Source organism: Vicugna pacos, chromosome 27 (assembly GCF_048564905.1).
Source record: "Vicugna pacos chromosome 27, VicPac4, whole genome shotgun sequence".
Taxonomy (NCBI): Eukaryota; Metazoa; Chordata; class Mammalia; order Artiodactyla; family Camelidae; genus Vicugna; species Vicugna pacos.
Window position 1 is genome coordinate 26,990,987 of NC_133013.1, and position 112,432 is coordinate 27,103,418.

Sequence of the window (112,432 nt, forward strand, 5' to 3'; positions counted from 1 at the left end):
GCAGAACCTCTAAACTGAGTGGCCGGTGAAGCTCGTTTGGAGTAATTCCCTTGATTCTGTGCCCCGGTGCAGACGTGCAGTGGTTTCCGAGTCGCCCGTAGTGACGTCATTTTAAAGAAGCGCTTCCTGAGCACGGCTCGCCGGGCACCCGCTCGGGGCCCGCGGCGATGCGCAAGTCGCGGCTCTCCTCCCATGAGCGCTGCGTGAGGGCTTCGCTTGTGTTACTTACCACCTTCGTGGCGCCGCAGTCCCCACTTAGACCTGGGGCTCAAAGGGGAGCCGACTTGACCAGGATCACACAGCGCTTGCCCTGTATTAGCCCTTAGGTGACGTTAAACATCAATCATAAAAATACTAAAAGGGGAAGGTATAGCTCAAGTGGTAGAGCACATGCTTGGTATACACGAGGTCCTCAATTCAACCCCCAGTACCTACACTAAAAATAAATTACCTCCTCCCACCACCACCAAAGAGGAAAGAATTAGAGAAAGAGCAGAATAAACCCAAAAGCGAGTAGAAGGAAGGAAATAAAGATCAGAGTGGAGATAAATGGAGTATACAAAAACAATGGAGAGGAGTGAAATGAGCAAAACTTAAGCAAGATGGACCAAGAAAAAAAGAGAGGAAAAACCAACAAATTTAAAAAAAAACTGCATACCACACAATGTGTATTCCATACTGGGCTATATATAAAATGCATTATAAGACAATATAGGCAATGATAGAAATATTTACAGGGACCATATAAAGCAGAGAGATCGTAGTGGTCTCTTATCCAGAAATGTGCTGTGTGAGATGAGTGTTGATGGATGGATAGGAGTTTAACAGAGAAGATAGGGAAGATGATCTAGTCTAAGAATAACAAAAGCAGAAGTACAGAAGGTGCGTGTACGGTAGTTTAGTTTGGGGAGCCTAACGTGCAAGGAGGGCAAATGGCAAAACATTAAGCAACTTAGTGGCCAGGACAACAAACAGTATTTTATACCACTTTAACCGTAGACTTAAATCTTTGTAAGTAGGACAGGAGACGCAGAGAAGTGTTCTTAAAGAAGAAAAGGCATGAGAAAACTCCCTCTTGGGATAACTTGAAGGACCGGCCAGACTGGAAAACGTTTGAAGTCTGAATCCCTAGCTTCCTGATCAATCTTACTGTTCAACATGCAGGTTCCCTTTGGAAATTTATTTTGAAAAGTTAAAGATTCCTTTATAATGTAAATAAGGCACTACTAACTTGTCCATTTTGTAAATTTTTTAATAATCAGATTTCCTACAATTATCTTAGAATTTGCAAATTAAAACTCCTAAAATCAATGCTGGTAGGTCTTGGTCCTTTGATTCTGTTTCTAGCAATTCTAGGTTGTCACAACTGGAGCGAGCTAAGGACACTAGCAACACTTCTCTCTACCCCATCCCCGTTGTTATATACCTACAGAAAAAAATCAGCAATGCTCGTCAATACTCCAGACTTCTCTGCCCTGTCTTTCTTTTCATCCACCCCTACCTTGAGTAAACCCTACCATTCCTATCCTCCCCTTTGGTACTGGAGCATCTGACCACTACTGTTGAAATTTGCATAATCATAGGCATTCTGTTATTAAATTCCAATCACCTACCACAGCTGAACCCTCAACACCACCCAGCAGTCCTGTTAAATTTTTCTAAATTGTTCTCTCACTCTAGGCAACTCTTTCAGACTTTCATCAGTTTTTTCAAACCCTCAACCCTGCCCTTCCAGATCCTCCCAAAGTACATGACTTTACATCACAGATAGATTTGAAATCATAAGGACCAATGTGACTGAAGCATGCTGAGCAAACAAGAGAGCGCTATGGGATAAAGTCAGAGGCGGCAGATCAAGGCAGGGGGCCAGTAGGTCCTTGTAGGCCATCTTAAGAAGTTTACATTATTACAATGGGAAGTATTAAAGGATTTTAAGCAGAAGAATGGAACAATATGAACTGGCTTTTCTCCCTTTAATAACTGGCTGCTTTGTGGAGAATGGACCATGAAAGCGGAGACCAATTATGAGGCCATCTCAGTAGTCCAGGTGAATAATAACAATGGCTTGGGCTAGGGTTATGGAGATAAGTGGTCTGCTTCCTATATAATTTGAAGGTAGAGCCAACAAATTTGCTGATGGCTTGACTATGGGGTTGCTAGAGGAATCAAGGACGCCTCCTAAATTTAGGGCTTGAGCAACTGGATGAATGGTGGTGCCATTTACTTAAACATGTCAAATTTGAGATGCTTGTTAGGCATCAAGGTAGAGATGCTGAGAAGGCATCCTAATATACAAGACTGAAGGTCAGGAGAAGTTAGGAGTGGAGGTAGAATTTCACCAGAATTTTGTCCACAAATGTTGAGAAGCAGCACAAGCTCAAGTTTAAGAGCTTAGGCTCCGGAGGAAACAGCTGAACTTGCCTCTGCCTCTCCAGCTGCTGTTCATAACTTTGAATAAATCACTGAACCTCTCTGCGCTTCACTTTGGAAGACTATAATTCCTATTCTCATAGGATTATTTGTGGGTATCAAATGGAATAACGTAGTTAAAGCACTTGACACAGTGCCTGGCACATAGTTATGTGTTCACAAAATTAGAAGGTTTAAAAAGTGTCATGTCACCTTACATCTTGTGGAGGGGGGAGCTATAGCCAATTGGACTTACAACCTTTTAATTGGCCTTATTTTTCCTTATACATATATGTACATGGCCTCTGTCATCTGCATTTTCCACAGAAGAAAATTGGTCTGCTTTTTCTCAGAAACGTTTTCCATAGTCTCATGACTTCTTTTTTTGGGCAGTATCATAGTGCTTCTGAATTTGGGGAGCTCCTATTCATGGATAAACCATCATAACCAGATTTTCAACAACACTCATTCTGTTAATATTTTTAAAAATATCTTAGAATCAGGTTAGTTTATAAGGCTATTAAAAGAAACCAGTATAACAACTTCTCTTCAGCCCCAAATTGGCCAAGGGATGACCCACATAGGATGTTTTCTTAAGTGACTTGATCTTAAAGGTATTGCCCATGTTACTTTACTGCCTTCTCAGCTATGGTGATTGCTGGGTAGGACAGTAGTCTGTAAACAACAGCAGGACAAGGTCCTTGAAAAACAATAGGCACGTTAATATTTCCTTGGTGCCAAAAGAATAAATGTTCTGCAATTAGGTAATCCCATCGTCCCTATGTCCTAATAAGGTCAAAAATATTAGTACACATTTATTAAATATCTACTCATAGAGCAAAACTCCATAAATATTTATATGCTCACCAAAAGGTTATGAATGAAATTCCAGCAGGAAGAATATGCAAGTGCTTTTCAGATAAATAGAAATTAAAATAGCACTGGAATTTTTCTAAGGGCAGATAATAGAGCCGTAAGCTCTGGAAAAGCCTCGAGTAATGGCAGGGCATTAGGGTGACTAACCATTGAAGTTGGCACAGAATAGGGATTTCCTGGGATGTGGGAGTTTCAGTGCTAAAACTGGGAGATCTCAGACAAACTGGGACTTGGTCACCTCACCAAAAATTCTTGTATGATGTAATTGAAACACTGTTTCCAAAACTAAGTGGAAAGAAATTGCTTTTTGTCCTTTTGTTTCTAAAATCTTTTTAATGTAGCATTTTTTGCTTTTTTTTCTTAATGTTTGTGTTGTTCCTGTGTTTTATCAGGCAGGAGGTAAGAAAATTAAATTTTAAATTTAACATCAAATTTTAGCAAAAGTGCAGAAAGATACTAACAAGCTAATTGAATACTTTGCATTTCTTTAAAAACATTTGTGTACTTCATATTTTGTTACAAACAACATTTACATATTACACCGTTGTTGATAGATAGATCTTATCATACAGTTCTATGTGGTGAATAATAATGAGGCTTAGAGAAACTGAGGTTATTTGCCTCATTAGAAGTCTGGTAAAAATAGTAATAACCAAAAACAGAACCTGAGATTCCTGACTGCAGCCCCCTCTACTTTATCTTTCCTCTGGAATACAGTTTATAGCCTTTATTATTGAACCAGAGATTTTATACAAGTGATTTTCTACAGTGTGTGGTAAGATAATGTGGGATCCAAAAGTAAAGTACATACAATGCTTTCATACAGCTGGACAAATATGCAAAACCATAGTGTCTGTACCATTCCCCGTGTTTGCAAGACACATTTATTTGGCCTAAATGTATACTTACATTGTAGCAAAAAATAGCAAATGGTCCCCCCCCTAAAAAAAAGTGAACATATTTTTGTGTCCTGATGACTTAATCATTTGAAGAAAAAAGTGTTTTTATAACAAAGTTTGCAAAAGAAATGCTTCACTGTGGTTTACAATATCTCTATTGTGTTGCCTTGTGGATGTATTTAAATGAATGGATGAATGAAGGGGCAAAAAGTGAGCAAATATATTATTGAAGGTCTACTGTGTGCCAGAGTAGGTGCTTGTACATTTTATTTTTTGATTTTTGAAAAGAATTGTTTATTTTTTTAAATTTTTTGTTTAAATTTTTTTAAATAACTGGGTTTTGGGGGGTTGTTTCTAAAAAAGAATTGGGTTTTGCTTTGTTTTATTTTTAAAAAGAATTGTTGAGGGTTTTGGGGGGTTGTTTTTTGTGTTTGGTGGTTTTGGGGGGGTTTTTTGGTTGTTTTTTGTTTTGTTTTGTTTTTTGTTTTTTTGGTGCTTGTACATTTTAAATTTACTCCTTATTATCTCCTGAAGTTCGGACTCTTAACTTCATTTTAAAGATGAGGAAAAAGACTCAAAGATGAAAAGTAATTTGCCAAAATTCACAACAGGTGGCATCGCTTTGATTAAATTCAAGTTTTCAGAGTCAGAGTCCACTATGTTTTCCATACACTTCTCAGTAATTGTAATAAGATCTTATTCCTGTTCTAAAATGTGCCTTGGTATTTGTTGCAATTGAGTAATTGCTATCAAGCCTACTGCTGTCTAGATTGGCAGCATAAACACTGACTCTGTGCTATGTTCGTTCCTCCTGGAAATAGGTAATAGAAATAGAATAGTGAGTAAAGAGATATGTTATCCTCTATTCAAATAGTCCCACTTTAATCTTGTAGATAAAACCTTAGCATTTTCAATGAAAACTTAAAATACATGTCACAATTGTTTTTGGTCAACCATGAGTAGTTATTTATAAGTGACTCCTCAGTGCAAAGCACTTTTCTAGGCATTCTGGAGAGATAAACAGAAGAACCCTGTCATCTAAGAAAGCATAATTTACTTTAAGGAAAGGGACTTAAATTCGAAGGAAAGATTAGTTATAAAGATGGTAACTGTGTGGTTGAAGAGATGTCACAAACCAAGAAGAACGCACAGATGGTGAATGCTGAAGGAGTTTACAAGAGTCAGAAGCCACTAAACTGAGATGTTCTAAGAAAGTACTATACACTGGACTTTCTCGTGCCTCCGTACCTTTGCATCTGCTGTTCCCTTTGCCTGACACCCTCCCGAACCACTCTTTACCCCCCAACTAATCTATGTGCTTCAAGACTGCTGTTTTTTCAAACCGTTCCAAACCTGGCACTTGATGCCTAGAACATGAGTTGTCTGTGTGTCTCCCATTACTAACAAACTTCCAAGCTTTTGATAATGTTGGAATGAATCAATGTAAACCGAAAGCTGTAAACCAATAGACACTTATCATCTGTCCTCGAAGTGCGTTAATTGAATCTTGCTGACACTACATCAACATTAGTGTTCTTAATGTTCTCTGTTAATTCTTCTAGACCTAGAAGAACTTGAAGATTGTGTGGAAGAGGAGGAGGGCACCTGATGCGTGTGTCCTCCACAGCATCCCTTATCCAGGGTTTCTCTCGGACAAATGCCCAGCTCACCTCTCCCATCCCTAGTGGTATCTCAACTCTTAATAGCTCACGGCAAGAGAGGACTGATGTTGGAATTCAATGCATTGGACACAACTGATACAATGCAGCCTGTTTATGAATGAGTGAGGGACGGTAGCAAGAAACAAAAAGGAAATGCTGTAAGGACCTGAAGATTGGAGTAACCCAGGGCACCTGACAGGCCCACCTGGCCCCAAAGCTTTCAGAAATGAAAAAGCTTTTCTTTTTCTTTTTCTTTTTTCTTTTTTGTATTTCTCTCTTGGCTTTTTTGTTTTTTTCATTTGTTTTGTTTGAGACAATACCGTGATTTAAAAGGCATAGTCACCTCTTACAGCTCCAGGAACCAGATGCCACTCCTTAGAGTCATTTTGCAATGTGGTAAGAACTGGTTTTTCAATTCTGTCTTTCCAGCTGTACCCTCACGGACATAAGTAAAGTAATAATAGAGCATTTGTGATACATGGCCTCTTGTCCAGAATGCTTGGCAAGCTGCTTCACATTCTGCTTTCATGAAAAGATTGTGTAGCGTGTTGGATGCGTGTTTTGACACACTCAGATGCTGAAACACTGAACAGAATTCCCGTTTTAAAGAGTTTGAAAGGTCAATAGTTACATTGTCTCTAAATGTTATTAAAATGGAATAGTCTCAAAGGGTTAGCTCACTGTTACTGATTGGTGTATTTTCACACAAAGCAAAGCTGGGCATACGCAGACACATTTTTTTGTGAGTGATGACAGATAACAAACTGCATGCATGAAGTATGAGCCTGTTTTCTTTTGAGTGATTGTATGTGGGAGGTTGTAGGTGGAGAGGGTCAGACAGAGGGATGTCATGCAAAAGTGAGTACTACTCAGCTAACTTTGAGAGGCACTACTGGGAGGCAGTTAGCACCATGGGCTCCTGAGCTAGGAGCCTTGTTAAGTGTATCCCCTTGGGCAAGCTTCCCCTCTCAAAAGCCTGTTTTCTGCTGTATTCAATACCTTGTAATAGCCTATAATGAAAAAGAATATTGAAAGGAATGTTTGTATGTGTAACTAAATCACTGTGCTGCACACCAGAAATTACCACAACATTGTAAACTGGCTGTACTTCAAATAAAAATTTAAAAAAGGCAGCCTGCTATCCCATTTTTTAAAAATCAGAAGAATAATAGGATTTTTCTCATTGTGAGGATTAACTGACAATGTCAAGTATTCATTACATTATCATTATTGGACACAGGAAATATACAGTGTTTTGTTTTGGACCTGAGAATATACAAAGATGATGATTCAGTCAGTTTGAAAGCAGTTGCCCTTTGAAGAACCCAGACCATTATTCATTTGTCAAGTTGCTGAAAAACACTGCTGTGCATTCCTTGTGTGTTTGTATTTTTATTAGTTAGTTCAACAAGTCAGTTGTTCACCAATAGTATGCCAGGCACCAGGCCAGCTGTGGAGAATAAGAAGATAAATAAAGCTCTCAAAATGCTCACAGACTTGTGAGGGAAACAGGCGTGTAAACCATTAATTACATTATCATATGATAAGTACTATAACGATGTGGAATCTCACCGTGAGAGACACAGGAAGACAGGCATGTCAGTGTGGGAGGCAGACCAGGGTGTCGTGGAGCGCTTCCTAAGGGAGGTACGGCCTGGCTGAATATAGGACGGAAATCAGTGATGCTCTGGAAAGAAGGAATATGTATGTACATGTGAGCATGAAAAATGTGGCATATTTGAGCCACGGCCTGTTTGGAGAATGGCCAGTGTGTCAGCATGTCTGAAATGTAGGGTGTTCATAAGACTATTAGAAATGCCCTTGTCCCTTCTTATATTCCTTTTCCTTTTCCCTTTTTTAAAAATTTCTTGGGGGAGAGGTAATTGGGTTTTTATTTACTTATGTTTAATGGAGGTACTGGGGATTGAACCCAGGACCTTGTGCTTACTAGACACATGCTCTTAACACTGAGCTATGGCTTCCCACCTCCCTTCCTTTTTTATCCTTTCTCCCCTTCCTCCATAGGTAACTTGGCAAAAGTTTCCATAGCTTGCAGACGGTAGCGCTGGAAACCAAGGCCTGATTCCTCCATCTCCAGAGTCTGTGTTTCTTCTCCTGTGCTACTTTGAAGATTTTTCACTCTTTTAATAAAGTTTGTCGGTATTCTCCTAGGATTTTTGTGAGAGAGACTATGTCAGGTTGCTTGCTGCACTAAACTAATTTTGATCATTGCATTTGGATTCTATTGGGAAATAGGATGGGTGCAAGGAGGGGAAGACGTGTTCCATATTAATTAAGTTAAATACACATTTACTGAATGCAGCAGGACATAAACCATTGTATTAGAGATCATTGAAAATACAAATCAGGTTACATGTCTTATTCTTAAGAAGCTTACAGTCTAATACAGGAAATGACACTTACAGGAAAAAAGTTAATGCAAAACAGCTTATCTGTTAAGCTTAGCACTAGGGCAGTGTTTCTTAACTTCTTTGTTTCATTGCCATCCCCTAAGGAACTTTTTTAGACCTCTTAATCCTGATCACCTCCCCTCAGGAAATTTTAACATTGCAAATACACTGTATATTTATGTACTGTATGTAGATCTTTGTACATAAAAAGACTACTTTTTGTTTCACACATACACCCTCAAAAACCAATCTTTCCCCCTTGGAGGTAACATTGCCCGTGTTTGGAACATACGCACTTGGCTGCGGCTATCACTTTCAAAGTCTAAGGCTGATGGTCAAATGCTAGTCTCAGAATTTTGGTAAATATCTACCACCAAAGATTAAATATAATTTAAAAAATTAAGTTTCCTGAGTTAAAAATAAAACCCACAGCATTAGATAAAAAAATTGATGAATGGATAAAGATGTGGTGTGTATATATGTATATATGGAACAGACTCACAGAAATAGACTCACAGACATAGAAAACAAATGGTTACCAAAGGGGAAAGGTGGGAGGGATAAATGTGGAGTTTGGGATTAACGGATACACACTGCTATATATAAAATACACAACAAGGACCTACTGCACAGCACAGGCAATTATATTCAGTATCTTGTAATAAACCATAATGGAAAAGAATCTGAAAAGAAATACATATATATATAACTGAATCACTTCCTAGTATACCTGAAACATTGTAAATCAACTACACTACAATTTTAAAAAATTTTAATTGAAAAGTGAAATAAAATCATTGTGTATATACTTGTGTGGCTGAAGCTCCTTTTCAAGTGTGGCAGTGTATTCACAAAATAGTCTGTGTAATGGGAAGGGAAGAAGAAACTGGAAAAGAATTTGAAGCTATAACCATGATGCGGTTGAAAGAGAAGCTCAAGTTTGTAAATTATTTCAACGTCAGCCCCCTCTGATCATCTTCAACTTTTCCTGACACTCCTATCTTGTGCAGATTTATGTGTTTGTTCTCTGCACGCTATTGAATCTCTTCTCATGTGTTTCTCTGCCATTTATACATCCTCTTTGGTGAAATGCCTCATGTGTTTGCACATTTTCTAATTAGATTGTTCCATTTGTGTCTTTTTTTTTTTCGTTGTTGTGTTTTGAGAGCTCTATATTCTGGATACTAGTCCTTTGTCAGATGTGTGGTTTGCAGATATTTTCTCCCAGGAAGCTGTAGCTGATTTTTCTGCTTCCTAATGGAGTTTTTACCAAAGCATAAGTTTCTAATTTTCATGACACCCGAATGATTCATTTTTCCTTTTATTGATGCTTTTGCAACCACTGACACTCTGGGATCAGCATTGCTTCTTCCTTAGACCTTACTGCAAATGCAGACCCTTTGAACTAGCTTAGCTACACGGGAAGGCCTGGAGAGAACCCGAAGGCCCACCTGGAGGAGGCGAGCAGTGGAGCAAATGCCTCCCCTAAATGTGGAAGAGCTACAGCAACTTCCCAGAGCAGAAGGACAAGACAGGAAAGCATCACAATTCAATACCGTGTTTTATCATCTACTCTTGGAAAGGGGAATTTGTGGAACAGCCTTGCAAAATATTGCAAAGAGAAAATGTAACTGAGAAAAGTGAATAAACCCCTCCTCTAATACCAGGGGATAAAACATTCTCTAAAAATTCAGCAGTTTTAAACACAATGTTTTCAAATAATTGAGCCCTCGGAGCTCCACAGGGAGACCCAGAGGTGACAGTGGGGGTGAGGATTTGGGAATGGTGGAATGTCTGTGTGTGAGAAGACGTGAGGGAAGTGGATGTTGCTACAAGTAAGAATGGAGGTAAGAAAGCCAAGCATTTGTGGCAGGAGGCTGCAGTCCAAGGAGAAAAGCTGCCGAGGAAGTTGTTTTTGTTTTTGCTTTTTCAGAACAAGTTTATTTAAACAGTTTTTAGCTGCCGTGTTGCTGTAGTATTATTCCATTTCCCAAAACCTTTAGAAAAGTCAGCTTCACAGTAAAGAATTGTTGAGTGATTTTTCTCCTAGATGAAGTCTATGTCATTTTTTTCTTTTTCAAGAATGAGCTCATTCACGTCCTCGCGACCGTGAGCACCTTTCCCTCAGGCCCGGCCCTGAGGTGGTGCGCGGTGCCCCCGGGGCGCTGTGAGCGCGCCTCAGGCTTGCCTCTCACCCTTTACTCCTACTGCCTCTGTCCCCCACTACATACCCACTCACTTGTTAGTGGTCAATAAATCTTCGTGAGATTTTTGTCGGATGGATGATGCATGGGAAGACGGGTGTGAATAAGGAAATGAAGGTTACAGGTTTCCAAACCACTCCAATACTTAATGCCTCCGTGGTTTTAGGCAAAATTATAGGGGAGGTAAGGTTTGTCTTTACCAGTCTCCCACATTTGTTTCTACTTTTTCAGAGTTCCTGCCCTCCAGGTAATCAGCCCTTCCCTCTTGCCTGAAAGTGCTCAAAATCCACCCCTCCCCCAACTAGACCTTCCCTTTGTAACATTTTCCTTCCTCCCCTCTTAACTATCAAAACATCCGCTTAGTAGTATTTGGATATGTTATCATCTAATCAATTTAAGTAACCTAAATTAAGGTATGACTAAAATGTTCATCCCATAGAGGATACGTACTTTAATACAGATACCTGTTATTCCACACTTAGCGGGAGGAGTACCTCTGAATGCTCCCTGCCGTGTCCATCCTTTGCTCTCTCTCCTGGTTCCTTACCTAATGGTCCAGAAAGTCAAACGTGTGGGATGGGGATGGTATTATTTCTTGAGGACACTTTTAAAGATGGTAAAATTAAGAGCCACAGAATTTAACTAGTAAGAGGTAAAAGAAGGCATAAAATAGTAAAATAGTGAACATTTAAAGAGTTAAGAGTGGGTTTTCATGGTAAACTACTAATATTGCCAGTCAAAAAAATAGCTTCCAGTCTCAAGGGCCACAATCCCTTATGCAAAACCGTGTCAAGCCTCACTGAAATTCCCTGAGTCTAGACCGTGAACTCTTTCAGAGAGTCTGGGTCCTTTCGCCTTTATCTTTTTCCTTCCTTTCCAATTCCCACAAATAGTTGAAAACCATGGGAATCACCTACATTTTAAAAATGAGATATCTAAATTAAAAAAACAACAAGAAGTGACTCGCCAAAAGTAGCCTTGGAGGCAGAGAGCTGAATTCAGTGACTCTGACTAGACTAAGTTACTTGCTAAAATAACTTGGGGTGGTATGAGCCAGCAGGAATAATGTCTCTGTTGTTCATCGTTTATGGCCATAAACAGCACTAGAGGAAATTTCAGAGCCTTGTTGGTCAATGAAGGATTTTCCGGCCAAGAAAGTTAAATGTTTGCCAAAAGTCAGCCTTACTCATTAGGGGAGTGCGGCCCAAGAATGAGAGTCTGAGTTGCCAAACTGGATGCACTTTCCATCCTGCTGAGATGGTCCCTTGTGTTGTCGTGGAAATCGGGAAAGACTTGGTGGCTTGGGCATCCCATCTCTTGCAGCCTTTCCCAGTCACAGCACACAACACGAACGTGGAAGTGTCTTTTAACAAGATTTTCATCACTTTGTGACTCTTAGGTTGTTGGTACCTGTGACCTGAATTGTGCACATGACTCTCTTTCATCCATAATATCAGCCTATTCAGTGAATGAGGCGTCACACAGGGAGGGCTCAACCCAACAGTCACCACACTGTCACCTCAGAGCCTCCGCGGATACACCTGCTGCTCTTCACATGATGCAGCAAAGTGTCTTCAGCTCTGAGGGGAACTCTCTCTGGCAGGTTTTTTTCCTTCCGCCTTTCCTTTCCTTCATTTCCTTTCCTTTCCTTCTGCTATCCTGTATCTACGATTAACTTTTCTTGTCTTGTTATCATCATTTTTCTCAGCTGACTCGGTCTTCATCACCCTTGTCTTCAGACATTTTCTCTTCATGGCCCCCAAGTCTATTGCTTGACCTGTTCACATTCCCTGTTTTCTCCGCCTCACGCCTCAACTCCGCTGTGCCAACTGGTTCTGCGTCAGTAGCTAACCTTGCCTGATCCTTTATTACTGAGTCATTTCCTATCTCTGGCTCTGTCTGGGTCCCTGCCTCTGTTTGGGTCCTGGGTTCCGCCACCGAGCCTAACTGTCTTTCTGGTGTCTGATTCACCCATGGAGAAACACCCACATTTGCCTCAGAGAGATCCAATTCCACTGTGGCTAAATTTCCTATCCTTGTCCATGTTATAGGGACCATGAGAAGATTTCGATCTGGGAGAGAAACCTGAGAACTGAGGTGACTGAGTCCAGAGAGGAACCTTAGAGAAAAAGAAAAGGTTGGGGTTAGCACTGTGGATGAGTAACAGATATAGTCTCAAGTCATCGAACACCCCTGAAGACTAGTGCTGGCTTAATTATAGTGTAATTTGACTAATAGTACTTTTCTGAATGTCCTGTTCATTATCTTTAGGAGCTTGGGATTCAAAACATTGCCCCCAGCTTTTCTGTAGTACAGTGTCTCCCAGCGGGTATGCAAGCCAGTTTATCAGGGCACAGGAAGAAAATAGCTTCTTTTAAAAATTTTTAGCAAATATTTTACATTCTATTTTGAGTGTATTTTCCAATGTAATGACTATATTAGTACTGTAATACATGTACATATTTTATAAATAAACATATATCCCTTGGGAATGCTTGCTAAAAAAGTGTCTTACTAATAGACTGTGTGATACAACGGCTTGGAGAAACTGCTGTAGTTAATAAAAATAAAAATGTGGCTTAGAAGGATTAATGGAGAAGTGTTAGACGGGCAAAACTCCAATGCTTTTGCTCTGCTTTATTCTGCAGATCCATAAAGGTGGAGAGGTTATTTGATACGATAGAGAGGAGAATTTAGGAACTGTCTTCTGGAAGAAGGGAAGAACTGTGAATAGCTCAGTTATAGCTTTGCCTTCTTCCTCTACTTCCTGAATCTTGCTCCCATGTTTTCAGGGTCAGGTATCATTACAGAAAAAAATGTTTTAGGTAAATTGGAAGCACCTGCAATAGAATTGTTCATTGACTTGAAAATGACTCTTGCCTGACCCTTTCAAACTATGAGATTCTAATATACTAAACAAACAAGCAAAAGAAAGGGAAAAAGAGATGGAGAGAAGGACCTGTCATGGAGAGCGGCTTTTTCTGTGCTTTCACTACTCACCAGGAGCCTCAACTCACCAACTATCAGATAGAAAACACTGCCCCACCAATTGACGTGGTAGACTAGCAGGAAAAGGGGCTCCGAGACGCTGCTACTGTACAGTTTCAATTTCATCAGGAACAAGGTGAGGGAGAAAAGAAGGCAGGCGCCCGGGATCACGATGAGAGTTGTCACTGCCCACGATAACCCTCCTCCTGCCAGCCTTCCCGTTCCTCTTCGTCTCTCTGCACTTGCGGTCACCCTCCGCCATCTCAGGTAATCCATGGAGGCCTATTATGTGGCAGTGGTCATGGGGAGACCCATTTGGCAAAAGTCTTCTGGTTTGACTGGAATAAAGTCGTCAAGGTGGAGCCTACAGGTAAGACGGACGGAAGAGGCAGCTAGGTGAATTTCTGGGCACCAGAAGGGCATCCAGCCTGTACCATCTTCCCAGCAGTCTCTCAGATCACAACTCTTAGAGACGTTTCCATTGGATTAAGCACACTCTCTTCCAGGTCCCCTATTTAAGAGGCAGTAACCCTGTAAGGAGGGAAAGTTTATTGAAAGCTTTCCTCCCTTTGGAAAGAGACAAGGGTCCTATGATCTCAGGGTTCATGGGAGGCTGGGAATGCCTCGGTAAAAGAAGGGAAATGGCACTGGGAGGGGAAGAAATACAAGGACTCTAGGAAAACTCTTCCGACCTCATTGAGTTGTACCTGAGTTGAAACAGGAGATGGACATGCCCAGACCTAGGAAGGTTCTGTCTCCTGGCCCTTTGGTGAGAGAGATGCTGAACTGTATAACAGTAATGAGGATGGTGAGGGCAGAGACGAGGAAGAAGGCCCTGGAGTATTGTAGGTAGTCAGCCAGGGGAAGAGGGAAAGGAGAGGCTTGGATGGAGCGGAGGTGACCTGCCCTTAAAGAAGGCTAGACAGCAGCTTACCTTACCTGTATCTGGGGCCGGGACCGGAACTCGTACCTCCTGCCTCTTCATGTCTATGGACACCCAGTGTCTTTGCATAAACCAGGGGTTGGAGAATAGTCTCTGGCTTTATTTTTCCGCTGCGCAGAATTCTACTTTACATACATTTTTTAACCACCAGTTTAGGTAATACATTTTATTATGAAAGTTTTTTTAAGAGAAAAACAAAAAGGCTAGACAGGGTTTTGGGAAGGGAGTGAGGGACAAAGGAGGATGGAATCAGGGCGTGTCTTACATGCAATGGAGTCAGAATAAGGAGCCACCAAGTGAGTGGCTTCACAGGCACCAGTAAGGACCCTCTTCCCATCTCCTCACTGACATGTGGAATTCCTTTAACAAGTAAATAAATGATTTATTCCAAAATGAGAGAGAGAGTTGAAATTGTAACTATCACCTTGAGAAATAAATTATGAAGTCACTTTCATACTAAGGTGCTAATGACTACCATTTCTTCTTCTGAGGGCAGTTGTGAGTGCAAAGGTCCCTGGGCATTAGCTTCCGATAATTAAGAGGCTTTTAAGTCATCAGAGGAGGCCAGTTAAGACAAACTTGGGCAAACTTAGCCTATTTGGAGAAGCTGTCATTACATGCCTGTGAGTCAGTGAGGGAGAGAAGGAGCAGGGTTGTGGAGAGGAGAAAGGAGAGTGGTGAGTTACAGGGGAACTGACTGGGCCCATCAAAGGAAGGGGCTGGGATTTAGAAAGCACGCACAGGGTGGCTTCGGTGTGTGGCTCCAGCAGAGATCGTGATGGCACACGGTCCAGAGCCCAGCCAGGAGCCTCTGCCTGTCCTTCGGCACTGTGAACTGCACCCAGTGTGAAGGGGACAGGTAGAGCAGCAGGACACAGTTGAAGCCCAGGAGGCAGGCACAGAAGATGTGAATGTAGCGGCGGGTCTTCTCCAGGAGCCGTCGCTGACCGGGCGGCATGGAAGAGAAGCGGTGCCTGTGGGGAGAACTGGCTGTGGTGGGGAAGGAGGAGGACGTCACGGAAGGAAGGGCATCCCAGGCGTCTGCACCTCCACTCACCGAGAGGACAAGCCCTGCGTCCTGTCCTGGGGGGGCCTCCTCCTCCCTCCACACTTCAGTCTTTCTCTTCTCTGGCTCCAGAGCCTCCCACAAGTTTCTACTTTTCGATATTACTTAAAAATATATATTCATTTCACCTGTCCCCAGCTTAAAAAAACGAAGTGAGATTTGCTCCACCTTGACTCCTTCCCCTTGACACCCCCCTCCCCCACCTTGACACACACAAAATGCTTCCTCCAAAAGGACGCCACCCCTACCCAGCCTACAAAAGGCCTCCTCACCCTGTAGGTTGGGAAGCTCGTTCTGCTGGGAAGGTCATGTCATTTCCTTCTCTCCTCTCCGTCCTAGCTTCTGGCTCACTGCTCTTCTCAACTGCCGTGGAACCCAATCCCTTCGGCTCTAACACCCTTTCCTGCCCCTCCCCCCGCCCCAGGGGACAGAACCCACAGGAGTCCAGACACAAAGCACAAGTCCAATGTCTCTGTCTTACTTGCCAGATCTGATCCAATCCCTTTCTCCCGCCCAGGTCTCCGCTGAACTCCAGATTCCTACAGCAACCTGTCTGCCAAGCCTGGATTTCTCAAGACACACTAACATCCAAGAGGTCTTCGAGAAACATAGTCATCCTCTTTCCGTCCTGCCCCCCGGTCCTGTACCCTTAACTCCCACCAGTCAATCACACGTGTTCTGGCAATTCCACGTCTTTAATGTTCTCGAGCCGATCTTGTATTTTTGTTTCCACTTCTTTAGAACATCCCTTTGGCATCTCTGTCCTGGATTGTCACAACAGCTTTTTACCTGGTCTCTCCGCTTCCAGGTTTGTTCTTTCCATTTATTCTCCACAAAGTTACCAAGATTGATGCCTCTAAAATGCAAATCTAATTATGTCTCCCTTTTGCTTAAAATACTCTGATTGCTCCCCACAACTATGAAGCAAAATCATGTTAACATGAATTGGTAAAAACCTAGAAAGATGGGGTTTCTGCTCACTCTCCAACCTCATTCAGTCATTCAGTACCTCCTCTGTGCCAGGTATTGTGTTAGGTCTGAGGATGCAGTGATTTGCTGGAGATTTTCCATGTGCCCCTCCAGATCTACTCTCCATCCTTGCTCCAGAAGACTGGAGTATTCAATAGCTTTCTTGCCATCCATCCAGCCCTAGATTAGGTGTGACCAATGACAGGCAGGGGCAAAGATCAGAGGTGTGAGGATCATTGTGTTAATTCACTGTTTCTCTCCTCCCTGCCTGCTGAGGGCGGTCCAGGGTAGAGCCCCTGACAGGCGCCCTCGCCACAGAGCCACCCTTCTGGATTCTGGTAACTCCTCCTTTCACTTCTTGAGCAGGCTTCGGAGCAGTAATGACTCTTCCCGCTGACGTTTCCCCAAATCTTTTTCAATTCTAAGGGGACCTTGTAAATAGTCCCTTAACATATAGATTCACCCGTCTGAGCCAAGTCCTCTGTTTCCTGCGAGACGTGGGCCGTAATGTCATGGAGCAAAAAGCTCAGTGACATCTAGACCGCTTCTCTCCCTCCTTTGCTCCCTGTGCTCCAAACTGCTTCACTCTTCTTGCAGTTTCCTAGCCCAACAAGGTCCCTGTTTTGCACCTGTCACACTTCCCGGCTCATCTTTGTTAACATGAGCCAAGATTCATCTTAGTCTTACCTTTCTGGGGGCGCCTTCCCTGAAACCAGCCCTCAGTGCCAGAATGCTGAATGACAGCATTTTGTACTGGCCCTTTCATAACCTTTATCACATAGTTTTGCCATTTGCCTGTCTGTGTCTCCTTCTGGTCCGTGACCACCTTCAGCAGCAAGGACACAGCCTACCAGGCTGTGCACACTCAGCACCCAGCACGGTGCTTGTTTCTGTGTGTGGGTGCACGTGTGCGTGTGCTGCTTAGCTCACACCTTTAGGAACACAAGCAGAAGTACTAACCTAGGGGTCTTCCAGCTACCATCTGGAAGTGTTTGAAAGTTACTCACCAGGGGCCAGGATTATAAGAACTATCACCTTTGTTTTCTACACAGGTTACCAGTGAATCTCTTAACCAAAAGGACCCCGGGGCTGAGCTTTAAGAGCAGCGAGGGGATGAAGCTGGGCACTGTGGCCCATTCCTGCGCCAGGCTTGAGGAGAATGAACCTCAGCCAACAGAACAGTAGTGGCGGCTACTAAAGGAATAAAACACAGAATGAATGTTGGGGGCCTTTTGCATGGAAAATGGTCTGAGTTTAAAGGGGAACTGTAGCCATCAAAAGATTATGTGAGGGGAAGGTGGCAGAGCACATGCTTAGTGTGCACGAGGTCCTGGGTTCAATCCCCAGAACCTCCTCCAAAAATAAATAAGTAAATGAATCGAATGACCGGCCTCCACCGAAAAAAAAAAAAGATTATGTTATCGCCTGAATGCTCCCACCCCTACGCAGTCTTACACAGTATACAGAACATGGAAAAGGGTTTTAACTTGGTCCACATGCACACTCAGGCTGAAGAAAGCCCTTTAAGCCTCATCCGGCTCAGTCGAACAGAGCTGATGCCTTAGGAACAAAAAGAGGCAAAGGCCTATCAAGAATCTGACGGCTCCTTTACAGAAAAGTGCGTGCACAAGGTCTGCATGGAATTTCAGAGAGTTTATAGATGCCTGATTAAGGCATCCCCCAGCCTAGGGAGGAGTCGTAGGCTCACACAACAGGCTGTAAGGGTTTCAGATTGCCAGCCCTCACAGGAAGCGGGGTTTCACGATTTTCCAGAGTCTACCCAGCAACCCCCAGCCCCTCTGGGTGGTGGGCATTATCTCTGCTGCTGTCCATTCCACTTCTGGTAGTGGCCTCCATTCAGATTCAGCACTGCGGTCCAAATGCCTTCCATCCTGAGTGTGCCCAGAGCCACACATGATAAAAAAACTTCAAATAGAATCTGGTGGCATTCTGCATGGACCGTTGTGGTCCATGAGATCCCTGGTGCTGAGAGAGAGCTCTGCCTCACGCACTGCGCCTGCTGCTAGTTTCCTTCACTCGTGACCCTGAACACTGGTGTTTCCTTTTAAAAATTTTTTCTTAAGTGATTTTCATTACTTTCTTTACGAGGATCATGCATATTCTGGATGCAGCATACACAAAGGACATCTCATCAGCTTTAATGCTGTCTCCTTCGGTGATACGGACATGATACCAGAGGGGTTTCCTCGAATCTGTACAATCATTCCCTACTCAGCAAGCATCTCCCCTGCGTTTTAGACAAGCAGTCACTGGAATGTCCTGTCACCATCACAGCTCTGCACTTGGTGGATTTTCCTGTCTCTCACTTGTAGATTCTGTCTGAGACCTTGACACTGCATCTTCTGCAGGTTGTGCTGGAGTCACTGGACCAATCCCCAGCCTCGACTTCTCTGTGGGAATTGCAATGACATTTTGATCAAGAGGAGGAGCTCTGGAAGTTAGGTAGTTGAGGAAAGAGAGGATCCCTAAGGGAAGAGAAGAATTCGAGGTGAGTTTCAATAGACAGATGGTCTTTGGGCTTTTAAAACTCTCACTCATCTTTTAAATACTCAGCTCAAAAGGCCTCTTTTGAAGGCCTCTCAGTGAAGCCAGTCCTCCCTCCCCCAGCCGGGTTCCTTCACTCTCCTGTGTTCTCATTTCATTATGGTATTTTTCACATGGTTGGGGCAAAGCTTGAACCTCTTGGATGCAAATGGTAGTTCCACTACTTTCTCTGTGGTCTTGGGCAAGTGACTCAACCTGTCTTTGCCTCAGTTAGTGGCAGAACAGGTTACTAACTGTAGGTTTTCTCACTCCAAAACCCATGCTCTCTTTACCATACACTGCCTCTTGATGTCCATGTGTCCTTAATAGGAACAGTTATGCTTCTATTTCTCCTAGATTCTGCCTCCCTTTCCAGAAGTGAGTTCCCCTTCCCTCCGTCTAGCATGAGGCAGGGAGGGGACTGACTCACCAGCAAACGTGTATAAGAAGTCACTCCCCCAGTTAAGATGATAGGTCCACAGGAAGGCTGACTCCATGGCCTCCCTAGTGTGCCAGTGAACCTGTGCCAGAAATAGGATGAGGCAGAGAAGCAAGCAGGAGGCTAGGATCAGAAGAAAACATGCCACATCCCATCAGTGTCTTCAGTCAGCCTTGACCGCCACCCCCAGCTCTTTTATTTCCAGACACCATTCTGTATATTGTACAGAAAGGGTCGAAAGGATAGAACTTTGAGGACAGATCACTGTGGGGGAGAGAGAGCAGCTCTGCTCTTCCCTGGCTTAAGTCAACTAACGTGACTTAAGACAGGGCAGGGAGCTGACAACTTGATGTGACTTTGGAGACGAGAAAGGGAGCAAGAAAAAGAGGATGAAAGCCCCCCACAGAGGAACTTAGCTCCCTTGAGCATGTTACCATGGTATCACCCTGCCCGTCCAGGTCTGCACCTGAGATGAAGCTGAGCACGGACACCTTCAGGTCCAAGTTAGTGGTCGTGCTTCCTGTCCTAGGGAGGCAAGCGCTGAAGAGCCAGCCAAGGCCAATGAGGATGGTGAGGACAGAGATGAGGAAGAAGGCCCTGGAATATTGGAGGTAATCTGCCAAGGAGAAGAGAAAGGACAGGCTCTGTCAGTCTGGTGGGGGACCTCTCCTGAAGAAAACCAGGCAGAGTCGGATAGAAGGGAGTGAAGACGAAGCAGCTGAGCTTGCTCTGTGGCACCAGGGCACAGGTAAAGATCTCTCCCAGCTCTTCACTGATCCCTGGGTCCTTTTACTATGAAGGCAACCTCTTCACTGTAAAATTAAAGATAATATGCAAGTAGTTCCGGGTACGTTAACACGTTAACCAACTTACCAGAGGTGTGACTCTTAATATCACAACACAAATTTAAACTTTGTTTTGTTCCTAATTCCAGTTCTAAAAGTAATACACGTTCAGTATGAGCGTTGGAGAGACTACGGAAGTTCCCAGGAGCAGAAGAAACTCAGCCACACCCACCGCCCGGAGACAGTCGTTGGCCTTTTATGTGGTTTCTTTCTGGCATTTTCCTATCCTCTGTACATATGATACTGAATTTCACATTTTTTTAAAAAAAATTATATGGCAAGATGCTTTCCGGGATCACCTGTTGTAAGCATCACTTCTAATGACTACAAGATAGTGTATCACGTCACAACACTTCACTTAGTGACTGTATCATTGTTGGAATTTGTTTCTGTTTGGCTTTTCTCTTTCAAATGTATCCGGCATGCACAGTCTTTGTCAGCTGTGACCACAAAGTGAGGTCACACTCACGTTAACTCCCATATTGCAATGATTTCAAGCCCCAACTTACTGATTGTGGAATTTAACACCCCCAAATCTCTCCCTCCCTCTTTTTTTTTTTTTTTTCTGAGAGTCAAGGTCGCATCTCACCTGTGTTCAAGCAGAGGTCTGCTAAAGTTATTTTGCTCCAGTGCCCTGACCCAAGTGCCATAACACTCCTCCTCTCAGCTCTTGGCTCCAGGGCTCTGCTCTCTTTGGCTCTGGCCCCTACTGACTGGATGCTGTTAAGTGAGAAGCGGGGACATGCTGACTCTTACTTGTTGCTATCACATCCCTAACATGGAATAGATCCTTCCCTTGACTTCCCCAGCAATGTTTTACTGAAGACTTAAGAAATAGAGTAGCTTAGAATTACAAGTAGATGCATCTTTTCAGAGATACTGTAGTATCTTCAATATCTTTTTTAGGGTGCTTCCTGGTCTAGCTTATTTTACATCTCACTGTAGCAATGGCCAGCTCATCCCTACCCTGGAACTTCTCTAAGAACTTCCATACCTAAGGGTTCAAGTCACGCTTGCAAGTAACCTAGAGAGAAGAAATTATGTACAAAGTTTATACCAATCTATGATCCGATTCTTCAGTTTTATTTTGTTCTCTACAATATATCACTGGCTACCATGATCAAAAATAGTAATTTCCATTAAGAAAAACCATACTCCTACCCACAGAGGTCAGTTGCTCTGTGGCTCCAACAAGTTAGTCACATTAAAACATATAACCCAAGGGCAGCACATTTTTTGAAACCTAGGTCATTCAGGATAAATGGAATATATAGCCAGTCAGAACCGTCAGCCTAGACTGAGCTGGATGAAGCCCAGGGTGACGGGCATCTTTTGAAGCATGAAGCCCACAGTCCCTTGTGGGCCCCAGCAGCCCCTACATACAGCCCTGGACCCTTGCCTATGGCCACCTTGACTATAGCTCCTAGGACCAAGGAAGGGTATCTGACCCACATTGAACCGATTCAATTCTTTTGCTTGGATATTTGGATGTGAGGCTGATTGATGCTAATTTTCTCCTTTGCTTGCTTGAATCAAGAAGATGTAAAACAACTGGCCTGGGACATCACTGTTCAGGCACTTCCACACTAATGAACAGGAAACGCTGAGCGGTCGCGACAAAACAAAGCATAAACAAAGATGAACGACAAAGGAGTGCTAGAGAGACTGAGTGACTGGCTGGCTTGATCTTCTTTGTCTGAGATCACAGCCTCCTCTCGAGTCCCCTAAGGTCCAGCAAATGACCCGCCCCTGGGAGTCTACGAGATTCTTCCAAATCTTTGTAAATAAGTTCACTCTTTAGCTTAGGCCAGCTCAAATGGGCTCTGGTATTTAAAACACAAAAGAGTACTGTCTAAGACATCCAGTCCACTTCCTGCTTAAGATGTGTTACAGTCCAGCCTTCCTTCCACCATGAGGGGAAGCCTGCACTTTCACGTTCTTTTTACAGTTCTCTCTTAGCCCCTCATATCCTGAAAACTACACAGACGAGATCACTCATCACTCCACAGGAACAGCTACAAATCTGCGGCACAGCCCAGTCTGACCCCTCAAGGGAACCAAGTCTCTCAGTCATGATGATACACAACAGATTATCTAACCAAACTAAGTAAACACTTCGCTTCAGAGTCTAAAATAGCTGCATTTGGTTAACTTCATAGTTTTTAAGATTCATGTGACCAAACAACACAAAACCTGAAAGTGGAATTCAAGCCTCACCTCTATCTCCTGTAAGATCAAAATCTATTTCAGCTTTTAAACAACAGTTTTTATAGCTGCTCACCCATTAAAGATTCAAAAATTTTAGAACCTGATCACAAAGGTGCTACTTGTACACGTCAGTAAGAAGCCTCGGTCCAAAGAGAGAAGGGTGCCCTCGATACGAGGAAAACCCAGGTGGGTCACCTGTATCCAAACACTGCTGAAGCTTTCCTTAATGACATGCTTGATGTGGACATCAGTTGCAGGAACAGCAAGTGACTCCTCGTTCCTGAAGGCAGTGAGGTTATGCCCTGGAAGAGAGGGCCTGTCACTTTCAGCTCGGGCAGGAAGAAGTACGAGCCACTTGAAAAATTTGCTAACGTCCTTGCTGGGGTGCCCAGGATCATCCCTTCAGTAACTGTGCCCTTCAGAGCACCATGAGGTAGGATGTGAAAGCTACCAAGACCGGAGAGGCCAGTACCCAGCCAGGGAGCGGCAGTGTCTCCCAGGGAACTGAGAAACCACGTAACTGAGAAAGCACTTGGTAACTGATGGACAGGCAGGATCCTTCTCTACCATTATGAAAGTGAAACTTTGCTGGGAAAGTTCTGGAAAGCGAGAGGTGCAGGCAGTAAGTCATCCCACTCCTGTGAGCAAACAGGCTTGGTTCATACGAGATGCTCTTCTCTGTTAAGGCTGTTGAAGCCCTGGAAGGAAGCAGTGGGGGAGCCAAGATGACATGAGGGGAAAGAAGCAGAGGAGAGAAGATACCTGGTACTCAGATGTTCCAAAGAGGCTCTCTTTACCTCACCGTGGGTCCTTCAGCAGAAGTCAAAGCCTGGATGGGGAAGTGGTGCTCCAGAAGGATCTAGCCCCTTTTAACTGCGACGGAGCCAGATTGAGTGGATGGAGGTGGGATGTAGACATGGATTTTGAGGATGAGGAAGGTGCTGCTGGAGAGAAGCTGGGGAACCAGCCCACTTGTCTGGCCAATTTAAACCTCCATGCTGCAGGGTGGGTATAGCTCAGTGGTAGCGTGCTTGGCATGCACAGGGTCCTGAGTTCAATCCCCAGAACCTCAGTTAAAAAATAAATAAATAAAAATTAAAAAACAAAAACACCCTACATGCTGCCACCCTTGCGTCTTCATTCCAGGCACATAAGGTCAAGACAAGACTCCCAGACTCAGGGACAGTGCCCAGAGGAGGTGGTTTTGGAATGGAGAAGATCCTAGATGGATACCTAGCTCCCTGCAGAGGAAACTTTGAAATCTGTTCAGTATTTAGAATCCCTTGTTACCCGGTTGCTATACCAGAACTAAACACCCCTGCATGCCTTGCCGATGCTTATTGTGGGATGGTTTCTGGGGTCCTGGCTCTGGACCAAAAGACCTATGCTTTCTTCCCCACCCTCTGCAAAACAGCTCGAGTTACTCTCTGCAGCAACACACTTCTGTACGTTGTGGTCTGATCTCACCTCTGCCGTGGGGGAAATTAGCAGAAGAGTCTGTTCCACACTGAGATCTAGCAGTGAAAGTGAAGGCTGGTGTTCTTTACTCCCCACGCTTTCTTCCTCCCACCGACAGTAGCTACAGCTCAGAGGCTAGCTGTTATCTAGAACCAGGTGTAGCCATTATCTAGAACCAGGTGGGGTCAGAAGCAGAGGCACAATGGCCTGAAGTGAGTCCAGGACGTAGGAACACGAGTCTACCCAAGACAGCCTGGTGGAGCGCTCAGAAATGACTGGGGACACCATGGGAGAGGGGGCTGAATTCTTGCAATGCAGTAGGTAAAAGTTTGAGGTTCTTGAATTTGGGCAATAATAACATGCTATCATCACAGGCTGACGAGGCCTGGACATGCTGATTACATTTGGGGAATTCCTTGTGAGATCTGTACGGCAGCCTCATGACTGACCCTAGAACTAGGACTAGTTAACACTGGAAATAGGGTGGACACTTGACTTACAACTGTGCCCCCGAAGGACTCACTTAGCTGACATTCTCTGAACAATGAACAGTTGGCGTGATAGGTGAATTCAAGGCTCCAAGAAACAGACTATTTGCTGCTTTGTAACATCTCAAGATTCTGACTCACTATACATTTAAATAACAATCTCAAGGCCTGAGATCCAGCCGGTGTACCCGGTTACATAAACATAACTGCAGCTCAATTTTTATGGCTATTGTCTCCTACTCCATCTCTCTAGAAATGGAATTAGCGAGAGTAAACCTCTGGATACGCACTTTGCTTTGGTTACACCTGTTAACGCGTCCCCAGTGCGCGCAGGAGCGTGTACTTTACTTACTACCACTTACAAATCACTGTTACTGTCACGATAGAAAAATCCTCTCTCGTCGTTCATTTGGTTTGCCATTCCTTAATGACTGACTGAGGTGAAAGTCATTTTCCCTATGTTTAGACATCTGTAGTTTGTTTTGTGAATTGCCTGCTTACAAAAATTCATTTGTTGGGGTATTTGTCTTTTTCATACTAATGACTTATATATATTTTATATATTAAGGCCATTAACCTTTTATCTTTCATATTTATTGCAATTACTTTCTCTAGTTTTTATCTTTAGCTAAAGATGCAGTTGAAATGTCTGCCTGCCCTTGAATTTAGTTTCCTCCCAAGATCTTGTTTCAGGACCCTGCCCCTTAGCTCCAAATAACCACAGCCTCTCCCAAGTAACTGATGCCCCATCCCAGGGCTGGGCCGAGGTGCCCCCTCCCGCCTGAACCTGGGATTCCTGTTTATCTAAGAAGGAGAAGTAAACGCTTTACTCGTGTGTGTCTTCTTTCACAAAACCTGTTCCTTTGTGTAAGTGTACCTCTGTGGGTATTGGGGAAACTGTTCAGTGTAGTTACATTTTTTTCTCTGTGTCTTGGTTCTGGTTGAAAAACTCATGCATATGGTAACTTCTAGCCCTGGCAACTTATTTTTAAATGTTATGTGTTGTATTTTCAGATTTACTTAAATTCACATGCAATTGGACAGTAATTTTCTCTCTAAATAGCCGGCATTTGTTATACGCGTATCTGACACGCACTCAACTTCTCTTCTAGCCAGCAGAACCACCTGACCCTCAGAGTTACAGCTGATGGAGGCAAAGACACTTTGCTTTATCTCCCAGCTATGATCAAGCCCGTCTCTTTCTGCAAACGGCATTAGAATCACAAGCCCACGTGGCACAGCTCACAGGAACAGCTCATAAAAGACAAACGAGTTCTTCCCAGAGAACAGAGACGATATACCACCTCAGAATTTGGGAGAGGAAACCACTGGGGTAGGAGGGAGAGAGGGTAGGCTGAGGACACCAGAGAAAAGAGTGGCTAGGCTCACAGTCCGGCTGAGATCCCTCCTGGACTTGGAGAGGTGAGGGCCAAAAGATCTTGGAGGAAGAACGATGCAGGGCCAATGTGGCAGAAAGCTCTGGAACCGTGGGGCCTGTGGCATCAATTTAGAGGCACTCACAGGGTGGCTTGGGTGTGCGGCTCCAGCACAGCTCATCGTGGCACGAGATCCAGAGTCCTGCGTAGAGCTCCAGGCCATTCTTGATCACCAGGAACTGCACCCAGTTCAGTGGGGACACGCAGATCAGCATGAGGAGACTAAAGCCACAGAGGCTGCCACAGAACATTCGGATGTAGGTGTGTGTCTGATCCATATGCTGCTGCTGCCTCTGGGGTGGCATCGAGGCACTCGGATGTTGGTTGGTGGGGAGAGTAGGCTACAAGGATGAGGGATGAGGGAAATATTGCCTACTCATAAAAGAAAACCCTTGATCCCTGGGGTCTCCTGCTCTTCTCTACCACAAGCATCCCCCTGTGGGTTCCATCTGTGGCTCCTTCCCTAGCCCTTCTGTAAAAAAGCAAACATTTCAGGGCCCGCTTTTCTCTATCTCTGGGATGCTCTGTCTGGGCCCGCCTTCAGGTAAGTCCTCTTCCTCTCATCCGAACCAACGTCAGGCACCTTCTTACCCTTTGGTATTTCCGGTTCCCCTTGACTTTGGGAACCTTGGGATGGTAGAAGGTAAAGGTTACTGGGTCCTTCCTCTCCATCTTGGCAGCCAGTTCACTTTCTAACTGCCACGGAATTTGTCTCAGTGCATCCCCATACACTGGCAGAATCAAAAGGGGCCGGAAACCAGGGCACAGATCCCATTTCTGTTTCCCGTCCCGGGCCTGGTCAGATCAGGAAGAAGTCATCACCTTTCAAGCACGTGCATACATGCGGATGCTCCTCACCCTCCCTGCTCTGATTCCTCCCAACTCCTTTATTAAATACATCCCCCCAAATTCTGTCAGCAGTTGCTGTGTGTCAGGCTTTGTGACAGGTCTTGGGACTTAAAAGAGAAATAAGACGTAGTTCCCCAAACGCAGATAAGTGTTAACTCGTGTCTCCAGGACTCAATAGCTTGTGGTTACGATTTAAGATTTTTTTTTAATCTTAATCTACCAAGATGTATAAATAAGTATTTTTTATATAGATAGACACATCTCAGTAGCCCAGCTTCATGTTCTTGCCCCAGCTGTAAGTGGAACGCCCCAGGTGTGCCTCAGCAGGTGCAATGACCAGTCTGTCAGCCAGTCTTTCATGCAGCATCTGCTTTTTTCTTCCTTTCTTGCTCTGGTTCCCCCTCTTCAATAACCTCTACTCATGAAGCCACTTAAGGGTGCAGCCCCTGCCACTGCTGATTGGGCCCTGTGGAAATGCCAGCACCCCCAGCCCAGGGGGCTACCAGCCAGTGTGCTGAGAGCTACCGCTCAAGGGAATGCAGCAGTGCTGGGTTCTACGTGGGCTGAGGAGACAGCCCTTCCCTCGTTCCACAGCCAGCACAACGTACGCCCAGAGTATTGCCAAGTCTCCTTTTCAAATAACTCTCTCAGCATTGTCCTGACTCCTCTCCCCACAAGGGCTCAAAATCAGTCCAGGATGCTGAACAGATGTCTTCCTGTTCCACAGCGTGAACACTGGTCCAAATAAATGCCCAGCTGTATCACCAGCTCTCGTTTTCCTAAGCTGGGGCTGAATCAATGTCCTACCACGCTTTTCTCCTAGCATCCGCTCTCCCCATCCACTCCAACCAGTGAAACCTATTCTGTATTTCAGCTGGTGGGAACCACAGGCAGCAGCTAGTTGATGCCCACGCTTTAGCACATAGTCAAAGTGTTATTTGACTCTCTGTCTCCTAGTATTTAGCCTAGTGCCTGAAAAGAATATGAATACGTTGAATGAATGAGTAAGCAATACATTTTTATACAAAGTGCAGAGGTTGATACAGAGGACAGAACGGTTAACACTGTTGGAGGGAAATTAGGGAAGTTTTACTGGAAGAGATGACATTCTAGCGGGATTTTAAAGGCACCTGCCAAGTCATCAAGTGCAAGAGCATTTGAAGCAAAGAGAACAGTATGTCTCAAGTCAGAAAGCCGTGAGCACAACGAAAACGTCAGGGCAGCGGAAGCAGCATGACTCTACCATCTACCAGGTGCAAGACCAAAGACAGGGGTCGAGGGCTGCAGATGCAGGCAAGGCTTAGGTCACAAAGAGTATTCCATGCCATGCGATGCAATTATACTGTGAAGTTTCAACTGCTGGAATATTCTAGCCCTACTGGCATGGTTGGTTATAGGAAAGACTTTTCCAACTGCAGCAAACTGGCTTGTTTTGCTTACAGCCTGTCTGTTAGATGCACGTGTATGGTTAGAGAGCTAGCTGCAGGCTGTGAACAGGCAGGCCTACTTTTCCATCTGCTTCCGGTATTCAGTCAGTTCCAACACTTACTGGTCAGGTCCCTTTGGGAAATTCCCTGGACCTCACTGAACCTCAGCTTCCTCGTCTCTATAACTGGGATAACAATCATTCGTGCCTCATAGAATTATTGTGAAGATGAAGTGAGACAGTACACACAAAGCCCTCAGCACAGTGCCTTAATAACTGTGCAATAAATACTATTACTGATGGATACTGATATTATTGATAAATATGCTATATCTACAAAGCAATTAATAAGTGCATGGTAAACATTACCTATTATTATTTTTAACTGCTTTTCCAAGTGAGCTTCAGCATGGCCTTGGCACAGGCCACCCCGAGACAGATGAAATAGCTCTGTTAGTGGAAAAGATGTGTCACCCGCCCCACCACTTCTCAACAAGCACATTACTAGAGGGGTGATACTGTAAGGGGGTCATTTTGTGAACAGTGTCTGATTTGGTAAATGGTGCAACTCTCTAGCTATTAAAGGGACAGGTAAGGCACCATTCAACTCTCAGGCCTGCTTCCAGGACGACCAGCAGGCAGGATGCTCAGGCCAGCTGGGAACTCACTAGGGCGTGGAATGCATATGACAAAACAAACATTCACTCGTATCTAATGGCTGTGTATCTCACCATCCACCTACTTTAGAAAGCAATTTGGGCAGCCACTATGGAGGACAATATGGAGGTTCCTCAAAAGACTAAAAACAGAGTTACCATATGATCCAGCAATCCCACTCCTGGGTACATATCTGGAGAAAACTCTAATTTGAAAAGACACATGCACCCCAATGTTCACAACAGCACTATTTATCATAGCCGAGATATGGAAACATACTAAATGTCCATTGACAGATAAATGGATAAAGATGTGGTATATATATATATATATATATATACACACACACACACACACACACAATGGAATACTACTCAGCCATAAAAGTGAATGAAATAATGCCGTATGCAGTAACATGGATGGACCTAGAGATAATCATATTAAGTAAGTCAGACGGAGAAAGACAAATATCATATGATGTCGCTTATACATAGAATCTGAAAAAAAATACAAATTTTATTTACAAACTAGAAATAGATTCACGGACACAGAAAACAAACTGTGGTTATTGGGGTGGAAAGTGGGGGGAGGGATAGATACGGAGTTTGGGACTAACAGATACACACTACTATGTATAAAACAGATAAAACAACAAGGTCCCCCTGTATAGCACAGGAAACTATATTCAATTTCTTGTAATGAGCTGTAATGGAAAAGAATCTGAAAAAATATATATATGACTGTACATGCATAACTGAATTGCTTTGCTATATACCTGAAACTAACATTGTACATCAACCACACTTCAGTAAAAAATAAGAATTAAATAATTATAAAGTAAAATAAATAATAAAAAATTAAATTAAATTAAAAAAATTTAAAAAGCAGTTTGGGGTCCCTAGTCTGCCTCCACTTCCAGGCCCGTGGGGTCCCAGGGGAGCATGGCCACGGCCAATGGACTGGATGCTTCGAGCACAGACCACTGCTACATGGAGCTGCTGTGGAAAGGACACCAGGATGGCTGTTTATGTTCCCTGCTGCTCCCTGCAGAATTCCGAAGCTCTGCTTTTGCACTGAGGGCCTTCAGTGTGGAATTGGCTCAGGCTGGTCAATGACTCGGTCTCTGAGAAAACAATTAGACTGATGTGAATGCAGTTTTGGAAAAAAAAAAAACATAGACTATATGTCCCGTGATAATCCACATCAGCCGGCGGCTACTGAACTACAGGAGGTCTGCACACCAGCGGGCGGGCCCCACTTCCGGGCCCCAGACTGACTTCTCAGAGCCCAGTAAGGATGGACAGCTGGGCCCTGACATGCGGGGCCAAGAAGAAAAAGTGGATGGGGAGCTGCTGTCAAAAGACATACAATCTGATCCAAAGAATGGCTTATAAAAATCACTGACGAAGGAGAAAAAAATGGGATGACAAAGCATATCATGATATGCAGGAACTGGAAAAGTAAGCCCAGAACACACAAAACTCTCTTCTTCATTTAACACTAGACATACTGGGTAAAAGGATCTTGGTGCGTTTCATGCCACAAGTCACACTGGAAAAGCACAAGGCACTGTCATATACTTAAGAGCAATGCCCCACCATGGCAGCTGAAAAAGGGTGTCTTTTCCCTTGGATATTTGTATGTTTGACAAATACAACACATGATGTTTCACAAGAGGATTTCCTGCAGGAGAATCAAGATGAAAATGTGAGAGACGTAATCTACGTCACTACAAGCCAGGCGCATTTGCACTTAAAGAATGTTAGGTCCTTCTGCAACAGTGAGAGTGGAAGCGTTTCCTAGCTCTCTTCAGGTGGCTCTAGGGGGCTATTTAAAGAAAATTCAACAGGTGGATTTGGATATATTCTACCCATCTTGAGCGCAGAAAGATACATTACTTCCATCATCTTTGCATATTCAGCCATAAAGAAAACTATATGACAATAATTTTATGGTACTAAAAAAAGCAATTTTGGTTAGAAAAAAACATAAAGTAACATCTTTGTGGAACCTGAAGTAGATCAAGTTTTTTTTTTTTAAACAAGACATGAAAAAGCATTAACCACAAAACAAAATTTTGATAAACTGAACTACACTGAAATTAAGAACTGTGTTCACCAGAAGATACTATTGAGAGACTCAAAAAGACAATCCACAGAGTGGGGTAAGATACTGCAACATGCATACCTAACCAAGGACTTGTAGCAAGATTGTATTATGAACATATCAACAGGAAAGAAAACAACCTAGTAGGAAAATGAGCTAAATCCTTAACTGGCACTTAGCAAGATATCAAAGTGGCCATTAAACATATAAAAAGGAGCTTGACTTCACTGATCATCAGGGAAATGCAAATTAAAACTATAGTGCAATATTACTACACTTCCATCAGGATGGCTCAAACGAAAAAGCGTGGGCAAGCACGCGGAGCAACTGGAGCTCTCACACGCTCCTTTTGCTGGTGTAAATTGGTATAATCACTTTGGAAGACTGCTTGACAGTATCGTCTGGAGCTGAGTGAACACGTGCCCTTTTCACTCTAGGTAGGTGAACGCAACGGGAAAGTGTCCTTATGTCGCCAAAAGACAGACTCCAGTGCTCAGAGCAGCACTTCTCAAATAGCCCCACACCGGAAACTTCTCAATTGCTCGTCAACAGAAGAATGGAAAATTGTGGTATATTTATACAAGGAAATACTATACAGCAATATGAATACTCTATAAGCACACAAGAAATATGGATAAATCTCATAAACATAATGTTGAGCAAAAGGAGACAGACATGAGAGTACATATGAAGTACCAAACAGGCAGAACTCTTCTGTGTTGTCCTAAGTCAGAAGTGCCTCCAGGAGGAAGATGACTAGGGACTAGGAAGGGACATGCAAGGGACTTCTGGGGTGCTGGAGAGGTTCTATTTCTTGATCTGGGCACACTGATTATCAGAGTTCTATATGTATATTATACTTTAATAAAAAGTTAAAAAAATTCAGATGTATATATTAAGAATCCTTGTTAAAAAATAGAGAATCTTAAACACGTATTTTTTGTCTTGGTAATTTCACCTCTAGGAATCTGTAAAATCAGTATTGTATTATTACAGCTTATTTACATAACCTCTTCTCTACCAGGAACTGTGCTAGCTGCCGTGCGTACATTAATCCTCTTGCTTTTGTGAATCAAGTTTTTCCATTTTACTTCCTAATTTGTTACTGCTAACATATAAATTAAACTATCTATTTCTGTGTGTTTATCTTTTATCAGGACACTTGACTGAATTATTTTGATTCTAATAGCTTCTTTGGATAATTCTCTTGAATTTTCTAAGTGACACTGTATCATCCATAAATAATGATAATTCTGCCTCTTCCTTTACAAAACGTGTCTTATTGCATTGATTGGACAGTGTTTATTAAGGATAGTGGGCAACCTTATCTTTCTCTTGACTTAATGGAACTGACTCGATTGCTTTTTGTTTCATATGTACATTCATTTTCATGTTAAAGAAGTTTCATTCTACTTCTATTTTATGAAGATTTCTAATTTAGAATAGCTGTATCAAATTCCTTCTTAGTCTGTAGAATATGGTCTTTCTCTTTTAATCTATTTAACATAAACACTGACTTAATGCATTTCCTACTGTTTAGCTCGTTTTGCACTCCTGTAATAAAATATGTTTGGACAAGATACATTATTCTTCTGACATACTTCCAGCAGTATTTGTTTTTATAGTTGACCCAAAAATTATTTAGAATTTTAGAAGTATATCCACATGTTTAGATTTTTCCTCCAATTTTAATATATTATAGTCAAAGAACATGTCCAACAAGAATTCTACTTTTTGGAATTTAGTAATATTTGTCTTTTTTACCAGTTTTTTAAATATCCTATGGACATTAAAAAAAATGTATAAGATACAAAGCTTTAAATATATTTGTGTAGGATATAAGATTCTAAATCTATTACATTTAAATTATCAATTATATCATTCAAGATGCTCCTATGCTTGCTTTTTCTGCACTTGATAAAATACTCTCAGAGAAATGTTAACATTTCTCACTATGATGATAATTTTTTCTTTTCCCTTGTATTTCCTCTGGTTTTTGCTTGATATATATTTGCTTATTTGTTGTAAGGTGCCTTATGGTTTATGATGTCTATCTTCTTTGTGAATGATCTAGGTTCTTCTCTATAATGATGTAGAAGTCATGTATCCTGGTTCTGTCTTGCTAGAGCTTCTCTGTCAATATTATTAGACACATCTTTTTAAACATTAATTTCAAGGCACCAACAATAGCAATGAAAAGATAAACACTAATGTGGGGAGAGAGCAATGAACTGGGCACTTTCACACATTATTGGTGGGAATGTAAACTCTTACCCTGTGTTCCCAAGTGTTTATAGTGAGGGGGTGGGGAAAGCAGCCCTGATTATCTGGCTTAAATCAGGGAGGGTCTGAGGCTACTCTCAGTCTCATCCAAGCTCCAGACTGGAGGATGAAACTTCCCAGTGAAAAGCAAAGTATTCATGATGAAAAAGGATGAAAATAGATGCCGGCATGGCAACCAGTAGCTTCTATAATGGTCACTGCGGCACTGTTTACAACTGGCACAACGTGGATGCAACCTAACCGTGCATGAAGAGGGAACTGGTCCAATAAACTGCGGGACGTGCACACTGTTCTTCTGGGGAGATCGAAGAATTCTGATTAGCGCAGACCTTTAGAAGAGGGTGGGGCCTCCAGAAGCACAGAAAGGAGAATGAAGGGAACCTGGGGCTGGTAAGTGATGGAAAACTGTGGGATTTGTACAATGAGTGCCAGGTCATGAGGGAAGAGATTATAAGGAAGTAACTGACAAGTGAAGAGGAAAAACTGACCAGAGGAGCAAATATTCACAGAGAAACAGAAAAGCCAAGAGAGAGAGGAAGATGAGAGAGTGTTCAGGCCCTTGATTTCTGCTTCTTCTGAAGTCTGTTTTTCTGTTTTTCTGGGTTGTGTTTATCACTTCAGTAGACCTCCTCTTCCTTGAAATAACATGAGTCAATATTCCTTGCAAGCAAAAGGCATGTCATGGAGATAAAATCAACATATTTTGATAATGTGAGGACTTCTTATGACACACCTGTATTTAAAGGTAAAGGAAAAGGAGGCAAAGGAGTCAAATTTTCTGGGAATCCTTTTATCCTCATCTACAGCTCTGATCTCAGCTGCTCTACTAACTACCCTCTCTCCTCTGGGCTCCGTTTGTCCCTCACAGCATAGGTGTTGATCTGGTCTAGGCGAAGACCTGAAGCATAAGGAGATGATAAATAGGAGAAGAGATATTCAGGGCTGTGTGCTAGACACTGAGCCAGGGGCTAGGAATACAGCAGTGCACGCAGAACCTGCCCTTAAGGAACATTCACTCTAGTAGAGAAGACAAGACAAATGGACAGGCAATTACGCTACAGAAGCAAGTGTTCAGATGGAGATTAGCTCCGACGGTTGGGGACCTTACCCAGGTTTGAGAAGTCAGAGAAGATTTACATAGTGGTAAAATATAAATTTAGACCTTTAAGTAAGTGGTGGGAGTGGGAGGTGGGAAGGGCATTCCAGGGAGAAGGGACTATGGCAGAAGTGAGATACTCAGGGAACATTTTGTCCTTTCGCTGTCCCCACAAACCCTATGCTCAACATCGTCTCCCAAACATCTGTGCTTTGCCCGAGCTCCCCTTCCCTGCCAGCTCACATTTCAGAAGCCAGCTCAAGCCACTTCCTCTTTGCAAGACCTCCCCAGGCAAAATTAGTCAATCCCTCCTCTCTCCTTCTACACTGATGACTCTGCTTTATGAACCAAAAATCTGGTCACGTCTGACACTGAATTCTTTTTCTGGTAGATAAACTAATTTCATTAGAAGCTGTAGATATGGAGATTAAATCATGTTTCATTCATTTAACAGATTGTCTTTAATAAAAGAAAAAATAGAGAAAACAACCAGATATATACTGTAAGTGTCATTATTTTTGTTACTCATCTACTGTCAACATTGATGGCAATGTTGTATATGTACAAATCTAAAGAGTTTATATTGTTAAGCAACTGTTTATTTTAATGTTTGCTACTATCTCTATGCTAGGCTCTGAACATTTATTTGGATTATGATTTTTTAAAAAAAAACTTTTAACAGTTGTTCATTACTTTTCCGGTTGTCTAATAGACTGGTCAGAGAGGGGATAATTGGAATAATATGTTTGGAATATTCTCTCAGCAATAATCTCTAAGCATTTTCATTAGCAATTTTTTACAATCTATTTAGGTCCAGTTCCTTCATTTCGTGACTCTTTTTTGTAAGACTTCTCTCCCCTGATACAAGGTTTATCACATAAAGGGGTTCCCTGGTACCTGCTCAGTCCTGAAACCCCACTTTGACCTACTGCTCTCACATTTGAACCTGTTCTGAACTCTCCCCCAAACTACTGATTCAGTGGGACAGTAGCCTGATTATGAATTTGGCTCTTCTGACAATGGTTCTGGGATCCTCTACCTAGGTACCCTGGGTAATGTCCCTCCTGACTGGTGGAGTACCTAGACACGTATTAATGGTGATGAAAATTCAGGTTCAAGGATTGTGGAAATTAGTATAAACAGGCAATCTTTGGATCTGAAACTGCAGCTGTGAGATCTAATTTCTACTTCCTTTGCTACAAGCTCCATTCTAGCATAACCAACCCTCTAAGAGAAATTTCTTGATGAACCCTGTAAAGTTACGAAAGTGAGAGAGGATGTTTATCTGATTTCCCATTATAAGCCATGTGTTTATAACTGCTAAATTAGGTACCTAAAAACCTAAATATAAGTGATCATGATTTTTAAGAGCCTTTTATTTTTAAAAGTTCATTTTCCTGATCTTTACACTTATTCTAATGCTAAAATGCAATTTTATGATAAAAAAATTACCTACTAGCCAAATGATGCCTCATGGCAGCATTATTTTATATGCTTTTGCAGTGAGGGAGTCGATGGTGCTTTGACAACACTGGTGAACAAGGGAGGCAGGGTCTCTGACTCTGTAAGTATCTGGGTTCTCAGTGATCAGCCCTCCAGGCTCTCTGGTGTTAACCCCTGTGATTCTGGATACCCACCATTTCCTGGCTCCACAGCTCTCTTCCTTTCCTATTACTGTGGTTCAAGCTCTCATTATCTTCCATCGCCAATGAAAAAAGGGCCTCCTAACGGATTTCTTATCCATCCAACTACTCAGCATTAGATTTCTAAAATGCAAATCTTGGGGATGCCTTTCAATTGCCCACAGCATGAAGCCCTGACTCTTGGACCTTCTATACCCATGCAAACCCCTGCGGGACTTACCTCTGGGTATAAGAGCTGTCTCATTTCCGGGTATTCTCCAGCTTGCACCCAAAGTTCAAGCAATGTCTTACTGCTTGCACTAAGCGCAGGACCTATCCTGTTGGTGGAGTTTTGTCCGAGGACAGGGGATTGGGGGCAGTTACTAGGCGATTATCAACCATTAAGAGCCCACACCGGAGGCAGCAAATGGGACGCCTGAGGCTTGCTCTGAGAAGTGCACATTTTCTCCCCAGCCATAAGTAGATTCCATTTTTGTGACCTCGTGATGCCTCCTCCAGCGGAGCCACCGTGACTACCTAACTCCAGCCCCTTGCAGCCCCACAGCATTTCACTTCACAAGGACCTGCGGTTTTAAGCATCCACGTTTTATGCTTCTCAAGTTCCCAGGCCGAGGTCGTCCTTCACCTCCTGGCGGGCCTGGCGACTTCTTACTCCGCGTTCGAGACTCGGGAAGGTCCCTGTGTCGCTCGCCCCCGCGGGGCGCCTCGGGGCCCCACTCGCCCGCACTCGGGGCGTCTACCCTCTGGCGCGCGCGGGGTTCTGTGATCGCGGGCGCGGCATCCGCGGGGGGGCGTCAGCCACCACCCCGGGAGGCCGGGGGGCCGCCCTCACCGCGCCACCGCCGCAGCCCCGCCTGACCCGGGGGGCGGGGGGGGCGGAGAGTCGCCCTCGCGGCGCCGCTTCCGGCCACGTGACCCGCCGATCGTCACGCGGGCGCCGTTCACCTGACCGCGCGGTCACGCGGCCCGGGCGGCTGCGCGAGGGGAGACCGGCGGGTCATGGCGGGCCCCGCGCTCTGGTTTCCGCTGCTGCTGGCGGCAGCGTCGGCCGGCCGGGCGGCAGCCCTGTGGCCGTGGCCGCAGTACATCCAGACCTCCGACTGGCGCTACACCGTCTCCCCGCACGGCTTCCAGTTCCGCTACCACGCCAGCTCGGCCGCCCAGGCGGGCTGCTCGGTCCTGGACGAGGCCTTCCAGCGCTACCGTGCCGTGCTCTTCGACTCCGTGGCTTTGCGCTTCCCCTCCCCCGCGGGTGAGTCCGAGTGCCCGGCCTCGCTCCCCAGACCTCCGGAGACACCCCTTGCCCCACCCTCTGGTCTGGCCCAGCCCTCTAGTCTCCGCTTCCGCTTGCCCCTTTTCTCCAGGTGTCTTCTCGGCCTCCCCGAGGATTAGTCCCCCATCTCCATTCACTGCTTCACTTCTGGGGCCAGAGCTTATCTGGAATCCTGCCCTCGGGCTCTGTATGTGACCAAAATGTCTGCTCTAAGACCACCGTTCAATCAGGATGGCAAGTTACTGAAAATACTGGGCCAGTGGACATCTAAGGTGATGCCTCTGACCGTGTTCAAGTGTCCAGGGTCCTAGCGAGGCTGTGACCAGGGCTGGGGAGAGGAGTCCAGAGCTGACACCCAACATTGGTAAGACACTGTATTTATCTAGGAAGTACATGAAAATATCTGACACGTAGCTTATCAGGCAAATGTTTAAACTGTGAGAGAAAACATAGAACACTTCCATAAAGAAACGAGTTTTGAGCAAGCTACTTAAAGTGAGGTGGTGGATGTAACTGGCCAGGACCGAAAGGAGGGTATTCCAGGAAAGAAGGAAGGCTTGAGCAGAGACACAAGGGGCTATGATTGAGCTCAAAGTGCTGGGCTGGTGTGTGTGATGAGGGTGGGGGCAGGGGAGGGGTGGGGTGGGGGAGGGTGGGATTGAAATGAAGAGTCGGGAGTGCTTTGGGTATGGGTTTCATCTGAAGTAGCAGGTGTGGGCAATTTTCTTTGAGGCAGCTGTTGAAAGATGTGTTGGAGGATTATTATTTCATAGCAAATTGATGAGTAGAGTCGTGAATAGAGAGTCAGCCACGCCAATAAAAGAAAAGTTCTACTTTATGGGCTTAAAATTTAGAGTTTTCTTGAAACTCTCCTGGAACCCAGATCTCTGGTTATGCCGTGTAGGTGTTTGTGGAGGGAAGCTGTATTTACGGGTGGGCCATGTGGTAACGTCATTTTGTCTCATGTTTCAAGTATGCTTAAATTGCTTTCAAAAATGTTCTCATTTGATATATAGAATTAAGAGTATTTAGTTAAACAGGTGGCACTTAGAGTGTGACGGATGATTTAGGGAAAGAAATGGCATCCAAGGTAGTTCTTCACTGGTAAGCTGCATTAAGCTCTTAGTCCTCCTCTGACGTCCACATACTTCTCTGAATTCTTCGTGGCATATAATAGAATGCCTCGCATAAGACTGGCGCTCAGAATATGTTTATTTTGGTATAGAAAATTTAGGGCCTGACTTAGATCTGTCATCTAATTGGTTGGTATGTGCCTCTTCCAGTGCTGGGCACTCTGGTGGTTACAAGAAAAGTGTGTGACCTGGGCCCAAGCTTTGCAGTCCAATTGAGGAAATATGAAGCAAAAGACACAGTGTATTATAAAGTGCCGAAAAGATAGTTAGAATGTTTACTACTATTATATAAATTAGGATAATCCCTATACTTGTAAATTAAGCCTTTACTTCCATTGCTGTAGGACTGTGGTTTAATCAAGAAAACAGAAATGGGGAGGTTATGTGACAATGGTGTGCTATAAATTCCCTAATGAAAGATTTAGAGGCAGATAAACTAAATAAAATGTATTTTCAATTTATTGCCTTCCTGTAAATGAATTTGCTCTGTTAGTTGATGGCTCTTATCCATTGAGAGAGAACGGAACCTGATTTGGATAAACATGACCAGAGACAAGACAAGTAACTTCCTTCTCTGTTCCTCCTACGGAGTCTTCTCTTGAAAACACAATTTCCTGGAGAAGCTTTTAGAAGACTTGAGCCTTAATCCTTTTGCTGCAAAAACGAGGATGAATCTGTGGAGAAAAGCAACATCCACAAAGCCCAGACCATAGTATGTTTCTCTGTGGGACTGATTTTGGTCAAGAAAACAACATACGCAAGTTAAAACGTAGCTAAAGCTCTCCATCTCCTTTCTCCAAGTAACTTCCTTGGGTTAGTGTTTTTCTTAATGCAGCACAACTTGTGGTTCTGAGCCTGAAATTCAGTGAAGTTCACTCTTTGGTTTTCTTAAAAACAAGTCTAGTGTTAAGGTTCAACTCCATTCTGAAGTGGCCTCCACGGTCCATTCATTGTAGTCCATTAATTGGTCAGCGGTCTGTCCAGGTGTTTGGTGTTTGCCCCCGTCTCTGTAGTTGGCAGGTGCTTCTGCCAGCAGGAGGGTGTGTGCTGCAGGCTGCTGAACCTGCTGAATGGAATTATTCTATGCTCTAGATACTCGAATGACCTATTATTATTAAGCCACATCCTGTTTGCAAATTAAAGATCTGTTTATTTGGGATTGCACCCATCTAATGTTGCTCCATATACTTTTGGGGGCGCTTAATGGAGTTGATAAAGCCCCGGTAAAGTGGCTAAATCCAATTATGTCATTTGACTGCATTCTTCTTTGCTTTTTCCTGAAACTAGTTGATTGAAGTCGTAGCCTTTAATGGTTGTTATAAAGTTCCCATCCTGTTCCGGTGTTCACACGCACATCCTTGTGAGTTACTTAGGACAGCATTGTCCCTGAACAGAATAATTCCCACCCCCTTCCCCAGCCTTTTATTCTAGAATGGAAGGAAGATTATTGTATAAGTATCTGGATCCTTCTGCTGCCATTATGAATATTTGATTTGTTCATCCTCAGATATTAAACAAGTGACCAAGTTAATAAGGGGCATAGTTCATTATAATCTAAATCTCCTAGAATACCTCCTTTGGCCATTCCTTTTATAACTACTCCTGGAACATGGTAGATACTTGATTATTTGTTACATATATTAACTTAGAAGGACTACTTTGTATGAAAAAAATCGTAAAAAGTCTTCATGGCTTTGGTTTATTTCTAAGACCATCAAAAAGGAGATGATTTGTGGGTTTCATTTAGAACTGCTGGTCTTTCCTTTCAGGTTTCAGAATGGGAATATTAGAATGTGACTCCAGGGAAAGGAGGATCACACTATGCTGTGGTCCCGGCTCAAGCTGCTCTTAACCCTTCCGCAGAATGGGAATGCCTCCAGGGGTGGAGGAAGGAAACTGACAAGGAGCAGCTGGGCTGGGGAGGGAGCGCAGTGCCGAGCAGTTCTCCACTCTGACCCGACTAGCTGCTGTGCACACTTTAACCTTTCCGGGACAAGGACAAGGCAGAGTCCTGCGGAAGACCTGATTGCCAGTCATATGTGTTTTTTAAAAGCAAAAGAGGAGAAACAACGCAGGAAGAGAGTTGTGTAGTAGTTACTTTTCTTGTGAAAGGGTATGTGGAGGATGGAGGGCTGCATAAGGAGGAGAAATACAGTTATCCCGGAGGAACGGGTAGCAGGAGCTTGGTTTTTTGGCGAGGGGCAAAATAATTGTGCTCCATTTTGAATCCCCAGGCCCAGATTCGCTTGGCCTGCAGTCCTCAACCAGTCTGTCTTCTCGCAACTCTTTTTTTTTCTTTGTTACTGAATCATAAGGCTTTTCCAATAGCCCTGGCTGGTGCTGAGCCCAGGAAGCTCAGTTTGACCAAGGTGTGTGAGTAGTCTGGACCTGGTGTCTGAAGGGCTCCAGTCTTCCTTCCTGGAGCTGTTGTTGCCAGCCCACCCCACCTTGGATGTTCTGCTGGAAGACCCCTTTACAGTGGAGGACTTCAGGTCTGGAACGCGACATAGTCAGGAGTCAGCCGGAGGAGGTTTGCTGATCACGTCTCTTAACTGTGGGCCTTTGGCAAATCGCCTGATTTGCAGGCACCAACTGCTACCTTTTTTTTTTTTTAATGTGGCTTCATTCCAAGCATTTCTGAAGATAAGGAGTTACTGATGGAATACGCATAGAAGGAAGAACTTGATGATTTTAAAAATGAAACAAAATAAAAAGTCTGAGCCTAGAACTGCCCTTCGTCCTGTCTCCTTCCACTGCACGTTCTCACCTCCACACAGAAGAGGGAAGCAGAGCGTCGGAGGGTTTTGCCAGTTTGATGCCCTCTTTTTAAATTTGTTTTTGTCTTTAATAGCAGGTGTGGGCTTTTTTTTTTTTCCTTACAGTCTTGCTGGGGCATGTTGTCGATTTCTTAGCCTGTTAAAGGCATAAACCTCAGTCCTTTTCCTATTGATACGTCGACTGAAATAAGAATGCACAACGTGAGGGCTGTGAGTTTCAGTTTTACTGGGGGGCTTACTGAGAACTACAGCTCAGGAGACAGCCCCTCAGATAGGTCTGAGCTGCTGCTCTGAGGAGGTGGGGGAGGTCAACATGCATGTGGTTTTGGAGAAGGGGGACGTGCAACCAGGCACACCTCCCTGTAGAAGGTCACTGCTAGTCACGAGGAGCAGGTATCTCAGTTCACAATTTTAGTGCTTTTCTAGATATGAAAAGATGCAAGACGTTGGGGTCATAAAATTTTCTCCTGAAATTATTGAACTACCTGCAGGCCTGTTCTGCCGGTTTTCCTGGGGCACGGGGCGCCTCACTCCTGATCTTTGCCCTGAGCTCCTTTCAGGCTGTGCTGATGGCCTGCAACTGCAGTGGCCACCTGCCCAGTCCTTGTAGAGCCCGAGGGCGAGTGACATTCTTTAGGTGACAGTCATACAGAAGGAAAGGAGTTTTACTGCCCAACCAATACTTCTTTTAGAAGTGAAAGAGGTTACTCTTATGTTTCTGCATTTTCCTAAACTTCCTCTGCTGGCCCTGGAAATAAGTGGTAAGATTAGAGGCTATGTGCCTCATCAAGCACGTTTACAACTGGATGAGAAGCTTTCTCCCACCTTTGTGGGGTCACAGACAAGGTCAGCTGAAGAGAGGACGCTGGGTCTGTGGAGGGCAGAAAGGCGTATGTGTGAAGGATTTTCTGTTGTGACAGAGAAATGCATTCGCTTTTCTTCTCTCTTCCTGGCGTTGGTGAATAAGACCTGTTACTGGGTCAGAAACTTCTCTCTTTTATTTCTCCCGCATCTGTTTTAAGCTTCTGTTATTGCTCAAGCTCCCTGGCCACACGCTCAGCCACGATCCCTGGCCAGCAGAGGTGGCTGTCATTGTGTCCACATCTCGCGGTTGGCTGTGGCCTGGCTGTGGGGTGGGGCTCGCTCCTCTGAAGTGTGTGCTCAGATGCAGGAATTTTGGGCTCTTGTCCACTCGGGTGTCAGCAAGCAGCCTCCTCTCCTTTTGTAAAGCGTTGGGTTGGGAGGAAGGGAGGAAGGGTAGCTTACCAGGTACACTGTGTCCTAGATGGAAAGTTTAATAACTGTCCCATTCAACCTTGTCCTGGTAATAATTAGTACTAGGATCCCCCATTTGGGGCTTTTGTCTTTTGCCTAGGGCCACAGTCCTAGTCTGAGGCAGATTCAGAGTCCCAAGCCCATGGCCCTTTTATATATTGAACTGTCAGCCTGTTTGCTGTGCAGGGCGGCATCACACAGTAGTGGAGCCTTCAGGCTCCTGTAAGAAGCTTGTGGGGGGAGGGTATAGTTCAAGTGATAGAGCGCATGCCTAGCATGCAGGAGGACCTGAGTTCAATCCCCAGTGCCTCCGTTAAAAAAAGGTAATTAAATAAATAGACTTCATTACCTCCCCCCAAAAAACAAACAAACAGAAGCTTATGGAAAGCCCTCGGGGAAGCTGCTCCTCTGGTGTGGTTATCCCGCGAGGCACCCTGCCCCTGAGCTCCTCCAGCCAAGTAGCGAAACTGACTTTTTAGGAAAAGGGAAGTAGAAAGTAGAAGGAAACTAGCTTTTATTTAGTATCTGACACTTACTGCGTGTCATGCCCTTTCATCTTCATAGCAGCTCTGTGAGGTCGATGCTACACCCACCTTGCAGAACTGAGACTCAGAGGTTAAGGAACATGTCCAGGGTTACACAGCTGTGGGGTGGAGCAGATTCCCGTCAGGTCTGTTTGCCAAGACTTTGCTCTTTTCACTGTGCAATCTGGGGGCGGTCTACTCATAACTGACTTTACCAAGCATTATACCAATAGCCACCTGGAAGACTGCTGGCCCCAGGTAGGATGAAGCCGTGACCACACTCTAGTGTTAATTACTTAATATGATAACTTCTAACGTCTAATTGCTGTAATTGTTAGCACTCAAGTTGTAAATATTTTGATCCCTGGGCCCATTGTTACCAGATTCCAGCGCTATTTCTGGCTGGCTTCCTCCCTTCCACTCATCCTTAGTACAGGTGGCATTTATTAGGCAATTATAATTTGTCAGTAGCGCTGGTCCAGAGAATATTAATGAGCTGCCCCTGTCCTCAGAGACTTTGCAGTCTCATACTACAGAGCTGCAGCAGTCAAAACAGTGTGGTAGATTTGTGATTTAGCGACCTGTATATATTCTGCAGTTCACAAAGACAGGGAAGATGGTAGGAGAGTAAGGGAAGGGGTGAGCAGGGAAGGAGAGAGATGGCTGAAAGGTTAGAGGCGGGTGAGAATTATAAAAAGTCAGTTTGATTTTGGACACTTAGCCGTACGTATTGAAGCTTGAGAGAATGGATTGGGGCGCCTCTGGGGACGAGAAGAAAAGGCGACCATGAGAGGGTGCGGAGGAGGATGTCGTTGGGCAAGTGCTAAGCCATCACGTGGGTTGGTTCTTTGAGTGCTGCAGTCACCGAGGAGGATAGCCAGCCTTGAGGTGGAGAGGAAGGCGAGACTAGGATCCAAAGTCTTGGGTAAATAAAGTGACCAGTAAGTTGCAGTGTCATGACAAAGAGAGGCTCAAGATTTTACAGCTGAACGTATGAGCTACAAAAGAGGCTTTTTTAGGTGGTGGTTTTGTTTTCCACTTGATGGTAGAGGATGGATGGCCTGGGGGCAGCCCCATACCTCAACCCCGGGTTGTGAGAAGGAGCACAGTATAGGGGAAGCAGTATTCCGGGGAGGGCCGGGTTTCCGTCACAGAGGAAACAGACCAGACCGAGGATGTCGGTAGTTAAATAACCATAAACTAAGATTCCAGCAGCCTTGCAGGGGTGGGGTGATGTGTAATGCAGGTGGTTGGTGGAGGAGGGGGAACCACCTTTGTAGGGATGGGAGTGTGGGCCCCAAAAATGAGCAGAGGCGTTTATATATTGGGCAGAGTGATAAAAGATGAGAGCATCTACGCCGTGGTGTATTTCCATGACTATAGGTTGCCAAGGAAGTAAGTCCCAGAGACAAGCAAGAGTTCGTGTATGCATGAGAATTTAACATGCGATAAAGGAAGCGTTTCCGATCAAAAGTGAAAAGACGTTTTAGTCAGTAAATATGTAGGGATGACTGGTTATCCATTTGGAAAAGATTTAAATCTTTCCTTCATGTCAAACACAAAAGTAAGTTAAAGTGTATTAAAGGTCTAAAGACATGCCACGAAACTATTAGAAGGAATTGAAGGAAACAACTTAGACGGTCCCAGGGCTGAGGAGGCCTTTCTAAGCAAGCCAGTAGCGGAAACCATAAAGGAAAAGACTAACAGATTTGACTGCATACAAAGTAAAGCAAAAGAGTCCGTAAGGGTAAAAAGTAAAGGACAAAATGAGGCAAATATTTGCAGCCTTAAAAGACAAGGTTAAAATCTAGAAAGAGCTCTGCAAAAAAGTACACAGAGTATGAGGGGTGAGTACAAAGCGGTGCTCAGATTCAGTCATTAGTAAAGAAATGGACATTAAAACAATGCTGTGTTTCTTTATCTGTCAGGCTGGCACAGATGAAAAAGAATTCAGATGGTCTAGTTTCAGAAGGATGTGGAAAGATGGGCCATGGTTCAGATAAATCAGTACAGGAATTTGGGAGAGTAATTGGCAGCACCAAAACTAAAAACTTTCATATCTTTGGCCTACCATTTCCACCTCAGAATTTTCCTACAGAAGTCTCTCACAACCACTTAAAAAGAGAATATATAAATGAATACTTACTAGAGCATTGTTTATCATATCAAAAACTTAGAAGCATTCCCGAATGTCCACAGAGAGAAGGACTTAGAACGTTTTTTAGTTTAAGTGTATCTGAAAAATGGAATTCTATTCAGCACTTCCAAATAATGATGTAGATCTGTATACACTGGCATGAAAAGATCTGCAGATCATTTTGGTAGGTGGGAAAAAGTTATGAACTAAAATGTGTGAGGATCTCATTTTTATTTTAAAAATTAATAAATCTATGCATTTACAAGATTGGAAAGGCTGTGCGAAATGTTAACCAAAGTTATCTCTTAGGACCTAGAATTACAGGGAGGTGCTCTCCTCCCAGTGGGGGGAGGGAGGAGAAGGGGGACGGATTAAGTTTTTATTTTTTCCAGATTAAGTTTTAAAAGTAGGGAAAAAAGAAAACTTTTAAATGCTTACAAAAGAAGACGGGATGGAGCGCATTCAGAACTCACCGAGGGGCTAGATCGATTGTATTTCTGAGCAGGTATTAGTGGTTTCTGGAGGCTGAGGACTCCTGGGACTCTTGGGAGGAGGCACCAGGGTCCAGACTGCACGGAGCAGCCCCGTGCACGGTGCCCTTGTGCGCTCGCTGCTTCCCAGGTTTGGAATGCCTTTCCTGCTCTGCGTAGCGGGCAAGCCCAGCTCAGGGTTCAAGGTCCTGCTCAGAAGCCCCCTGCAAGGCTAGGCCTCCCTCTCTTTCGGAGGCAGCTGTTGTATCTAATATAGCCCTTATCATGCTGTTTTGTAATTGTTTGTATTTGTGTCTCCCCCCAGACGGTGAGCTCCTCAAGGGCAGGGCCCAGGGCTCGTTTTCCTTTTTAACTGCCCCAGTGCCTAGCGCAGCTCCTGGTGCACAGTAGGTGCTCTGTACACCCTGTTTGGAATGAAGAAACGAGTGGGAAATGAATGCTTCTAAGGCCTCTCATGAGGCCAGGTTTGGAGAGAGGAAGCCTGGATACCACGTATATGAAGGTGGGAGGGGGAGGGAACAAAGCGGGTTGGAGAACCAGTGTTGTCCCCAGCGAGGAGAGTGGCGGATCGGAAGGGGTGGGACCGGGCCACAGGCTGGGTTCACTTTCCTAGTTTCCACTCCAGAAGTCAAACCAGATGCCACTCTGTGACCAGAATGAGTGGTGTTTTCTTCATGCTGCTAAGATTCTGTGCATTAAACCATTAAACCCATTGATATGATGGGAATGTTTTGACTCAGGGAGGAGCAGGGCTGGCCAAGGGAGCAGCTATTATGCACTGAGATAAAAACATAGTTTTCGGGTACCTGGGATGCAGGAATGAGTTCTCCCTTCAGGAGAAGTAGAAAGACCTGGATCTTTTTGGATCTTTGGATCTCAGAGTCTTCAGAGCGGTGTCTGAAAGGACACTTCCTGGATGCCTGGGTGTCTTACCATTCCCCACCCCAGCCCCAGAACTTCAGAAATACTAGGTTTGAGTGTATAAAAGTAATCTCTACGTTAACTATTTGCCATTTATACCCGATTATTGTGCAGCACATTCATTACATATATATAGCATTAAATATGCATTTAAAAAATTCTAGCATCGTTCATTTTTTTTTCAGCAAACATTTATTGAATGACTACCGTGTGCCAGGCACTGGGAATACAGACACTGAGATTGGTCCCTGCTGTTGAGGAACTCACAGCCTTGGTGAGGAGACAGACAGATAAACAGCATATATTAAGATACCTGTTATGAAAAATGTCTGTGTATGTTGCTTCAGATCACATAGGAAGGTCTCTTAGGAAAGGGTGGGATACTGACAGAAACGTTTTAGGAGAAGAAAACTAGGGCTCTTTCTTTCTTTCTTTCTTTCTTTCTTTTTTTAGGGCTGTTTCTTAATCAGGTGAGGTACAGAGGCAATGCAAAGTTTGTTTCAGTTGGAGGAAGTGATATGTGCAAAGAAAAAGATGGAGAGAACGTGGCATTTTCAGGGTTCTGTGACGAGTCCACGGTGCTACTGAGAGTTCCTGCATGGGGGCAGAGAAGGACGAGGCTGGAGCTCACAGAACCATCCAGTGGATTCTGGGCTTCATCCTGAAAGCTGTGGGGAACCGCTGTAGGGTTGTCAGCAGAGATCATCAGAATCTGATTTTCACAGTGAAAGATCACAAAGGATAGTAGATTGAGATGGGATACACATGGAAGCCTGGAGATGGGATATACATGGAGCTGGGAGGCTTTTTGTGGTCGTCCAAGTGAGAATTCATAAGAGGCTGGATTGAGGCATTGACCCCAGTGGGGTGGGAGGTTGGTGATGATGTTCAGAGCTAGTAAAGATGTTGTGGTTTTAACGCTTAGTGGGGTCTTTCTTTTTTACTGTTGTAATCTCGGTGCCTAGCACGGTGTGTGACGTGCAGTAGGCAGTCAGTAAACGTTATGAGTGAATAAACTTGTGATCAAGTCAGAAGGACGGGAGGAGGAGGTATCTGGTCAGGGTAAACCGATAGTTGGTGCTTTCATCAAACTGAGAGAGAACGGGAACGGGAATGAAGGCTTAGTTCAGTTTTGTCTGTAAGATTCGAAGTGCTTTAAGTGGAGGTGTGTGCTTGCAGAGCTCCCGAAGGGCAGGCGTGGAGAGGCAGGTTTGAGGATCATCAGTCTGGCGTGGGAGTGGGTGACACTGTCCAAAGGAGAAAAGGAGATGTCTGCAGCCCTGGGGAACACCAGGACGCAGGGGTGGGCGAAGGAAAGGAGCACGAAGAAGCATGTTCAAGGAGTCGGAAGGGAAACCAAGACAGCAGCGTCCCTGGAGCTAAGGGGGTTTAGCTTCAAGGTCAGGGATGTCAGGAGGTCCCAGAAGTGAGTGGTCAGTGGGATGCTTCCTCTGTGCAGCAGGGATTTTTGTTTTGATTACTGCTGCATCCTCTACACTTAGAACAGCTGGCACAGAGTAAGCACTCAGTGAATAACTGCCGAATGAGTGGACGAATGATTGAAAGGGATCCCTTGAATTTAGTGGCAGAAACACAGGCCCTTGGTGAAGGCCCTTTCACAGGAGTGATGGTGAAGGAAGCCAGGTTATAATGGACCGAGAGGTAGACAGGAGGCCAGGGAGGGGCTACGAGGAGGACTGAGGGTGACCGATTCCATGAGCACCTCCTCTGTGCTGGGTGCTGAGCTAAGCACTTCACACTCATTAACTCCTTTAATCTTCTCAGCAGCCCAGTAAGGTAGGTCCTGTCACGATGACCATTTTACAGATGAGGAACCTGCAGCTCAGAGGGAAAGCACCTTGCTCAGTGCCCCGCAGCTAGAAGCATTAGAGCCACGACGTGAACCCGGATCCGTCTGACTTTGAAATTCAGGACCGAGCTGCCCCGGCTACATTTCCTCTAGGGTGTCTTTGTGACCGGAAGGAGGGAGAGAGAGTGACTGAGATGACGTGGAGTTGAGACCAGGGGGACTTGTGAATGCCTTAATGCTGATGGGAGAGAATCAGCAGAAGGAGAAAGTTTGAAGATTTGGGAGAAAAGGAAGCAATTTTTACAAGAGAAGCCTGAGAGCGATCCAGATCCAGAGCACGTGAAAGGAAACCCCGCCCACTGGGATACTTCTGTCGGCGGGGTTGAGGGGTGGGGGGGAGGGCAGGGGCAGATGGGCGGGGACTCCCTCTGACGGTCAGCTGAGAGAAGGAGGTGATGATCAGATTAGGACTTGAAGAAAGTGGCACAAGTCTGAAATCGCAGCTGTGGAGACTGAAAACGGGCAGTGGTGGAGAAGGAGATTTTCAGGACGGCATCAAGGGCCCAGCCAAGATGAGACCAGGATGAGGTGCATGGAGGCAGGTGTCCGCTTGGTCTGGGCGGAGGGCTTGCCCACCGCACAGGAGAGAGGACAAGTCGCTGGGAGTATCGGCTAGATTGTGTCTGAGGCGATGGGTCATCACGTGGAGGGCGGCAGGGAGGGAAGTGACGACGGGAGAGGACCGAGAACAGAAAGGAACCAGAATGATCGTAGCACTGGCATCTGGGCTTTTCTGGTGAAAGGGTCTTGGGTTGCCCTGTTCTCAGAGTCCCGCATCCAGAGCTCACCTGTCTGTGATGAATAGGATGACTTGTGCTAAAAAGGGGGGTTACAGGGGTACAAAACTAACAGTGGGTGTCTCCTTAGAGAATGAACTGAGGAGGGGGCCAAAGATAACTTTTTGCTGTTGTTGTCAACACTTCTGGGCTGTTTGAATGTTTTTAACTTATTAAATTAAAAGAAAAATACAAACTTTTCAGTGAACCGGAAGAAAAGAGCAGGTTTACGTGAAGGGGCGATGAAACAGGAGGCGGTGGTGGTGGGACGGGATCTGTCCTGGCTCCGCGGACGAGTGGCTGGACCCTGGTCCCTCCCTGCCATTGTTTACTGGGAGGAAATGGGAGCCCTGAGACCTGCTCAGCTTGGCAGCAGCAGAACCAGAACCATCCCTTCCTGGTCTCCCAGCTCAGTGCTGTTTCCCGTGCTGCTCCCTGAGCCCTGGGGGCCGCAGACTTTTCCGCTGTCCCGCCCGGCTCAGCGAGCGTGCCCGTGATGGCAGGCTGGTCTCAGTTCTTCCCCGCAGCGGGTGTGGGCGTGTGTGGAGGCCGCCGGCCCCTGCCTATTTCCTGTTCCCTTCAGAGCAGCAGCCTGGAGGCGGAAAACCGCAATGATCTCTATTTACATCCTTTTAAATGACCCAGTGTCCCTCCTGTTTTGCCAGCTCTCACATCACCGCCTCCCCCGGTTCTTCCCCCTCAGAGCTGGTTTAAGGAGCAGCCACGACTCTGTCTTTACCAGCCCAAACCCACCTGAGTCACTGCGAACGCTCAGGACAGACTACCCTGAGCTTGCTGGCCGGGGGTGGAGGCATGAGCCTTTAAATTAGTGACATTGTTCTAGGGAAGAAATCCTTTCATGTTCATCAGATCTTCAAAGGAGTCTGTGACCTTCCTTTTTAAAAGACCACAAATTTAGAGAATAGAGTGCAGGTGTGTTTTAGAAAAACAGAAATATAACAACAATAATCTGATGTTTTCTCGTCTTCCAAGTAGCAGTTGAGGTAAACCTGGTCCTTGAGCAGCCTCTGTCGTCATCAGGACAGGACGGTGGCAGCTGCATGTGAGCTGTGATTGCTCCTGTGATTGGTAGATGGAGGCCCAGGGGACTGACACTGGAGCTCAGGACTCTGCCCTTTTTTGGATGCCCGCCTGGGTAGATGTGCACGTGAGCTCTCCACACAGTGATGCTGGGGCTCTGGGGTGTGTGGGGTGGCAGTGGGGACAAGGGGACAAGGGGTGAGGGGCTAGTTTAAGGAAGGATATTCTTTTATAGTTTTTTGACACCTGCCTCCCAGTGAAGTCCTCCTTGATCTTTGGGATTTGCAGAGATGGCCTGTCTGCTTGGGGAGCGTGGAATGGCCCTGCACATTCTGCTTTGAAGTGGTCTCTTTCCTGAAAGTCTAGTTGTGCTTCTATGTTGTGGGTTGAGTTTTCAGGGTTTAGAATGGAGGTGGGAGTTGGCTTGGCCCAGAATAGCCTCAAATTCTCTTCTCCCCGCAGGGTTCAGGCAGGTGTTAGTGCGGAGCATCAGGGTGTTCACAGGGAGGGGAAAGAATGTGTTTGCTCATCATGTTGGGCAGAGTAAGGCCCCTCATGGGCTTGCTTCTCGGCAGACCTGAGAGCCGAGATGCAGCCGTGTGGTGTAGCAATCAGGAGGTTTGAGCAGGCTTCCTTGAGGTGGTTCAAGGCTCTTAGGTTCCTCCTGGAACATTTGGGATTCCAGTTTGGTTCTGAATCCTCTTTCCCTGCTTTCTGCCAGACCATCCTACCCCTGACTTTGTATTTCCATAGACCCCATGGATGTTGTGGTGTCAGTGGGGGTGTGTGTGGCTCCAGAAAGAGGGTAGAGAGAGGGAGTTCACTGAGGCTCAGGCTTGGGGCTCTACAATCAGAACCACCCTGAAGGTCATGGAAGAGAACCCGTGGGAGGGTGGGAAGAGACAGTACGTTAGTGTTTTGGCTCTGGCTTTTATTTTTTTCTGCACAGCGTGGGATCTGTAGAACCATGTGGGATGGTATGTTGGCTCCTACTGCTGGGTGACTGTTGGGCAGAAGCTGCCTTGGACAGAGAGCCTGTTTGGGAAGAGGAAGGAAGGAAGCAGGACGGAGCACCAGCCAGATCACCTCAGGCCGCCTCCGCAGATAGGGTCCTCTTGTCATCTGCTTCACCTGCCCATGTGGGCTCCTGCGCAGTTGGAGAGCCTGCACCTGAGCCCCACGAGCGGTGCTGCTGCCAGGGCCAATCTGCGGCGGCATGGGATGCGCGCGCCGGCATGAAAAGCTGTCCCCTTCCTCAGGAAAACCTGCCAAACAGTGTGTTTGCTCCGACATAACTGATGTACATCATGGAGTCGCATAAGCTCCCCATGTGGTGACAACCAGTAACGCAGTTTGCAGGTCAGCAGCTCGCCTGCAGACCGCGCTCTGGGGCCGCGTGCAGCTTGGAAGCAGTGCTGAGGTCTTGGAACCGCGTGCTCAGCTGCACGAGCCCGAAGGAGCTGCCGCCGCTCACCCGCACAAGCCAGGGTGGCAGAGGGCACGGCCGAAATGGACAAGGGGGCAGGTGACTGGGCGGTGCCTGTGCCCAGGGCTTGTGCCCTGTCCCCTTCCCTCTTACCACAGGCATCCAAGCTGCAGGGACTGGAGCTAGGGGCCCTCCTGCAGGGCCTTGGTTTTGCCTGTTACTTCGGTGGCCAGTCAGCCACACTGAGTTTACCTGTCCTTGCAGAACGGCATACATCAGAGAAGAATTCGTTGGTTGTCCTTGTTGTCACTGCTGGATGTGACCAGTTTCCTTCTCTGGAGTCGGTGGAGAATTGTAAGTACTACCTTGTTCCCTGTTCTAGAAGAGCAAGCACTGGTTCGGAGCCATAACTCTGGGTGGCCTGGCCTAAGTTCTGTTAAGAGATCCTACCCTGAGGAGAGAAGGCGTTTTCAGCCATTTGAACTGAGAGGAAGCCAGGTCGTTAGTTTTGTGGCTGCCACCTGTCTCCCCTGAGCAGCGGCATTTGGGGGCTTCTCAGTCTGCAAAATGAACATTCAAGTCTTAGCTTCTTCCTCACATTCTTGACAGAGTAGCTGAAGCTTGGAGACAGAGGGGAAGGAGGCTGATTTCAGAGGCTTTGGGATGTCAGAACTTGAACTCACCCCTCCAAGCATCCCTCTGCCCTTCATACTTTCAGCTAAATCTTGGCAGAAATTCGTGTTTCCGGTGGGAAAACTGACCCACAAGGCGAGTAGTGCTTTGTCCCACGCTCCTCACACAGGGCCTGCACTGGGTGCTGTCCTGGCCCAGGCCTGAGTGCTGCCCTGCTTGCTCTGGGAATGTCTCCTCTTTGAAAGAAAAAAAAATGTGACCTTCTGATTTTTAATCCGCAGATTTACACAGAACATGTGCTTGTCATCTGAGAGTAGAAATCCTTAACTAGTTGGGGTCATTTCTGTCTTTTCAGATACCCTTACCATCAATGATGAGCAGTGTCTCCTCCTCTCCGAGACTGTCTGGGGCGCCCTCCGAGGTAACAGGATGGGTCTGATGCTGGGAGGGAAAGAAGGATGATGTGGGGAGTTTGGCACTGGTTGGATGTGGGGACAGGACTCAGGGCCCAGCGAATACCCCGGCTTGAGGGAGATTGCTTTATGGAGACCAATTGGAGTGTTTCCCCAGCTCCCCAAAGGGGGCATCCTCCTTACAGCTTGTCACTGGGAGTTGCCAGGTGTCAGCCTGTGCAGGGGCAGCCTCTCCCCTGGGCAGGTGCTCTGGGGAAGCAGTGGGAGACCCTGCAGGCTGATGTCAGGTGCCAGCAGGGGACAGGCAGCTGGGGAGAGGGGCCTACTCTGCCAAAAACACTGCCGGCTCAGGTCTCACTAAAGACACATGATTAGAGAGGTTCTTTAAGAAGGAAAACTAGATCAAAAGAAATAGATAAATGTTAAAAAAGAGATAAATATTCTGCAGCCAATTAAGCCGACTGTGCTCTTTTCCCCATGGGAGCGCGGTGTGCAGTGGCTGCAAACAGCAGCCTCCTTGGTTGTGTATGCAGCCTGTTGCCTGTACGGGTTGCCCTAAGGGACCTTGGAGACAGCCCTTTCCAGTGGACGTTCCTGTCCGACATGCTGTCCCCACTCTAGGCTCCAGACAGGCGTGTGGGCTGCCTTTGGAAAGCCCCAAGGCACAGTGGCCAGGGTTCGTATTGGCCAAGTCAGCATGTCTGTCCGTGCCAAGCTGCAGCACCGGGAGCATGTGATTGAGGCCCCGCATGGGGCCAAGTTCAAGTTCCCTGGCCGCCAGAGGATCCACATCTCCAAGGTGTGGGGATTCCCTAAGTTTAATGCGGATGAATTTGAAAATACGGTGGCAGAAAAGTGGCTCGAGCTGAATGGCTGTGAGGTACACCCTCACCATGGCCCCCGGACAGGCGACGGGCCCTGCGCTCAGGGCGCCGTCGCGCTTGCCCTGCCTTGCTCATGCCTCCCAATGAGTCCCACTTTCCCTCTTTCTTTAAAAAAGGAAATAGTGGTAAAATGTGTAGAAAGCTGTTATTCTGGGAGAAGACGAGGGCTTCGCCAGCCAGCGGGTGAGCGGCCCTTCCTCTTGGTTTACTGAAGAGGTATTTGGTCTCTAGATTCACACTTAGCCAAACACCTCTGCTGCTTTTGGTGAAAGCTCTGCCAGGGAGTGCGGAGGGAAACTCTCACGGAGTCCCAAGCCTTGTTTTGGTTTGCCTTTATTCCCTAGCTCCTCCTCCCCTCCTCTGTTCTGGAGAAACAGCGTGCCGGCTCGACTCCCCTTTCTGCCCTCTTGTCCTTTTCGTGCGGGTGCTAACGATGAGTCAGGTTCGGGTAGGGTGAGACCTGGGACTCAGGGTGCTCGGCTTCAGGCAGACTGGAGAGAAGCAGACAGGACACCGGAAGTTTGCCTCAACTGAGGTGCTGAGTGACCACGAAGCTCTCGCAGATTCTTAAATTCTGAATATTTGAGACTCTGGGAATCCTTCACAGGGCTGCTGCTGGGTTCTCAGAATGGGGCCCCAGCTATTGAGAACGCCCAGTGCTCTGGGCTCAGCCCACCTGCCCCTGGGCTTTGCCGGAATCTAGGAGTCTGTGTCCAGGGGACTGTGTGGTCGCCCGCGGTGTTTTCTGCTGTCACAGCTCTGCTGCCTGTGGCTGGTCCTCCTCTCAGGCTCTGAAGGGGGAAAGTGGGCGCTTTTTGTCTTTTAGGTCCAGCCGTGGAGCCACAAGTCTGGTCTCACTGAGCTTATGAAACTCAAGTTTATGAGCACGTTCTCGTGATTCAGTCTGGGAGCAGTGACAGGGCAGTAGACTGGGGCCCCCTTTTTCTCAGGTCACTTAGCTCCTGATGGGCATTATCCACAGACAGCATTAACCCTTATGAGCTGGCTTGTCTGTGCACACATCCTGTTCTTGTAGGCACACATCGTGGTCTCTCCTCCTAATATCCTTGGGAGTTCAAGGCTTAGGAAATACGGATGAAGAGGCACGTGAGTTGGTGTGTTGCTAGGAGGGGCACAAAGACCCCTTGCACTGCCACCTTCCAAAATAAAACATGGAGTAAAAAGTAGTGGCTTCCTGCTGTCTATCCCCTTTTAATAATTGTTGAGAAGTGTCAAGCTTACGCTGCATCTGCTTTCACCGTGGCCCAAGGAGTGTGCTCTGCCACGTGGGAACCTGACAGGTGGCTGCGTCTCTCTCTCCGCCTGCCTACGTCTTCACTCTGCCTCTCTACCTCCCTGCAGGTCTGGAGACTTTTAGCCAGCTTGTTTGGAGATCTCCAGAGGGCACGGTGAGTGTGAGCCCTCAGAAAGGGCTCCTTTTAAATCTCTAGGGTTTGCTCGCAGTGTTGAGACTCCTGGAAACTTCTTATTTTGCCTTAAACAGAATCCTGGTGGCTTGAGATGGCCCTCACAAGAGTATATAAGGAGATACAGGTAGAAACTGGTTTGGTAGATTTTGCCAATTGGGATATAAGTCAGTTCCCCTGAATCATTATTTAGTAATGACCTTGAGCCCACACTGCCTTCGGGGGCACATTGCATTGCATTGAAGAAAATATTGTCAGGGAAAATCTAGGTTCTGTGGGCTGAGTTGTATGTGGGTCAGCTGTATTTGGCTGGCATGCGACAGCTGCTTTCTGGACAAGTACCTGCTTGTGGTCATTAAAGTAGAGGTGTGGGCGTTCGTGGAGATAGTTACCATGCAGAACAGTCACAGGTTGGCTTTTCAGGGTCTTGGAAGATGTTCCTCACCCCCCTCCACGCCATCCGCGGATTCCCGTGAGTTCCCTTTGAATCCTGACATGGTCAATGTTTGGTCCACACAGTTCTTCATCAACAAGACGGAGATTGAGGACTTCCCCCGCTTCCCTCACCGGGGCTTGTTGTTGGATACATCTCGCCATTACCTGCCTGTGGCTAGCATCCTGGACACTCTGGTACCCAAGCCTTACGGCCTTCTTTGCCCTAAGGGTTCCGGGGTAATGGGACAAGGGGTAGACCAGGTGCCACATTCCCAAAGAGTTTTAGAGAGAATTTAATGTAACTTTATGAGCTCCTAAGAAAAGTGTAAAAGACGGCCTGCTCCAGGACTCAAAAAAATAACGGAAGTGATTTAAACCTACCGCACTGGCTACTGAGGACCACTCAGGCTGTCTCCAGTGGCGCAGGAGGGGCTTTGGGGAACGGGCTTCTTTGACAGAACAGAGCTAACTTTAGTTGGGACAAAGTTGTAGGAAAGAGATGTTCAAAAGCCTTAACGAGGGGTGTCCCGAACAATCTTGAGTCTGATAGGCAGCTTTACCTGACAGCTGCCAGTCTAACTCATAGATCTACCTTTCCGTTCCTTCTCTGATGGAACCAAAGAGGTGGGCACACTCACCAGTCTTGGCATCTGGGATTTTTGGGTTGTGGGGCTGCTGAACTCACAGCAGGCCTCACAGTTTGGATAAACTCTAGTCAGACAACCCAGAATGAATGTCAGGAGGAAGTGTTGGTCTTCAGAGTGTCGTGGGGCTTTTGGAAGACTCCAGGGTACCACAGAGCTGCAGCCCTTCTCCCAGTGCGCCTGGAACTTGCCCCAGACAGAGGAGACACTGCTGCCGTCAGCCGTCTTTGGATGTGCCAGGCCTTTCCCTTCCTTCCGTCAGGCATCTCCTACGGGAAGGTCTGACAGAGACCCTGTGAACACTTGGCAGGAAGCTGGGGCAGGTTGAGCCTGTTAGAGTGTACGGAGCTGCCTGCCAGTCTGCCCAGCTTCCCAAGCTTGGGGCTGGAGCTGGAGGACTGGTTCTAGGTTCACAGCCTGTGCTCTGACCTACAGAATGTCATGGCGTACAGTAAATTCAACGTGTTCCACTGGCATCTGGTCGATGACTCTTCCTTCCCGTATGAGAGCTTCACTTTTCCAGAACTTGCCAAAAAGGTATGTCTCGATTTTGTCCAGACCACATTTATGGCTTGAAGTCTGAGCCTGGCTGCGGCCCTGCTGGCAAGGACACCGGCTGGTTTGAGGGACGCATTCACATAGAGGGAGGGCACTGGGTTTGGAGTCAAGAGACCTGAGTTCGAGTCAGAACTATGCCATTAATTTGCTCTGTGACCTTCAGGAGATAATTACTCCCGGTCCCATTTACTTTTTATTTATTTATATTCTGTAATCTGGGCATAATACCTGCCTTACTCGTCTCACTGGCATCCTGGCACTGAGGTGAGACGACAGATGTGATAACTTGTGGGAAGTGATAAAGTCCCTTGAAGAGAGCCCCTGATACCAAAGGGCTGTGGGTAGGTTTCCTGATGCCCGGGGAGTGCTGAGCACTTTGAGTGTCCTCTCCTCTGCTAGTCTTCAGGAAATGAGATCCTGAATGGTGTCCCATGCCTTTCAGGGGTCCTACAACCCTGCCACCCACGTCTACACAGCACAGGATGTGAAGGAGGTGATTGAGTACGCGCGGCTTCGGGGTATCCGTGTGTTGGTGGAGTTTGACACTCCTGGCCACACTCTGTCCTGGGGACCAGGTAGGAGTAACGTCTGGAGCTGGAGGGCATCCACCGATTCCCGGCAGTGGGGCTGTGGGGTACTGGCTCCTGGGTGCGACATACCCCAGCTCTCCTTGGTCTCTAGGAGAATGTTTTCCATCAGCTTTTCCCACTGGGAATTTAGATAGGCGGAACTTACTTGGGCGAAGGAGGCGCCTTCTCATAGGAGAACACCGGCAGACTGCCCCCCGACGTCCTTGTCTCGGCGGCACCCTGGACTGGGAGAGAGATGCTGGCTCGGCTGGGTCGGGCGCGCTGCTCTTCTGCCCGGGGGCTGTGGGGAGAGCGGGCCATGGGGGAGCGTGTGGGACAGTGGTCTGGCTGTGACCCAGTCCCGACTGCATCTGGCTGTGGGTATATTTGTGCTTCTCTGTGACTAAACGCTTCTAGTTCCCAGTGTCTGAGTGCCTGAGTTTTCCTTCCTGTGTGCCTGCTGGCCTTCCTCTGTGTGACAGCACCGTCGTGGATATGACTGTGTGGGGTCTATGTGTTATGACGCTTGTGTGGGGTTCTCTTGTGCCGTAGGTGTCCCTGGATTGTTAACCCCTTGCTACTCTGGGTCCCACCCCTCTGGCACCTTTGGACCAGTGAACCCCACTCTCAACAGCACCTATGAGTTCATGAGCGCATTCTTCCTGGAGATCAGCGCCGTCTTCCCAGATTTTTACCTTCACCTTGGAGGGGATGAGGTTGATTTCACCTGCTGGTACGAGCCCTGTGGTCTTCCTGCCCCGGCCTGAGGAACCGCGTACTCAGAATAGAGATTAGCCCCGCGGAGGCTGCCTGTCCCCGTGCTCCTCATCTGTCCCAGTCCAGACGGCTCGGGTCTGCGGCCTTTCCTCTCTCCACCTACGAGAGGCCCTGCCTGGTTTTGGCAAGGCTGCGAATGTGAAGCTCTCCTTTCCTCCTTTCGTAGCCTTGGGATACTTACAGAAAAACCAGCTCCGGGCACAGAATTGTCTTGGAAAAATCAAGACGGGGAAAAATAATCCCTGCTTTTGGCAGCCTAAAATAGCCCGGTTGAAGAGTCTGAGGCGGACGTACGATAGAGTCTAGTTAGTGTTAAATTGTGAGGCCCCGATCCTCAGATCTGCTCATCTCAGAAGAGGTTGATGGGCTTCTCGGGGAAGCGGGTACTGGAGCTGGGTCTGGGGAAACAGTGGAGAAGAAAACACGGTGTGGACACAGGGGCAAGGGCGGTGGCAGACGGAGCGCTCGTACACCAGGGGACAAGCAGGGTATGCCTGGGAGGGGGTTAGAGAGGGAAACGGAACCTGGGGTGTGGAGCCCTGCGTCCAGAGAGGCTGAGGACTGTTCTGTTGGAGAGTTTAACCTTGAAGTTCTTCAGGTCTGGGTTCAGCCTGTGTCAGCAGCCCCCTTTGTCTGACTGTGTTCAACCACACCTCCCAAATTTGGGGCTGCTTGAGACCCTCAGTTGATTGGTTTTTCAGGTGGAAAGAGGAAGCTGTGGGAGGCCAGGCAACTGGTCCCCAAGCTTCGGGCTTTGAGAATGTCGTCGAAAGAATTGATTCGCATTTTCTCTTGGGATTCAGGAAGTCCAACCCAGATATCCAGGCCTTTATGAAGAAGAAAGGCTTTGGTGAGGACTTCAAGAAGCTGGAGTCCTTCTACATTGAGACGTGAGGAAGGAAGGAGGGGGCGGGGCCCCTGGGGTCACCTCCTGCGGGGTCCTCACCTTCCCTAGCAGGGTCAGGACCTGCTGGACCACTCTCTGGGCCCCTGAAGGGGTGCTTTGACATGCCCTTTCAGGTTTGAAGTGGTCGGTTCCCAACTGGGGAAGACACTGCTCAGTCAGGAATGGGCCCGTAGCCAGGCGCAGCCCCTGGGCGCTGGCACCCGCAGCCCAGAGCCTGTGGATTGAGCAGACGCTCTGTTTACTCTCCAGGCTGCTGGACATCGTCTCTGCCTACAACAAGGGCTACGTGGTGTGGCAGGAGGTGTTTGATAATAAAGTAAAGGTGAGCTGGGGGTGGAGAAAAGGAGCCATTGCCGTACCTCCCTCTGGTCTCCCATCCTTCCCCTGCCTCTGCACGGACTGGTCCTCCTGGCTGGGTTGGCTTTAACGTTCGGGGTGCTGGGGGTCAGCTCCCCTTTCCCCTCTAAGAAGGTCGCAGAGTTCTGAGCCCTGGGCGTGGGTGTCAGAGCCTCTGTCTTTCCTCACTGTGAACTGATAAAGAGTTACTTCGCTGCTCAGTTACTTGGGGTTCCTGAGACTGGCATGTTGGCTTGGGTTTTCCTTCCTGCATTGTAGACTAGGACAGGTCTGGGAGCAGGGCTACCTTCTCCATTGTTGACCAGTAAGATCCCAGCTTCCTACTACTTGCAGGGGCCCTGCAGGAACCTGTCCCATCCCCAGAAGCATCTGGAGACGCCTGGACGTGGCAGCTCCTGTTGAGTCTCCTGGGCCCCTCTGCCTGCCTCCCTTGCTCACGGCCGGTGTCACGATCTCAGTGTGGACAGGGACGCCGCAGGACGGGGGGAGGAGGCAGCAGGGAGCTCTCCTGGGGCCGGTGGGATCCTCGGCCTCTGCTCCGAGCTTGGAGCTCAGTGGTTGGGTGTCACTGAGCCGAGGGCACTCGTGCTGGGCCTGCGTTGCTTGCAGAAGAACGTGGCCTGAGAACCTCCTCAGTTTCGTGCCGTCACCTCCGTTTGTCCATTCGTGACAGATTCGGCCAGACACCATCATCCAGGTGTGGCGGGAACAGGCGTCGGTGAGCTACATGAGGGAGATGGAGCTGGTCACGGGTGCCGGCCTCCGGGCCTTGCTCTCTGCCCCTTGGTACCTGAACCACATATCTTACGGCCCTGACTGGAAGGAGGCCTACACGGTGGAGCCCCTGGCGTTTGAAGGTGAAAGGCGGGAGCTCTCCTGCAGGCTGGAGGAGGCTGGGGGGCACAGGCCGGGAGGTGGGAGAGTCAGGGCCAGAGGAAACGGCCTCTCTGAGGAGAGGGCCGCGTCGGGGAGGCGCTTGAGGCCTGTGGTTGCTTGTTTTCCCTCAGGTGGCCCTGAGCAGAAGGCTCTGGTGATTGGAGGAGAGGCCTGTATGTGGGGGGAGTATGTGGACAGCACGAACCTGGTCCCCAGGCTCTGGTAAGGGCTTTCTGGGGACGGGGAGGGCTGGACGGTGGGCACGGGTTTTCCCTCCCAGGCTCAGTCCCGCCCAGACACCCCAGACGAGAAACGTCCTTTCAGCCCTGAGAGAGGGGCACTCGGTGTAGCTCCTGTTTGTAGGTGGCCTTCGCCTCCCACCTGACCTGGACGTTTGCCCCCCCAGCCCATCGGGTGTGTTGGACGGGGGTCGTTATCCACCCCCACTCGGTGGGTAGAGATAACAAGGCCTGGAGAGTGCCTTAAAAGAATGTTACTTTCAGGATGGCTTGCTCAGGATCCAGCCCTGAAGGGCATGGCCCCTGACGAGCCTCCTCTGTGAGGCTGCAGGCCCTCCCCAAGCCTGCTTGGGGTGTAGAGTTTACAGCGCTGCTGCCACTGGCAGTAACTGCTCATGGGGCCTTTATGAGGTGCTCTGGCTCCCACGTCTTTGAGAAGGAAGGAGGTAGGACCTCGAGCCCCCTCTTACTGAAGCTGGAGCCGGGCCCTGGAAGTCCCCGGGAGCCCTCCAGCCGGGCTGGCGCTCTGATCAAGGTGTTGGTCGCACTCCTTGGCCCTGAGCTAGTCCAGGGCACCTAAACAGGAGGCTGTGGGTGTCCAGCACCCCTGCTGGGAATCCAGGGCCCACCCTGGAGCGTGCCCCCTTTCCTGCAGGCCCAGAGCAGGGGCTGTTGCCGAGAGGCTGTGGAGCAACGAGATTGTGAGCAACCTGGAATCTGCCTTTAAGCGTTTGACACACTTCCGCTGTGAGCTGCTGAGGTGAGCGCCAGGCTGTGGGCAGGTTGGGGCTGAGGACCCCCAGCTGACAGGAAGAGAATACTGACAATAGCCAACACTTGTTGAGGCATATGCGTGGCAAGCCCTGTGCTCAGCCCCGTGCCGGCATTACTTAAGTGAATCTTCACCAGCCCTCTAAGGGGGATGTAGCTTTATCCCCACTGCAGATATAGGCGGCTGAGGCACAGAGCAGTAAAGTAACTTGCCCAGAATTGCTCAGAACCATGATTTGAACCAAGCTGACTTCAGAGTCTGTGTCCTTAGCCATGGCTGGGCTTTTATGGGTTCTCATGACACCTGTGCCCCTGTTGGGGATGGGCCTATGTAAGATGGTTATTTCCTTGATTCATTCACTGACTACGTCTTGAGAACCTGGGGAACACAGCCTCGTACAGGGCAGAGTCCAGGCTAAGAACCAAGCATGGGGGCTCTAAGCCTCAACTGTCTGTAATTTGCTGGGTGACTGTGAGCTAGTTCCTTACCATCTCTGAGCACGTAGCTTATTTGGGTAGTAAAGCAGGCATGCCTAGAGGTGCCCTAAGGAGATTGGTCAGGTCCTGGAACCTGGAAGGCTGAGGCCTTCCAGGGATTTCATGCCCACACTCTGTGCATGTCCTGGACAGCGCCTCAGTCCCCTGCTGCCTCCTCACTTGGAGCATTTTAGAACCGTTAACAGGCTCAGTAGGCCAGGAGCACTGGGTCCCCCTTGGGCATCTACCTTTTTTCTATGGGGACTGAGTTATTTGGGGCTGGGGCACAGAAACAGGCAGGTTAAAAGTAGGGAGGTGTTCCCCAAAGTTCCTGGGTGTCCCTACATCAGAATCACCTGGGGCACCTGCTCAGATTGCAGATTGTCGCGAGCACGTGGCCCCACCCCAAGCAAGACTCCGGGAGTGGGACCCCGAGGAGTCTCGGTGTAGAGATGCCCTGAACCGGGGGAAGGGGAGACTTGGTTGCGGTGGGAAAAGTTGCTGGACCCTAAAACTGACCCCCTTCTGAGGGGCTCATCTTGCCCTGTTTCTTCACGTCCTCCCGCAGGAGGGGTGTCCAGGCCCAGCCCCTCGGCATAGGCTACTGTGACACGGAGTTTGAACAGAACTAAAGAAGCAGCCCCAGGCTCCAAGGAGGGTGCTGGCCCTAGGCGAGCAGCAGCGGGGCCAGGCTTCCACTGCAGCCCGCCCGGGGTTGGAGCCCCTTGCCCGCGTGCCCCTGGGCCTGGAGAGGAGGGCACTGGTGCTGGCACTGGTGTCCGATAAAGAGTGACATGGCATTTTTCTATAATAAACATGGATTACCTGTGTAAGAAAAATGTGAGTGGCCCTGGGCTAGGCCTTCTGCTCCCAAGGTGACAGGGCCTGGTACCTGCTGCTGGGCCAGGAAGGAAAGCCTCGGTGCTGTCCTGCTCGGCCTGCGCTGTGGTGCCCCTCCCGCCCCGCACCTGGTCTGGACACGTGCCCCGGTCCTTGACTGGTCACGTCCCTCCAAGTGGGGAGACCACTTCGACCTCCAAGGCTTCTGTATATGGAAGAAGACATTATAGGGGACCACAGACGTTCTGGGCAGTGGCAGGGGCTCCAGCCCCAACCTGGTTTCCCCCCTGCAGGCTCACAAACTTCCCTCCTGTGGAGGGAGCTTTCCTTCTGCTCTGGGTTTCTTGTTACTTCAATTTCATGCAACCATTATTAAATATTGACCACATACTAAGGTCTTGGCACTGTGGTAGGTGTTGAATTTGAAGGACTTAGTCTCCAGAGGCCCTGGTCATTTCCCAACATACTAGCAACTTCCACTCCTCCCCCAACCCAGTTCAGTCCAAAAGCATCTTCTCAGATTTGATGGCACAGCTGAGACCATGAGAGGAAAGCCCCTGGGGGACCAAGAGCTGGGCCTGTGGCTCTGGAGGAGGATCTTGGCCCAAGTGACCAGTTTTCCCCAGCAGGAAATGGCCCACTGTGGGCCCAGACTGCCCCCTAGTGGTTTCATGTTCATAAGCGATAGTGCAGCCCAGAGGCTGGGGCGGCTGGGGAAACAGCTGCTTTAGATAGGATTTCTTTGACCATTATTTAAGTTCTTTCACCTGGTCCAGGACTGGAAGGACAATGGAAAGGTCCTCGCATTTCTTTCAGAAAGTTTCCAGTCTAGTGAATTCAGAAACTTGGGGAAGGCAGGCCTGAGAAGGGATCTCAGTAAAATCTAGTCCTTAAACAGCATCCTTCAGCCCCTCGATCATGCTCCCTTGGCAACCTGGTTGGAGGTGCACCATCCCTGCCTTCTCGTGCTTACTACAGGGACAGGGTGGGTGCCTTCTACCTGCAGTGTCCTCACGAGGACAGGGTATTCATGCAGCCTGGATTAGCCAAGCCCAGGGCTCTGGCCTGGAGCCACCAGGCTCTACGGCCCACACCCACCAGAGGAGCACCCTTACCTCTATTTCCCAGAGAAGCCTTCGAGGTGGTCCCAGGCAAGGACCCTGCAGAAGTGCTGCCATGCTTCAGTGTCCCGCTTCCTTCATCATTAACTGTAACATCGCTACTGTTTGGGATAATGTTAAATAAAAAGGATCAGACACTAAGTTGTAAGTCTCAAGACAGTGAAGGAGACCATGAAAACACTTGTGTTAAAGCAGTAACATTCTGTGACTTCTTACTCCTCTTAGAAACATTTTCTTTAGTGTTACTATCTTTATAATTTAAAAAAGTCACTGTGGTCTGATCAAGACCTTCAGTGGTGGGATGTGCTGTTTCCCAACCTCTGCCATCATGAGAGATGAGAGCACTTACCTGAAGGTCATCATCAGACCTTGAGCTCCTAATGGGTCAGAGGCAGTGCCCAGAGCGACTTCCCAGCCTCTTCCAATGCACAGAATCACTGCTTCTCCACCTCTCCCTTCACCCAGTCTGTGAATTCAGTGCCCCACCCTGCGCAGGACCAGGCTGCTCTGTGTTCTCAGTACACCACCAGGGGGCGGGGAAGTGTCTGGACGGATCTTAGGGCACAAGGGTCCGCCCCTGCTCTCCTATGACTCTCCTAAGGATGCAAAGCGCCTCTAATGGGGATGTACGTAAAGGAGTAAATGGAGGCCATTCAGCATCCCCTGTCCTTGGTGGGCCTTGAGGCAGTGTGCTGGGTCCCCCTCCCTTCTTGGAAATCTGGTGTTTTCAGGTGCACCTCAGTGGATTAGCATAGGGATAGGACAGCAGAGGACTTGGGGCCCAGGAGCTCCGTAGCACTGGAGACGGGGGGGGGGGGGGCAGCAGGGGGTGGGGAAGACTGAATGACACTGGGGAAAGGTGAAAACAGGGTTATGTGAGACAGACTGAATTTAATTTATGTTAATGTAGACATGCACGCCTGCTGGCAATGTTCCTAGCATGCTAAAGCTGATACTTCTGTAGTTTTTCTTGGTATCACTTGTAAGATCAGGCAGAACAGGCTGTGACAGTTGGGTGTCGGGTACTACTTTTTCCCACTAAGAAAGAAAATGAGTAGGAATTGTGTGCTTTGTCTTAAAATCATTCTGTATTTTTTCTTTTATAAATAAACTGAAAATTTGAAACTTGGTGTCCTTTTATACCATTAATAAGTAAATAATAAAAATACAAATCAACTAATTTCAGTGACAGTTACTTACTGAATTTTTTTCAATAATATTTGCTTTGAGTTTAGACGTATATAAATCTTCAGTTTTTAAAAATCCTTCTTGAAGCAGTCCTGTGTGTGTGTATTTTCCTGCATTTTTCAGGGAGATTTTTTAAAATGAAAATGTCCATTAACCTTGCTTATTTTCACAGTAATTACTGTATTCTGACCACATCCATTTTATGTCCCTACCACAGTAAGAACTTTTATTCTTTAATGGTTTAAAATATTGCAAACAGAAAAGTGTAGAGAATAAAATAATAACCACCACTTAGCTTTATCACATCTCAGTGTATCTGATTCAGATTTGTTTTCTTTTTAATAGATGAAATATATAAAACAGAAACAGACTCAGAGATAGAGAATATCAACTTGTGGTTGCCAGGGGGGAGTGGGGTGGGAAGGGATAAACAGGGAGTTTTGAGATTTGTAGGTTTATATAAAATAGATAAGTTTATACTGCATAGCACAGGGAAATATATTCAAGACCTTGTAGTAGCTCACAGTGAAAAAGAATATGAAAATGAATACATATATATTCATGTATGACTGAAAAATTGTGCTCTACACCAGGAATTGACACATTTTAAACTGACTATAAACTCAATTTTAAAAAAAGATGAAATGTTATGTATGTCCCCCTTCCCAGTCCCTTGCTTCCCAAAATAACTACTTTCTAGATTTTATTTTAAATCTCATTTCCTCTGGAATAGCTGATACTTAGCTATGATTTTTCTTCACTTAATAAATTCTTTATAGCTCACTTCCTAGCAAATTAGGAAAGGATATTTTGGAAGCCACTCAAAAAAAGAGTGTGTGTGTGCAGACATCAGCTGGCAGGCAGACAGGCTGGCGGGGGGTGGGGGGGGTGCCTGCTGTCCCAGCGAACGGAACAGCGTGTTTGGGGGTGTTGGGATAATTATTTATTATAAAAGAAGATATTTAAGAAGAAGATGTTCAGGGGAATCTATGCAGATGTTTATCTGGACTCATTATTAATAAGTCAGAAATTTGAATGAAGGTGTTTGTGGAAATCCATCCAGGGGAACAAAAACCACACTTCATCACTTCCGGGTGCTTGCCGCGTGGTGCTGTTACGTTAATTTATTTATTTCTCTCAACCACTGAGGTAGGTACCAGTTTTATCTTCACCTGACAGATAAGGAAACCGACATAGAGAGGCTGAATGACTTGTTCATGGTTACACAGCTAGGAGTCAGGATTTGTGCTCAGGGACTACGGAGCCAAGCTCACCTCGTTAACTCTAGCCTATACCATATCCGGCCATCAGCCACAGCCCCACGCTGAGCCAGACATCTGCCTGCTCTTGAACCCCACACTCGGACACACACGTAAGGCTGGGTACTCAGTGTTGGGCTCGAGTCTGTTTCCTCCTACTTTTCAAACTCTTCCTTACAGATGGTTACTTTCAGCACACACATGCAAAATCTCCCTTATCTTTAAACAAGTTAAAGACCTGCCCTGTTTTTTTCTCAGTCAAGTTGCAAGTGTGTCACACCCCAGCAATTCTGATTAAATTAGTCTAGGCTGTGGCTCTAAGAAGGTACTCCTCCCCCCGACTAACAAGGTAGTGTCAGAGAAGATCAAATGAGGAGCTAGGATTCTCATCCCCACCTAGCAATAACAAGTTCCCTTTCTGTGGGTTCAGTGGAGACCATATGGGTCTCCTCTCCCTCCTTGCTGGAATGGTATTAAAGGGGTCCAACTGGTAGTTTCCACCTCCGTATCCAGTAGTAATAAGAACTCGTCCTTCCCTTTCAGGGTGATTTCATGAGAGGTTTAGTAGGAAACTTGAACTTCAGCCCCTATCTGTCAATAGCAAGGCAGAGTCTCTGTCTCTTAACTAGTGTAGGGTCAAAGGAGACCTGCTGAAATAGAAAATTTAAACATTCAGCATTTCATAATAACATATCCAGAGTGTACTAATAGCCACCAACACAGACGACAGAGATGTCTGAATTATCTGTCAAAGATTTTAAAGCAACCATCATAAAATGCTTTAACAAATAATTACAAACACACTTGAAACAAATGAAAAAAATAGTAAGTCTCAGCAAAGAAACAGAAGATGTAAATAAGAACCAAATAGAAATTTTAGAACCGAAAAATAAAACAACCAAAGTGAAAAACACACTGGATGGGCTTGACATTGGAATGTAGATGACAGAGGAAAAATCAGTGAACTTGAAGAGGGAACAGAACTTAATCTAAACAACAGAGAGAATTTGACAAAAAAAAATTTAACAGTGCCTCAGGAACCTACGGGATTATAACAAAACATCTATCATCCTAGTCATTATACTCGTGAAACAAGGAGAAAAAGGAAGGGGCTGAAAAAGTGATTATAGAAATAATGGCTGAGAACTATCCAAATTTAGCAAACCCCAAACAGGATAAAGCCAAAGAAATCCGCTTCCAGCCACCTCATAATCAAATGTCTGAAAGCTAAAGACAACCACAAAAGCAACAAGAAAGAAATGATATCTTACCAATTAGGGGAAAATAATTCAAATAACAACAGATTTCTCATCACAAACTATGAAGGCCAGAAAGAAGGAGCACATTTTTAAGTGCTGAAAGAAAATAACTGTCAAGCGAGAATTCTATGTCCAGCAAAAATATCCTTCAGGAATGAAGGGGAGATCAAGATATTTTCAGATGAGGAAAAACTTAGGGAATTTGTCACCAGAATAACTACCTTAAAGGAATGGCTAAAGAAGTTACTAAAGTGCTAAGGAAATGATAAAATAAAAGCTTTTTGACTATCTGGAAGAAGGAAAAAACAATGGAAAGATGAAAATATGGGTAAATATAATAGGCTTTACTGCTCCTGTTGAGTTTTCAAAATTGTTTTTGAATAACATTGTCTGATATGGTTCTCAAAGTATGTACAGGATGTAGTTAAGACAATTATATTATAAATGAGGAAAGATAAAGGGACTTAAAAGTAGGCACATTTTCTATACTACACTCGAACTGGTAAAATGTCAACACCAGTAAACTTTGATATATATCTATAATGTACCTAGAATAAGGAGGAAGTAACCCTTAGGAAGACAGAAAAAAGAAAATAGAGAAATCAACAACAGAGGGAACAAAAAGAAGACAAAATATTAAGTGGCAGACTTAAGCTCTAACATAGAGATAATTACATTAAATGTAAATTATACAAATACAACAATTACAAAGATAGATGGCCTGAATTTTTTAAATGACCCAACTGTATGCTGCCTACAGGAAACTCACTTCAGGATTTGGCACAACATTGTAAAATGACTATAACTCAATAAAAAAAAGTTAAAAAAAAAGAAACTCACTTCAAATATAGCAGCTACATAGGTTGCCAATAAAATGATGGAAAAAGATACACTATGCAAACATTAATCAAAAGAAATCAAGAGTGGCTACATTAATATCAGGTAAAGTAGATCTCAGAGCAAGAAATTTCTCAAGAACAGAGAATAATGATAAAGGAGTCAAGCCACCAAAAAGACATAGCAATCCGGAACGTGTATGCACCAACCAAGTTGCAAAATATGTGAAGCAAAAGCTGATAGTACTGGAAGAAGAAATAGATAAATTCACAATCACAGTTATAGACTTCAGCAACCCCCTCTCAACAGTTGATCAAACAAGTAGCCATTAAAGTCAGCAAAGATATTTTGCTGAGTCAGCAGAACTCAACACCATCAACCAATAAGATCTAGTCAGCATTTATAAAATATGCCACCCAGCAACAGCAGAATATACACTGTTTTCGAGCACCAGTGAAACAGTTACCAAGATAGATAACATTCTGAAGATCACAAAATGTCAACAAATGCAAAAGAATTGAAATCATACCTATATATGAGCACAATGGACTCAAACTAGGAATCAGTAATAGAAAGATAACAGGGAAACCTCCAAAACTTGGAAACCAAACAATACATTCATAAATAATCTGTGGCTCAAAGAGGAACTTTCAAGGAAATTTTAAAAATACATCAAACTGAGTGAAACTAAGTTTTTCTGATAACCCATTCTATAATCAGGTAGTTATAAGGGGTAACTTCTATTAAAAGTCAAAAAATAATTTTTAAAAATCACTGTTTATTTCTGAACTTGACTATTGCTGTAAGAACATTTTGTTAATTCCAATTGCTACTGCTGCTCTTGAGCAATTTCTTGGAACAGTCAATGGAGATAGGTTAGCAATTTTTCTGAAAGAAGGCAAGAAAAATTTTATGAAATAAACATCTAATTTATGAATTATTTATCTTTATTGTATTACTTCTCTGTCCAAATATCACTGGCCTGTCAGGAGAGTACTCAGACATGAGCAGGAGTAATAAAATTCCACCAGCTCTGAGATTTTGCCAACTTTCAGTCATATAAAAATAGCTTTACACATATTTTTCATCTTTACTATGAAGATGTATTTGTGAAAATAAAGTGAACATATTTTACTTTACAAACCTTAACCTGATTTATATCTTTAAAATATTTAGACACACAGTATGTCTATTTCCACTTCTTCTCTTGCCCTGGGCCCAGCAGATGTTAGGGGTGGGCCTGGTCCTAACCTCCCTGCCCCTCAGATCCTCGGCTTCCTTTTCCAGAAAAGGAGGATACCACTCCTGAGCTCACGGGATTGGGGTGAACCAGGCAGCTGGCATACGTGGCTAATATAACTTCCCTCACTCTCCTGGGGAGGAATTCATGTCCAAGCAGTGCTCTGGAGTTTCTATTTTGTTTTGTTTTTCTCTCTTAAAAATATATTTTTATTTTTATTTTGGGGGGAGGGATGCAGAGGAGACGAATGTGTTTGAAGCTCGTGGGTAGGGAAGTGGTTGAAGACACGGAGAGCTGTGTGATGAGGTGGGGTGGGATCGGCTCCGACTAACTGGCATTGGTAGTGGGAGCAGAGAAAAGGAATCCCCATCCACCCCCGCAGGAAACGCTCCAGTGATTGGAGGTGTGTGCGCCTGTGTGTGCCGGTGTGAGGAGGGGGTTAGCTCCGGCTCCCGCAGACATCACCACGCATGACGAAGCTACTTCCCCTCACGCGGTCCAGGGCGCACACGCGCGATCCACGGCCACGCCCGCACACACTCGACACACAGGGCATACGAGGGTCCGGTTGCCATGGGGAGCAGGAGCGCGTGAGCCCAGCCGCCCCTCCCGCCCCCGGCCGAGCCCGGTCAACTCCACCTCTGATTGGCCGTTGCTTCCTCATTATGCAAATCATTTGCGTAGACCCGGCGGCCAGCTGCCTGACGTCATCAAACACGGGGACTGGGGCTCGGGGCTCAGCTCCGGGAGAGCTCGGGCGGGAGCCCAGAGAGCGCCGCGCGGGGACCTCAAGCCAGACCCCAGCGTCCCGCTGCCTCGGCCTGGGCCTGCCCCGCCCCCTGCCCCGCCCCTTTCCAGCCCGCCCCACCCCCTCTACTCCCTTCCACCCGGACCCCGCCCCCCGTGCAGCCCCCCGCCCTCGCCGCCCGGGCCCCGCCCCCGGCCCCCCTGGCCCTTGCCACCGGTCCAGGGAGGGGACGGCGGGACAGGCGGGACCGCTGGGACCGGCGGGAGGGCGGACCGGGCGGGGATATGGCCGCGGCGCCCGGAGGGTCTGCGCCGCCCGCCGGCCCCGGCCCGCGCCTTGGTTTCAGCACCGCGGACAGCGGCGTCGGCATGAGCGGGCTAAACCCCGGTCCTGCCGTGCCCATGAAGGACCACGACGCCATCAAGCTCTTCGTGGGGCAGATCCCGCGGGGCTTGGACGAGCAGGACCTCAAGCCGCTGTTCGAGGAGTTCGGCCGCATCTACGAGCTGACGGTGCTGAAGGACCGGCTCACCGGCCTCCACAAAGGTGCGCGGGGTCAGCCCAGACCAGCCCAGCCCTGCCCAGCCCTGCCCAGCCCAGCCCAGCCCAGCCCAGCCCCAATCCGATTAGAGTGCGGCCCAGCCCAAATCCCAGCCTCAACCGCAGCCCCAGCCCTAGCCCTACTTAAAGCCAGTCCAACACCAGTCCAATTACAGCCCACTTCAACCCAGTCTTCTCCCCAGATCACAGAACCCCCAACCCAGAATTTCCTCTCTGACATCCTTCCTCTGGTCATCACTCTGGTCCCTGACATGTTCTCCACTCTAGCCTCCAACCTTCACCTCTCACTTTCCAACAGTCCCCACCTTTCAGTTGGACTTCCCTCCATCCCTCTCATCAAGCATCCCAAATTCTGGAATTTGGAAACTTATTCCACCTTCTAGGTCGCTGACACCCCCAATCCCAAAAACCCTGGACCCAATCATTCCTGAACCACCATCCCCCAATTTGGTGCCACCCCACTCAGGCCTAACAACCTTTACACACATTTTGGACTTGCACCCCTCATTCTGGCCTCCAAGACCTACCAATCCCCAGAGCCTTCTTTTCACTCAGACTGCCAACTTAAAACCCCACAGACCTAAACTCTCCCTTTCTTCAGAAGCCAGGCCTAGCTATGTCCCAAAATCCAATTCCTCTCCTAGGAGGCTCTCAGCTCCAAATTCTACCTTCGTTCTGAACAATAACACCAATCTCTCCTACTCTCATCCAGAATCCCAACACTCTCCTCTTGTTCTAATCTGAGTCCAGAACTCTAACCTCAGCTGGGAACTCCAGCCACCTTGTGCCCTCTCATCTCAGGTTTCCTCTCAGTTGAACCCACACTTCTCCCACCCTCTAATCTCCCCACTCCTATACCACATATTTGTCCCTTCCCAATCCTCTTTCTTCCCTCCCTCACAGGCTGTTTATGGACCAGAGCCTCAGGGTGGGTCAGACTGAAGAGGCAGAAAGGGTTTTCTCCCTGCTCTTGCTAGAGAGACAGAGGCACCACGGTCCTGTCCAGCCACACCCCTTTCTTCCTGTAGAGAGAGGGAGGAGGCTTGTTTACATGCAGAAAAGTCTGTCCAGGCTGGGCTGGAGTAAGAGAGCCAGAATCACATGTCATATATGGGCAGGGAAAGGAAATGACTTGAGAAGAAACACTTTTTCTCTTCCCACTCTCACCATGCTGCAGTTTCAGGATTTGGGGGCAGGGGAGGGTCTCCAACTATCCTGCATGATCTTTCCAGGAGAGAAGTGGTGGACCCTGGGTAACGGCTAAATGTACTTTCCTAAGGGCTAAGAGCTGGAATCAGGCTGCCACCTTTTCAACTGGGAGGCTTTGGGGAGTTCCTAGGCACACAAATGTAAGGGCTTCAGGAAAAGGACCATAGAAGACCTAGGACCAGCTATGTAGCAGTGCATCTTCCACCTTTAGGGTGGGATCATTTTAAAAAGGACATGAAAGGACAAGACCATACCATCCAGATTCCCTCTAATTCAGTCCAGCTGCCCAGCTGTCCATTCATCCATAGCAACTTATTTTCTTATTGTCTAGATATTTATATCAGCATGTTAGTATAAACTAATCTTTCTGGGCCATCTGTGCAATGAGGAAAGTGTATAGAATACCTTTAATTCCCACTCTTCTCACTCGAACACCATCAGAGTCTCTGAACAGTTCCCTCATCCTCTCTCTCTCTCTCTCTTTCTACTTAGCTCTAATTCTTCCCATTTTTTTAATTCATCTGTCCCTCAAGCCATACTTCTCTGTCTTTCCACCCCTCATTCTTCCACTCCCTAACCCAGCTAGTCACACAGAGCTCCTTTAGGCAGCAACTAGGCCCTTGAGCCTTGCAGACAGGGCCCCCGCCCTGCCCAATTCTGACGTCAGCTAATATGGCTTGGTGGCGGAAGATGGAACCAGGTGTTTGGTGATTTATCCCTAAACCAACCCACAACTCTCAAAGGCAGGGTTGCTTTGCAGGATGACTGGGGAGGGTCTGCAAGTCAACATATCCCCCACCCTCTCCCCAGCAACAGTGACGTCTAAAAGGCAGAGTGACTCATTTTCCTTCTGAAGGCTGAATACCGAGGGGGCAGCCATAGTGCTTTGAAAACAAGCTCAGCCTTGGAGTTTGGAGATTCCAAACCCTATCCTGCCACTTACACACTCTCCAGGCTTCAGTTTCCTATTGATATGACCAAAGTTTGTCCCAGGAGTTCTCTAAGGTCACTTTAACCCAGTGAATAGCAGATATCCACCCACCTTAAGGGGGCAGCTATGTGGAAGACATCGGAGAAAATGTTCCCATTTGCCTTTCTAGTCTGCTGAGGTCCAAGTGGAAAACTGCACCAGGCTCCTAATGGCTTCCCACATCCACTTTCTCTTCCTTCAGTCTTTCTCCTTCTTACACTCAGAAGGCTCTTTTTGAAAACACAAGTCTAATGTCACAACCCTGCTTAAAACCCTTTAATGGCTGTCCACTCTTCTTATGAAAAAGTTCAAAATCCAGACTGAGGCATACAAAGTTATAGATGAGCTGATCCCTGCATCTCTCATTGGCCACTCTGCCCCCAGTCACCAATCTCCAACCATACTAGCCTTCCATCCATTTCCCCAACACACTGTATTTTTCACTCAATTGTCATGCGTACTATTCCCACTGCCTGAAATAATCACCATCTCTTCTGTCACCTGGTTAACCCCCATCTGTTATTGAGAACTCATGGACATTCCTCAACCCCGTGAACTCAGTTATGTTCCCCTCATGATCCTTTATATAATCCCCATGAGGGCAGGGCATGTGTCTTTTTGCCGCTTTATCCTCAAGCCCATCATAATGTCCCACCACACTAAGTAAGTATTCAATAAGTCTCTTCTGAATGAGTGACTCAGTGACTTTTGGAAAGGAAAAAGATTTGGCCCCATACTTTCTGTAGAGGGTAGGACTGACCCTTTGGCTTAACCCAGACTCCTCCTCTCCCCTGTATCTACCAGTTATTTTAGAGTAGTCAGATTTGGGGCCCTATCTTGAAGTCCTGGGAGAGCTGACAGATCAAGCTCCTTGTATAGGATTGGAAGTTCCTGGAAGCTCCTACCTACAGGGCACCCTTAAACCAGCCACATCTTCCAAGCTTCAAATTAATCCATTCCTTAGACTCAAATTTGGAAGAGGCGTTAGGAAGGAGTTGTGGGATCCTGGGCTTGGTTCCCAACCCAACTCCTCTTCTCTCTTCTCCCATCTGAAACTGAGGTGGGAAGGAATTGAGGCTGATTCTGGGAGACTTTGGCAGTATGAATCCAAAAAGAAAGGGGGAGACTGGGGTTAAAGCTGAAGGCAAAGCTGCTTAGGGAGGTTTAACTCCAACAGGACTTGTGGCTGGAGTGGGGAGGGGTGATGTGGGGTTGTATGAGCATGTGACTGGGTGTGGGTACACAGGTTCCCTAGGCAAGAGGCCAGGAGCAAATGAGAGGGAGCCAGAGCCGGGGACACAAGCCCCTCCCTTCAGAGAAGGTGGGAGGCAGAGAAGGCTTCTCAGAAGCAGTGTCCTTATTTAAAAGAGAGTAGCCTTGAGTTTGCCAACTTAATGGAGTCTTTCCAGGAAGAGTATCTGGGGGTTTCAGGAAACCCTCTGAGCCAGCCTCTCCCTCCCCAGGCTGTGCCTTCCTCACCTACTGCGCCCGGGACTCTGCTCTCAAAGCCCAGAGTGCACTGCATGAGCAGAAGACCCTGCCAGGGGTAAGTCCACCAGGGTCGGGGGGTGGGAATCACCTCTGGCTGGGGACATGTCCTGTGCTCATGGCAAAGCTGCATGTAGGGGTTGGGTTGGGTCCAGGAACTAGAACAGTCATCTTTCTAGGAGAGGACTTACCTGTGCCTTTAACAGCTACAGGTTAATTGCTATATTCAGTCTTCTGGTTCAAAGAAGCAGGCTCAAGGCTCTTGGGCCAAGTGTTCCATCCCTGTCTTTTAGGAGAGGCATCACTGTCGTGGGCTACGCTAGAATCTGTCCATCTTGGCTGAAATCATGACTTCAAGAGTCATTTGCCACGGCGTGAGCATATATGCAGATACACGGGTAGAGGGTCTGCTGGGCTAGTATCTCACTTCCTCCCATTTTAGGGTCCTTGATGGCACTTGCCTCTGGTCCCTTTCCTGTAATGTTTTTTGGGGTGGCTTGAGTCACCAAGATTGCTTTCCCTCCACACCCCAAACACTTGGCTAAAGTTAAGAGAGACCTGCTTCCATGGGCAGCCAGGCCACTGCATACCAGTGGCACCTGGTACAGCCTTGGCTAATGGCTAGTCACTGGACAAAAAGCAAAGTGGGACCTACTGCTGAAGGAAGAAAGTGGGATTGTTAAGAACCAGTGTGGGTTCACCAAGAGTAAGTCATGCTACACAGCTTCATTTCCTCTTGTTCAAGGAATGATATGTCTAGAAGAATGCTATTCAGGTATCAGGACTACATCAAGTTGTAGGCCTCAGATTTAAGAGGGTCATCAGCCTACCAGAAAGAGACCAGGATGGGATGGGGATATAAAATATACCATGAAATGATAGTTTGAAGAAATTGGGGATATTTAGCTAAGAAGACAGGGTTTAATGGGGGCTTCAGCAGGAAGGAATCATGATATAGTAATTAGGAACACTAGTTTTTGAGTTTCACAGACTGGATTTGAATCCCAGCTCTGCCTTTTACCACGTTGGTGTCTTCGGATACTTTACTTAGACGCTTGAGCTTCAATTTCCTCATCTATAAGGAGAGGGCTATGCTAACACTTAGCTCTCTGGGTTATTGTGAGGATCAACCGAGGCTTAGCAAGTGCCTAGCACAGAGGAAGATCTCGATAAATACTACTGTTGGGGGTGGGGTAGCCACTTTCAGATTCGGAAGAGGGATTTGGTTTTTCTATGTCTGGCCCCAGAGGGCAGGAACAGTGGGTGTAAAGAACAGACACACCGTTTTCAGCTTGTTATAATGAAGTCGTCTCTCTGAATTGGAGCTCTCCAGCAATAGGACAGCTTAGAGCTGATCACGCTGTTAATGGGGTGTCAGATCCTAGAGCCAGTCCTAGTAATTGAAGGAACTTGAGCCTCACTCTTGAAGACTCAGGGTCAAGTACCACCAGCTTTTCACCATCACCAGTCCTCTGTGTGCAGGTGGATCCATGCCCTACCACTCGCTAACCCTGTGACCTTCGGCAACTTTTTGCCCCTCTGAGCCTAAGCTTCCTCAACTGAGAAATTGAACTTGTAGGACTGTTGTAATAATGAAATGATCTAAGTCATGTTCGGTGCTTAGCACAGATCTTGGCAGACAGCAAGTACTCGACATGGGTCAGCTGGTGGTGGTGGTACTAGAAACAGTAACAGCAGCATTACTAGGAGTGGAGCCGTTACTCACCCAACCTTTAGAGTAAAGACTTCTGTCACAAGAGTTGTGCCAATGAGACAAATGGTAACATTCCATACAGGAAACATCACAGCAAAGGCTCAGAGACAGGAGGAACAGGTGGATGTGAATTAGGGCTGGAAGTGTAGAGGAAGTCCACGTGAGTCCAGGCCAGACCAGAGAGAAGATCCACTGAGGACAGTGGTTGAAGGGGAAACTCTGAGCTCCAAGTTGAGGGTTTAGACCTCATCCTGAAAGCAAATGGAAGGCACTGAAAAAATTAAGACGAACTTTAGAACAACCCCCGCCCCAACCAGCCACAGGGCTCCACAGATAAGGAGTCCCTGGGGGACCCTATGAAGCTGAGGGCACCTGAGATTAGGCTCGTGCAGCACCACACTACTGGGAAGTTTCTGGGAGAGAAAAGAGAAATAACAATACCTAACATATATTGATGCCAGACAGTGTTCTTAGCACTTATTCAAAGTCATTTAATCCTCTATGAAGAAGGTATTGTTACTGGCATTCCCATTTTACAGATGAGGAAACTGAGCCATAGAAAACTAGTGACTTGCCTAAAGTCATGGAGCTACTAATGGGAAGATCTGGGCTTTGAGCCCAGGTGGTCTGGCTGCAGAACTCATTCACTGAACCACTGCAATGTTACCTGAGCCAAGCTGGTGGCAGACAGGGGTCTAAGGTTCTGGAGGGTATGGTGCCTGGGTATATCTGCCCCCTCCCATCCTTTCATTTACAAGCTTCCAACATGGCCGGGCTTCTTCTGGTACTGCCGGGATTGGCTTTATTCACCCTCTCAGCTTAACAAAGTGAAAATTAATATTTAATTGTTCTCCTAAATGAAAATCGATGGCCCTCTTGGCCAGCTCCAGCAATGGCTGTGCCATCAGCCTTTCCTCTGGGCCTGCCAGGAGCAGCAGCAGCTTTAGTCACCTGGCCTCAGGCCCACCCACAGGGAACAGGGGAGGGTGCCCAGATCTCTGTAGGCACTGGGTCCTGGGCATACCTGCCATCTGCTGGAGGAGCAGGGACAAGACTTCAATCTGGGCTCCTACTGGATGGAGGCAGGCAGGACTATCACTGTGGGACCAGGAAAGGTTGGGTCAACCTTGAAGAGTAATCCTGAACCCCTAGGAGAAATGTCATGGTATCTGTTGGGCTGGAGCCTCCCCTCAGCATCCCCTCCACCAGCCCCCTGCTAATTTCTGTCACATATCAAAGCTTGGCTCCCTAACTTAGGATGTCCTCAAACCTCAGTGATCTGTCCCATCTTCTGCAGTTTCCTTCCCCTGAGGATGGAGCTACATCTTTTAGCCTCACTTTAGGCTCCAGAATCCACCTGAAGAAAGTGAAGCCCAACTTGTCTCTCTCCATGCTTGTGTCCTCCTTTCCTGTGGGCAGCTATCCCTTCACACACTGTGAAGGAAACAGGCACAACTAAGGATATTTGCTTTTGCAGGTCATGACCTGCACAGAACAGCTTGAGTGGAAAAGGCAAATGGGGGCTGAAATCCAGCCGTGCTCTGCTGACCAAGCCATACACATTATCCCAGGACTGTCAGCCCAGAGGAAGGGGCCCATTTCCCCTAACTTGTCTGCAGAGTTGCCTCTTTGTAATTCACACAAAGACACTATATGTGCTAACAGCTGCCCAGTGAGTGAGTTGGAACCTTTGCCGTCAAGGAGCTTCCAGCCCAGATATAACTTATTGCATCACAGTGGGGTTTACATCTGGGCACATAAAAGAGGCATCAAGAGGGAAGAGGGAGGAGATGCTCCACAATGGAGATGCTATCTGAGCCGAATTGTGATCATACATCATCACGTTTGAGGGTCTAGAAACCTGGAAGACAAAGACAACTTCTGGAATTCTGGGGCCAGTGTGAGGACTGGCAGGGAAGGTGCCCCGCAGAGATGGCTAAGGCTCCAAGTGAATGGAGAGTAGCAGCCCAGGGGGCAGGACTCACAGGTTTTGACTCCTAGTCTTAGGATCTTGGGCTTTACTGGGAGGCTTGCAATGGGGAACTATGGGTGGATTTTGAGCAGGGAAGAGTGAAGAACTGGTATCAAAAGATCCCTTTGGCTGGGTAGGTGGGAGAGGAAGCAATGCTGAAGGCAGATGACTCTTTGGACACTGTTGCTTGAGTGCAGGTGAGTGATGACTTTGGCCTGGAGCTGGGGTTAGGCAGGAATGGAGAGGAAAGGGTGGACTTGAGAACTATTTAGAATATGCCCTTAGATTCTAGAACCAATGGCACGTGGCAGTGGATTGAATTAGAGGAAGGGGGTGAGGCAGGACAAGTGCTGAAAATGCTGAAGTTTCCTGTTTCTCTGCTCCGCTCTTTCTTGCACCCACGACACCTCTCCTAGACCCACCAGTAGTCCCTTCCTTGGGAAGGTCCCAATAAATACTCTTCTCACAGTGAGGGGAAGGGGCTGAGGGCGTGAGTGCTGAGTGAAAGGAACAGCTGGCATCAGGACAGAAGAGTCTGCAGAGGGCAATGCTGAGCCCAAAGGCAGGAATTTTAGGCAAGACAAGCAAGGAGCAGGGGTAAGGTCTTGCCTTCCCTTCTGCTTACAGAGCAGAAGGACCAGGACCTCGTATGTGTCGGCGCTGCCTCTGACCTTCTCCACTCTAGTGCCCGGGTTGGGTTCTTCTCGTCTCTTTCTTACACGCTCCCTTGAGCTCCCCTCCAGGGCTGGGTCCAGAAGCAGGCATGAGCCCGGACCTGGGAAACTCCCAAGGGAACAGACGCTCAGCCAAGGGCAAGAGCTCCCTTGAGGTCCCATGACATGACAAGTACTTGGCCAAGGAGACAGTGCCTTCTTTTCCTCAAAGAGGAACGGTGACTACTCCACCCCGTTCGCACACCCCTCCCCTGGCTGTGGCAGGAATGAGGCAGGGTAAGGTTGTCCAGGTAGCTCACAGAACATACCTAAATCCTGCGTGTCCGCCCTAACCACTTCCCAGTGGAGACTGAAGGCCCAGAGTCCTGGGGAGCATTGCTCTTCCCAGCTCTGTCCTCATCATCTTGGGCTCCTCCCTGGGGGCTCCCCTAAGCCTCCTAGCTCCCAAACTGCCAGCTCCCCCAACACCTAAGCCATAAACCTGAGAGTCAGCCAAAGTTCCCTCCTCTCCCTTGTCCCTACATCCAACTGAACTTCAGCCCAGTTAGCTCTTCCCAAACATCTCTTGAATCTGTCCATTTCCTTCTGCCCTGGTCCAGGTCACCCTCACCCTTCACTCGTATCACTGCTTACTTTTTAGTTTCATATGCTTCCATTTAACACACACACACACCCTCAAAACAAACAAATAACTTACTACATCTGGCGCACCTATTAAGACCTAGCCTTTGTCATTTGCACCACACCTTTGCAAGGTAGGATCATGATTCTCCCTTTATTAACATGGATACTAGGGCTCAGAGCGCCTAAGGAAGTTGCCAGTGACGGAGCCAGGACTTACATCCATGTCTATCTGACATGGAGGTGATTTTCTCTACCCTGGATCCCTCAGTGTCAGGTGCCCGCCAGAAAACCCTTGCTCCTTCAGGCTGGCAGCTCCCCCTCCATATCCCAGTCCTCTGGAGTGCTCAGCCCCCAGTCCTATCTGTCCCATGATCGCCACAGGGTCCAATGACCTCAGTCCTGCAGGACCCAGGTCAAACCCTGCCTCCACCATGAAGCTTTCCCTGAGCCAGCCTCTCCGGATGGAGTCAGCCTCTCCCGCAGCACTTTACCTTACACTCCTCCTAAGGTCCTAGTCCCTCTGTGCCTCATTATTTGTGTTCATGTCTTAAGAACGGAGTTGAACAACACAATGCAAAAATCATGGACTTCAGGTTCAGACAGACCTGGAGGCAAATCCCAGCTCAACCACTTACCCACCACGTGATCCCAGATAAGTGATTTAACTGCTCTCAGCCTCGGCTTTCTCATCTATACTATGGGAACAGTGGCATTATCTTGCAGACCGGTCGGAAGGAATTTAGAGACAATTATGTAAAGTGCCCCAGGAAGGGCCTGCCACATAGTGGGCTCTCAGGAAATGGTGGCACTGTCTTCCCCTCTGTGAGCTTTTGAGGACAGGGTCCCAGGGTCATTGCTGTCTCCCCTGAAGGGCCCAGCGTGGGGCTCTTTGCAGGGTTCTGGAAATATTAGCAACATGCCTGAGTGGTGGGAAGTCTAGGTGTCCAGCCTACGAGACCCATCCTCTGCCAGGTCCACGTGGGACATGTATGTACCACCTCCATCAAAGAGTGGGGAGTCGGGGAGGGGGAAAGGGGCAGCCCCCAGAGCACCAATGAGCTCCATGTCCCCAGAAACCCAGCCAGGGAGGCAGCTGCCATAGAAACCACTGCTGTCACATGGGCTCATCTCTCTAGGCTCCAGAGAGAAATTCTCAGGATATATTTAAGAACTAATAAAATAATGATGGTCTTGCTCACCCTCGCTGCCCCCGCAACCCAGGCTTCTACCTTCCCTTCTCCCCTGCCACACTCCTCCCTGCCTTTCTTGTACCCCTTCCTGAACCTCAGCCCCTCATTTCCTTCCCATATTCACCAGTATTTCTCTCTTTCCTTGCCCCTTCGTAGGTCTGTCTCTTACTCTCTCATCATTTCTGTCCTCCTGTGTCTCTTCGCCTCTCCCTGTGTCTCTACTCTGCATGGCTCTGTCTCTTGGTCTCTCCTCCACAATCACAGGTGGCCATGCCCAGGGACGGGTCCCGTCCTCCTGATCCCTGGTCCAGGCCAGTCCAGACCTGTCCAGCTCGCCCTGATCTGCTTGGATTGATCTGTCATCCCCTGTAGACTGCAGCCTGAGTCCTGTCGGTGTCTCGGCCCCCACCCACAGCCTGGTACACAGCAGGTGCTCCACCACCAGCGGGGGGGTGTGTCAGAGCGTATAAGAACCTGAGCCCTGGTGGGAGGGGGACTGCGCTGGTTCAGGCTTGGCCTGTTTTCCTTTCCTTTCCATTTTTTTTAAATGAGCCCTCCCCGCTCCCCCACCCCCAAATTTGATCCAAAGGAAATTGCTCAACTGTGACTGCCAGGGCGTTACCATGGTTACTGGGTAGCACTTGTGGCTATGGTAACAGGAAGCTGCCTGTTGTCTTGGCAACGAGCACATCGGTAGGGGATGGAGTGGTCCCTGATTGGTGCAGAAGCATTGCATTTCCTGAGGGGAGGGGGTCAGATCATCACCTTCTCAGGCCAGATGGGCATCAGTACCCCTTCCTCCATGAACAGGAAGGACGCTGTTCTTTCCTCCCGGCACTCAGCTATCTGCCCCCAACAATAATTCCTCACATCCTACGCACCCAGCTCTTGGCAGTTTACAAAGACCTTTTGCGTCCCCATTATCTCATGTGATCCCCACAACACCCATGAGAGGAAGGTGAGACGGGGATCCAATCATGAATTCTCTCAGGGTGGCTGGGGGATGGGAGTGGGGGCGGTGTATATCGAAAGCACCGAGGAGCTGTTACAAATTATACATCCCCCAACTGGATACGGTTCCCAGGTGATTCTTCTCTGCCCCTGATCAGGGAACCCCTGAATCAGAAGGTGAAATCGGTTGTGGGGGAGGGTCTGGAGGGAGGGGTCAAGCTGCTTTCCAGGTTTAGAGCCTGGATAACTGGAAGGATCGGGTTTGGACAAAGAGGTCAGCTCTGGTTTGGGTGTGTTGAGTGGAAAGCGCCAGTGGGACTTTCTAGTCGGGATGTCCGGCAAGCAGCCGGCACACGGGTCTGAAGCTCAGGAGGGAGGTGTGTGCCAGAGGTGCTGCACTCTGAGTCATCCCCGGGGGGCAGGAGCCGAGGCTGTGGGTGCGGATGAGTTATCCAGGAAGAATGGGAGGAGCGGGTGTGCAGGGCCGAGGATGGTGGCCCGGAGACTCAGCATCCCCAGGGGAAGAGGGCCCAGGAGGAGGCGGAGCGGGTGACACAGAAACCTGGAGAAGGCTTTCCTTGTCTGACAAGTTGAATCAGAGAAGGTGGCTTACTTGAAGTCATACAACCACTAAATGGCAGAGCTGGGGCTAGACAGCTCTGATTCCCAGACTGTCTCATCGAAGTGACACACAGAGCTATATTCCCAGCTTTAGACATAAAACATAAATCTGAAGATCCATTCTATCCTCCTACCCAGCTCCTCCATGCAACGCCTTTAAGAAAGTCCAGGAGCCAGAGGCACAGGCCTCACGTGGTCCCTGCACAGGGTCAAAGGAGGGAGAATCTGTTTAGCCTCCAGTCCATCCTCTGCTTCCCACGGAGCTTCTGATCACCAAATTCTTCAGGCTTCAGCACCTTCTAAATTCCTGGGTTTAAGGGAGGGAATTTGGAGAAAATCTATAGTCCCCGAGTGAGAGAGCTAGAGTGAAGAGTTCACAGGGGCCAGGGCTTGGATGCCGAGGTGTCCGGGGGTGGGGAAGCCGGGGCCCTGGGGCCAGGCAGTCACACTGACTGGGTGTGTTGGTCCAATGTCTTTCAGATGAATCGTCCCATCCAAGTGAAGCCGGCTGCCAGTGAGGGCCGAGGAGGTAATTTGCCTGCTTGATGCACCTCAGGATCTCATCCATGTAGGGGATGGTGGGCCCCCCCTGGAGTCAGTCCCACCCAGGCTTTATTACTAGAGTCTCTTTGGGTCAGGGGGACAAGTAAGGGCCAGAGTTACTCAGCACCAGAACAGCTCAGCCATCCCAGGTCAGACTGAGAAGGGATGGGGTCCCAGGGTCCCCAGACCCAGACGAGGCAGGAGGTAGAGGCTGGACATAGAGGAAAGGAGTTCTTGCCACCTTACCCCTGGAGAGAGTTCATTCCTGTTTTTAGAGGCGGAACTTCCAGGTCTGTTTGAAGAACTAGGCTAGAGTTATTTTCCTTTTCTAGATTCTTCTGATTACAGAGAACCCAGTCCAGTCTGGGTTGGAGCCACTTGCCCCTTCATTGCAATTGCCTGGTTGGTTACTCGTGGTAAAAGATGAGACTGGTAAGACAGATCTTGTAGGCCATCTTAAGGAATTTGACTCTATGCTGAGGGCCATGGAAAGTCTTTGAAAGTTTTTTAGCTGCATCATTTCCTAGTACAGAAAGACTGACACTCCTTAAGCACAGGAGGGTTTGGGAGCCTGTACTTTTTAACAACCATCAACATCTTGGCCAGCTTTCATACTGGAGAAGCAGTACTAGCTTCCAGCGACAACTCCTGACATCCTTCTTGCCCTTGGGTGTTACATCAGTCCGAGCTACCTGCCTGCAGCCCTCCCTGAAGTCCGCTGACTTCCCCCCAGTAAGACTCCTTCTCTCCCTTGGAGGGACCACGGCTTTGTTAGGTAAAAGAAGCTGCCCGAGATCAGGGAGAGAATGGAAACCAATTGACAGACATTCGTTAACCTGCACAGCCCTCCAGACTCCATGCTCAGCGTCCACACCTGCAAGGGATGCTCACAGCTTCATAGTTCCATTGTGGAGTTCTTTCCTCCAAGAAATCCTCTCTTCATCCTTTTAGATTTTCTAACCTCTGGTCTTTGCTTCTCAACTTCTGGTCAAGATGTTATCACCCTACTTTGTCTTGAAGCAATATTTCCAAGCTTCTACTCTCCCCTCCAAATACACATCCTCCTTTTCCATCTCATTCTTCCCAGATTGGTTTTTGAGAAGCTCCAGGCTGCATACCAAACCTCTGGTTCACTTGTCCCAAGAATTTCTGCTTCTTGGGAACCTGTTAAGCATCAAGGCCAGTGTTGGCCATCTCCTAAGCCCTGCCCACAAACACTAGACTGCCCCACAGGTAAGCGGCCACCTGAGAGCACTTGAGTGAGCTAAGAAGCAGACAGGCTGGGCTGCAGTTTGTTCAACCATCCAACCAACATCTTTTGAGTAACTGACTCCACATTAGGAACGCAGAGCTGAGCAAGGCAGACCTGGCTCCTGGCCTCACAGAGTTGGGTTATAAACCAGTAAACAAAGGGCGCTCAGTGCTTCTCAGGTCCAGCGGGGATTGTGGGGGCACGAACGTGGGGCACGTAACTTAGTCTGGGAGGTCAAGATGGGCTCCCAGAGGTAGTAATATTTAAGCTGAGATCTCCAGGATGAACAAGAAGTAGGCAAACAGACAAGAGAGGAGCGAGGGAGCAAATATTTCAGGCAGAGAGAAGTGCACTGGCAGTGCTCAGAACGTGATGCGACCTGGAATCTGGTCCAGGAACTAAGTCCACAATGCTGGGGGCATTCCTGCTGTTTGGAGCCCAACACATCTTGCCAGGGTGAGGGCCACCGCAAAAGGAGGCCTCCATGCTGATAATACTTCCTTAGCCTAGCCCAGATGTCCTGGTCATCTGGGCCCCCAGCAGTGGCATCAGCATGAGTTTTATCATTTTCCTACCCCACTGCGTACAAGTTTTTTTCAAGTGTCATATCATTGACAAATTCTGTACATAAGGCATCTCACCTCTACACCTGTTCACATTCCAAGCAGCTCAAGAGAACAGGCAAAGCAAATCTAGCTGAAAAGACGTCTGCCTGGCAGAATTCAAAATTTTAGTAGTTCCATGTACCACAGATATTTCTTGACAAGTGATGGCTCTTAAGGAGCATTTACCCCAAATGCAACCATGGATAATCCTTCTTGCAGATTTGGATGACCAGATCTCTCAATTCCTTCCTGCTCCCCCTCAGAGTCACCAAATGGTCCCTGATCCATATTTGGGAGAGGAGGCATATGTTCTAAATCTTGCAGAACAGTTGGGCCTTTACAATTTATAAGTATTTTACTACCAACTGATCTGTGTTGGATACTAACCAAAGTGTGCCCCTTTTCTTCAGTGCTGTCATGTATCTATTCTACTGTGAGTTCAGCTCTCTGCGGAATTTTAACACAAATTAATGCTTTAGAATCTCAATTTTTAAAATGGTATTGAATTTTGCTTTTGAAATGAAACATCTGACACCAGTGTAGGATAGCTTGTCCCATTTTAGTCTTAACTCTGTGACCCCAAGCAGTCAATAAACCTTCAGAGTTCATGGTCATACCTGCCCTGATACAGTTAAGCCTGTGAGCTTGCATATATTTTAATTATTCCTGAAATTCAATCCTTTGTTTACAGTTGATTAATAATGAATTCTATATCTGATAAAAATACTGACATCAAGGGTGTATCAAGGCAAATATAATCTTCCAAAATTTTGCCATTTTTTTTCCGGGAAGGGATTATTGTTAGATTTCTCTTCCCATAAAAAAGGGATCCCTAACTCAGTTGCTACAGGAGCAGGTAAGTAACCCTACATGAGCGAGACTGTCATGATATAATTAAAATCTTATATTTTAATTAGGTTAAACGTTGGCACCTAATTTAGTTTTTAAAAGTGGGCCCGCACTGTGGAAGCCTACCTGAGCCTGTCAGGTTTGATTCTTCAGCCCAGAGACGTCCATGTTTTCCCATCTGCCACGCAGGAGTATTCTGTTACGCACACATGAGCTTTCTGACAAATACGTCACTTTACATTCTATCTCTTGAATTTTGATGCAGATGCAACAGAGTAATATTACTCTTATTTTTTTAATCAACAGACATGAGGTTTGTGGTTGAAACAACCTATATTTTAAACATACTGTATGTTGTATTTTTTTAACATTTTTATTGATTTATAATCATTTTACAATGTTGTGTCAAATTCCAGTGCAGAGCACAATTTTTCAGTTATACATGAACATACATATATCCATTGTTGTATGTTGTATTATGTTCTGAAGGCACTGGTGACACTTGCATGTGCAATGCTTACTGTGCAGTAGAAGCGACACCACAAGACCTGCCTGATACAAGGTGCTGGGGTCTTCCTCTTCCGAGGCCGCCCCTGCAGCCCTGGGGGCACTGGGAGTGCATCCAGGTCTTCACGGACTATATTATAGCAGCTTCTCAACATACCCCAGCCCTATGTATATGTTTATACATGTTTCATGTATCCCAGTTCCTATAAATTCTGCAGCCAAGTTCCACACTGTTCATATACTCCATGCTCCATGCCTATATTTTACATCCTGTGGCATTGAACAGTACACTCTTAAAGGAAAACTAATCTAATTTTTCAAAATTAAATTATTTCATAACATCCTAAAGGCATCCATTTCTACATTAAATATGCATAGTGCCAAAGCCGCCATCAGACTAGTCAAGAGATTCATGAAAGACCTTCCCTGTCTTCTCATGTTCCTAAACAAAATGACCTCAGGTCCCTCTCCATACACCATGCAGAACTCTATTTCCTGTTTTAGGCCAGTGGTTTACAAGGTACTTTCCTTGGAGCCCCCCTAGGGAGTACCAGGGGAAGGTGAGACAAGAGGAATGCCAGTCCTCCTCCCATCTGTCCGGCTTCAGTCTGAGCCGTTCTGCTTTTCTCTTACATTTTGGGCTTCATCCTAATATTTTTGTTAGAACAGTGGATTCCACAGCTTTTTAAAAAGGCTAGGCAACCAGTGACCCATTCCGAGGGCACTGTTCTGTGGCAAACACTCCCAGGAGCGATGCACACCCTCTGAATTGTAGTCTCAGCACAGAATGGTGGTACCTCCACTAGAATTCCGGCCACAAGTACGTTATCCATTCCTTCCCTGTCAGGATTTCTGGGCAGTAATCCTCTGGACAGAGGGCAAGATTCTGCTGAACACATTCCGTCTGTCTCATGTACACCACAGCCCCTGCCCTCCATACAGACACAGCACTGACAGGCAGGAGACAGATACCAAGGTACCCAGGGCAGCCTAGGCTGAACCCCACACTGTCCAGGTGAAATGTGGATACGCACACATAGCCTTGTTGGACGCTCCCTCCACTGCTGATTTCAGCCAGTCTGTCCTTCCCTTTCACCATCACCCAAGCTTCACTCTGACTTTCACCAGCCTTGTTTCCCTTGTACTCAGGATCCAAGGACCCCTGTCAGCTCACCCAGATTCCCACTCACTCCTTCTCTCTGAACTTGTATCACCCTGATGAAGCCCTGTCTCCAATTCAGAGACTTGTCTTGGTGCAGAGATGAGAGGGGTTTTGACAGCAGGACATATGGGCTGGTCCCCCTGCTGCACCCTCCTGGGTAGTTCTCCTACGCCTGACCTGCTGGATGTGCACTGAAACCTCGTTTCCAGCCCCAGCTCTCCAGCTTTCTCCAAGGGCACAGGTCCATCTTGCAGCCTCCTTCCTGGAATCCCTACCACTCCCACGGGAAGGGTGGACACAGGGAAGGATCCTCAGGTGGCCATCTGGGTCTACAGGCAGAACTTGTTCTCCCATGGCATGAACACCTGGGGAGGGGTCAGAGCAGGGAAACGGGAAGTCAGAGAGGAGGCAGCAGGGCTCAGTGAGGGCCCTGAAAACTCAGTGAGGGAATAAGGAAGGTAAGGAAAGGGATTCAGGAAGTGTAGCAGGGAAAATGCCAATGCTGGAGGCTCAGGAACCTGAGTTTCCTGCCCTCTTTAGGCCTTGGGGTGGAGGCACCCAGGCTGAGTTTGGTGCTGGGGGTGAGGAGTCATAATTCCTGTGCTCAGTGTCTGGGGACGAGGAGACAACTGTTTTCTGTGCCTTTTTTTTTTTTTTGACCCAGAATCCTTGATTCTAGCCACTGCCATCAGCTGGCAGCGTGTGCTTGTCTTCTCCAGACCCAGTCTGAATATACAGGACTCCTTTGAGGACCCCCTCCCTTAATAGAGCTGCAATGGTCTAAAACAGCATTTCCCAAACTCCAAGAACAGAAAGGTCGAGCATAGAAAATGATGCATTTAGAGCTCTGTCCAAAAAAAAAAAAAAATATATATATATATATATATATATATTTTTTTTTACTGAATCACTTCCCACAAGAGCAGCAATGAGCCTTACTGGGTTTTTCCAGGACCCAGGTTTCCCTGATGGGAATCTGGAGTTCCCTTCCTCCTGATTTGCCTGTAGGTCATCCTGCCCCTCAAAGAAACTTCACCTGTAGCCCTGGGTGAGTAGGGCCTTCTCAGTCACTACACCTCTTCGAGAATTAGACTGTGGTTAACCACCCTCCTAAACGCCTCCTGCTACTCTGGGGAGCCCAAGAGGACTTGGGGTTCCCAGCTGACTCCTCGATTTGTCCCCAGAGGACCGAAAGCTGTTTGTGGGAATGCTGGGCAAGCAGCAGGGCGAGGAGGACGTCAGACGCCTGTTCCAGCCCTTCGGCCACATCGAGGAGTGCACCGTCTTGCGGAGCCCTGATGGAACCAGTAAAGGTGACTTGAGCTGACCCCTGGATTTCCTGATGACCCGTCTCACTCTGCACCACATGACGCTTTTGGCCTCTGTGACCTGAGCCACCTCTGTCCCGCCCCAGGCTGTGCCTTCGTGAAGTTTGGGAGTCAAGGGGAGGCTCAGGCGGCCATCCAGAGTCTGCACGGCAGCCGGACCATGGCGGTGAGGGCGGGAGCCGGGCCCCGGGTGCGGCCTGTGGGGTGGTGACGGGCTCCTCCTCCCCATATGCTGGGGGGTGGGGGAAGTGCCTGATAAGCCAGGCGCTCGGGGCTGGGGTCTGGACTGGTCATTGCACCCTCCCCTGCCTTGACCAGGGCGCCTCGTCCAGCCTCGTGGTCAAGCTGGCGGACACAGACCGCGAGCGCGCGCTGCGGCGGATGCAGCAGATGGCGGGCCAGCTGGGCGCCTTCCACCCGGCGCCGCTGCCGCTCGGGGCCTGCGGGGCCTACACCACCGCGGTAGGTGCCTGGCCCTGGCGGGCGCGGGCTGACCGGCAGCTGGGCCAGGCCGGCGTTGGGAGCTGGGGCAGCTGCGCGCCGCTGGGCGCGCCACACTCGCCCTTCTCCCCTCTTAAAGATCCTGCAGCACCAGGCGGCCCTGCTGGCGGCGGCACAGGGCCCGGGCCTCGGCCCGGTGGCCGCAGTGGCGGCACAGATGCAGCACGTGGCGGCCTTCAGCCTGGTGGCCGCGCCGCTCTTGCCCGCGGCAGGTACGGCGCGCGGGGGCGGGGCCTCGGGGGGCGGGGCGCGGCGGGGCGGGGCTGCCGCCTGACTGTCCCACCCACTCCGCCGCCAGCCCCCAGCTCCCCGCCGGGCGGCGGTCCCGGCGCGCTTCCTGGTCTCCCAGCACCCATCGGGGTCAATGGATTCGGCCCCCTGACCCCCCAGACCAGTGGGCAGCCTGGCTCCGACAGTCTCTACAATAACGGGCTCTCTCCTTACCCAGGTGGGCCCCCCGCTCCACCCGAATCTCCCGCGAAATGGAGTGGGGAGCGGGGGTGGGGGCTGGGGGGTGATGGTGGCAGGGCCTGGCCTCCCTGGAAGGGCCTCCTGCTTCCCTGCTGCCTCTCACACCTCCCTCCACCTCCCACACTCCCTGAGCTCTCAGTTGACCCTGCCCGCCAGCCCACCTTCACTGTGGGCCTTGCGCCCCTCTCTCCCCAGCCCAGAGCCCTGGCGTGGCTGACGCCCTGCAGCAGGCCTACGCTGGGACGCACCACTACGCAGGTTTCACTGGGCGCTACGCGGCCTGGGGGGGGTTTGACGGGCCCCAGAAAGTAATAGGAAGATTCCGGGAGGGGGCGGTTAGGCTCTCTTCTGAGGAGTCAACCCTCCATTCCCCTACCCCTGGACCCAGGACGACCTTTCTAGGGGTGAGGGTTACTGTGGACTCGCTGCATTGGTCAAAAATGGCCAGGCAGATGGGGCCCTGCTTGGGGGATGGCTCCCAGGGGTCACTGCCCACTCCCACCTCTGTCTCCAGCAGCCTATCCGTCGGCCTATGCCCCAGTGAGCACAACTTTTCCCCAGCAGCCTTCAGCCCTGCCCCAGCAGCAAAGAGAAGGTGAGGGACAGGGGTCTGGAGATCAGGGCCTGGTGGGGCTGGACTCAGGATTCCTCCCCTGAACCAGCCTGCTCCTGTTCCTGCAGGCCCCGAAGGCTGTAATCTCTTCATCTATCACCTGCCTCAGGAGTTTGGTGACGCAGAACTCATCCAGACGTTCCTGCCCTTCGGAGCTGTTGTCTCTGCCAAAGTCTTTGTGGATCGAGCCACCAACCAGAGCAAGTGTTTTGGTGAGCAGAAACCCATCCCTGGGCCTTTCACACTCCTAAATTCGAGATTCCCTGCAGACCCTAAGATTGTGCCTCCAGAAGTCAGTGACTCCCACAAACTGAGTGTGTATGTAAGGCCCTCAGCAGGGTCCCAGACCAGCGATGGGGCTAAGCCCAGACCAGGAACAAGTCTATTTCAGGTTCACCTGGGAGGGTCAGGTGTCTGGTAGATCTTCAACCAGGTTAGGCTTTAGAGTCTAGCCGGGGCAGGTGGAGTCTGGGCCTGGGAGCAGAGATCCCCTCCAACTCCATCTGCAGTTCAGAGGACTAGAATGGGAGCTGTGGGGGGAGAGAGATTTTCCCATACCAGGGAAAGGACAGAGAAGCACCCCAAGCAGCACATTACCCACCTCACAACACACACACACTCAGAATTACCTCCTCTCATTCCCAGAATCACACCTGTAGGAAATTGAGGCCACTAGCCCATGTGAGAGCATGTGCCTGTGTGTGCGCACCTACAAACAATGGAGAGGGGAGGAGGACATGTTTGATGGAACTGGCCTGAGGGGCAGGGAGAAGGGACTAGTCATAGAGAAAGGGGGCCCTGCCAGGCAGAGTCCCAGCTAGCCTCTCTGCCCACACCCTCCAGGGTTTGTTAGCTTTGACAATCCAACCAGTGCCCAGACAGCTATTCAGGCCATGAATGGCTTTCAAATTGGCATGAAGAGGCTCAAGGTCCAGCTCAAGAGGCCCAAGGATGCCAACCGGCCTTACTGACCTGCTCTCAGTGACCAGCCAGAGAGGTGAGTCCTTGGCAGATCCCAGGCAGGGGATCTCTCTCAGCTTTGATACCCCTTTTGGGGTGTTGGGGGCACCCACCTCTGCAAAGGCTGGGGGAGAAGACCCAGGAGTTAGGAGGAATCCTCAGTTTGAGACTGTGTTTTTCCTTCAGTCTAAGGACTGAGATAAATCAGACAACACTCCTGCCACCACAATCCGAGAAAGACAAGTGCATTTAGATCCAGTCAGTTACTTCTACTCCACAGAGAGCCCCAGGGGCCACAGGAGAGGGTTCATGTGTGGGGGAACAGGGGGCGGGTGGAGAATGCGACTAGGAAAGTGGGTTTGTGCCAGCTTGTGAGGAGTTTCAAAGGCTACACGTTTGGACTTTACCCTGAAGATGGTAGAGAACCATTGAGGAGTTTAAGCCAAGAAAGAACAGGATGTAAGGGCTAGGATAACAGCAGTGAACACGGAGATGAGAGAAGCGAATATGGTGCTGAAGAAGCAGGACCTACAGGCCTGGTGGGCGTCAGGGAGGGAGGTGACAAGCTCTCTAAGGCTCCTGGCAGGGCCGGCTGCCTGCGACTTTCAGAGAGTTGCTCTCAGAAGTTCCACAGGAACCTGCCTAACTTGAGCTGCCCCCAGGGAGCCCTCTAGTAGGTGTGCTGAGCTGAGGCCATCTGTCCGGGACCCAGGGGCTGGCTTCAGTGGACACCTGAGGACCAGCCACTCACCTGAGATGTCACCGAGGGGGCGGGGGCTCTTCTTGCTTTGCCCCCCGGAGTGACTTTTCCCTTTCCCCGCCTCTCTCCTTACCCAACAATGGAAACTGAAGGGTGAGAAGAAAGGAAAAGAAAAGCACAGAGACGCTGGAGCAGCCCTTCCAGAAGGAGTGGCCGCGGACGGAGGTGGATCGGACCCAAGGCCGACGCCTGGGCTCAGGCCACCTCAAGGATTGTTTCCACCAAGTGGGTTGCTCTGTGCCTGTGGCGTAGAGCGCAGGCTGGCGAGGCAGCTGGGCTGGCTGAGGACGGACTGTCTAGGGGAACCAGCAGAGGGCCTTGGGGGTGCCAAGGGCTTCTCCACAAGGGAAGCCCAGATTTACTTCTTTCAAAATCATATCATTCCTTAGAGTTTAGGGACCAAAGGACTATTGCTTTTTTAAGAATATATATATATACATATATATATATCTCTATATAAATTAAAACAAAGAAACAAAAAAAAAACCAAGAGAAACAAAAAAGACAGTATAGAGTCTCATAAAAGCTGCCTTTACATATCCCTAGGAGACAGGGTGAAGGAGACCCTTGAAGGCCCCAGCCTAGGCAGAGGGAGGCTGTGGAAAGATTGTTCTGTGTCTCATTCCCTCTCAAGCCACCCCCACCCCACCACCTCTTAAAAATTATCAAGGACTTGAGGTCTAGGCTCATATGCAGGTAACGAGAGAGCTGTGGAAGCAGTGAACCCACGATCCCCAAGCTCAGAGAGCATCCCTGAAGAGGAGCTCCCAGGAGGAGTGCGGGCCCAGCCTGGTCTTTGCCACCCCGAAAGGCCCCTTGGCCGGCAGGAGGGGAACCTGCCTCTCCTTGACAGCCTTTCCCGTGGAACCACTGCTTCCCTGGCAGGAAGAAAGGGAGTGTGGGCCATGCCAGCCTTTCCATTCTCCATCCAGATAGACAGGGGCCCTGCCTTTGGCTGAGCCGAGACACCTCCTGTTTCCCCTCGCCTTGAGCCAGCCCCAGTGTCCCCTTGCTCAGGCCGCCTTCTGTCTCTCAGTCTAAGTCTGCCCACCTAAAGTAGATTCAGGATGTACGTAGAGCTGTGACAACAGACTTGGAAGGTTTGCTACTGTATATACTGCCATTGAGAAGGGGATAATTTTCAATAGGTAGAAGCTTCAGAATTTAGAGGTCCCTCTTTACCCAGGACCTGGGAGGGAAGTAGATGTTTTGCCAAAATACTTCTTCATTCCTTTAAAAACGACATCTTTCCTATGCAAGAGTGTCTCACATGTGCTTATCCAAGGTGCTTCTAGGTGGTAAGCGTGTTCAGCTTAGAAGTGGTGTGTGCTCTGTCTGTCTGTCTTTGTCTGTCTGTTGTATACAGTGGGTGCCATATAAAGCTGATCAATGGTGGTGCTTCCTGCCTGCTTCTGTGAGATGGGCAAAAGATCCAGCTTAGAACACCATGACTCACCTTGCCTTGGTCAGCCTTTCCCGGTCCCACAGGGCCTCACACATACTTTCCCCAGGAGGGTACTTTCCCCTCCACCCCATAGACCTGGATCAAACTAGTCTGGGGCCCCAGCTACGTGGTGGGCATTCTGGTCCCCAGATGTCGCTGAGGCTGGAGGCCTCTGATCTGAGATCACATCAGACAATAAAGGATGTGGGGGTGGGGTCGGAGGATTCCTCCTTCATAAGAGTTTCTAACAAAACTGTTCCTACCTGTTCCTCTGTCTTTGACTCGTTTTTGGAGGGAAGGGGATAAAAAATAACATTATCAGGTCACATGTGGTACATATCAACAAATAATTTCCAGCTGAGAGAGGAACCAGTGTCAAGGGCATCCGTACACCAGCACAGTATCAACAGGTGGGGTGATCACCTGAACACAGATGGAGATAATGTAACACCTGCACATTCAAACAGATGTTCACGTGGAGGCACAGGCACCTCTCAGTGCCAGGTGCTAAGCTCTGTGCTAGGAGCTGGGGCTCGGGCATGCTCCAAGCACTCAGAGTCAGGGGGAAAACAGACCAAATGTAGTTCTAATGGAGGGCCACATGGGGTCTGCGGTGGCAAGAAAAGTACCTAATTCAGACTTGACTGGTAAGGCAGGTCAGAGGAAGTTTTACTGAAGGAGGAAGGGTCTTCAAGAATGAACTGCCACATCTGGACAAAGCCATTTGGACAGCTGCATCATTCTCAGCAGTTATCTCGACTATCAAGAAATAACTGTGATTACCATCTATTCAGTGCCCATTATGTGGCAGAGAGTGGGCACCCATTCCTAACTCTACCCTGAACCCTAACTCATTACAAAGTCATGTCAAAACACAAACCAAATGGCATTTAAAAGTATTTTGTTTCAGAATTAGGTACTGGCAGACTGTGTACAAATGATGCAGAGGTCGGCAAGGTCTAGACAGGGGAGGCAAACTATGGCCTGTTGGCAAATCTGGCCTGCAGCCTGCTGTTGTATGGCCTATCAAGGATGTTTTTTACATTTTTAAAGGGCTGTAAAAACAAAACGAAAAACATGAGACAAAGACCAGATGTGGCCCAAACAGCCTAAAAGATTTATCTTGTCCTTTAGATAAAAAGCTTGCCAAGCCCTATAAGGTCATGGAAGACTCGTATAATGTCTAATGATTTTAAACAGTGGTGTTTGTGTCTCTGTTGTGTGTACATGTATTACTCCAAATCCTTTCAGTTATAACTATCAAAAACCAAATTCAAACATGTTTAAGCCAATAGGAAATTAGTTGCTTACATAACTGATAAAGGATGAATCTGCCTTTAGGCACAGCTGGATGCAGGGGTTCAAACGAAGATGTTTTCATCTCTTGGCCCTGCTTCCTTCTACATGGTGGCCTCACTAGCTTCAGCTCGGGAGACCTTGGGAGGACTCTGGCCAGAATAGACACGTGCCCACCTCTAGGGTGGAAGAGTAGGCCACCCTAACAGACCCCACCAGGGCTGGGGGGGGCAGCAGTGGTCTCCAAGGGAAAGGATGCTGGGCAGATAAGCCGTTTGCATCCACTATATTCTACCCCTTTCTTGCTCAGTATCCACCTATACTTTTCTTAACAAACATATAATTATTTAAATGTGCCTGCCTAACAATGCAATAATCCTAGGCCCAACAGGAAAAAAAAACATATTTCTCAGTGGGAAACAAAATAGAATCGTGTCCAGTTGCTTTATTGAGCCCTCAGTCCAGGGTCCCTTTGTGATGTGCAATTCTTGGTCAGATCTGCATATAACTTCTTGTGATTATTTTGCAATCTATGGCTTAAAGAGAAATTTAGCTACCCCTACATAACCAATGTGAAATAGTGGAGGGAAGTAGAATAACCATTTTTAACAAAGAAAAAAAAAACCCACCTTCCTTTTGGAACTGGGGAGAAGAGAAAAACAGTGGTCACTAATCTATAGCATATAGCACATCCTTCTGGACAGTGGAGCAAGATTCTTGGTCAACAAAACTGATTGCTCTTGGTCCTTTTCACTGGGAAAAGTCTCTTTTATCCATTGTCCTTTATGGAAATCCATGAGAAGATACCCTTTCTGGAACTGAAGCATCCCTCTTCCCTTTGGACTTGGCTTTGGGCCTAAAGATTGCCTAGAGATTATGCCTTCCCACATCCCTAACTGCCAGCTGAGTTCCTTCCAAACCGACTGGTTTGACTCCTGGGCTCTCTGTGAACGAGCAACCCAAATCAAGAATTTGCCAAGTCCTGGTCCTTGAGTCTGGGTTTCTGGCCCTTGTGGTTTCTGTCTCTTAGCAACAGGTCACATTTGGCCCATCCCCCACCCCCAGCTTCTGGGCTTCCACAATGCCCTGTCTATGGTAATAGATCAACCCTAATCTGCTCAGTGCCCCCAGAGAGAGATTACCTTGGCTGGCTCATGCTCTAGGGGCCCTGACCAGATAGTCAAAATCCCCAAGCCGTATTGGCACCCAGGCCTCAGCCCAAAGCGATGCTTAGGACAGCAGTGAGGCAACCACCCCAGACCGCATTCTGGCCAACCTGCAGCTCGCTCCACTCCTCACCTTCTGGCCACAGTCCATTATTATACTGAGACCACATCACCAAAGCACTCCCAAGGAGATTCTGTCAGTGGACATTGACTGAGGGGCCTTCTGAGAACTTGGGGCCTGTGGGCAGAGTATTTAGCCTTTAACAGGGCCCTGGGAATTTCTCTCTCTCTCTGGCTATAACCTGGGTGTCTTGGATGTAGAGAAGAGACCTCTGGTCTGAGATGGGACTGATGACCTTTGACGTCAGAAGCATCTCTGGATCTGCTGTGTGCTCTGACCCGACCTGGGGTCTCACCTCTGCCTCAGCGGAACAGAACGGGCATGCAGTACCCTCCAGAAGAGGGTGCTAAGGTCAAGGAGAGCATGGAATCTCTCTTCATCTTTTCCAGCGTTGGTTGAAATCTTTGGGCATCCACTGTCCTGACTGCATCTGCGTGCACTGTGACACAGCCAAACCCAGCAGGGATTCAGAGGCTGTTCTGGGCCTCCGGGCCTCCCCTCAGCCAGTGTATTTGTACAAGCATGTCACACAGTCCTTTGTTCTTTGGGAGAACCAATGAAGGAAGCAACCTCATGGGCTTAGGGAGCTCAGAGCCAATGCAGACTCAGCAGCTGCCCTTCTAGCAGGAGCCACGTGGGGTCCACAAAGAGGTGACCAAGTTTGTGCCAAGTGCAAACTCAGAATGGGCAGAGAGCCCCATTTTCTTCCCAGCCCCGGCTTCAGACACTGCCATCACAGTACAGCAGCCTGGGCTGGTCAGAGACTTTGGCCATCTGTAGAGGGGACTTTGAACTTCCAGGCCCCAGCCTCTTGCCCGCTAGTGGCCTCAGAGCACAGAGACCCATTAGGCAGAGCAAGCTGCAAGCCTGGGTTCCACTCTTCCCAAGATAAGTCTCAGGTGCCCAGGAGACAATGCAGGGAGGGAACCACAAAAAGAGCCTGGGAAATTAGCCTCAGTTTCTCCTAGGAGTAGGCCTTGAACTGGCCTGACACAGCAGCCTTGGCCCTGGGCCCCTGATAAGAATCCAGCAGTCTATGCTGGATTCCCTGCCTGTGAGCAGGAAAAATCAGTTGTGTCCTCAGCACCTCCCTGCTACCCACTGCTGGGGCTCAGTGTTGGGACAGGGGCTTTGATTACAGCTCCGCATCTTAACCCAAGGGCTCCAGAATGCAGACTCTGAGGCAGGGAGGAAAGTGTCCACACTGCCTGGGGAGATGGAAGTCCAAGATGATGGGAGGGGAGAGGAGATGTGGCAAGGAAAGAGGTAAAGGGATGCAAGACAATGCATTGCTGTGTTGGCTACTGTTCTCGCATGAGCCGTGAGGGGAGAGTGGGCGACTTGACAGGACTGTGTGCTAAAGCACGTGGTGTTTGCAAGGAGAAACTTGCAACCTTGAACCTTGGAACAGTTCACCAAGAGGAGAATTGAGAGGGAATTTTTCCACCTGTTCCCCGCTTAGCTCCTGTCTTCCATGGGCCAAGGGGCACCCCACAGAGGGCTAACCCACTGCTCTTCTGAGTTGCATCACTTGCCCCTTGGGTGGATGCTTGGGAAGTCAGACCTGCGGCATTTCTTCCACAGATGTGGAAGTGGAGGGGCTACTTGGCATAGGTGGGGGTGCCAACCAAGAGACAGAAGGGAGGAGGTGGTTTAGGGACTCCAGAAAAGTGCATGGTGTTTGTGACTGATACATCTCATTCTCCCCCACAGGATTCACAGCCAAGGTCCCCGGGCAGTAGAACCCCAGGACTGTCTGAATTTTAAATAAAATAACTATTTTTTAATTTGGGAGAAAAAATGCATTCAGGTGTAGCTTGGAGAATAGGGCTTTTTTCCTGAACTGCCCAGGCCCTAAGCTCCAGTCTCTCCTGCTGGATGCCCCACCTCTGTGCTTTTGTCCTTACTCATTGTAGCTAGGGGAAGAGCATCTGGCTTCTATAATCTATAAAACGCATGACTATCTGACCCTTGGCAGTCTAGCTGGCTGGCTACAGGCTAAAAAGGAAAAAGTCAACTCTAAACAAAGCTGCACATGGTCTGGTTCTGCCAGCAAGGAAGCCAGCTTGAATTGCAGATCTTACTGGAAATCTTGTGAGAGGCCAGCATACTCCAACATCCAGACATTTTTTTCCAGTGTGGCCCTGAAATCTCCATGTAGGACGGATGCATGACCCACATCTCCAGATAAAAGACAAGATCATTTAGTCAGCTGACTTGATACAACAAAACAGCGATTTCTAACTTCCCATTCAAGGATCATAGGGTCCCCACACTGCTTCCACGTCACTTCAGCTCCACCAGTTCCATATTCTCAAGTCTGCTGTCTGCACATGCCACTCCATTTCTGTATCAGGGCTGCTTTAATTACAGGTGATAGGAACCAACACAAACTGGCTTAAGCAAGTCAGGAACTAAGAAGTCTACTGGGATTATAGGCTTCAGGCAGGGCTGAATTCGAGGGCTCAAACAGATGTCAGCAGATTTCTCTCACACCAGCTCTCAGGGCTCTGCTTCTCTTTGTGCCTCGTCCCAGTCTCTTTCCTGCCATAGACACACTTTCTCCATGTGGGAGGGAGCTAGGTCTCGGTGGCTTCAAACTCTTGTGCTCCTAGCACTACGGCGTCAAGGGCAAGAGAGCTTTGAGGGGAAGATCATGGTTGGCTCTACTTAGGTCACAAACACTTACTTGAGCTAATCACTTTGGTCAGGGGGATGGGGTCCCCTGCCTGGCCAGAGTGGTCAGGTGTCCATCTCTGCAGGGTGGAACAGGGGAGGGAGCAGAGTTGGCACCGTGACTGTCAGCCCCACTGAGCACTTACAGAATGTAAAGACATGTCCTGCATGGTCTATAAAAATGTGTGGTTTGACCTGGCTGGATTGCAGGATGCAGGCAAGGGAGTGACGATAGTCAAGTAGGAGCCAGAGCCTCAGAAAGGGTACACTGGAGGCAGAAGGGAGCCACTGAAGAACTTAAACAGAGGAATGACGTGATCAGATTTGGCTTTTAGAAAGATTCCTCGAGGCAGCTAAGTGGAGACTAGCTCAGAGGAGTACTTACTGGGGTAGCAGGTCTAGTTAGTAGGCAGTGCGATGGTTCTGGTGAGGAAGAGGAGGAATATAAAGGAGGGATTGACTTAAGATGTATTAAGAGGTAAACTGTAAGATGTTTATAAGGGAAAAGTGCTTCTGTTTAAATGAGAGGGGAGAAGTCACAGAAGTTTCCCGCTCAGAGTTCTGGCGAAACAAGTCACAGGTGCTATTTACTAAGGTGGGAACGTGAAAGAAATGCAGATGGAGAGGAAGATGAGTCTGCCTGTGAGATAAGTGGAGTTGTCTAAAAGGCAACTTGAAATGCAAGAAGTAAAGGATGGGCACATGTACTCGGGAGTCCCAGTCACCTGCAGTCAGTGTGTCACACAGGAAGATTTAGACAAAAGCCATTTCTTGAGAGGGCACTGGGCAGGTCACGGGATTGCCAGCAGGACACGCAAGCCTGGGAAATAACCAGGAACAATGGGAGACCAGTCCACCAGAGCAAAAGCCAAAGTCAGATGCTGGACCAGCCCAGTGAGAATACTGTCAATGTCATCATCACTGGAGGCTGGATGCCCCACCACCAGGACCCTGACCACTACAGCCCCAAGCACAGGGCAGAGCTGACCCTACTGTGGCCACTGCCACCAGGATGAATTCTCCCTCATTCTATCATTTCTCTGAATCTCCACTCCAGAATCACCACCAAAGAGCTGGGAAAGCAAAGACCCAACCTTTCAACGTCTGTCATAGAAGCTGGGCTCTGCTAACCTCTAAGACCTGAGACACAGGAAGGGTAATCAGTTTCTGGGAGCCCCCAAATTACCAAGGTCTGTTTCAGAGGGGTGCTACTGAGGTCACTGGAAAGAGTAATGAGATGAGAAATACATGTGGATCGACTTTTTTATTTAAATGGTAGATGACAGAAAAGGAATCTTAAGGAAGCTGTGAAGGAGCCATGTGAGGTGTAGGGAGAAAGTGGAAAAGCGTAGCCCACAGGAGCCAACAGAGAAAAGGGATGTGGGGACAGATGATCAATTATGCCAACTAACATCAATGGTCAAACTGGTTGACCCTGAAATTTTCCAATGGATTTGGCAGCTCGGAAGTCATCTGTAACTTTGGCGGATTTTGAGTAGAGGCTCTGGGGAAAGGTCAGATGACACTGGATTTAAGGAGCACATGGGAGGTGGGGAATAGAGATGGAGAATGTAAACTACTCCCCAGAAGCTTGGTTGAAGGCAAGAAAAAAATGTGTAATAGTCACTAATGCATGACATTAAAATTGTTTTTTTTTTTAGGTTGGGCTAGTTGATCATGTTTATGTGTTGAGATCAATGAGTAGGAGAGAGGAAAAAGCTGAATATCCACGAAAGAGAAATTTAAGTAAAGGAACGAAGTTCTGGAAGAGAAAAAGGATGTGAAATACAGATCGCATGGAAAGGATTACACTTGGATTTGATGGGAGACCTCTCCCCCTCTGAGAAAGAAGGGGTGGGAGAGATTCAAATTTTCTGCAGGAGGCTGAAGATGAAGGCAGTTTCCTCCCCACTGCCTTCATTTCCTCTGTGAAGCAGGACTGGGGATGGTGGTGGAAGCTGCGGTGTGGAAGGACTGCTGGGTATGTTGCTGGGCACACTGCTGGGCACACTCAGGGCCCAGCTGAGGTGACTGTGACTTTGCAGTAGCTCTGTGTTGGGTCTGAAGTAGACTAGCTTACACAGTTTATTCTTGATAAAGGTGACTCATAGATTCCAAGGGCAGAAGACCTCACAAAGAGCCTGGGGGGCTTTCAGGAACCAGAGAGCAGCCAGCATTTCTGGTCTCTGCATTTCCAGGCTTCATTCTCTCTCCACGGATAATCTTTCTCCATTTCTCATTTCTCATAGTAGCTGGGAGGTGGGTGCACCATTGCTGCTGAGAGCCTGTATCTCTTTTGCTCAAGAAACCAGTAAAGTTAGAATCATAATCTCTCACCCCTAATCCAATATTCCTGGGAGAGAACATTTGCTTAGCTCAGCTTGGATTAAGAATCCACTCATAGCTCAATAAACTGCAGCCCGGTCACCAGGGGTCACAGAAGACAAACATGGCTCTGGGGCCCACAGGTTTGGAGAGTGAGTGTGGAAAACATAATTCCCAAAGAACAGGGCTCATGGGCTGGACCAGCATAAAACAGTCCCCGCTCCCAAACTCAGTTCTGCAGGATTGGGTGATTTCCTTTATCCTGGCACAGAACAGGAGAATAGGGAAGACAGACGGCTGGAATGATCAGGGGTTGTCATATTAAGGACAAGTATATTAGGAAAAATGTGGTTCAAGTAACAACCATAGGATCTAGACTGCATGGAAAAGGAAGTGAAGCCAGGGAAGTACTAGTCAGCTGTGAGGCAGTTGAGATTCACGTGATTCACAGTAAGCAGAAGAGCTGGTGGTATGAGATGGGAGGGGGTGAGGAAGGGAAATGATGGAAGGTTATGGAATACTGGATTTTGATATTTCACGCATGGGGACAGACCTCCCAAGCTTACCCAAAGTGCTTCTGTTCAAACCCTCCCAGGCATGCTTGGCTCTCCAAAGCTGCTATGGGGCCCTTGCAGGTGAGTTGTTTTAGGGAGCAAAGCCAACTACTTCCCCAACTACTCTGAACGTCTACACTCTCAGTCCTGTTATTTTATATCCCTCCTTTTTTCAGTTATTATGCCATGGGTGTAACTAATACTACGACAGTGTTGTGACCCAGGATGAGAGGCCAGGTAAGAGGAGTAGGGACATCAAAAAGGAGAGGGAGTGAGAAGGGAGATGCTGAGAATATCCAAATGTGGAAAACATCACTGGGAAAATTCTGACTGATGCTGGCTCTGGAGGGACAGAGATGTCAGGTGTTTATATCACTCAGGCTGAAGCCTCCCTGTGTGCTGTGTCTGGCTAAAAAGAGGGAACGAGGGAGGTAAGTGGATATAAGAGGAGTCTTTCCCCATTAGTGCTGATGGAAAAGAGAGGCATGCTGGGACATGCAATTCTAAGGACGAAGGGAGGTCAGGCCATGTCAGAGGTGAAAACAACTATAACCTCAGTTACTGCTTCCCATTATGGACTACCTCCTGGACCCAAGTACTCTGCCCTTCTTTCTCTTTATATGTGTTAGGTTTAACCATTTGAAATTTGTTTTGTAAGACACAGTCAAATACTTGCAAATTCATACAGTTTGACATACCATCTCATTTCATCCTCACCACAAGAGCCCCATTAAACAGGTATTAAACCCCACATTAGAGATGAGAGAACTAAGACTCAGAAAGCGAACGTCTTGGCTCAAGGCTACACAGTCAAAGTGCTGAAATCAGGATTTGAAGCCAGGTTGTCTGATTAAAGGGCCAGAGTGCTTTCCAGCACACCACAGCTACTGGGGGAGCAAAAGAGTTTAAGTTCAGAATTAAACGACCCTGAGATGTTACAAACCAAAGATTCTTGGAGTCGGTAGAGCCTCGGGGGGTCCTTCTCAGTCTCTATGGGCCAACCTGGGCTCCAGCAAGGAGAGGCAGCCAGGATCTCCTTCCCTGTTTCTTCCTCCCAACCACAAGGGGCGCCAAGCTCCAACAGTCTGGTTCGAAGGCCCTCCGCGCATCGCCGGGGCCCCTCTTTATTTCTCCACGCACCTGCCCCTCTCCACGACGCAGGCGCCTTCCCCCGCTCCGCCCTCCTCCCAACAGGCAACCACTGCGCAGGCGCCCCAAGCCCGGCGTCGGGGGCGGAGGCGCGCCCCGGGCGGGCCCCGTGGCCGTTGGGCCGGGGCGGGTCACGTGGCCACGGTGCCGCCGCGCGAGCGTGCGCAGAGTGGCTCAGCGCGGCCGTGACGGAACGGCGAGGCGTAGGGGCGCGCGACCTCGCCCGGCCGGCCCGGCCCCCGCCCCTTGGCTTGCCGCTCCGCCCCCGCGGGGCGTCCCGGGCCGCTCGTCCCCTCAGCGGCGGCCGCGCGCGGCCCGGGGTCGCCGTGAGTACTCGCGAGGCCCGCCTGTGAGGCGGCCGCCACGGGGACGGGACGGGACGGGGCGGGCCGCAGGAAGGGTGCGGGGCCCGCCCCGCCGCGGCCGGGGTGGGTGAAGTGGGGGGCTTGGACCGGGTGGCTCTGAGAGGCCCTCCTGGGCTTGACAGGCTTCGCTCGAGGCCGGGCGGCTGGCGACGCCGATCGGGCACAGAGCTTCTTCCCCGGGAGGCAGGTGTTGGGGTCTTCGGGGTCTCCGGAGGAACCCGGAGAAGAGCTCCACCTGCTCCCCCAGGAAGGCCTCAGGGCCTGTCCTGGAAGCGCGGGCGGCAGCCTCTGCCCCCGTGGGTACCCGAGGTAGCGAGCATGGCGGGCCGGTGCGTTCTACCCCGTACCCTTTGTTCCGTGGCCTGGGCTCTCTGGAGAGGAGCGCTCGCTCGGTGGGGAGCTGGGTACCCCGCTTTCCCAGGACCGCAAGACTGGGAGTCAGACCCGGAGTGTGAACGGTTGGGATCGGAGGTTTCCGAGTTGTCACACCGGGAAGCGCCCTTGGACCTAGGCTAGGACCTTTGTGATCCGGACTTGAGGCTTATTTGCATTTGGCTTATTCCCACGTAGATTCGTAAAGCGTTCTCTGTTAGCTGCCATCATCCAGACTTAAGCACCAAACGACAGACACCCTTCTCTGGGCGCTCTTCTCACGGTCTGTGTTTGGCCCAACTTTTCTTGAAAGGGTCCCTCTTACCTCATTTAGACAAGTCAGTTAGGTCTTTCTTGCGTAGTTCATTAACAACTCCCTTAATTGGTTGTAACCACATCACATGAAGAGTGGATGTAATTAGAACCTGTCAAATGGGCTCAAGTCCCAGTTCCACTATACCCCTGGCCCTAAGTAAGTTGCTTGACCTCCCTACACCTACGTATTCTGTATATAACATGAAAGCTTTGAAATAGGTTGTCTTTCAGGCTTATTCCTCTTTAAAACGCCTGTGATTCTTTGAATTTCATGACCGCCCACCATTCCCCCTTTTCCCACTCTTAACCTTTTAAACCCATTCGCCATCTCTCCAGAGGAATTGAGAATAGAAGGTGGGAGTCCCTTTTACTGAAACAGCCTGGTTTGAGAAATATGGTAGATTCCGAATTGTCTCTTCCTTGGACGTGAAAAATCTCTGAACTATTTTTTTCTCCTTGTGATTACAGCAGAAACCAAGCAGCAACAGCCCTCGGAGCGAGACTAAGTTTTCTTGGCTTCTGCAGTGACAAAGAACTTCAGGAAGTTGGTACTTGTGGCCCACGCTGCCATCCTGCCCAAGACAGCCCGGGCTGGACATTAGTGCCTCCCTCGTTACTCCTCTGTGATCATCCAGAGCAGCACCTGACTGTTTATTTTCAAATCTCAACAACCCAGCCTCCTCATCTTCAGATTCTGGTTCTCAGCTGTTCTTGAAGGTGAGTGGAGTCTTGCTTTATAAAATCATTTTTGTATGATTTTGTCTATATGTAGATATGTTTAGGTTTTTGTATGTATCTTCCTATTGGCTGAGGTCTTCAGCTGACAGTTCATTCATTTACTCACTCATTCAGTAAATATGTGTTGAGGGACTGACAGTGAAAACAGAGCTTCTGTTACCATTCTGGTGGGAGATAAATACAACAAACAAGCATTTTGTACAAGAGCGTGGTGAGTGCTGTGGAGAAAACGAAGCAGGGAATAGGGATAGAGAATGCGAGTGTGCTGTGCGTTGGGGCTTTGCTGTTTTATGTTGGATAGTCAAGGTGACCTTCAAGCAGAGATATGAAAGAGTAAAGGAGTGAGCCATGTGGATATCTGGGTGAAAAGCATTCAAAGAAGGGTGACCCGCAGGGACAGAGGCCCTGTGCTGGGAATATGCTGGATGTGTTTGAAGGACAGCAAGGAGAACCTTTCGGAGTCTTGGGGGTAATCTTCCTGTTCACTTTTGGAGCTGACTTTTTAGGGAGGGCCTTTACGAGAGTACAAGAGTAGCCTCTGTTTTTTTGAATGTGAAAGTTTCCGGCTGTGCACAGAAGTAGAGAGCACAGAAGACCCTCGTGCGCTCAGCTCTCAGCTTCACGGCTCATCAACATTTGCCGCATTTATTTCTTCTCTTCCCCACCCTGCTCTCCTTTTTTGTTTCTATGCAGGAGTAGTATTTTGAAGTAGTATTTCGAAGGCCATTTCATCTCTAAGGTCTTCAGTTGCAGTTTCCTTTTGCAGATTGTTTTTGATGGGTCAGGCGGTGCTGTCGGTGGGAGGACTACTGTGTGTTTGCCCTGGCGTTGGGCTTTATGTCCTCATCCTGGGTCAGTTACCAGGTTGAGGTTGGTATCTGAGGAACAGATCACAGGCCCTTGGAACACACAAGGACTGAGAACAGGGTTCTCAGGTTTTATCATGCATCAGAATAAGTTGGAGGACTTTTTTAAACACAGATTCCTAGCCCCAATCTCTGGAATGTAATTCAGTAGGTCTCAGTAGGGAGTCTGAGAATTTACATTTTTTAACGTGTTCCCGGGTGGTACTGATGCTGCAGACCCACAAGCCTTCCTTGAGAACCACTGATTTAGAAACCTAAGATTCAGTAGAACCACGTTAGGGAGCTAGGACGCTGCTACTTCAAGGTGGAAATGGATGAAGCTGAGACTGCTGCAGAGCCAAGAAAGCCTAGGACAGTCCTGTTTTAATTTTGTGAGAGGGCTAGGGGTTAGTGTTTTTTTGAACATTTCTTTGGATCATTATTTACTTTTATTTGGGGAGTAGGTTCCAAGATGAGTCCAGGGCATTATTTTGTGACAACTCAAGACTATGTCTAACAGAGCATGTCCGTGTTGTTGAGTACTTTTTAAGTTAGCTGTGAGGATAACACACAGTGTTCTGGGGGTACTGCTGTTTAGTAAGAGTTAATGACTAAATTTAGAGCAATAGCTAGGGGTAAAGGCTCCAAAAGGTGGGGAGGGTATAGCTCAAGCGCTAGAGCACATGCTTAGCATGCTTGAGGTCCTGGGTTCAATCCCCAGTACCTCCTCTAAAAATAAACAAAGAAATAAACCTAATTACCTATCCCCCCCACACACACACACAAAAAGGAAATGAAAGAAATTTTTTTTAAAAAGATTCCAAAAAAGAATCTGCTTCTTTTTTAAAAAATCATTTTATTTACTTTTAAAATTTATTTTATTTAAAATTTTTTTGGGAGGTAGGTAATTGAGTTATTTATTTATATTTATTTATTTTAGTGGAGGTACTGGGAATTGAACCCAGGACCTTGTGCATTTTGAGCATGTGCTGTACCACTGAGCTATGCCCTCCCCACAAGAATCTGCTTCTAATGGAGTTTGGAACTTTGAAGAATGTTCTGAAATGAACTGATCTGACTGAGTAGCGTAAGCACCTGCCACCATCACTTTTGGCTTCAGGGGCTGATACAGCATTATGAAGTAGAGCAAGGACTTACTCCAGTTCCTACTCTTCAGCTTAACTGGAACAGTAGTGACTTACGTTTGAATAGTGCTTTCACTGTGTATTATCTTTAAAGAACTGGTGTGCAAGTGTGTGTACATGCCTGCAAGTACGTCTCTTTACGTGCAAGTGTCTGTACAAATGTGTATTAAAAGAGTATTCTTAAGCACGCGTCTCTGTGTATATGCCGCCCAGGTGTTAAGTGGTGATGAAACCAGTTGTTATCTCCTTTTCACAGGACAGTGACCTGTTGCCACCACAACAGCAGAGCTGCCTACCCCAGCAGATCTCCAGTCAGCCCCTGACATCGCTTCTCCCTCCCTTGTCTCCCTTTGTGGCCTCCTAAATGCCCATCTCACTGGCCTGGGTTCAGCTGGTGGTATGGAGGGGTGCTGCCTAGCACTGACCTGGGAGTGTGTGTGACTCACTGACCCAATGGTGAGAACTGACTGCCCACCTCTCCAACTGATCATCCAGGGGGTAGATGAAACAAAGTGCAGACCTCACCTTTTCCTGGTGTTTTCCCTCCCACCCTTTTGGAAGGTTGAGTGGCTATTCGAAGTTAAAGGAAGGAGAAGAGACACGGAACCAGCATTACTTGGTGTGTGTATAGGGAGGCTTCCTTGGGAAGGAAGGGGATAGTTAAGCACTACTAGGGATAGAAAGGGAATTAGGAGACAAGAGAGCTTAGATGTGTTTGGGAGCTGCCTTGGGGAATGATCCTAGGAGAGGCCAGCTCTTACTAGAACCTAGATATGCCTAGGAATCAACCTTGACGTTGAAGTCTTCCACGTGCCTCCTCCACTGGCAACCAGAGCCCCAGTCATACCGATACTTAAGAAGGCTAAAATTCCCAGTTGTTTTCCTCCATGCCGCCAGGTCAGTGCTAGGCCAGGGATATGACCAGATTCGGAAAGAGACTGAGAGACTCCCCAAGGACGAGGTGAAGGGAACAAAGGGATTAGGGCCACAGTTACTCTGTCCTAGGGGACCTTCTTCCATTTTTTTGTGGAAATCTGTTTCCCGTCCTATCACCCCACTCTGTTGCATGGGGTAATAGGGACCCAACACAGGGTTGTATCCTTGTTTCTCATCACTAGGACATCAAAGGCCAGTTCTGGAATGATGATGATTCGGAGGGAGATAATGAATCAGAGGAATTTCTCTATGGAGTTCAGGTGAGACCCCATGTGTATCTAAGTGTGTGTTTCTCTCTGTGTACATTAGGAGTAAGATTATTTTGAAGCAGAGGTAAAATAAAGATACAATGAGAGTGTGGTCTGAGCATTGTCTTGGCAGAGCTGATCTCATATCCTCACTCTTACCTGGCGCTCATCCCTTTCCCTTGGTAGAGTACGCCCTCTGTGCATGGAGGTTACCCATGTGTTCTTAGTTGGAAATAATTACTTTGTGACTATTCCCTCAGTAGCCAGGGAGGGTCATTTCATTCAATAGGGTCAGATTTTTAAGAGATTATTCTACCAGTGATTGCCTATTGCTGTCACTGCCCAGGGCATGATCCTGAGTAGGAATGCTGGAGTCTTCAGATAGAATCAGTCTGAGTTAAATTCTGTACTCTTCAGCCTGTTTTGTGTTCTCACAGAAGGGATACTTAAGTGTCCTGGTCAAGGTCTGGAGATAGAAGCTGAGACTGAAGGATGTGAACTTAAGCAAAACCTGCAGTTGGCCTACTGAAACTTCACAGAGCGGTGGTGGAGGGAAAGTTGTCAGTCAGTGAAATTCCCAGCTAGGACCACCAGCAGGAGCCCCTTCACAGAAGCAGCTTTTGCCTGTGTATATTGCTATAATTTGATTTCCCTGTTCCTGACGTTCCTTCGTGTTCTATTTTTCATCTGTCTCTTTCCTCTACTCTATCTTTCCCCTCTCCACCATTTTTGCTGCTCACTCAGGGGAGCTGTGCAGCTGACCTATATCGACACCCACAGCTTGATGCAGACATTGAAGCCGTGAAGGAGATCTACAGTGAGAACTCTGTATCCATCAGGTGGGACTCTGCCTCAGGGATGGCAGGGGAGTAGCCGCTCCTTTCTGAGTCGTTAAAAGCTAGAAGTTTTTTCTTTGTTTATGGTGTGGTAGGGGGTCTGTGAACATTGGTAAGGTAGGAGCTTAATGATGGTGGGAGTTGCTCGGAATACTGAAGGTTGGCTGAAAGGAGTGAGTAAGGAAGCATGGCCACTCTTCTTAGCAGTTCCCCCATCCTAGACTGTCGTTTAGGCTGATCATTCCACCTTTGAGGTAAGAAGGCTTCTGGCCTGGAAAGGCCCTGATTATGAAAGTGGCTTGAGGCTGTAGGTAAAACCTAAATACAGAACTCCCCCCCTCCCTTGTCCCATTGTCCCAGGCTCAGTTCTCCCTCTACCTCAGTCTGTTCCCTTCTTTCTCTCTTAATGAGTCTCACCTGTGGTTGCCTGTGTCTCTAGAGAATATGGAACGATCGACGACGTGGACATCGACCTCCACGTCAACGTCAGCTTCCTCGACGTGAGTGGCGCTGGTGCCTGCCGGCAGCGCGTCCGGCTGGGCTTGTGCGTTTTGCCGTGTCAGTCTGGGGTCTTGTTCCTGGGTGCTGTGTTTGGAGCACATAGTCTTTATCCCTGTCCTTCCTAGACCATCAGCAGGCAGTGGTGTGTGTTGTGTGCACGTGTGTGTCATATAGGGAAAGACTAAGTCCACTCTTCTCCGTTGCTAAACTGGAAACTGTTTTCCTGGCGTCTTTAGGAGGAAGTCTCCACAGCCTGGAAGGTCCTCCGGACAGAACCCATTGTGTTGAGGCTGCGATTTTCTCTCTCCCAGTACCTCGATGGGCCGGGTAAAGGCGGGGACTTTGGGAAAGTGGGTGCTGTGGGTTTGGTCTAATCCAAAGTCCTGAGTCAGCTGAGGTAGGGAAGAATAGGAACAAGGCCTCTGGGTGTAGTCCGCCGGCCGCTGGCAGGGCTTCCAGGCCCCTCGTGTTGGCGTCTTTACTCTCTGCCCCTTGGTCGTCACCCCATAAAGCCTTCTTGTTAATGAACTTGTTTTCTCCAGTTCCCAGATGTTGTTTATTCCTCCCCTTCCCGTCAACTTCCTTGCACAGGTTGAGGGTATTTGAAGTGTCAGGCGGTGTCAGAAGAACCTCTGCCTCGGAGGTTCTTCTCCCTCGTTGCTGTTCAGAGCACCGTTAGAGTAGGAGGAAGCCAATCCACGGAGCCGGGCCTTTGGACTCCCAGGAGGAGAGACAGCTGTGTCGACGAGGACTTTTCTCTTCTCTTTGCAGAACCGTCAATTGAGGTTTTCCAGCCATCGAATAAGGAAGGCTTTGGGCTGGGTCTTCAGCTGAAAAAGTAAGAACTTTGGTCTTTCTGGTTTGAACATTTGAGGGAAAGAGAGATGGACATGTGGATGGACAGGCAGACTCTTGAATGGAAGATTTTCCTCCAAAAATGTGTTTCTGAGATATGCCCAAGAAAGACTAAAATAAGTAAATTTGGGGAGCCGAATTTATGGTTACATGGAGGAGCCTGTGGTGCTGGGGTGTCTGGCCTTGAGACTTCCTGGAGGGGAGAGGAGAGGCTCGTCAGTACTGAGCGTGCAGGGAAAAGCGCAGCCCCGGAATTGGTCCTGCTTGTCACATTTTCTCCGTGGTTTCCTCGGATGGGGCTCCGGGAGCTCAGAGAGTGGTAGTTTATTTAATGTGTTGAGCACCTTGCCAAGTGTTTGGTATACAAAGATAAGTGAATTTTAGATTCTGCCTTTAGTCAAGTTCCAGATAGAGTCTGATGGATACATGTTCTAATACAAGCGAATGTGTAAGGGACAGAAACAACAGAGGAAGCTGTAACTCAGTCTGGTGGCAGGCGGATGAATGAAAGATGAAAGGGAGATGATGAATGGTTTTCAAGGACAGATGAGAGTTGCCCACGTAGACGGACATTGAGAGTGTGTAACATGTGCAAGGGCACAGTCATGTGAAGCGGCACGTGGGTAGGAAGCTTCAAATTAGGAACTAAAGCTAAAGCCAGTAGAAGAGGATCTTGGGTATTAATTTTGTAGGCAGTGGGAGCATTGAAGGGTTCTAGCCAGAGAAAGGACATGGTCAGATTTAGTTTTGAAAAAACCATTCTGGTAGCATTGTGCAAAATAAGAAGGATGAGACAGGAGACCAGAACTGTTCTAGTAGGAGGCATTTGTAGAAGTCCATACATGAGATGATGAAGGCCTGAACCAAAGTATGACTATAGGTAAGAACAGAGATGAGAGATAGACTAGAGAGATTGGCAGGGTATAGAATCAGTGAAGACTGACATGTTATATATGATAAGAGCCAAGGAATAGTGGACTGTTACTTGTAGCTTTCCAGCCTAGTGGTAAATTGTAATACCACTAATTTTGATGGGGATTTAAGAAGAGGAGCCAATTTGTGAGAAGAGGATAGAAAATTAGTTCCATTTTAAACCTGTTGTTTAAAGGTAACTTTAGGATACTTAAGTAGAGATTTTTCAATAGTGAGTTAGCTATATAGATTTGCTCCTTATGGGAGAGATTCATGTTGAAGATATGTATCAATGAATGGGTCAGAATTGCAACCTGTGTAGAATATGAGATTGCTGAGAGAGAGCATGATGAATGAGAAGAAAATAGAATCAAGGGCAAAATACCCTTTAACACTCAGCAAAATACCAAGAGGAGGCAGAAGAAACACTGAAGGTAGGTTGGTCAGAGAAGCGGGAGCCCAATGGGACGAGAACAGTGTCCCTGAAGGCATGGAGGAGTGTGTCTGCGAGGAGGGCCAGATGCCAGAGAGGACAAGTAAGAGAAACTTAGGAGTTTCTGTTGGGTTTAGCATCAAGGTGAGAGCAGTTGTAGTGGAGTGGTGAAGGTAGAAACCAGAACACAGTAAGCTGAGGAGTGAGTGAGTGGCAGCAGAATAGAAACAGTAAGTATGGACTGAGAAATCTGGATGAGGCTGGGAGGGAAAAGGGAGAGTCGCTAGGCTGAGGTGCAGAAATTGGAAACTTTTTGTAGACTTTGGTAAACAAAACTGACAGGAGGGGGAATGAGTGACAAATCAAGTTCCCTGAAGAGGAGCTGAGATCTAGAGTACAAATAGAGCAATTGGTCCTTAGCAGGATAGTCACCTTGTCTCCCAAGAGTGGCGGGATCATGATGAGGGTGGAAGTGGAGATAGATTTTGTAGTGGTGCTGGAAAACTAGGGAAGCTGGTATCTGATGGCTTCAGTTTTCTCCCTTGAGAAGAAAGAGCTTATTGGTTATAGATGAAGTTAAGAGCTTAAAGAAGGTGATAAGGATTTAGAATAATAGTGTAGAGCTATGCGAGAGAGAGCTGATCAAGGACAAGTGAAGGATTGACAAGGTAGCTGAGGGCCCAGCTTATGGGGATATGGTTTTTGGACTCACAATGGCAGTACTCCTCATGTCCCTTGGCCTTTTCTTCACTGTTTGCAAGGCAGTGGGTGGGACTCATCTCCATTCCTCCACTTTTGTTCCGCTCTCAGTATGGTTTCTCTTGGCAATAAATTGGCAGGTTCACAGCCTTTGAAGACTCACCTTTGAGATCTCCCTCTAAATGCAAAGCATCTCAGAATTTTTCTGGTCCATTAGGCTCGGTAAGGGAGTGAGTTTTTACCCACTAAGGTAAAGAGGTACTTTAGGAGAGTACATTTCCACATGCTAAGATGTATCAGGCGGGTCTTCAGACACACAGTCCCCTACAATAACTAGCTTTACAGTCCCTGGGTCTGAATTTTAGATTCATTGCCTTCCATAGTCCTATTTCTTGACCTATTCCCTTACCTAGGCTTCCCTAATTCTATTCCTCTTTGATTCTTTAGGATCCTGGGTATGTTTACATCCCAACAATGGAAACATCTCAGTAACGATTTCTTAAAGACCCAGCAGGAGAAGAGGCACAGCTGGTTCAAGGCAAGTGGTACCATCAAGAAGTTCCGAGCTGGCCTCAGCATCTTCTCACCCATCCCCAAGTAAGTTCCTCCCTGAGCTGGTTGTCTCTGATCACCTTAACCTTGTCTAAGCACCCAGCCCACCTTCTTGATTGTGTAAACTTATCTAATCTATCCTCTTCCTAGGTTCTCTGAACTCTGTACTTTTAACTACCAACACCACCCACATGGTCCTGTCCCCTTTGTGTCTTTACCCTTCTCCTCGTTACTCAGTAGTCATACCTCGTCCTTTATGTAAAACACAGTACCTAGCTCATGGTATGTATTCGCAGAAATGTTTGCTAATCTTCCCATCTTTCCTTTCTTTGACCCTCATCCTTATTCTCTGTCCTAAGGAGGCAGAGTCAGAGCTAACAGGCAGCAACTCCTAGCTCTTACAGAGGGGCACATTGA

The 112,432-nt window shown here is 47.8% G+C and overlaps 4 protein-coding genes, 2 long non-coding RNA genes, 1 other non-coding gene and 1 pseudogene across 17 annotated transcripts in view; 6 read left to right on the forward strand and 2 right to left on the reverse strand.

The window, feature by feature from the left end:
• The first annotated feature begins 1,685 nt into the window (after positions 1 to 1,685).
• Positions 1,686 to 8,019, forward strand: LOC140689783 (uncharacterized). 2 transcript variants are annotated; one of them, XR_012064891.1, is made up of 3 exons: positions 1,831 to 2,047; positions 5,747 to 6,241; positions 7,871 to 8,019. It is a non-coding gene; the product is annotated as an uncharacterized lncRNA (long non-coding RNA). The 2 variants fall into 2 exon arrangements; XR_012064890.1 differs by lacking the exon at positions 7,871 to 8,019 and having other exon boundaries at positions 1,686 to 2,047; positions 5,747 to 6,322.
• A 6,523-nt stretch (positions 8,020 to 14,542) lies between these two features.
• On the reverse strand, positions 14,543 to 26,671 carry TMEM202 (transmembrane protein 202). 2 transcript variants are annotated; one of them, XM_072951094.1, is made up of 6 exons: positions 26,436 to 26,671; positions 25,930 to 26,185; positions 19,876 to 20,025; positions 19,401 to 19,532; positions 15,730 to 18,912; positions 14,543 to 15,365 (listed from the first exon to the last, which is right to left on the reverse strand). In XM_072951094.1, the coding sequence occupies exons 1-5, from the start codon at positions 26,514 to 26,516 to the stop codon at positions 18,716 to 18,718; spliced, it is 816 nt and encodes a 271-aa protein (XP_072807195.1). In that variant the 5' UTR covers positions 26,517 to 26,671; the 3' UTR covers positions 14,543 to 15,365; positions 15,730 to 18,715. The 2 variants fall into 2 exon arrangements, with proteins under 2 accessions (XP_072807195.1, XP_031547522.1); XM_031691662.2 differs by having other exon boundaries at positions 14,543 to 15,381.
• Positions 26,672 to 30,151: 3,480 nt separating this feature from the next.
• LOC116285856 (NADH dehydrogenase (ubiquinone) complex I, assembly factor 6-like) lies at positions 30,152 to 30,703 on the forward strand (annotated as a pseudogene).
• Positions 30,704 to 36,833: 6,130 nt separating this feature from the next.
• On the forward strand, positions 36,834 to 62,749 carry HEXA (hexosaminidase subunit alpha). 2 transcript variants are annotated; one of them, XM_072951092.1, is made up of 14 exons: positions 36,834 to 37,156; positions 51,813 to 51,902; positions 52,537 to 52,602; positions 54,841 to 54,887; positions 55,425 to 55,535; positions 56,420 to 56,521; positions 56,985 to 57,117; positions 57,664 to 57,844; positions 58,692 to 58,778; positions 59,045 to 59,117; positions 59,826 to 60,009; positions 60,160 to 60,250; positions 60,923 to 61,027; positions 62,084 to 62,749. In XM_072951092.1, the coding sequence occupies exons 1-14, from the start codon at positions 36,904 to 36,906 to the stop codon at positions 62,145 to 62,147; spliced, it is 1,587 nt and encodes a 528-aa protein (XP_072807193.1). In that variant the 5' UTR covers positions 36,834 to 36,903; the 3' UTR covers positions 62,148 to 62,749. The 2 variants fall into 2 exon arrangements, with proteins under 2 accessions (XP_072807193.1, XP_072807194.1); XM_072951093.1 differs by lacking the exon at positions 36,834 to 37,156 and adding an exon at positions 37,412 to 37,541.
• LOC116285860 (small nucleolar RNA SNORA70) lies at positions 53,037 to 53,171 on the forward strand. The gene has a single exon (XR_004195602.1). It is a non-coding gene; the product is annotated as a small nucleolar RNA SNORA70 (small nucleolar RNA).
• Positions 62,750 to 70,291: 7,542 nt separating the features above from the next.
• On the forward strand, positions 70,292 to 93,244 carry CELF6 (CUGBP Elav-like family member 6). Of its 7 annotated transcripts, none has more exons than XM_031691656.2 (13): positions 70,292 to 70,553; positions 74,211 to 74,293; positions 82,462 to 82,510; positions 88,084 to 88,212; positions 88,314 to 88,393; positions 88,546 to 88,689; positions 88,808 to 88,940; positions 89,027 to 89,176; positions 89,395 to 89,457; positions 89,714 to 89,794; positions 89,881 to 90,024; positions 90,656 to 90,809; positions 91,625 to 93,244. In XM_031691656.2, exons 1-12 carry the CDS (start codon positions 70,292 to 70,294, stop codon positions 90,781 to 90,783), a joined length of 1,446 nt encoding a protein of 481 aa, XP_031547516.2. In that variant the 3' UTR covers positions 90,784 to 90,809; positions 91,625 to 93,244. The 7 variants fall into 7 exon arrangements, with proteins under 7 accessions (XP_031547516.2, XP_072807197.1, XP_072807196.1 ...); XM_031691658.2 differs by having other exon boundaries at positions 70,388 to 70,553; positions 89,717 to 89,794; XM_072951096.1 differs by lacking the exon at positions 89,714 to 89,794.
• Positions 76,085 to 77,364, reverse strand: LOC140689785 (uncharacterized). Its single transcript, XR_012064894.1, has 3 exons — positions 77,220 to 77,364; positions 76,974 to 77,097; positions 76,085 to 76,200 (listed from the first exon to the last, which is right to left on the reverse strand). It is a non-coding gene; the product is annotated as an uncharacterized lncRNA (long non-coding RNA).
• Positions 93,245 to 106,506: 13,262 nt separating the features above from the next.
• The window catches only part of PARP6 (poly(ADP-ribose) polymerase family member 6), a 21,070-nt gene continuing 15,144 nt past the window's right edge, over positions 106,507 to 112,432 (forward strand). For both annotated transcript variants that reach the window (XR_012064895.1, XM_072951099.1), the window contains exons 1-7: positions 106,507 to 106,662; positions 107,162 to 107,239; positions 107,972 to 108,066; positions 108,503 to 108,563; positions 108,801 to 108,891; positions 109,336 to 109,402; positions 111,911 to 112,060. Coding sequence is in view for 1 of the 2 variants with exons in the window: in XM_072951099.1 (XP_072807200.1) it covers positions 106,546 to 106,662; positions 107,162 to 107,239; positions 107,972 to 108,066; positions 108,503 to 108,563; positions 108,801 to 108,891; positions 109,336 to 109,402; positions 111,911 to 112,060 (659 nt within the window). In the remaining variant the exon portion in view is untranslated. The remainder of the gene's footprint in view (positions 106,663 to 107,161; positions 107,240 to 107,971; positions 108,067 to 108,502; positions 108,564 to 108,800; positions 108,892 to 109,335; positions 109,403 to 111,910; positions 112,061 to 112,432) is intronic.

Bases quoted from the DNA above. Each gene is read 5' to 3' on its own strand.
- TMEM202 (XM_072951094.1), bottom strand. From the start codon at position 26,516: ATGGAGAGGAAGGACCCAGTAACCTTTACCTTCTACCATCCCAAGGTT. The intron at 26,186-26,435 runs GTAAGAAGGTGC...TCATCCTTGTAG, and splicing joins GGAACCGGAAATACCAAAGG to CCTACTCTCCCCACCAACCA. The intron at 18,913-19,400 runs GTGAGTCAGTCC...CTCTTCCCTTAG, and splicing joins CTTCTTATACACGTTTGCTG to GGATCCTCTCTTTCCTCAAC.
- CELF6 (XM_031691656.2), top strand. From the start codon at position 70,292: ATGGCCGCGGCGCCCGGAGGGTCTGCGCCGCCCGCCGGCCCCGGCCCG. The intron at 88,394-88,545 runs GTGAGGGCGGGA...TGCCTTGACCAG, and splicing joins ACGGCAGCCGGACCATGGCG to GGCGCCTCGTCCAGCCTCGT. The intron at 88,941-89,026 runs GTACGGCGCGCG...CTCCGCCGCCAG, and splicing joins GCCGCTCTTGCCCGCGGCAG to CCCCCAGCTCCCCGCCGGGC.
- HEXA (XM_072951092.1), top strand. From the start codon at position 36,904: ATGGCGGGCCCCGCGCTCTGGTTTCCGCTGCTGCTGGCGGCAGCGTCG. The intron at 59,118-59,825 runs GTGAGCTGGGGG...CATTCGTGACAG, and splicing joins TGTTTGATAATAAAGTAAAG to ATTCGGCCAGACACCATCAT. The intron at 60,010-60,159 runs GTGAAAGGCGGG...GTTTTCCCTCAG, and splicing joins GGAGCCCCTGGCGTTTGAAG to GTGGCCCTGAGCAGAAGGCT.